Source organism: Callospermophilus lateralis, unplaced genomic scaffold (assembly GCF_048772815.1).
Source record: "Callospermophilus lateralis isolate mCalLat2 unplaced genomic scaffold, mCalLat2.hap1 Scaffold_361, whole genome shotgun sequence".
NCBI lineage: Eukaryota > Metazoa > Chordata > Mammalia > Rodentia > Sciuridae > Callospermophilus > Callospermophilus lateralis.
In genome coordinates this window covers 1,275,263-1,419,441 of record NW_027514090.1, presented here as the reverse complement: position 1 = coordinate 1,419,441, position 144,179 = coordinate 1,275,263, and positions in this window count along the sequence as shown.

Genomic DNA, 144,179 nt, shown 5'->3' with positions numbered 1-144,179 from the left:
AAATACAAGAAATCTTATATTGACATACAAACATTCATTCCAACCAGTTATATATCTAATGGCCACATTAAGGTTATGGTTTATCATGAAGGGTGTGTGAGTTTTGCTTCAAAAGTGATTATGGAAATCGAAAATAATGTGTTTGGAAAGAAGTCTCATGAAAAGACCAGTCAAGAAACCTGGAGGAATACATGTTTTATGAAGCAGGAAGTGATTGTGAAACAAATGCGTATAAATTTGTGAACTTGTGGATGAAATATATATATCCTATGATTTGCAAAAATGGAAGAAATAGTAATGTACCAGTGTTGAATGAAAATAAACGTCAGAATACACATCATGTCCCATACGAATCTACTTGATTGATGTTAATCTGGGTCAGTTACTGTACAAATATTAGGATTTGTAAGCAACATTTACTGAAGTTAGTTTTCAGAACTACGAAAAAATGTGTATTTTAGGTGGATAAATATTTCTGAGAATAATTTTGTGAAAAGTTGATTATAAATCCACATTTTTGAACATGAATGAATTTAGGGAGTGTATTTAGATACATATATTTCATATTTTAAAAATCAGGACAGTATATATATGTATATATATATATATATTCATAATTATATATATGTGTATATACATATATACACATACACACACACAACACACACACACACACAGACATTAAAATGTAGGAATATATACGCCAATCGAGGTTCATCATAAAATATATAGCATCCACAGATGCAAAAATATTTATTTTACTGAACAAGGATTTATGTATAATGTTGTTCTACTAGGAAGCTCACCCATAGTTTGAATTTTCAGTTCCAAAAGCGTTTAGAGGAGTGATCTCTTCTCACAAGTTGTATCTGCCAAGTCAGTCACCTCACAAAAATGAACGTGTGATACCAGGTAGGATTCTATATAAGCATTTAAAAATACATGTGCTGAATAGGCTACAGAGAAAGGCTGACAGGAATTTACATATTTGTTAACTTTAACAACACATGGAGAACTATTTCAATTAAAAATTGACTAGATTTATAACACCTACCATTTATCATGCAAAAGGCAAGTCCAACTATACCCCACGCCTCCTCTGAACTGCTTGTATTTCTATTCTGTTTGGGTTGTTTTTCTCCATCATATTTGGATTAGTAGACAGAGTATAGTAGGGTATGGGTTATTGTCAGGGATTCAGTATTTTCAATGGTATATAGGAAAATGAATCCAATGTGTATAAAAATATATGCTACACAATTATCTTCCCACTCTCATCCAGAACAATGCCTTTACATTACCTTCACCCCAAGTAAGACACAATTAGAGTAGAAGAGTTTGAAAATCCGTGAATGCATATCTGGGGTGGAAACAGTACTAAGAAACATATACGTATTTCAGGTGGATGAATATTTCTGAGAATAATCTTGTGAAAAGATGATTATAAATCCAAAACATAAATATGAATGAATTTAGGAAGTGTGTAATAAGACACATATTTCATATTTTGAAAAATCTGAGAGTGTATCTATATATATATATATTTATATACACACACAGAGAGAGACATTAAAAATTGCAATATATATGCAAAACGAAATTCACCATGAAATGTATATCATCCACAGATCCAAATATATTCATTTTACTGAACATGGATTTATGTATAATGTTGTTCAACTAGGAAGCTCACTCACATTTGAATTATCAGTTCAAGCAGCGTTTAGGAGGAGTGATCTCTTCTTCCAATTTGTATCTGCCAAGTCAGCCACCTCACAAGAATGTGCGTGTGGTACCAGCTAGGATTCTATATGTGCATATAAAAATACGTGTGCTGAATAGGCTACAGAGAAAGGGGACAGGCATTCACTTATTTGTTAACTTTAAAAACGCATGGAGAACTATTTCAACAAATAATTGACTAGATTTATAACTTCTACACTATACCATGCAAAAGGCAACTCCAACTATAAAACATACCTCCTCTAAACTGCTTGTATTTCTATTCTGTTTGTGTTATTTTTCTCCATCATATTAGGATTAGTAGTCAGAGTCTAATAGGGTATATGTTAGTTTCAGGGATTCAGCATTTCTAATGGAAAATAGGAAATTGAATCCAATTTGTATGCAAATATGTGCTACACAAAAATCTTCCCACTTTCATCCAGAACAATGCCTTGACATTACATTCTCCTCAAGTAAGACACAATTAGAGGATAAGAGTTAGAAAATCTGTGAAAATATATCTGGAATGGAAAATACTCAGGAGTTTACAACTTTGGAGGTGGTAGGGAAGATTCTAAAAGTAAGGGACAGGGTAAACATTCCACAAACATGTAGCTCTGATGGCCTAAATACTTTTTGAGAAACTGCCTGTAAGGGTGGCCACTTAAAATATTTGATGTTGTGAGGAGATTTAGTTCCTTTGTAGAGAAACCATCAAAGCTGGGTCTGCATCTATGTTACTTGGAGGACATGGTTTCTTATTATAAAATGAACATGAGGCAGCAGTGCTGAATTCTCTCTTTGTAGGTAAACTATGGACACTGGGGTCTAAGTGTCTTTCAGTGTGGACTGTGAAGCCAATTGGTCATCCTCCACTTTTCGTGGTGTTTCTCGCTGCTCCACTGGGAGTTTGGTATTTGCTTCAAGAAATACAAGGAGTTACAATGGGACAGAGTGGTGGAGGGAGTACTTTAAGGTGTGGTGAGTCAGGGTCTTCAGGAGAATGCACCAACCAAGGTTCTATCTTATGTAGATTGCCCCCTTGAGAATAGCAACATGATTCTGAACATTGCAGTGAATCCTCTCCATATAACAAGATGCCTTTACATATATGGGTCTGCTGGCTGCACCATGTCAGTCACAAGCCATTTGGAAGCCAATGGCAGATGTTTTATCACACAATTGCATACCACTGCTCTAGGCCCACTACTCACCAGGCTCCAACTTACTGGCATATCTGTTCTACACCATTTTCATGAAACAAAGTCAATCAAGGCAGTGTCTGGTATACTCAGGATCAGAAACAGGACATCCAAAGTATTTCCAGTGCCAGCTGATCATGAAAATATCAAAAATTTCATGGTAATTTTCTAGCCATTTTTCACGGATGAAGTTTGAGGTTCTGAGGGATTCAATTAATTCAGGAACCATTAAATGGTGAAGAAGCTAATTTCAATGAAAGCTCTGGAGCTCTCTCACAGGCAAGGTTTCCCTAAGGGTGGCCAAAATGTCACATGAAGCCAGGCCCATTGAGATCTACAATGTGAGGTCCATGTGTGTTTTAAACTCAAATATGGCTGCCAAGTCTTTAAGAAAAATTGTATGTAATATCCGGGCTGAAATTCCCAGTGTTCTGTGGAAATCCAACCTGGGCCTAGATCTCAGGTTCCAAGGGCGACTCTCATGTGTGGCCTCCTAAAATCCCAACACAATTCATCGCAATACTTCTCTGAGGTCAGTTCAAGAACTCAGTCTCTAAGGGGAATCACACCAGAGTTCAAGCCCAGTGGAATAGTCATCTCTTCCAACCGCCACACAAATGACCACAATTAAAACCAAAACACTCCCACATGGTCCTCATCTTATTCCATATAGACACTCCTTATAACGTCTGGCTGGAGTTTTCAATGAGATCCACAGCCCAAGTCAGTGTCCAAATTAAGGTCCTGTTCCCCTCATTTGTCAAACATCAAGGTGGCCTGAACACACTTCCTGTAAACCAGGAGTGATCAAATAGGCCTGCCATTAATAATGCTTGGCTTTTTCAATTTGAGGCCTTCTGAGTCTGTGGTTTAGATTCTTTATGTGAGTTTGAGTCATGAGAAAACCCAAGCCCCTCTGCAGAGATTTGAAGAACTCATTTGGCCCAAAGGATTCCTATTCTCACTTGATGGAAGTCAGGATCCTAACAGAGGAAGGTAAAATAATTCATTCACAATGAGTGAATATTTGCCATTTTGGTTTTGGATGCACACATGGGATCTTTCTTTTGATCCATCAGGTGCTAAGAATCTAAGCCACAACCTCACACAGGGCCAAGAGGCTGATTCAGACACATCTTTTTCCAAAGCAATTAAGCAAAGAGACACAGGTGATGCCCTTCATTTCCATTTGAAAAATGTTTTCCTCAGGCTTCCCAAAGGGGTGGCCAGAGGCAAAGACATCCTGAGATTCAGGGCAACAGAACAATAGGTTAGCAAAAGGCCCAAAACAGGCTTTCTCCACTGAGACTTTCCTGGTCACACTGATATCTGAGTTTTCTGAGATGCTGGCCATTCCCTTCAGATATCCAGTACATGGCCATGTGACAGAGATTGGAGGTGGTACATATCTTGGACACAAACCCAAGAGCCTATTCTGAAGAGTTGTCAGAATTCAGAAAGAAAACTGGGACTTAAAAAGGTAGTAGGTGTTGCCTATCGATATGGAAACCACACTCCATTCATTAATTGGGCAGGATGAATGCTGAGAAGCTTTCTACTAGAGAGGACACATGCATTGATGCATTCTCTTTTCTAATGTATACAACCACGGACACAGTGGGATACACAGACGTAGAAACACTCACCTTGTAAAACGACTTACTAGAAACAGTTCACTCCAAACCAAAGAAACCTCCTTTCCTACCTATTCTCAGAACAGAGACAAAACCACACACCCACACTCAAAAAGACACCTCCTTCCCCCAAGTAGGGCTGTGATTATCCGGAGTGTCCTCTGACAGGTTTGCCATACTATGTTCCCCGGTAATGCTCTGTCCTGTCTCAGATCTGGTCTCCTTGTCCAACTCTGTGAAGCCGTCAGGAGCCAGCGGTGATCCACTACCTGCTTAGTCAGGAAAGGCCCCTGTTCAGATCTTTCCTGGCATTTGGCCATCCTCACATCAGTCAGTACCAAGAATACTGACTCTGTCCTTGGTGATTCCAAACAAATGAGACCACTTGGACTGGGACTGGGACTGGCTCTGGTGCTTGGTTTCCTTGGTCCCAAGTTCAGAAAGTTCCATCAACAAGGAAGTGAGGTAGGTCACTTCCTTCAAGAACTGAATGAGGTCACTGCCTTGGCAACCACTTTGTCCTAACAGTTGCTTCCAAGGGTCCCATGAGATGGAGGCTGCCCCTACTTCCTTGGACACTTTCACAACTTAGAATGGTATATCAACCTTAGGCACCCGGGAACAGCTCTCCACACAAGCCTGGTTTGGTCCATCTTCTCTGCATTAAGAAGAGAGAGGCTGATTCAGACAAAACCCTTCATCCTGACCAGGTTGTTTGCCATGGAAAATGACTTTTTGTCTCTCAGGTCCTTCACTGCTGCCTACATCTTCTCCAGGGATCATTTCTGCATGGACCTTTGAGGTTCTTAACAGGTGGAGGATCCCCTACATTCCTGTATTGTAAGAACAATCTGTCTCTGCTCTTCTGTAAAGTTAGATTGAGTGAACAGTGTATGGTTAGGGTTAATTTCATGTTCGATTTGGGTTAGGAATCATTCTGCTGGATTAATAATGGTATTGGGAACCTGTGATATTTATAAGAATATCGAGGTTAAATATATGTATGAGAACAGAAATTAAAGTAAGATTTGAATCCCAGAAGGGCATTGGGCCGTTGATTGGGATATTTAGCTTTGAATTACTATCTGCACACATTTCTCAAATAAATCGATATACAATGGCAGAGGAACTTGAAACTTGGATGATTGAATGCTGAAGAGAACATCCAGTCAAAAGGGATTGTCGCTAGGATTAAGAAGATAGTCTTTATGTTTAGCAAGTAGAGTTAGTATAAGATATGTAACAAAAGTTCTTTAGCAATTTTTTTTCGGCCAGTGAGTGAATATAAATGTCAGCACATATGAAGAAATCAGACACAATGATGAACTGGGGAAAATTTGTAGAAAAGCAGATATCAATAGAGACATTAGGAAATCAGGCAAAGTATAAAGTGAGTGATAGGATAAGACATTTTCAACAGGGTTGAGATTGAATTTCTAATCTTAGGAAGAAACAAATATGTAGGTCACCAATAGGATTGACATTTGAGAGCATTAGGCAACATGGACATGGATGTTGTTAGTAATCCATGTTCACTTTCTATTTAGGCTTTGGTACAATCCTAAGTGGGACATTTGCATTTTGTTTCCAGAATATTACTGTGATAAAATGTATATGTAGATCAGATGACATGATTATTTCTTCCAACATTTCTATGAGCAGTATTTTGAAGACGTATAAATTAGAATTGGGGGTAAAAAGAGGTGTACCCGGTTTCTATGAATATACAGATAATGCATGAATAGACTTTAATTTCAATAAATAATATATCTTGTTCCACTTTAAATAATGGATTGAATTGATATCTGAAAATATATAAGAAATCTTATATTGATATGCAATCATTCATGACAACCAGTTATACACCTAATGTTAATATTAGGGTATGATTTATCATGAAGTTTGTGTGAGTTTTGCTTCAAATGTGATTATGGAAATCGAAAATAATGTGTTTGGAAAGAAGTCTCATGAAAATGCCAGTCAAGGAACACCGAGGGATTCATGAGTTCTGAAGCAGGAAGTGATTGAAATTGAAAAAAATGACGATAAATTTGCTTACTTGTGGATGAAATATTATAATATGATGTGAATAAACTGAAGAAATAGTAATGTACCAGTGCTGAATAAAAATGAACATCAAAATACACATCATGTCCCACAGGAATCTACTCACATTGATGTTAAACTGTGTTACTTACTGTAGAAATATTAGGATTTCTTTGCACCATTCACCAAAGTTAGTTTTCTTTTTTTTAATTTTTATTTATGCTTGTTCAAAACATTACATAGTTCTTGATATATCATATTCCACACTGTGATTCAAGTGGGTTATGAACTCCCATTTTTACCCCGTAAACAGATTGCAGAATCACATCAGTTACACATCCATTGATTTACATATTGCCATACTAGTGTCTGTCGTATTCTCTTGCCTTTCCTAACCTCTACTATCCCCCTCCCCTTACCTCCCCTCCCCTCTTCTCTCTCTACCTCTTTACTGTAATTCATTTCTCCCCCTTGTATAATTTTTTCCTTTCCCTCACCTCCTCTTGTATGTAATTTTGTATAACCCTGAGGGTCTCCTTTTATTTCCATGCAATTTCCCTTCTCTCTCCCTTTCCCTTCCTCCTCTCATCCCTGTTTAATGTTAATTTTCTTCTCATTCTATTCGTCCCTACTCTGTTCTTAGTTACTCTCTTTATATCAAAAAAGACATTTGGCATTTGGTTTTAGGGATTGGCTAGCTTCACTTAGCATAATCTGCTCTAATGCCATCCATTTCTCTGCAAATTATATGATTTTGTCATTTTTTAATGCAGAGTAATACTCCATTGTGTATAAATGCCACATTTTTTATCCATTCATCTATGGAAGTGCATCTAGGTTGGTTCCACAGTCTTGCTATTGTAAATTGTGCTGTTATGAACATCAATGTAGCAGTGTCCCTGTAGCATTATTTTTAGGTCTTTAGGGAATAGACTGAGAAGGGGAATACCTGGGTCAAATGGTGGTTCCATTCCCACCTCTACAAGAAATCTCCATACTGCTTTCCAATTTCGCTGCACCAATTTGCAGTCCCACCAGCAATGTACAAGTGTACCCTTTTCTCCACATCCTCGCCAGCACTTGTTGTTGGTTGAGTTCATAATAACTATCTGGAATGGAAAATGATCAGGAGTTCACAACCTTGAAGGTGGTAGAGGAGTTTCCAAAAGTAAGGGACAGGGTAAATACCCCAAACATGGAGGTGTGTCGGCCTTAAGACTTCTTGAGAAAATGCCTCTGAGGTTGGGCACTTGAAATATATGTTGTTGTCAGGAGCTTTAGCTTCTTTTGTAGTAAGACCATCAAAGCTGAGTCTGCATATATGTGACCTGAAGAACATGGTTTTTTATTTTCATATGAACACGAGGCAGCAGTGCTGAATTCTCTCTTTGTAGGCAAACTGGGGCTACTGGGGGCTAAGTGTCTCCCTGTGTGGACTGTGAAGCCATTTGTTCATCCTTCACATTTCGTCATGTTATTTGATGCTGCACTGAAAGTTTGGTATTTACTTTATGAAATAAAGGAGTTTAACTGCGATACAGTGCTGCAGGGAGTTCTGTCACGTGTGGTGGTCAGGATCAGCAGGAGAATGTACCAAGCAGGCTTCTATCACACATAGTTGCCCCCTTGACCATAGCAACATGATTCTGAACATTGCCCTGAAACCTCTCCATACAACAAGATGCCTTTACATCCAAAGATCTGCTAGCTGCACCATGTCAGTCAGAAACCATTTCTAAGCCAATGGCAGATCCACGTGGCCCCACCACAGATGTTTTTTCACACACCTACACTCTACTGCTCTTGGCCCACTACTCAGCAGGCTTCAACTTACTGGCATATCTTTTCTACACCATTATCATGAAACTCAGTCAAACCAGGCACTGTCTTGTATACTCATGATAAGCAACAGGACATCAAATGGTTTTCCAGTGCCAGCTGGTCATGGAAATTTCAAAAATTTCATGGTATTTTCTAGCCATTTTTCAAGGATGAAGTTGGAGGTACTGTGGGTTTCAATTCATTCAGGAACCATTAAATGTTGAGGAAGCCAATTTCAATGGAAGCTCTAGAGAACTCTCACAGGCAAGTCTTCTGAAAGAGTGGCCCAAGGTCACATAAAGCCAGCCACATTGAGGTCTACAATGTGAGGTCCATGTGAGTTTAGACTCTCAACTATTGCTGCCAAGTCTTTCAAAATATAATCAAGTGATATCCTCGCTGAGATTCCCAGTGCTCTGTGGAAAGCCACCCTGGGCCTAGATGTCAGTTTCCAAGGGTGACTCTCATGCGTGGCCTCCGAAAATCCCAACACAATTCATGACAATACTTCTCTAAGGTCAGTTCCAGAACTCAGTCTCCAAGGGGAATCCCACAAGAGTTGAAACCCAGGTGAATGCAGTCATCTTTTCCCAGTGCCACACAAATGACCACAATTAAAACCAAAACACTCCCACATGGCCCTCATGTTCTTCCATATAGACACTCATCATAACATCTGGCTGGAGGTTTCCATGAGGGGCGCAGACCAAGACACTGTCCAAAATAAGCTCTTTTGCCCCTCATTTGCCGAAAGTCAGGGTGGCCTACACACCCTTCCTGTGAACCAGAACTGATCAAATAGGCATAGCGTTAATACTGTTCTGCTTTTCCAATTTGAGGCCTACTGACTGTCAGGTATAGATTCTTTATGTGATTTGGAGTCATCAGAAAACCCATGCACTTCTGCAGGGGTTCAAAGAACTCGTTTGAACTAAAGAATCCCGATTCTTACTTGATGAAGGTCAGGAATCTAATAGAGGAAGGCAAGAGACTCATTTGCCATTTCTGTTTTGAATGCACTCATGGAATCTATCTTTAGACACATCAGGTGCTGAGAATCTAAGCCACAACCTCACACAGAACCAAGAGACTGATTCAGACACATCCTTTTACAAAGGAATTAAGCAAAGAGCCACAGGTGATGCCCATTCATTTTCATTTGAAAACTGTTTTCTTCAGGCTTCACAAAGGGCTGGCCAGAGGCAAAGACCTTCCTGACATTTAGGGCAACAGAAGAACAGGTAAGCAAAAGACCCAAAGCAGGGTTTCTCCACTGAGACTTTCCTGGTCACACTGATATCTGAGTTTTCTGAGATGCTTCCCATTCACTTCAGCTATCAAGTACATGGCCATGTCACAGAGCTTGGAGGTGGTATATATCTTGGACACAAAACCATGAGCCTATTCTGGAGAGTGGCCAGAATTCAGGAAGAAAACAGGATCTTAGGAAGATAGTAGGTTTTGCCCATCCAGAAGGCAAGCCGCAGTCCATTCATCAATTGGGCAGGATTAATGCGGGGAAGCTTTCTACTAGACAGGACACATCCATTAATTCATTCTCTTTTCTAATGTCTACAACCACAGACACAGTGGGATACACAGATATAGAAACACTCACATGTCAAACAACTTACTAGAAACAGTCCAATCCAAACCAAACAAACCGCATTTCCTACGTATTCTCAGAACATGTGACAAAACCACAAAACCACAACCACTCTCACAAAGGCACCTCCTTCCCCCAAGTAGGTCTGTGACTATCCACAGTGTCCTCTGACTGGTGGGCCATACAATGTTCTCCCGAAATGTCCTGTCCTGACTCAGATCTGGTCCCCTTGGCCAACACTGTGAAGTTGTCAGGAGCCAGCGGTGAGCCACTACCTGCTTTCTCAGAAAAGGTCCCTCTTCAGAGTTCTCCTGGCCTTTGGCCATCCTCACATAGGTAGGTACCAAGAAAGACTGACCCTGTCCTTGGTAAAACCGAACAAGTGAGCCCACTGGGACTGGGACTGGGACTGGCTCTGGGTGCCTGTCTTCATGGATCCCAAGTTCAGAGAATTCCTTCACCAAGGAAATGACGTAGGTCACTTCCTTCAGGAACTGAATTAGGTTACTGCCTTGGCAACCAATTTGTCCTAACAGTTGCTTCCAGGAGTCCAATGAGTTGGAGGCTGCCCCTACTTCCAGTGAAACTTTCACAAGTTTTCATGGTATATCAACCATAGGCAACCCAAAAAAACTCTCCAGATAGGCCTGGTTTGGTCCATCTTCTATACATTAAGAAAAGAAATGTTGATTCAGACACATCCCTTCATGCTAACCAGGTTGTTTGTCATGGAAGATGACTTTTGCTCTCTGACATCATTCATAGCTGCCTACATTTAATCCAGGGATCATTTTTTTAATGACCTTGGAGGTTCTCAGCAAGTGGAAGATCCCCTAATTTCTGTATTGAAAGACCAACTCTGTCCCTGCTCTTAAGTAAAGTTAGATTGAGAGAACAGTGTATAGTCAGGGTTAATAACATGTTCCATTTGGGTTAGGAATCATTCTGCGGGATGAATTATGGTATTGGGAACGTGCGATATTTATAAGAATATAAGTGAAATATAAGTATGAAAACAGACATCTAGGTAATATTTTAAGCCCAGAATTGCATTGGACCCTTGGCTGGGATTCTTAGCTTTGAATTATATTCTGCACAGATATCTCAGATAAATCGATATACAATGGCATAATTCCTTGTACCTTGGTTGATTGAATGTTGAAGAGAACATCCAGTCAAAAAGGAATAATTTGTAGGATTAGTAAGATAGTCGGTAGGTTTTGAAAGAAGAGTGAGTATAGGATTTGAATGAAAAGATCTTTAGCAATAGGGTTTCGGATAGAGAGTGAATGTAATTGTAAGCACATGTGGAGAGTCTGTCAAAAGGATGAACTGGGGAAAAAAAGTAGGAATGCGGATATCAATTGACATTAGGATATCAGGCAAAGTATTAAGTGAGTGATAGAATTATACATTTTCAACAGGCTTGAGTTTGAATATATAATCTTAGGAAGAAACAAACATGTAATCACCAATAGGATGAACTTTTGAGAGCATTAGGCAATATGGACATGGATGTTTTCCATAATCCATGCTCACTTTCCATTTAGGCTTTGGTACAAACATAAGTTTGACCTCTTCTTTCTGTGTGCAGAATATTACTGTGGTAAAATGAATATGTAGATCAGGTGACATGAGTATTTCTTCCACCATTTCTGGGAGCAATATTTTGAAGACGTATAAATTATTTTTGGAGGTAAAAATGGTGTACACTGTGTCTATAATTATAGAGATAATGCATGAGTAGACCATACTGTAAATAAGTATTATAACTGGTTCTAACTTTAAATAATGGATTGAATTGATATCTGAAAATATACAGAAAATCTTACATTGATATACAATTCTTCATTCCAACCAGTAATATATCTAATGGTTATACCAGCATTATGATTTTTCATAAAGAATGTGTAAGTTTTGCTTCAAAAGTGATTATGGAAATCGGAAAAAATGTGTTTGGAAAAAAGTCTCATGAAAAGACCAGTCAAGAAACCTGGAGGAATACATGTGTTTTGAAGCAGAAAGTGATTGAAAGTGAAACAAATGCCTATAAATTTGTGAACTTGTGGATCAAATATATATACTATGATGTGCGTAAACTGAAGAAATAGTAATGTACCACTGTTACATAAAAATGAACGTCAAAATACACATCATGTCCTCTCCCACAGGAATCTACATGCATTGATGTTAAACTGGGTCAGTTATTTTAGAAATATTAGGATAATGCCGCAGTCTTGCTGGGCACAATCAGGAGCCACTTGTCAAAAGAAACTAACTTTATTTTTGGGACCACACACGCCAAACAAAACAGCCTCTCAGGAAAAACCTTCAGAGCCCCAACTGCCACCACTGGCTTCCCAAAACCTCTCCCTCCCACACGAGCCTCTCTCCGCCTCCAACAATCCTCCTGCTCTTGAGGCCGATTGGGTGGGCCATGTGGGCGGAGTCAAAAAAGTCCCCCAATGAGTAGTTTTGTGGTCTGAAAGGGCAGGGAAACAGCCCATTGAGCATCACTGCAGAGGAGCCAATCAGCTAGGTGTTGCTGGGGCCGCTGTGAGCCAATCATCAGTTGGCAGCTGGAAGTTTGCTGCCAGCAGGAATTTTGCTGGGGCCGCTTCCGCTGTGGCTCTCAACATCTTCCCCTCTCTGTTTAAACAACACGCATGTGTCTTAGGGACCGTGCCTGCCTTAGGTTGTCCAATAGTACATATGGTCTTTACCCGTTAAGTTGGTAACATTGCAATTGGATCTTACCCGTCACTGACTACCCATCCAGTAAAGAGCCACACCTGTGGAGAGGTCTTTGTACCAGCGGGGGTGGGTGAGGTTCTTTGACTCACCTCTGTTGGCCCCCCAAATTTTAGCTGGACGATCATGACACGCAGAAGAGAGGAAGATACACCAAGCCAATTGACGGCTCCTTTTGGAAAAATTGTACCACCGATGACATCATCAGCAAAGATACCCCAACACTACCACAAGTCGCTGCACCAACAGATAGTTCACAATGCATTTAGGTGAGTTCACAATGTGTCCAGGCAAGTTCTGCAAGCAGTACATTGATGGCTATTGCAGAAGCTGTAGATTGGTATTATCTTTGATTTCACCTGCACTGGGATGAAGATAGGAACTCTGGCAATAATGTCTAAAGAAAAAAATTATGTAACATTCCAGAAGGGACTAAAACCAAAAAAAAATATGTAACATTCCAGAAGGCACATGAAAAACCAAAATGGCCCAAAAAGCAGTCATTGAGGATGAAGTCTCTCACCTTCCTCTGTAAGGTTCCTGACCTCCATAAAATGAGAATAGGGATATATTGGGTCAAATGAGTTCTTCAAAACCCTGCAGAGGGTAGCCAATGGGTTATTGGGTTTTTTCATTACTCCAATTCACATCAAGAATCTATACTCCACAGACAGTAGGCCTGAAATTGGAGAAGCAGAGCAGTATTAAAGTCAGGGTTATTTGATCACTCATGGTTCACAAAATGGGTGTCCAGGCCACCCTGACTTTAGGCAAATGAGAGGAAAGGGAGATTATTTTGGACACTGTCTTGGGCTGTACCCCTCAAGGAAATGTCAAGCCAGAGGTTATGATGAGTGTCTATATGGAAGAAGATGAGGGCCATTTGGGAGTGTTTTGGTTTTCATTGTGGTCATTTATGTGGCAGTCGGAAGAGATGACTGAGTCCACCAGGGCTTGAACTCTGGTGTGATTCCCCTTAGAGACTGAGTTCTGGACCTGACCTCAGAGAAGTATTGCCATGATTTGTGTTGGGATTTTAGGCAGCCACCCATGAGAGTCGCCCTTTGAAACTGAGATCTAGGCCCGGGTTGGCTTTCCACAGAGCACTGGGAATCTCAGACAGAATATCATATGATGTTATTTTGAAATACTTGCCAGACATAGTTGAGAGTCAAAACACACATGGACCTCACATTGTAGACCTCAATTGGCCTGGCTTCATGTGACTATTTGGCCACTCTTTGGAAAGCCTTGCCTGTGAGAGTTCTCCAGAACTTTCATTGAAATGAGCTTCCTCAACATTGAATGATTCCTGAAAGAATTGAAACCCACAATGCCTCCAACTTCATCCTTGTAAAATGGCTAGATAAATACCATGAAATTTTTGAAATTCGCATGATGAGGTGGCACTGGAGAACCTTTGATGTCCTCTTGCTGATCATTAGTTTACCAGACAGTGCCTTGATTGATTGGGTATAATGAAAGTGGTATAGAACAGAGATGCCGGTTACATGGAGACTGCGGAGTAGTTGGCCCAGAGTTGTGGTGTGCAGGTGTGTGATAAAATATTTATGCTGGTGCCATGTGGATCTGCCATTGACTTCCAAATGGCTTTTAGCTGACATGGTGCGCCCAGCAGACCCTTATATGCAAAGGCATCTTGTTATATGGAGAGGTTTCAGGGCAATGTTCAGAATCAGGTTGCTATGTTCAAGGGGGCAAGCTATGTGGGATAGAAGCCAGGTTGGTGCGTTCTCCTGGAGACTCTGACCCACCACATGTCACAGAACTCCCTCCAACACTGTGTCCCAGTTGAAATCCTTGTATTTCTTGAAGCAAATACCAAACTCCCAGTTCAGCACCAAGAAACACCATGAAAATTGGAGGATGACTAAATGGCTTCACAGTCCACACGGTTAGACACTTTGGCCCAGTGGCCTCTGTTTACCTACAAAGAGAGAAATCAGCACTGCTGCCTCAGGTTCATTGGAAAATAAGAAACCATGTTCTCCAGGTCACATAGATTCAGACCCAGCTTTGATGGTTTCACTACAAATGAAGACAAAGCTCCTGACAACAACATATATTTCAAGTGCCACACCTCAGAGGCAGTTTCTCCAGAAGTCTTTTTTCCAGGAGAGCTCCATGGTTGTGGAGTGTTTACCCAATCCCTTACTTCTGGAAACTCCTCTACCTGCTCCCAGGTTGAGAACTCCTGAGAATTTTCCATTCCAGATATGCATTCACAGATTTTCTAACTCTTCTTCTCTAATTGTGTCTCACTTGGGGCAAAGGTAATGTCAAGGCATTGTTCTAGGTGAGAATGGGAAGATTATTGTGTAGCACATATTTGCATACACATTGGATACATTATCCTATTTTCCATTTGCAATACTGAATTCCCGACACTAACCCATACCCTACTAGACTCTGACTACTTATCCTAAAATGATGGAGAAAAAGAAACCTAACAGAATAGAAATACAGGCCTTTGTAGGAGGCATGGTGTATACTTGGATTTTCCTTCTCTTTATCAAGGATATGTGTTATAAATCCAGTCAACTTTTCATTGTAATATTTCTCCATGAGTTTTCAAAGTTAACACATATGTAAATTCCTGTCTCCTTTTCTCTGTAGCCTCTTTAGAACATGTATATTTTTATGCATATATAGACTCCTACCTGGTAACACACGTACATTCTTGTGAGCTCACTTACTTTGGAATATACAAATTATGAGAATAGATCACTTCCCCTAAATACTGATGGAACTGAAAATTCAACCTATGGGTGAGCTTCCTAGTGAACAACATCACACATAAATCCATGTTCAGTAAAATGAATATCTTTAGATATGTGGATGATATATATTTCATGATAAATTTCGATTGGCATATATATTGCTCCATTTTATTGTTGTGTGTGTGTGTGTTTATATATATATATATATATATATATATTCACCAGATTTTCCATATTTTCCAAAATATGAAATATATGTGTCTTATTATACACTCCCTAAATTCATTCAAGTTCATGTATGTGGATTTAAAATCAACATTTTACATGATTATCATCAGTCTGGCTGGGCACAATTCAGGAGCCAATTGTCAAAAAAACGAACTTTATTTTTAGAACCACACAAGCCAAACAAAACAGCTTCTCAGGAAAAACCCTCAGAGCCCAACTGCCACCACAGTCTTCCCACAAGCCTGTCCCTCAACCACAAGCCTCCTCCTTTTGAGGCTGATTGGCTGGGTCACATGGGCGGAGCCAAAAAAGTCCACCAATGAGCAGCTCCGTTGTCTGAAAGGGCAGGGAAACATCCCATTGAGCATCACCACAGAGAAGCCAATCAGCTAGATGTTGCTGGGGCCTCTGTTAGCCAATCATCCACTGGCAGTCTGAAAGGGCGGGGAAACAGCTCAATGAGCATCTGCAATGAACATCACCGCAGAGGAGCCAATCAGCTAGATGTTGCTGGGGCCGCTGTGAGCCAATCATCAGCCGGCAGCTGGAAGTTTGCTGGCAGCTGAAGTTTTCCTGGGGCCCCTTTGGCTGTGGCTCTCAACATCTCCCTCTCTCTGTTTAAACAACAAGCATGTGGCTTAGGGACCATGCCTGCCTTTGGTTGTGCAATAGTACATATGGTCCTTACTGGAGACCCTTGGCTGTGGCTATCAACAGGATTTGTATGTACCATTCACTGAAGTTAGTTTTCAGGACTAGGAAACAAATATGTATTTCAGGTGGATAAATATTTCTGAGAAAAATCTTGTGAAAAGTTGATTATAAATCCACATACTTGAACATAAATAAATTTAGGGAGTGTAAATAAGATACATATATTTCATATTTTGAAAAATCTGGAGAGTGTGTGTGTGTGTGTGTGTGTGTATACACACACAGACAAACACAGATATTAAAATGTAGCAACATATATGCAAATCGAAATTCACCATGAAATATACATCAATCACAGATCCAAAAATATTCAATTTTCTTAACAGGGATTTATGTATACTGTTGTTCTACTAGGAAGCTCACCCATTATTTGAATTTTCAGTTCCAACATCGATTAGGAGGAGTGATGTCTTCTCACAAATTTTATCTCCTAAGTCAGTCTCCTCACAAGAATGTAGGTGTGACACCAGGTAGGATTTGATATGTGCATATAAAAATACATGTGCTGAATAGGCTACAGACAAAGGGAGACAGGAATTCACATATTTGTTAACTTTAAAAACACATGGAGATCTATTTCAATTAAAAATAGACTGGATTTATAACACCTAACATTTATCATGCAAAAGGCAAGAACAACTATACACCATGCCTCCTCTGAACTGCTTGTATTTCGATTCTGTTTGTGTTACGTTTCTGCATCATATTAGAATTAGTAGTCAGAGTCCAGTAGGGTATGGGTTCGTGTCAGGGATTCAGTATTTCGAATGGAAAATTGGAAAATGAATCCAATGTGTATGCAAATATGTGCTACACAAAAAAAAATTCCCACTCTCATTCAGAACAATGGCTTGAAATAACCATGCACCATGTAAGAAACAATTAGAAAAGAAGAGTTAGAAAATCTGTGAATACATACGTAGAATGGAAAATGCTCAGTAGTTCAGAACTTTTGAGGTGGAAGAGACATTTTCAAACCTTAGGGACAGAGTAAAACTCCACAAACATGGAACTCTGCTGGCCTAAACACTTCTGGAGATACTAACAATGAGGTTGGGTACTTGAAATATATGTTGTTGTCAGAAGCTTTAGCTTCCTTTGTAGTGAGACCATCAAACTTGGGTCTGCATTTTTGTGACCTGGAGGACATGAATTCTTATTGTCCAATGAACATGAGGCAGCAGTGCTGAATTCACTCTTTGTAACTAAACTGTGGCCACTGGGGGATAAGTGTCTCATCTGGACTTTGAAATCATTTGGTCATCCTCCACTTTTCGTGGTGTTTCTTGCTGCTGCAGTGGATGTTTTGTATTTGGTTCATGACATACAAGGAGTTAAACTGGGACACAATGCTGGAGAAAGTCTTGTAACGTATGGTGTGTCAGGGTCTGCAGGAGAATGCACCAACCAGGCTTCTATCCCCCATTGCTTGCCCCCTTTACCATAGGAACTTGATTATGAACATTGCCCTGAAAACTCTCCATGCAACATGATGCCTTTACATACAAAGTTCTGCTAGCTGCACCATGTCAGTCACAAGCCATTTGGAAGCCAATGTAAGATCCACATGACCCCACCACAGATGTATTGTCACACACCTGCACACAACTGCTCTAGGCCCACTACTCAGCAGGCTCCAACTTACTGGCATCTCTGTTCTACACCATTTTCATGAAACGCAGTCAATGAAGTCATTTTCTGGTACACTCATGATCAGAAACAGGACATCCAAAGGTTCTCCAGTGCCACCTGGTCATGGGAATTTCAAAAATTTGGGGATATTTATCTAGCCATTTTTGAAGGATGAAGTTGGAGGCACTGTGGGTTTCAATTCATTCAGGAGCCATGAAATGTTGAGTAAGCTCATTTCGATGAAAGCTCTGGAGAACTCTCACAGGCAAGGCTTACCAAAGAGTGGCCCAAGGTCACATGAAGCCAGGCCCAGTGAGGTCTACAATGTGAGGTCCATGTGTGTTTTGACTCTCAAATATGGCTGCCAAGTCTTTCAAAATAAAATCATGTGATATCCTGGCTGAGATTCTCAGTGCTCTGTTGAAAGGAACCCTGGGCTTAGATCTCAGTTTCCAAGGGCGACACTCATGCATGGCCTGCTAAAATCCCAACAAAATTCATGGCAACACTTCTCTAAGGTCAGTTCCAGAACTCAGTCTCTAAGGTAAATCACACCTGAGTTCAATCCCAGGTGGACCCAGTCATCTCTTCCAAACGCCACACAAATGACCACAATTGAAACCAAAACACTCCCACATGGCCCTCATCTTCTTCCATATAGACACACATCATAACCACTGGCTGGTGGTTTTCATGAGTTGGGCAGCCTAAGACAGTATCCAAATAAGCTCCCTTGCCCCTCATTTGCCTAAAGTCATGGTGGCCGGGACACCCTTCCTGTGAACCATGAGTGATCAAAAAGGCTTGCTGTTAATACTGCTTCGATTTTCCAATTTTAGGCCTACTGACTCTTGGGTTTAGATTCTTAATGTTAAATGGAGTCATGAGAAAAACCAAGCACCTCTGGGCTAGCCTCTGCAGGGCTTTGAAAAACTCATTTGACCAAAAAGATCCTGATTCTCACTTGATGGAGGTCAGGATCCTTAGAAGAAGTCGAGAGACTTCATGCACAATGACTGCTCTTTTGGCTATTTTGGTTTTGGATACACAAGAGATCTTTCTTTAGATCCCTCAGGTTCTGAGAATCTAAGCCACAGCCTCACAGCCTCAAAGGGGGCCAAGAGCCTGAATCAGACACATCCCATTCCAAAGCAATTAAGCAAAGAGCCACAGGTGATGCCCATTTATTTCCATTTGAAAACTGTTTTCTTCAGGCTTCACAAAGGGGTGGCCTGAGGCAAAGTTATTCCTGACATTCAGGGCAAAAGAACAGTAGGTAAGCAAAATGCCCAAAGCAGGGTTTCTCCACTGAGACTTTCCTGGTCACACTGATATCTGAGTTTTCTGAGATGCTCACCATTCCCTTCAGCTATGTAGTACATGGCCATGTCTCAGAGCTTGGAGGTGGTACATATTTTGGACACAAAACCATCAGCCTATTCTGGAGAGTGCCCACAATTCAGGAAGAAAACAGGAACTTTGGAAGATAGTAGGTGTTGCCCATCTATAAGACAAGCCACAGTCCATTCATAAATCGGGCAGGATGAATGCTGAGAAGATTTCAACTAGACAGGGCTCATCCATTGATGCATTTTCTTTTCTAATGTCTACAACCAGGGGCACAGTGGGATACACTGATATCCAAACACATGCCTTGTCAAAGGACTTACTACAAACAGGTCCCGCCAAAACAAACAAATCACCATTCCTACCTATTCTCAGAACATGAGACAAATTCACAAATCCACACCCACACCCACAAAGACACCTCCTTCCCCCAAGTAGGTCTGTGACTATCTGGAGTTTCCACTGACTCGTGGGCCATAGTATGTTCCAAAGAAATGGCCTTCCTGTCTCAGATCTGTTTTCCTTGTGCAACTCTGTGAAGTTGTCAGGAGCCAGCAGTGTGCCATACCTGCTTTCTCAGGAAAAGCCCCTCTTCAGAGCTTTCCTGCATTTTGGACATCCTCACATCAGTAGGTACCAAGAATGACTGACTGTGTCCTTGGTAAATCCAAACAAGTGAGACCACTGGGACTGGGACTGGACTGGCTATGGGTTCCTGTCTTCCTGGATCCCAAGTTCAGAGAGTTCCATCACCAAAGAAGTGATGTGAGGTCACTTCCTTCAGGAACTGAATCAGATCACTGCCTTGGCAACCTCTGTGTCCTAACAGTTGCTTCCAAGGCTACCATGAGAAAGAGGCTGCCCCTACTTCCTGTGACACTTTCACAAGTTAGAATGCTATATCAACCATAGGCACCCAGGAGCAGCTCTCCACACAAGCCTGGTTTGGTCCATCTTCTCTACATTAAAAAGAGAGAGGCTGATTCAGAAACAACCCTTCATTCTGACCATGTTGTTTGCCAGGGAAGATGACTTTTGCTCTCTCAGGTCCTTCATAGCTGCCTACATCTTCCCCAGTGATCATTTCTGCATGGACCTTTGTGGTTCTCAGCAGGTGGAAGATCCCCTAAATTCCTGTATTGTAAGACCAACTCTGTCCCTGCTCGTCTGTAAAGTTAGATTGAGGGAACAGTGTATGGTTAGGGTTAATAACATGTTAGATTTGGGTTAGAAATCATTCTGCTGGATGAATAATTGTACAAGAATAATGAGGTGAAATATATGTATGAAAACAGAAATCTAAGTAAAATTTGAAGCCCAGAAGGTGATTGGGCTTCAAGGGATTGTGATACTTAGCATTGGGATCAAGGGATTGTGATACTTAGCATTGAATTATGTTCTGCAGAGATGTCTCAGAGAGATCGATATACAATGGCATAAGACCCTGTACCTGATTATTGAATGTAGAAGAGAACATCCAGTCAGAAAGGGTTAATCGGTAGGATTAGGAAGATAGTCAGTAGGTTTAGGAGGAAGAGTGGGTATAGGATTTGGAACAAAAGTTCCTTAGCAATAGGGTTTCGATTAGAGTGTGAATGGAAATGTCAGCACATGTGAAGAGTCAGTCACAATGATTAACTGGGGAAAATATGTAGGAAAGCAATCAATAGAGACATTATGAAATCAGGAAAAGTATAAAGTGAGAGACAGGATTAGATGTTTTTAACAGGGTTGAATTTGAATATATAATCTTAGGAAGAAACAAATATATTGTCACAAATAGGATTGATTTTTGACAGCATTAGGCAACTTGGACATGGATGTTTTTAGTAATCCATATTCACTTTACATTTAGGCTTTGGTATAAACATAAGTGTGACGTTTTCTTTTTGTGTCCAGAATATTACTGTGATAAAATGTATATGTAGATAAGGTGACATGAGTATTTCTTCCACCATTTCTGGGAGCAATAATTTGAAGACATATAAATTAGTATTGAGTTTACAAAGAGGTGTACTCTGTGTCTATGAATATAGAGAAAAAGCATGGATAGACCATACAGTGAATAAATAATATAACTGGTTTCACTTTAAATCATGGATTGAATTGATATCTGAAAATATATAAGAAATATTATATTGATATAAAATCATTCATTCCAACCAGTTATACATCTAATGGTCATATTGGGGTTATGGATTATCATGAAGGGTGTGTGAGTTTTGCTTCAAAAGTGATTATGGAAATCGAAAATAATGTATTTGGAAAGAAGTCTCATGAGAAGACCAGTCAAGAAACATGGAGGAATACATGTGTTCCGAAGCAGAAAATGATTGAAAGTGAAACAAATGCCTATAATTTTGCTAACTTGTGGATGAAATATATATCTTATAATGTGCATAAACTGAAGAAATAGTAAAATACCAGTGGTGAATAAGAATGAACATAAAAATACACATCATGTCCCATAGGAATCTACTTGCATAGATGAGAAACTGGGTCAAATATTGTAGAAATATTAGGATTTGTATGCACGATTCACTGAAGTTAATTTTCAGTAATAGGAAACAAATAGTATTTCAGGTGGTTGAATATTTCCGAGAATAATCTTGTGAAATGTTGACTATAAATCCACATACATGAACTAGAATGAAATTAAGGAGTGTATAATAAGACACATATATTTAATATTTTAAAAAATCTGGAGTGTGTACACACACACACACACACATTAAAAAGTAGTAGTATATATGCCAATCGAAATTCATCATGAAATATATATCATCCACAGATCGAAAAATATTCATTTTCTTTAACATGGAATTATGTATAATATTGTTCAACTAGGAAGCTCACACCAAGGATGAATTTTCAGATCCCACAGTGTTTAGGAGGAGTGATCACTTCTCACAATTTGTATCTGCCAAGTCAGACACCTGACAAGAATGTACGTGTGATACCAGGTAGGATTCTATATATGCATATAAAAATAGATGTGCTGAATAGGCTACATAGAATGGGAGAGAGGAATTCACATATTTGTTAACTTTAAAAACACATGGAGAACTATATCAATTACAAATTGACTAGATTTATAACACCTACACTTTGTCACACAAAAGCCATGTCCAACTATACACTATGCCTCCTCTGATATGCTTGTATTTCTATTCTGTTTGAGTTATTTTTCTCCATCATATTAGGATTAGTAGTCAGAGTATAGTAGGGTATGGGTTAGTGTCAGGGATTCAGTATTTCAATTAGAAAATAAGAAAATGAATCTAATATGCATGAAAATATGTGCTATAAAAATATTCCCACTCTCATCCAGAAGAATGCCTTGAAATTATCTTCGCCCCTAGTATGACACAATTAGAGGAGAAGAGTTAGAAAATATGTGAATACATATCTGGACTGGAAAATGCTCAGCATTACACAACTATGGAGGTGGTAGAACAGTTTCCAAAAGTAAGGGACAGTGTAAACACTCGACAAACATGGAGCTATGCTGGCCTAAAGACTTCTTGAGAAACTGCCTCTGAGTTTGGGCAGTTGAAATATATGTTGTTGTCAGGAGCTTAACTTCCTTTGTAGTGAGACCATCAAAGTTTGGTCTGCATCTATGTGACCTGGAGGACATGGTTTCTTATTTTCCAATGAACATGAGGCAGCAGTGCTGAATTCACTCTTTGTAGCTAAACTGTGGTCACTGAGGGCTAAGTGTCTCCCCATGTGGACTTTGAAGCCATTTGGTCATCCTCCACTATTCCTGGTGTTGCTTGCTGCTGCACTGGGTGTTTTGTATTTGCTTCACGACATACAAGGAATTCAACTGGGAAACAGTGCTGGAGGGAGTCCTGTAACATGTGGTGGGTCAGGGTCTGCAGGAGAATGCCCCAACTTGGCTTCTATCCCACATTGCTTGCCCCCTTGACCATACCAACATGATTCTGAACATTGCCCTGAAACCTCTCCATATTACAAGATGCCATTTCATATAATGGTCTGCTGGCTGCACCAAGTCAGTCACAAGCAATTTGGAAGCCAATGTTAGATCCACATGGCCACACCACAGATGTATTATCACACACCTGCACACCACTGCTCTAGGCCCGCTACTCAGCACGCTCTAACTTACTGGCATCTCTGTTCTACACCATTTTCAAGGAACCCAGTAAATCAAGTCACTGTCTGGTACAGTCATGATCAGCAATGGGACATCCAATGGTTCTCCAGTGCCACCTGGTCATTGGGAATTTCAAAAATTTAATGATATCTATCTATCCATTTTTCAAGAATGAAGTTGGAGGCACTTTCGGGTTTCCATTCATCCGGGAACCATTAAATGGTGAGGAAGCTCATTTCAATGAAAGCTCTGAGGAACTCTCACAGGCAAGGCTTCCCAGAGAGTGCCCAAAAGGTCACATGTAGCCAGGCCCTTTAAGGTCTGTAATGTGAGGTCCATGTGTGTTTTGACTCTTAACTGTGGCTGCCAAGTTTTTCAGAATAAAATCATGTGATATCCTTGCTGAGATTCTCAGTGATCTGTTGAAAGCTTTCCTGGGCCTAGATCTCAGGTTTCAAGGGCGACTCTCATGCATGGCCTCCTACAATCCCAACACAACTCATGGCAATACTTCTCTGAGGTCAGTTCCAGAACTCAGTTTCTAAGGGGAATCACACCAGAGTTCAAGCCCATGTGGACCCAGTCATCTCTTCCAAACGCCACAAAAATGACCACATTTAAAACCAAAACTTTCACACATTGCCCTTATCTTTAACCATATAAACACTCATCATTAACTCTGGCTGCAGGTTTCCAACAGTGTCCAAATAATGCACCCTTGCCCCTGATATGTCTAAAGTAAGGGTGGCCTGTTCACCCTTCTTATGAACAGGAGTGATCAAATAGGCCTGCCATAAATACTGCTCTGCTTCTCCAATTTGAGGCCTACTGACTGTCAGGTATAGATTCTTTATGTGATTTGGCATCATGAGACAACCCAAGCAGTTCTGCAGGACTTTGAAGAACTCATTTGATCCAAAGGATCCCTATTCTCACTTGGTGGAGGTCAGGAACCAAACAGAAGAATGCAAGAGACTTCATCCACAATGACAGATTTTTTGCCATTTTGGTTTTGGATGCACTCATGGGATCTTCTTTAGATCTATCAGGAGCTGAGAATCTTAGCCACAGCCTCAAACAGGGCCTAGTGTCTGATTAAGACACATCCCTTTCCAGAGCAATTAGGCAAAGAGCCACAGGTGATGCCCATTCATTTCCATTTGAAAACTGTTTCTTCAGGCTTCACAAAGGGGTGGCCTGAGGCAAAGACCTTCCTGACATTCAAGGCTACAGAAACATAGATAAGCAAATGGAGCCAATCAGGGCTTCTCCACTGAGACTTTACTGGTCACACTGATATCTGAGTTACCTGAGATGTTTCCATTCCCTTCAGCTATCAAGGACATGGCCATGTCACAGCGTTTGGAGGTGGTACATATCTTCGACAATAAACCATGATACTATTCTGGAGAGTGGCCAGAATTCAGGAAGTAAACATCAACTTAGGAAGTTAGTAGGTGTTTCCCATCCATAAGGCAAGCAACAGTCCATTAATCAATTGTGCAGGATGAATGCTGTGAAGCTTTCTACTAATCAGGACACCTCCATTGATGCATTCTCGTTTCTAATGTCTAAAACCACGGACACAGTGGCTACACAGACATAGAAACACTCGCCTTGTCTAAAGACTTACTAGAAACAGTCGACTCCAAACCAAACCAACCACCTTTCCTACCTATACTCAGAACATGAAACAAAACCGCAAACTCACATCCACAACCAAAAAGGCACCTCCTTCCCAAAAATAGGTCTTTAACTATCTGAGTGTCCTCTGACTGGTGGTCCATACTATGTTCCACTCGAAATGGGCTGTCCGGTCTCAGATCTTGTCTCCTTGGCCAACTCTGTTACTCTGTGAGGAGCCAGCGGTTAGCCACTACCTGCTGTCTCAAGAAAGGCCCCTCTTCAGAACTCTACTGGCATTTGGCCATCCTCACATCAGTACGTACCAAGAAGGTCTGACTCTGTACTTGGTAAATCCAAACAAGTGAGCCCACTGGGACTGGGACTGGGACTGGCTCTTGGTGCCTGGCTTCTTGCATCCCAATTTCAGAGAGTTCCATCACCAAGGAAATGAGGTATGTCACTTTCTTTGGAACTGAATGAGGTCACTGCCTTGGCAACAACTTTGTCCTAACACTTGCTTCCAATGGTCCCATGAGTTGGAGGGTGCCCCTACTTCCTGTGACAATTTTACTAGTTAGAATGGTATATCAAAATAGACACCATGGAACAGCTCTACACGCAGGCCTGGTTAGGTCCATCTTCTCTACATTAAGAAGAGAGAGTCTGATGCATACACATCCCTTCGTCCTGTCCAGATTGTTTGCCATGGAAGATGGCTTTTGCTCATTCAGGTCCTTCATAGCTGCCTACATCTTCTCCAGGGATCATTTCTGCATCGAACTTTGAGGTTCTCAGCAGTTGGAAGATTACCTACATCCCTTATTGAAAGAATAGCCCTGTCCCTGCTCTTTTGTAATGTTAGATTGAGTCAACAGTGTATGGTTAGGGTTAATAACAGTTTCGATTTGGGTTAGGAATTATTCTGTGGGATGAATAATGTTATTGGGAACCTGCAATATATAGAAATATAGTGGTTAAATATAAGTATGGAAACAGAAATCTAGGTAAGATGTGAAGCTCAGAAGTGCATTGGGCAATAGATTTGGACACGTAGCTTTGAATTACGTTCTGCATTCATGTTTCAGAAAAATCGATATACAATGGCATAGGACCTTGTACCTCGGATGATTGAATGTAGTAGAGTACATCCACTCAAAAAGGGATAGTCGATAGGATCAGGAAGATAGTCAGTATGTTTCGGAAGAAGATAGAGTATAGGATTTGGACCAAAGTTCATTAGCAATAGGGTTTCGGTTAGAGAGTGAATGTCAATGTCAGCACATGTGAAGGGTCAGTCACAATGTTGAACTGGGAAAAATATGTAGGAAAGTAGATATCAATAGAGACATTAGGAAACCAGGCAAAGTATAAAGTGAGTGAAAAAACTAGACATTTCCAACAGTTTTGAGGTTGAATATATAATCTTAGGAAGAAACAAAAATGTGGTCACCAATAGGATTGACATTTGAGAGCATTAGGCAACCTGGATATGGATGTTTTTAGTAATCAATGTTCAGTTTCCATTTAGGCTTTGGTACAATCATACGTGTGACTTTTGCATTTTGTGTCCAGAATATTACTGTGATAACATGCATATGTAGATCAGGTGACATGAGTATTTCTTCCACAATTTCTGGGAGCAATATTTAGAAGACGAATAAATTAGTATTGGGGGTACTAAGAGCTGTACCCTGTGTCTATGAATATAGAGATAATGCATGAATAGACCATATAGTGAATAAATAATATAACTGGTTCCACTTTAAATAATGGATTAAACTGATATCAGAAAATATATAAGAAATACTATATTGATATAAAATCATTCATTCCAACCAGTTATACATCTAATGGTGATATTATAGTTATGGTTTATCATGAAGTGAGTGTCAGTTTTGCTTCAAAAGTGATAAAGAAAATAAAAAATAATGTATTTGGAAAGAAGTCTCATGATAAGACCAGTCAAGAAACCTGGAAGAATCCATGTCTTCTGAAGCAGGAAGTGATTGAAAGTGAAACAAATGCCTATAAGTTTGCTAACTTGTGGATGAAATATATATCCTATGATGTGCATAAATTGAAGAAATAGTAAGGTACCAGTGTTGAATTAAAATGAATTTCAAAATACACATCATGTCACATAGGAATGTACTTGCATTGATGTTAAACTGGGTCAGTTACTGTAGAAGTATTAGTATTTGTATGCAACATTAACTGAAGTTAGTTTTCAGTGCTAGAAATAATATGTATTTCAGGTGGATGAATATTTCTGAGAATGACCTTGTGAAAAATTGATTATAAATCCATATACATGAACATGAATGAATTTAGGGAGTGTATATAAGACACATATATTTCATATTTTGAAAAATCTGGAGAGTGTATGTGTGCGTATATATATATATATATATATATATATATATATATATATATATACATAAAAAACACACACAGACAATAAATTAGCAATCGAAATTTATCATGAAATATATATCTTCCAGAGATGCAAAATTATTTCTTTTAGAACATGGATTTATGTATAATGTTGTTCTTCTAGGAAACACACCCCTAGGTTAAATTTTCGGTTCCAACAATGTTTAACAGGAGTGATCACTTCTCACAAATTGTATTTGCCAAATTAGCCACCTCACAAGAATGTAGGTGTGATACCAGGTAGCGTTCTATATGTGCATTTAAAAATACATGTGCTGAATAGGCTACAGAGAAAGGGAGATAGGAATTCACATATTTGTTAACATTAAAAACACATGGAGAACTATTTCAATTAAAAATTGACTAGATTTATAACACCTACAATTAATCATGCAAAAAAAAGTCCAACTATACACCATGATTCCTCTGAGCTGCTTGTATTCCTATTCTGTTTCTGTTATTTTTCTCCATCATATTAGGAGTAGTAGTCAGAGTCTATTAGGGTATGTGTTAGTGTCAGGGATTCAGTATTTCAAATGGAAAATTGGAAAATGACTCTAATGGGTATGCAAATATGTGCTACACAAAAATGTTCACACTCTCATCCAGAAGATTGCCTTGACATTACCTTAGTTCCAAGTAAGATACAATTAGAGGAGAAAAGTCAGAAAATCTGTAAATGCATATCAGGAATAAAAAATGCTCAGGAGTTCACAAACTTCTAGGTGGTAGAGGAGTTTCCAAAAGTAAGGGACAGGGTAAACACTCCACAAACATTGAGCTCTGCTTGTGTAAAGACTTCTTGAAAAACTCTCTGAGGTTGGGCTCTTAAAATACATGTTGTTGTCAGGAGCTTTAGCTTCCTTTGTTGTGTGACCATCAAATCTGGGTGTGCAAATATGTGACCTGAAGGACATTGTTTCTAATTTTCCAATGAAAATGAGGCAGCAGTGCTGAGTACTCTTTTTGTAGTTAAACTATGGCCACTGGGGTGTAAGTGTCTCCCCAGGTTGACTGTGAAGCCATTTGGTCATGCTCCAATTTTCGTGGTGTTACTCCATGGTGCACTGGGAATTTGGTATTTGCTTCATGAAATAGAAGGAGTTCAACTGGGACACAGTGCTGGAGGGAGTTCTGTCACGTGTGGAGGGACACGGTCTGCATGAGAATGCACCAACCTGGATTCTGTCCCACATAGGTTGCCCCTTTGTCCATAGCAACCTGATTCTGAACATTGCCCAGAAACCTATCCATATAACAAGATGCCTTTACATATAAGGGTCTGCTGGCTGTACCCTGTCAGTCACAAGGCAATTGGAAGCCAATGGCAGATCCACATGCCCCAACACACATGTTTTATCACACACCTTCACACCACAGTTCTAGGCCCACTAATGAACAGGCTCCAACATACTGGCATCACTGTTCTACACAATTTTCATGAAACCCAGTCAGTCAAGGCACTGTCTGATTCACTCATGATCAGCAACAGGACATCCAAAAGTTTTCCAGTGCCACCTGGTCATGGGAATTTCAAAAATTTCATGGTATTTATCAAGCCATTTTTCGAGGATAAAGTTGGAGGCTCTGTGGGTTTCAATTCATTCAGGAACCATTAAATGTTGAAGAAGCTCATTTCAATGAAAGATCTTGAGAACACTCACAGGTAAGGCTTCCCAAAGAGTGGCCAAAAGGTCACATGAAGTCAGGCCCATTGAGGTCTACAATGTGAGGTCCATGTGTGTTTTGACTCTCAACTGTGGCTTTAAAGAATTTCAGAATAAAATCATGTGATATCCAGGCTGAGATTCCCAGTGCTCTGGGCAAAGCCACCCTGCACCTAGATGTCCCTGCACCACAATTAATACCTGAGATCTAGGTTGCATGGCCTAGTAAAATCCAAACACAATTCATGACAATACTTCTCTGATGTCACTTCCAGAATTCAGTCTCTAAGGGGAATCATACCAGAGTTCAAGCCCAGGTGGACCCAGTCATCTGTTCCAAGCGCCAAACAAATTACCACAATTCAAAACAAAATGCTCCCACATGCCCCGTATCTTCTTTCATGTAGACACTCATCATAACATCTGGATGGAGGTTTCCATGAGGGGCACAGCACAAGACAGTGTCCAAAATAACCTTTCTTGCCCCTCATTTGCCTAAAGTCAGTGTGGCCTGGAAATCCTGACTGTGAACCAGGAGTGATCAAATACGCCTGCCGTTAATACTCCTTGGCTTCTCCAATTTGATGCCTACTGACTGTGGGGTTTAGATTCTTTATGTAAATTGGATTCATGAGAAAACCCAAGCACCTATGGGCTAAACTCTGCAGGGCTTTAAAGAACTCATTTGACCCAAAGAATCCCTATTTTCACTTGATGGATGTCAAGAACCTTAGAGAGGAAGGTGAGAGTCTTCATCCACAATAACTGCTCTTTTGGCCATTTTGGTTTTGGATGCACCCATGGGATCTTTCTTTAGATCCATCAGGTTCTGAGAATCTAAGCCACAGCCTCACACAGGGCCAAGAGGCTGAATCAGACACATCCCTTTCCAAAGCAATTAATCAAATAGCAAAACACACACAGACATTATAAAGGGGCAATATATATGCCATTTGAAATTCATGATGAAATATATATCGTCCACAGATCCCAAAATATTAATTTTACTGAACATGGATTAATGAATAATGTTGTTCAACTAGAAAGGTTATCCTTAGGCTGAATTTTATGATCCAATAGCGTTTAGGAGGAGTGATCTCTTGTCATAATTTGTATCTAACATGTCAGCCACCTCACAAGAATGTATATGTGATACCAGGTAGGATTCTATATGTTTATATAAAAATACATGTGATGAATAGGCTACGGAGAAAGGGATACAGGAATTCACATATTAATTAACTTTAAAAACACAAGGAGAACTATTTCAATTAAAAATTAACTAGATTTATAACACCTACCCTACATAATGCAAAAGGCAAGTCCAACTATACACCATGCCTCTTCTGAACTGCTTGTATTTCTATTGTGTTTGTATGCACTGTGGGTTTCAAGAACCATTAAATGTTGAGGAAGCTCATTTCAATGAAACTCTGGAGAACTCTCATAGGCAAGGTTTCCCAAAGAGTGGCCAAAAGGTTAGATATAGCCAGGCCCATTGAGGTCTACAATGTGAGGTCCATGTGTGCTTTGACTCTCACCTATGGCTACCAAGTCTTTAAGAATAAAATCATGGGATATCTTGGCTGAAATTCCCAGTGCTCTGTGGAAAGCCACCCTCGGCCTTGATCTTAGTTTCCAAGGGCGACTCTCATGCTTGGCCTCCTAAAATATCACCACAATTCATGGCAATACTTCTCTGAGTTCAGTTCTAGAAGTCAGTCTCTAAGGGGAATCACACAAGAATTCAATCCCAGGTGGACCCAGTCATCTCTTCCAACCGTCACACAAATGACCACAATTAATACCAAAACACTCTCACATGGCCCTCCTCTTCTTCTATAAAGGCACTCATCATAACATCTGGCTGGAGGTTTCCATGAGGGGCACAGCCCAAGACAGTATCCCAAATAAGCTCCCTTGCCACTCATTTGCCTAAATTCAGGGTGGCTTAGACACCCATCTTGTGCACCAGGAGTGATCTGTAAGGGTAAAATAAATTGAAATTAAAGTGTAAAAGCTGAAGTGTAAAAGACCGGGTTTTGTAAAGTTTCTAAGCTGCAAGGCCTGAGTTAAAATGTAAAGGACCAGGTATTGTTAAGTTCCTATGCTACATGCAAAACCTGAAATTCCTGTAGCTTGTAGTACAATTCCGTACGGCTCAGTAAATATTCCCCCTGACTGCCTGGTTGTTTAATAACCTAGGACCCTGTGTGGCCTGGCACATAGGCATCACAAGGCCTAAACCAATCTGTTTGGATGTGTACCTCGCTTTAGAACTGACCTATCACTCCTGCCTGACCTGTTCCTGCCAATGAATGAACTAATCATGTTTCGGAATTGTTGTTTGATTTTTCTGCGGTGTATGTTGATTTCTTAAAGGAGACTGTGATATATGTAAAGTCCCGCCCTCCCCAAAAAGTGTACTTATCACTGCTCAACCCCTGCTCGGGGCTCTGGGCTGCTCTCCCTTCTTGAGTGAGCACGTAGCCCCAGCATGCTGGATTGGATCCTCAATGAACGCCTTTTTCTGTTGCATTAGCCGCAGTCTCTTGGTGGTCTCTTCCTCCGACGTTCACCGGACCCTTACATTTGGTGCGTTGGCCGGGAATCACGCAGCATAGGACAAGGACACGCCAACAGACCCCTCTGGGGGTAAGTAAGGCGCTTCTTTTCATTTTTCCTTGCGATCGCTCAGAGCTTTTTGTTCAGGTTCCACTTTTCCGTTTTCGGTTTGGGTTGGCAGAGTGGCTGCCAGCGGAGAACATAAGTTCTCCCTGTCAGTGGTGGACAAACGTGTCCTAAAGCCACAGGCCATGTCCTTGCAAGGGATGCCTTGGAGGACTCGGGGAGTGACGGATGTGCCCTCATTAGGTGAGGAGGGACGGATGAGCCCACATTAGGTGACTCTGCTGGCAACCCATCATATCTTGCTGGCTACTTTTTTCTCTCAGGTTGAATTCACTGTCTGACTTTGTGGTCTAACCCATCAGGTTTTGCCAGTTACTAGGTTCTAATCTTTACTTCTAAACTCGTGTTAAATGTTAACTGTGTGTACATGTTTGTGTCACGTTTGTATTGTCCTTGTCTCTGTTTGAGAAACTCTCATTATGGGACAAAGCCATTCCTTGCCTCTGTCCTTGAAGCCTTTCCTGGTCCCTGCCTCCAATCCGACCCCTTCACCCAGGATCCTATCACTCAAACCTTCTACTCCTCCCCCTCTTCCCTCCATTCTCCCTGAGTCACAAGATTGTAGATCTTGGGGTTGTGAACAAACGGGAGCTGCATGATGGTCTTTGTGTGTCATTTTATCTGTGTTTCTGTTAAATGTGATGGCATTGTTTGGACCGATGCAGAGTCCCGAGTTCCAACCTGCCTTACATATGTGGAAGTTACTTTAGCTAAATTTTAAACTAATGCTTCTCCTGTGAGGGACCAAAAGTACATAGAACCGCCAGTTTTTCTGTTCTCACCTTTTACACTTCTCTTAGCTGTGCTTTAAAGAACTTTGATAAACTTTACTCCCCTTTGTTAAGCAAGATTATGGAAGCAGTGATTTCTTTTCTTCCCGTAGTTGGCTTGAGCATGCCCACTGGAGAGGGAAATGTCTGGGGTCTAAGAACTTTGATATCTCGCTTAAACTTTTCTCAAAACCCTGTCCTCATTATTAAATTGGCATTTATTGGCTTTAGGATGGGAACCAAGCCTTCAGTCATAAATTTTGACACCCCAGAGGGGACTTTAAATAAACCCCACTCTGCCCTCTTGGGGAAGCCTAGCACTCAAAACAACTGCAAGCAGAGGATGAAATTTTTGGGAGCTGACTACTGCAGAGTTGGGAGACATAGAATATGCCTGGTGCCTAGGGTCAAAGAAAACCAGAGGAACTAATTCTGTAAGTAAATGGTGAGGCTAAGGGACTCCCAGCAGCTGCCAGAGCCATTTTGCTGTGGGGAACTCCCTTATTCCTTATGTGCACTTTAAGGATTTCTCCACCTCTGTTTACTTAACAAAATGGACAATGAATGCATTAATATGTTGATATTATAGATTGTTTCTTGGGGATGATCTAGGGTGAATGTGTATCTAAAAATGATTTTTTTATTTTAACCATCTGGTATCTAAATGGGTTTCTAAAGCATTGCACTATCTTACAGTTAAAAGTTGGGTTTAAACAATTGTTTAGTTTGATTTCAGGTAGTTCATGCTAGGAAACTTAAATACTCAGGATAAAAAAAAATTAGATATATCAGTGCATTAACTTGGGCAGAGATAATAAATTATGATATGGTATCTATTCCCATCAGTGTGTAAGATTTTAAAAAATGGTACTAAATTAAACGTTGGTCTGGCTTATTGAAATGACATTAATTAGCAACAGTCTTGGAAATTTTTAAAGCTTAATTTCGGATACACATGGTAGTGTGTTGTTCTTTTTAAAAATTTTTCAGCCAATTTAATGTAACTTAATACTATTAGAAACTTCATAACAAAGAAAGGGGCTTAATGATCCTATAGAAACTTGTTCTGATGGTGGCTTTAATATTATCAAAAAATGATCCTATTTTCAGTTTTGTGTGAGCAAGTTTTTCTAGTGCAGAAAAACCTAAAGAAATAAAATTTTGAGAATTACATCTTAAACTTGCATCAAAATTTGCAACATCGAAACCTCGAAATTATGACTTATAGCTAAAATGCCTTAGGCCTGAGGTTTCTGCTCAGAATTCCAGTCTTTCCAGTTTTCCAGACCTCAGCCAGGACTTACGTTGATATGCAAATAAAAGAAGCCTGCAGCACTCAGCAGGAGACAGATAAAAAAGAGTAAAAGTGTCTTTTTACCTGAACTCAAACTAGACCTAACCAAAAAAGTATATTATGTGGTATTTACTAATTACTGGCCAGTCATCTTTTTTAGGACTCTTGCTTTTCTTAGATTCTGTAATTTTTTCTTTTTGAGCTCATGATCTTGATTCTGCTGATGGGTTAATGTTTTCTGATTAGTTCTATTTTTGATCGACTCTGGAGTTTTTAGCATTGCAATGGAGATTTCACCTGAAAAAGCTACAAGGCCTTTACTATTGTGTTATATGTTACATTTGTGTTACGTGTTGTATGTTGTTATGTCTGTATGTGTGTATGTCCATATATCATGCAGTGATATGACAATTGACAGATTAGGAGCGCTCATGAAAAATTTAAAAATGTATCCAAATGTCTTTGATTCACGTGATTCATATGTTTTAATTCAAATTGGGTAAACAGATAAAAATAAAGATCTCTTTAAAATTAGGCCTATAAGTTTTCTAGGTTTTCAAAAAGGCCCTAATAAAATGTAGATGTCTATAAAATAATCTGCTTAAATTCAGAAATTTACAAGTATTGTATTGAAATGTGAACAGAAAGAGGTTAGTAGATGGAAAAGAGAAACTAAAAGGTTCTAGATATAGATATAATAGAGGAAAAATGTGTTTCTGGATAAGAGAGTCTATATGATTAAGTAATTAAAAAGGTTTAAGTAAATAATTAAAAAAGGTGTGTGTAACTTGGTTATATGTGTAAGTTTTGAGCAAGTAATCTTAAAAAATTAAACAGCTGGTAAAACAAGTACTGTTTTTATAAAATTGTGCCATGTTATTTCTTTAAAATCTAAACTTGTTTAATACCAAAACATCAATGTAATTGTGGTGTTAATATGTTCATATCTTCCAGGTATACAACTCTGTAAGGTAGAAGCTTCCAAAGACCATTGTATCAAGCTGGTGTTCTAAGGTTGTATGGTAATTCTAGGCTTAAAAGAAAAACATGTTGGAGATTTATGTATATCATTTGTGTTCTATAATTGGACTTGTTATCAATAAGATATGTACAGTTCCATGTTACTTTTTACACTGAAATACAATCTAAAAGTATTTTTAACTTAATGAGAGCCAAATCTATGAAGGTTTATTGTAAACACAAAGGTAATGCCCATTAATTTCCATGTGTAAACTGTTTTCTTCAGGCTTCACAAAGGGGTGGCCTGAGACAAAGACTTTCCTGATATTCAGGGCAACATAACAATAGGTAATCAAAAGGCCCAAAGCAGGGTTTCTCCACTGAGACTTTACTGGGTACACTGATATCTGAGTTTTCTGAGATGCTTGCCATTCCGTTCAGCTATCGAGTACATGGCCATGTCACAGAACTTGGAAGTGGTACATATATTGGACACAAAATCATGAGCCCATTCTGGAGAGTGGTCAGAATTCAGGAAGAAAACAGGAACGTAGGAAGATAGTTAGTGTTGCCCATTGATAAGGCAAGCCACACTCCATTCATAAATTGTGCCGGATGAATGCTGGGAAGTTTTCTCCTTGAGAGGATACACCCATTGAGGCATTCTCTTTTCTAATATCTGCAACCACGAACACAGTGGGATACACAGACCAAAAAACACTCGCCTTGTCAAAGGACTAACTAGAAACAGTCCACTCCAAACCAAACACACCCCCTTTCCTAACTATTCTCAGAACAAAAGAAAAAACCACAAACCCACACCCACAACCACAAAGGCACCTCCTTCCCCCAAGTAGGTCTGGAACTATACAGAGTGTCCTCTGACTGGAGGGCCATACTATGTTCCCCAGAAATGGTCCGTCCTGTCTCAGATCTGGACTCCTTGGTCAACTCTGTGAAGTTGTCAGGAGCCAGCAGTGAGCCTCTACCTGTTTTCTCCGGAAGGGCCCCTTTTCAGAATTTTCCTGGAATTTGGCCATTCTCACGTAAGTAGGTACCACAAAAGACTGACTCTGTCCTTGGAAAATCCAAACAAGTGAGAACACTGGAACTGGTGCTGAGACTGGGCCTGGGTGCCTAGCTTCCTGGAACCCAAATTTGGAGAGTTCCATCAACAAGGATGTGAGGTGAGGTCACTTCCTTTAGGAACTGAATGTGGTCACTGCCTTGGCAACCAATTTGTCATAACATTTGCTTCCTAAGGATTCATAACATCAGGATGTCCCTACTTCCTGTGACACTTTCACAAGTTAGAATGGTATAGAAACAATAGTCACCTGGGAACAGCTCTCCACACAGGCCTAGTTTGGTTCATCTCCTCTACATTATGAAGAGAGAATCTGATTCAGACACAATCCTTCATCCTGACCAGGTTGTTTGTCATGGAAGATGCCTTTTGCTCTCTCAGGTCCTTCATAGCAGCCTACATCTTCTCCAGGGATCATTTCTGCATGGAACTTTGAAGTTTTCAGCAGGTGGAAGATCCCATGCATTCCTGTATTGTAAGAACAAATCTGTCCCTGCTTTTCTGAATACTTAGATTGAGGGAACAGTGTATGGTTAGGGTTAATAATATGTTCAATTAAAACCAAAATACTCCAACATGGCCCTCATATTCTTCCATGTGGACATTCATCATAACCTCTGGCTGGAGGTTTTCATAAGGGGCACAGCCTAAGACAGTGTCCAAAATAAGTTCCCTTGCCCCTCATTTTCCTAAAGTCAGGGTTTCCTGGACACCCTTCCTGTAAAGCAGGATTGATCAAATAGGCCTGCCAGTAATACTGCTCTGATTCTTCATTTTGAAGCCTACTGACTGTGAGGTATAGATTCTTTATGTGATTTGGATTCATGTGAGAACCCAAGCACTGCTGCAGGGCTTTGAAGAACTCATTTGTCTCAAAGGATCCCTATACTTACTTGATGGAGGTCAGGAACCTAACAGAGGAAGCAAGAGACTTCAACCACAATGACTGATCTTTTTGCCATTTTGGTTTTGGATGCACACATGGGATCTTTCTTTAGATCCATCAGGTGCTGAAAATCAAAGCCACAGCCTCTCTCAGAGCCGAAAAGATGATTCAGACACATCCCTTTCCAAAGCAATTAAGCAAAGAGGCACAGGTGATGCTCATTCATTTCCAATTGAAAGCAGTTTTCTTCAGGCTTCTCAAACTGGTGGCCTGAGGAAAGGACCTTCCTGAAATTCAGGTCAACAGAACAGTAGGTAAGCAAAAGGCAAAAAGCAGGGTTTCTCTACTGAGACTTTACTGGTCACACTGATATCCGGGTTTTCTGAGATGCTCCCAATTCCCTTCATCTATCCAGTACATGGCCATGTCACAGAACTCGACGGAGGTCCATATCTTGGACAAAAAAAATGAGCCTATTCTGGAGAGTGGCCAGAATTCAGGAAGAAAACAGGAACTAAGGAAAGAAGTAGGTGTTGCCCATATAAGGCAAGCCACAGTCCATTTATAAATTGGGAAGGATGTGTGCTGAGATGCTTTCTACTAGACAGGACACATCCATTGATGCATTCACTTTTCTAATATCTACAACCACGGAAAAAGTGGGATACACAAACATAGAAACACTCACCATGTCAAATGACTTACTAAAAACAGTCCACTCCAAAGCAAACATACTGCCTTTCCTACTATTCTTAGAACATGATACAAAACCACAAATTCACACCCACACCCACAAAGGCACCTCCATTACCCAAGTAGGTCTGTGACTATCCAGAGTGTCCTCAGACTGATGGGCCTTTTTCTGCTCCCTCAAAATGGACTGTCCTGTCTCAGATCAGGTCTCCTTTACCAACTCTGTAAAGTTGTCAGCATCAATCAGTGAGTCACTACCTGCTTTCTCAGGAAAGGCCCCTCTTCAGAGCTTTCCTGGCATTTAGCCATCCACACATCAGTATGTACCAAAAATACTGACTCTGTCCTTTTTAAATCCAAACAAGTGAACCCACTGGGACTGGGACTGGGACTGGCTCTGAGTGCCTGGCTTCCTGGATCCCAAGTTCAGAGAGTTCCATCACCAAGGAAGTGAGGTAGGTCACTTCCTTCAGGAACTGAATGAGGTCACTACCTTGGCAACCACTTTATCCTAACATTTGATTCCAAGGGTCCCATGAGAGAGAGGCTGCCCCTACTTCCTGTGTCACATTCACAAGATAGAATGGTATATCAACCATAGGCACATGTCAACAGCTCTCCACACAGACCTGGTTTGGTCCATCTTCTCTACATTAAGAAGAGAGAGGCTTATTTAGACACATCGCTTCATCCTGACCAGGTATTTTACCAAAGAAGATGACTGTTGCTCTCTCAGGTCCTTCGTAGCTGCCTACATCTTCTCCAGGGTTTATTTCTGCATGGAACTTGAGGTTCTCAACAGGTGGAAGATCCCCTACCTACCTCTATTATAACACCAACTCTGTCCCTGCTCTTCGTAAAGTTAAATTGAGGGAACAGTGCATGGTTAGGGTTAATAACATGTTCGATTTGGGTTAGGAATCATTCTGCGAGATGAATAATGGTATTGGGAACCTCCGATATTTACAAGCATATATAGGTGTAATATAAGTATGAATACAGAAATCTAGGAAAGATTTGAAACCCAGATGAACACTGGGCCCTTGATTGGGATACTTAGCTTTGAATTATTTCCGCAAAGTTGTCTCAGATAAATCGATATACAATGGCATAGGACCTTGTACCTTGGATGACTGAATGAGGAAGAGATCGTCCAGACAAAAAGGGATAGTTCCAAAAGTTATTTAGATATAGGGTTTTGGTTAGAGAGTGAATGTAAATGTAGGCATATGTGAAGAGTCAGTCACAGTGATGAACTGGGAAAAATGTGTAGGAAAGCAGATATCAATAGAGACATTAGGAAATCAGGCAAAGTACAAAGTGAGTGATAGGATAAGACGTTTTTAACAGGGTTGAGTTTGAATATATAATCTTAGGAAGAAACAAATATGTAGTCACCAATAGGAATGATATTTGAGATCATTAGTTTATCAGGACATGGATGTTGTTAGTAATACATGCTCACATTAAATTTAGGCTTTGGTACAATCATAAGGGTGTCCGTTGCATTTTTTGTCAGGAATATTACTGTGATGAAATGTAAATGTATATCAGGTGACTACAGTATTTCTTCAACCATTTCTGAAAGCAACATTTTAAGACTTATAAATTAGTATTGGGGACACAAGTACGTGTACCCTGTGCCTATGATTATAAAGATGATGCCTTAATAGACCATACTGTAAATAAATAATATAACTGGATCAAACTTTAAATAATGGATTGAATTGATATCTGAAAATATATAGGAACTCTTATATTGATATAATAAGTTCATTCTAACCATTAATACATCTAATGGTAATTTTAGCATTATGGTTTATCATGAAGAGTGTGGGAGTTTTGCTTCAAAAATGATTATGGAAATCGAAAATAATGTGTTTGGAAAGAATCTCACGAAAAGAACAGTCAAGAAACATGGAGGACTACATATGTTCTGAAGCAGGAAGTAATTGCAAGTGAACCAAATGCGTACAGATTTGTGAACTTGTGGATGAAAAGTATTATCCTATGATGTCCATAAACTGAAGAAATAGTAATGTACCAGTGTTGAATAAAAATGAACTTCAAAATACACATCATGTCCCATAGGATTATACTTTCATTGATGTTAAACTGGGTCAGTTACTGTACAAATATTAGGATTTGTAAGCACCATTCACCGAAGTTAGTTTTCAGTACTGGGAAATAAATATGTATTTCATGTGGATGAATATTTCTGAGAAGAATCTTGTGAAAATTTGATTATAAATCCACATATAGGAACATGAGTTAAATTAGTGAGTGTATAATAAGACACATATATTTCTTATTTTGAATAATCTGGAGAGAAAAAAAAAAAAAAATATATATATATATATATATATATATATATATATATATATATATAAATATATATATATATATATATAAAGATACAAACACAGACATTAGAATGTAGTAATATGTATGCCAATCAAAATTCATCATGAAATATATATCATCCTCATGTCCAAAAATATTCTTTTTACTGAGCATGGATTTATGTATAATGCTGTTCATCTAGGAAATTCACCAATATGTTGAATTTTCAGTTCCATCAGTATTTAGGGGGAGTGATCTCTTCTCACAATTTGTTTCTTCCTAAAACATTAAGCTCACAAGAATGTACGTGTGATACCAGGTAGGATATTAAATATGCATAATAAATTTCATGAGATGAATAGGCTACAGAGAAAGGGAGACAGAAATGTACATATGTGTTAACTTTAAAAACTCATGGAGAAGTATTACAATGAAAAGTTGACTAGATTTATAACACATACACTTGATAAAGCAGAAGGCAAGTCCTAGTATACACCATGCCTCCTATGAACGGCCTGTATTTCTATTCTGTTAGGTTTCTTTTTCTACATCATATTAAGATTAGTAGTCAGAGTCTAGTAGGGTATGGGTTAGTGACAGGGATTCAGTATTTCTAATGGAAAATAGGAAAATGAATCTAATGTGTATGCAAATATTTGCTAGACAAAAATCTTCCCACTGTCCTCCAAAACAATGCCTTGATATTTCCTTAGCCACAAGTAATACACAATTAGTGGAGAAGAGTTTGAAAGTCTGTGAATATATATCTGGAAAAGAAAATGCTCAGGAGTTCACAACCTTGGAGGTGGTAGAGAAATTTCCAAAAGTAAGGTACAGGGTAAACACTCCACAAACATGGAACTCTGGTGGCCTAATGAGTTTTTGAGAAACTGCCTCTGAGTTTGGGCCCTTGAAAAATTTATTGTTGTCAGGAGCTTTAGCTTCCTTTGTATTGAGACCATCAAACCTTGGTCGGCATCTATGTGACCTGAATGACATGGTTCCTTATATGCTATTGAACATGAGGCAGAAGTTCTGAATTTTCCCTTTGTTAGTAAACTGAGGACACTGGGGTCTAAGTGTCTAACCATGTGATCTGTGAAGCCATTTGGTCATACTCCACTTTTCGTGGTGTTTCTTACTGCTGAACTGAGAGTTTGGTATTGGCTTCACGTAATACAAGGAGAAAAACTGGGACACAGTACTAGAGGGAGTACTCTCATGTGTAGTGGGTGAGGGTCTGCAAGAGAATGCACCAACCAGGCTTCTATCCCAAAAAGCTTGCACCCATGTCCATAGCAACCTGATTCTGGACATTGCCCTGAAACCTCTCCATATAACAAGGTCCCTTTACTTGTAAGGTTCTGCTGGCTGCACCATGTCAGTCACAAGTCATTCGGAAACCAATGGCAGAACCACGTGTCCCCATGAAAGATGTTTTATCATACAAGTGCCCACCACTGCTCTGGGCCCACTAGTCAGCAGGCTCCAACTTTCTGGCATCTCTGTTCTCACCATTTTCATGAAACCCAGTCAGTCAATGCAATGTCTGGTACACTCGTGATCAGCAACAGATATCCAAAGGTTCTCCAGTGCCACCTGTTCATGGGAATTTAAAAAATTCATGGTATTTATCTAGCCAATTTTCAAGGATGAACTTGGAGGCACTGTGGCTTTCAATTTATTCAGGAACCATGAAATGGTGAGGAAGCTTATTTCAATTAAAGCTCAGGAGAACTCTCAGAGGCAAGGCTTCCCAAAGAGTGGCCAAAAGGTCACATTAAGCCAGGCCCATTGAGGTCTACAATTGAGGTCCATGTGTGTTTTGACTCTCAACAATGGCTGCCACGTCTTTCTGAATAAAGTCATGTGATATCCTGGCTGAGATTCCCAGTGCTCTTTGGAAAGCTATCCTGGGCCTAGATCTCAGTCTCCAAGGGCAACTCTCATGTGCGGCCTCCTAAAATCCCAACACAATTCATGGCAATACTTCTCTGAGTTCATTTCCAGAACTCAGTCTCTAAGGGGAATCACTCCAGAGTTCAAGCCCATGTGGACCCAGTCATCTCTTCCAACCACCACACAAATGACCACAATTAAACCAAAACACTCCCACATGGCCATCATCTTCTTCAATATAAACTCTCATCATAACTTCTTGCTGGAGGTTTCCATGAGGGGCACAGCCTAAGACAGTGTCCAAAATAAGCTCACTTGCCCCTTATTTGCCTAAAGTCAGGGTGGCCTGGAAACCCTTCCTGTGAATCAGGTGTGATCAAATACCCCTGCCATTAATACTGCTCTACTTCTCCAATTTGAGGCCTACTCTTTGTGGGGCATAGATTCTTTATGTGAATTAGGGTCATGAGAAAACCCAAGCACCTATGGGCTACCCTCTGCAGGGCTTTGAAGAACCCATTTCAGTGAGTCGAGGAGTTGGACCAAAAGTTTTTTAGATATAGGGGTTTTGTTAGAGAGTGAATGTAAATGTTAGCATATTTGAAGAGTCAGTCACAGTGATGAACTGGGGAAAATGTGTAGGAAATCAGATATCAATAGAGACATTAGGAAATCAGGCAAAGTACAAAGTGAGTGATAGGATAAGACATTTTTAACAGGGTTCAGTTTCAATATTTAATCTTAGGAAGAAACAAATATGTAGTCACCAATAGGAATGATATTTGAGATCATTAGTTAATCAGGACATGGATGTTGTTAGTAATACATGCTCACTTTCAATATAGGCTTTGGTATAATCATAAGTGTGTCCGTTGCATTTTTTATCAGGAATATTACTGTGATGAAATGTATATGTATATCAGGTGACTAGAGTATTTCTTCCAATATTCTTAAAGCAATATTTTAAAGACTTATAAATTAGTATTGGGGATACAAATAGGTATACCATTGGTCTATGAATATAGAGATGATGCCTTAATAGACCATACTGTGAATAAATAATATAACTGGTTCAAACTTTAAATAATGGATTGAATTGATATCTGAAAATATATAGGAAATTTTATATTGATATACATAAATTCATTCTAACCAGTTATACATCTAATGGTATTATTAGCATTATGGTTTATCATGAAGAGTGTCTGAGTTTTGCTTCAAAAATGATTATGGAAATCAAAAATAATGTGTTTGGAAAGAATCTCATGAAAATAACAGTCAAGAAACATGGAGGAATACATGTGTTCTGAAGTAGGAAGTGATTGAAAGTGAACCAAATGCCTATAAATTTGTGAAATTGTGGATGAAAGGATATATCCTATAATGTCCATAAACTGCAGAAATAGTAATGTATCAGTGTTGAATAAAAATGAACTTCAAAATTCACATCATGGTCCCATAGGTGTCTACTTGCATTGATGTGAAACTGGGTCAGTCACTGTGGAAATATTACGATTTGTATGCACCATTCACTGAATTTAGTTTTCAGTACCAATAAATAAATATGTATTTAAGGTGGATGAATATTTCTAATAATCATTTTGTGAAAATTTGATTATAAATCCACATACACAAACATGAGTGAATTTAGAAAGTGTATAATAAGACACATATATTTCATATTTTGGAAAATCTAAAGAGTAGATATCTATATCTATATAGATAGATAGATAGATAGATAAATAGATAGATACTCACATACACAGACATTAAAATGTAGCAATATATATGCCATTCGAAAATCATAATAAAATAGATATCATCCACGTATCCAAAAATATTCATTTTACTGAACATTTATTTATGCATAATATTGTTCATCTAGGAAATTCACCCATAGGTTGAATTTCCAGTTCCATCAGTATTTGGAGGGAGCGATCTCTTCTCACAATTTGTATCTTCCAAAATAAGCGAGCTCACAAGAATGTACATGTGATAACAGGTAGAATTCTAAAGATGCATTAAAAAATACATGTGATGAATATCCTACAGAGAAAGGGAGACAGAAATTTACATATGTGTTAATTTTAAAAACTCATGGAGAAGTATTACAATGAAAAGTTGACTATGTTTATAACACATACCGTTGATAAAGCCGAAGGCAAGTCCAAGTATACACCATGCCTCCTATGAAAGGCCTGTATTTCTATTCTGTTAATTTTTTTTCTCCATCATATTTGGATTAGTAGTCAGAGTCTAGTAGGTAATGGGTTAGTGTCAGGGATTCAGTATTTCAAATGGAAAATAGAAAAATGAATCTAATGTGTATGGAAATATGTGCTACACAAAAATCTTCCCACTCTCATTCAGAACAATGCTTTGACATTACCTTCGCCCCAAATAAGACACAATTAGTGGAGAAAAGTTAGAAAATCTGTGAATACATATGTGGAAAGGAAAATTCTCAGGAGTTCACAAACTTGTAGGAGGTAGAACGGGTTACAAAAAGGGAGAGGGTAAACACTCCAAAAACATGGAGCTCTGCTGGCCTAATGACTTTTTGAGAAACTGCCTCTGAGGTTGGGCAGTTAAAATATATTTTGTTGTCAGGAGCTTTTGCTTCCTTTGTAGTGAGACCATCAATTCTGGCTCTCCATCTTTGTGACCTGGATGACATGGCTTTTTATTTTCTAGTGAACATGAGGCAGCAGTGCTGAATTCTCTCTTTGTAGGTAAACTTTGGCCACTGGGGTCTAAGTATCTAACTGTGTTGTCTGTAGAGCCATTTGGTCATTATCCACTTTCGTGGTGTTTTTTACTGCTGCACTGTGAGTTTGGTATTGGCTTCACGAAATACAAAGAGTTCTACTGGGACACAGTGCTTGAGGATGTACTCTCACGTGTGGTGGGTTAGTAAAATGCACCAGTGAGGCTTCAATCCCACATAGCTTTTCAAATTGAAAATAGCAACCTGATTCTTACCATTGGCAGGAATCCTCTCCATTTAACAAGATGCCTTTACATAGAAGCGTCTGCTGGCTGTACCAGGTCAGTCATTTCTAAGCCAATGGCAGATCCACATGGCCCCACCACAAATGTTTTTTTCACACACCTACACTCCACTGCTCTAGGCCCACTAGTCTGCAGGCTCCAACTTTCAGGCATCTATGTTCTACACTTTTTTCATGAAACCCAGTCAATCAAGGCACTGTCTGGTACAATCATGATCAGCAACAGGACATCGAGAGGTTCTCCAGTGCAACCTGGTCATGGTAATTTCAAAAAATTCATGGTATTTATCTAGATATTTTTTAATAATGAAGTTGGAGGCACTGTGGGATTCAATTTATACAGGAACCATTAAAAGGTGAGGAATCTCATTTCAATGAAAGCTCTGGAGAACTCTCACAGGCAAGGCTTCCCAAAGAGTGGGCAAAAGGTCACATGAAGCCAGGCCCATTGAGGTCTACAATGTGAATTCCATGTGTGTTTTGACTCTCAACCATGGCTGGCAATATTTCAGAATAAAATCTTGTGATATCCTGGCTGAGATTCCCAGTGCTCTGTGGAAAGTCACCCTGGGCCTAGATCTCAGTTTCCAATGGCGAATCTCATGCGTGGCCTCCAAAAATCCCAACACAATTCATGGCAATACTTCTCTGAGTTCAGTTCAGTTCCACAACTCAGTCTCTAAGGGGAATCACAACAGAGTTCAAGCCCAGGTGGACCCAGGCATCTCTTCCAATTGCCACACAAATGACGACAATTAAAACCAAAACACTCCCACAGGGCCCTCTTCTTCTTTTATAGACACTAATCATAACCTCTAGCTGGAGGTTTCCATGAGGGGCACAGCCCAAGACAGTGTCAAAAATAATCTCCCATGCCCCTCATTTGCCTAAAGTCAGGGTGGCCTGGACAACATTCCTGTGAAACAGAAGTGATCATATAGGACTGCTGTTAATACTGCTCCACTTCTCAAATTTGAGGCCTACTGACTGTGGGGTATAGATTCTTTGTGTGAATTGGAGTCATGAGAAAACGCAAGCACCTATTGTCCAGCCTCTGCAGGGCTTTGAAGAACTCATTTGACACAAATGATCCCTATTCTCACCTGATGGAGGTCAGGAATATTACAGAGGAAGGCGAGAGGCTTCATCCACAATGACTGATCTTTTTTCCATTTTGGTTTTGGATGCCCACATGGGATCTTTCTCTAGATCCATCAGGTGCTGAAAATCTAAACCACAGGCTCACACAGGGCCAAGAGGCTGATTCAGACAAATCCCTTTCCAAAGCAATGAAGTAAAAAGCCACAGGTGATTCCCATTCATTTCCATTTGAAAACTCTTTTCTTCAGGCTTCACTAAGGTTTGGCCTGAGGCAAAGACCTCTCTGACATTCAGAGCAACAGAACAATAGGTAATCAAAAGGCCCCAAGCAGGGTTTCTCCTAGGAGACTTTCCTGGTTACTCTGATATGTGAGTTTTCTGAGATGCTCACCATTCCCTTCAGCTATCCAGTACATGGCCATGTAACAGAGCTTGGAGGTGGTACGTATCTTGTACAAAAATACATGATACTAATCTTGAGAGTGGCCAGAATTAAGGAAAAAAATGAGAACTTAGGTAGATAGCAGGTGTTGTCCATGGATAAGGCAAGCCTCAGTCCATTCATTAATTGGGAAGGATGCATACTGGGAAGTTTTCTACTAGAAAGGAAACACCCAATGAGCTATTTTCTTTTCTAATATCTACAAAGAAAAACACAGTGGGATACACAGACACAGAAACAGTCTCCTTGTCAAATGACTTACTAGAAACAGTCCACTCAAAACCAAACAAACCTCCTTTTTTACCTATTCTCAGATCATGAGAAAAAACCACAAACACAAACCAACACCCACAAATGCACCTCCTTCTTCCAAGTAGGTCTGTGACTATCTGGAATGTCCTCTGACTGGTAGGATATACAATGATCCTTAGAAATGGCCTTTCTGTCTCAGATCTGGTCTCCTTGGTCAAATCTGTGAAGTTGTAAGGACGCAGTGGTGAGCCAATTCCTCTCCTCTCAGGAAAGACCCCTCTTCAGAGCTTTCTTGGTATTTGGCAACCCTTACATCAGTAGGTACCAAGAAAGACTGACTCTGTCCTTGGTAAATCCAAAGAAATGAGCCCACTGCGACTGGGACTGGGACTGGTTCAGGGTGCCTGGCTTCCTGGATCACAAAATTCAGAGAGCTCCATCACCAAGGAAGTGAGGTGAGGTCACTACCTTCAGAAAATTAATGAGGTCACTGTCTTGGCCACCACTTTGTCCTAACAGTTTCTTCCTATTGTCTCCTGACATGGAGGCTGCCCTACTTCATGTGACACTTTCACATGTTAGAATGGTATAGAAACCATAGTCACCTGGGAACAGCTCTCCACACAGGCCTGGTTTGGTCCATCTTCCCTACATTAAGAATAGAGAGGCTGACTCAGACACATCCTTTCATCCTGAGCATGTTGTTTGCCATGGAGTATGACTTTTGTTCTCTCAGGTCCTTCATAGCTGCCTGCATCTTCTCCAGCGATCATTTCTGCATGGATTTTGAGGTACTCAGCAGGTGGAAAATCTCGTAACTTCCTGTATTGTAATACCAACTTTGTCCCTGCTCTTCTGTAAAGTGAGATTGAGGGAACATTGTATGGTTAGGGTTAATAGCATGTTCGATTTGGGTTGAATAACATTCTGCTGGATGAATAATGGTATTGGGAACCAGCGATATTTATAAGAATATAGAGGTAAAATATAAGTATGAAAACAGAAATCTAGGTAATATATGAAGCCCAGAAGGATTTGGACCCTTGATTGGGATCCTTAGCTTGAGTTATGTTTTGCACCGAGGTCTCAGTTAAATTGATATACAATGGCATAAGACCCTGTACCTCAGATGATTAAATGTAGAAGAGATCATCCAGTCAAAAAGGGATTGTGTGTAGGATTAGGAAGATAGTCAGTAGGTTTAGGAGGAAGAGTGAGTCTAGGATTTGGACCAAATGTTCTTTAGCAATAGGGTTTCGGTTAGAGAGGGAATATAAATGACACCATATGTGAAGAGTCAGGCACAATGATGAACTGGGGAAAATATGTAGGAAAGCAGACATCAATAGAGACATTAGGAAATCAGGCAAAGTATAACGTGATAGGATTAGACATTTTCAACAGGGTTGAGGTTGAATACATAATCTTAAGAAGAAACAAATTTGTAGTCACCAATAAGATTGACATTTGAGAGCATTAGGCAACCTGGACATGGATATATTTAGTAATCCATGTTCACATTCCATTGAGGCTTTGGTACAATCATAAGGGTGACCTTTGCATTTTGTGTCCAGATTATTACTGTGATAATATGTATATGAAGATCAGGTGACATGAGTATTTCTTCCACCATTTCTGGGGGAAATATTTTGAAAAGATATAAATTAGTACTGGGGAAACTAATAGGCTTACCCTGTGTTGATGAATATAGAGATGATGCATTAATAGACCATACTGTGAATAAATTATATGACTGGTTCCAAATTTAAATAATAGATTGTATTGATATCTGAAAAAATAGAGGAAATCATTTGTTGATATACATACATTCTTTCCAACCACTTATATATCTAATGGTTATATTAGGGTTACCGTTTATCATGAATTTTGTGTGAGTTTTGCTTCAAAAATGATTATGGAATCGAAAATAATGTGTTTAGAAAGAAGTCTAGTGAAAAGACCAGTCAAGAAACATGGAGAAATACAAGTGTTCTGAAGGGGGAAGTGATTGAAAGTGAACCAAATGTTTATAAATTTGTGAACTTGTGAATGAAAGTATATATTTTATGATGTCTATAAACTGAAGAAATAATAACGTACCAGGTTTGATTAAAATGAAATTTAATAAACACATCATATCCAATAGGAATCTACTTGCATTGATGTTAAACTTGGTCAGTTACTGTAGAAATATTAGGATTTGTAAGCACCCTTCCCTGAAGTTAGTTTTCAGTACTAGGAAAAAAATATGTATTTCAGTGGATGTATATTTCTGAGAATAAACTTGTTAAAAGTTGATTATAAATCCACATATATGAATATGAATGAATTCAGGCGGTGTATAAGATGACACATATATTTCATATTTTGGTAAATCTGGAGAATATATATATATATATATATATATATATATATATATATATATATTATGTATATATAGACACACAAACACACACACACATTATAATGTAGCAATATATATGCCAATTGAAATTCATCATGAAAAATAACTCATCCGCATATCCCAAAATATTCATTTTACTGAACATGAATATGTGTATAGTGTTGTTCATCTAGGAAGCTCACCCATGGGTTGAATTTCCAGTTAAAACAGCGTTTAGGAGGAGTGATCTCTTGTCACAATTTGTATCTGCCAAGTCAGCCACCTCACAAGAATGTACATGTGAAATCAGGTAGGATTCTATTTGTGCATGTAAAAATACATTTGCTTAATAGGCTACAGAGAAAGGGAGACAGGAATTCACATATTTCTTAACTTTAAAAACACATGGAAAATTATTTCAACAAATAATTGACTAGATTTATAACTCCTACCTTATATCATGCAAAAGGTAATACCAACTATACACCATGCTTCTTCTGAAATGCTTGTATTTCTATTCTGTTTGGGTTATTTTTCTCCATTATATTAGGATTAGTAGTCAGAGTTTAGTAGGGTATGGGTTAATGTCAGGGATTCAGTATTTCAAACAGAAAATTGGAAAATGAATCCAATGTGTATGCAAATATGTGCTACAAAAAAATCTTCCCTCTCTTTTCCAGAACAATGACTTGACATTCCCTTCACCCCAAGTAAGTCAGAATTAGAGGAGAAGAGTTAGAAAATCTGTGAATATATATTTAGAATGGAAAATGCTCAGGAGTTCACAAACTTGTTGTTGATAGAGCAGTTTCCAAAAGAAAGTGACATGGTAAACACTCCACAAACATGGAGATCTGCTGGCCTAAACACTTCTTGAGAAATTGCCTCTGAGCTTGGGCACTTGAAATATATGTTGTTGTCAGGAGCTTTAACTTCCGATGTAGTGAGACCATCAAAGCTAGGTCTGCATCTATGTGACCAGGAGGACATGGTTTCTTATTTTCCAATGAACATGAGGCAGCAGTGCTAAATTCTCTCTTTGTAGCTAAATTGTGGCCACTTGGGCTGTCTCCCCATGTGGACTGTGAAGCCATTTGGTCATCCTCGACTTTTCATTGTGTTTCTTGCTGCTGCACTGGGAGTTTGGTATTTGCTTCACGAAATACAAGGAGTTCAAGTGGGACACAGTGCTGGAGGGAGTTCTGTCACGTGTGGTGGGTCAGTGTCTGCATGAGAATGCACCAACTAGGCTTCTATCCCACATAGCTTGCCCCTTGACCATAGCAACCTGATTCTAAACATTGCCGTGAAAAATCTCCATATAACAAGATGCCTTTATATAGAAGGGTCTGCTGGCTGCACCGTGTGGGTCTCAAGGCATGTGAAAGTCAATGGAAGATCCACATGGCCCCACCAAAGATGTTTAATCACACACCTGCACACCACTGCTCTAGGCCCACTACTCAGCAGGCTCCAACTAACTGGCGTCTCTGTTCTACACCATTTTCATTATACCTAGTCAATCAAGGCACTGTCTGGTATACTTATGATCAGCAACAGGACATCCAAAGTTTCTCCAATGCCACCTGGTCATGATAATTTCTAAAAACTCATGGTATTTATCTAACTATTTTTCACAGATGAAGTTGTTGGTACTGTGGGTTTCAAATCATTCAGGATCCATTAAATGTTGAGGAAGCTCATTTTAATGTAGGATCTGGAGATCTCTCACAGGCAAGGCTTCCCAAAGAGTGGCCAAATGGTCACATGAAGCCAGGCCCATTGAGGTCTACAATGTGAGGTCCATGTGTGTTTTGTCTCTCAACGATGGCTGCCAGGTCTTTCAGAATAAAACCTGTGATATCCTAGCTGAGTATCCCAGTGCTCTCTGGGAAGCCTCCCTGGGCCTAGATCTCAGTTTCCAAGGGCGACTCTCATGCGTGGCCTCCTGAAATCCCAACAACATTCATGGCAATACTTCTCTGAAGTCAGTTCCAAATCTCATTCTCTAAGGGGAATCACACCAGAGTTCAAGCCCAGGTGGACCCAGTCATCTCTTCCAACTACCACACAAATGACCACAATTAAAACCAAAACACTCCCACACGGCCCTCATCTTCTTCCATATAGACACACATCATAACCTCTGGATGGAGTTCTCCATGAGGGGCACATCCAAACCAGTGCCCAAAATAAGCTCCCTTGCCCCTCATTTGCCTAACGTCAGGGTGGATTGGACACGCTTCCTGTGAACCAGGAGTGATCAAATAGGCCTGCCGTAAATGCTCCACTTCTCCACTTTGAGGCCTTCTTACTGTGGGGTTTAGATTCTTCTTTTTCTAAATTTTTTTGGAAATTTAATTGGAAAGTTAAAAAAATGTTTTGCAGAATATTAAATTTCTAATGGCAAAGCCTTCACCTTGTTTGTGAAGGAAACCTTGATGTCTTGCCAATCTGGTTATACTGAGACACTCAAAATTTTCTGTTACATACTACATGGATGAATGGCTACAGCACATAGTTTTTTAAAACTGAAAGGCAGATACCAGCAAGTAAGATAACAAATAAAACACAATTTTATTAAAAAATAAAGTTGTTAAATGACTCAAATATTGGAAATTCAATTCTTTTTTTTTGGTTGTTCAAAACATTATAAAGCTCATGATATATCATCTTTCATACATTTGACTCAATTGGGTTATGAACTCCCATTTTTACCCCAAATACAAATCGCAGAATCACATCAGTTACACACTCACGTTTTTACATAATAGCATACTAGTTATTGTTGTATTCTGCTACCTATCCTATCCCCTACTATTCCCCCTCCCCTCCCATCTTCCCTCTCTACCTCATCTGCTGTTGTTTAATTCTCTCCCTTGTTTTCCCCTCTTTAGCCTCAAAACCTCTTATATGTAATTTTGTGTAACATTGAGTAGTCTCCTACCATTTCCATATGATTTTCCTTCTCTCTCCCTTTCTCTCCACCCACTCATCTCTGTTTAGTTTTAATATTTTTCTCATGTTCTTCTTCCCTGTTCTGTTCTTATTTGCTCTCTCTATATAAAAGGAAACATTTGGCATTTGTTTTTTAAGGATTGGATAGCTTCGCTTAGCATAATCGATTCTAATGCCATTCATTTCCCTGCAAATTCTATGATATTTTCATTTGTCAGTGCTGTGTAATACTCCATTGTGTATAGATGCCACATTTTTATTATCCATTCGTCTATTGAAGGGCATCTAGGTTGGTTCCACAGTCTAGTTATTGTGAATTGTGCCACTATGATCATCGATGTGGCAGTATCCTTATACTGCTCTCTATTAAGATCCTCAGGGAAGAGTCTGAGAAGGGCAATATCTCGGTCAAATGGTGGTTCCATTCCCAGCTTTCCCAGGAATCTCCATACTGCTTTCCATATTGGACTCACCAATTTGCAGGCCCACAAGCAGTGTACAAGTGTACCCTTTACCCCACATCCTCACCAACACTTATTGTTGTTCGACTTCATAATGGCTGCCAATCTTACTGGAGTGAGATGGTATCTTAGGGTGGTTTTGATTGCATTTCTCTGACTGCTAGAGATGGTGAGCAATTTTTCATGTACTTGTTGATTGATTGTATGTCCTCCTCTGTGAAGTGTCTGTTAAGATCCTTGGCCCATTTGTTGATTGGGTTATTTGTTATCTCATTGTTTAATTTTTTTGAGTTCTTTGTATATTCTAGATATTAGGGCTCTATCTGAAGTGTAAGGGGTAAAAATTTGTTCCCAGGATGTAGGCTCTCTATTTACCTCTCTTATTGCTTTTCTTGCTGAGAAAAAACTTTTTAGATTAAGTAAGTCCCATTTGTTTATTCTTTTTATGAACTCTTGGGCTATGGGTATCCTATTAAGGAATTTGGAGCCCAACCCCACAGTATGTACATCGTAGCCAACTTTTTCTTCTATCAGACGCAGTGTCTCTGATTTTATATCTGGCTCCTTGATCTATTTTGAGTTAACTTTTGTGCATTGTGAGAAAAAGGGATTCAGTTTCATTTTGTTGCATATGAATTTCCAATTGTCCCTGCACCATTTGTTGAAGATGCTATCCTTCTTCCATTGCATGCTTTTAGGCCCTTTTTCAAATATAAGAAAGTTGTAATTTTGTGGATTTGTCTCTGTGTCCTCTATTCTGTACCATTGGTCCATCTGCCTGTTTTGATAACAGTACCACACTGTTTTTGTTACTATTGCTTTGTAGTACAGTTTGAACTCTGGATTCACACTTCCTGCTTAGAATTGCTTTCGCTATTCTGGGTCTTTTGTTTTTCCATATGAAATTCATGATTACTTTATCTATTTCTACAAGAAATGCCATTGGGTTTTTGATTGGCATCGCGTTAAACCTGTACAGAACTTTGGGTAATATCGCCATTTTGATGATGTTATTTCTGCCTATCCATGTACAGGACATATTTTTCCATCCTCTAACATCTTCTTCTATCTCTCTCTTTAGGGTTCTGTAGTTTTCATTGTATAAATCTTTCACCTCTTTCGTTAGGTTGATTCGCAAGTTTTTTATTTTCTTTGAGTATACTGTAAATGGAGTGATTTTCCTCATTTCCATTTCAGAAGTTTTGTTGCTGATATACAGGAATGCCTTTGATTTATGCGTGTTGATTTTATATCCTGCCAATTTGCTGAATTCATTTATTAACTCTAGCAGTTTCTTTGTAGACCCTTTTGGGTCTGTTAAATATATTATCATGTCATCCACAAATAGCGATAATTTAAGTTCTTCTTCTCCTATTTTTATGCCTTTAATTTCCTTTGTCTGTATAATTGCTCTGAATAGTAATTCAAGAACTAAATTAAATAGAAGTGGTGATAGAAGGCATCCCTGTCTTGTTCCAGATTTTAGAGGGAATGCCTTCAGTTTTTCTCCATTTAGGATGATGCTAGCCTGAGGTTTAGCATATAAAGCTTTTACCATGTTGAGGTAAGTTCCTGTTATTCCTAGTTTTTATAGAGTTTTAAACATAAAGGGATGCTGTACTTTGTAGAATGCTTTTTCAGCATCTATCGAGATGATCATATGGTTCTTCTCTTTAAGTCTATTGATGTGATGGATTACATTTATTGATTTCCGTATATTGAACCAGCCTTGCATCCCTGGGATGAATCCCTCTTGATCATGAAGCACAATTTTTTTATATGCTTTTGTATTTTATTTGCCAGGATTTTATTGAGAATTTCTGCATCCAAGTTTATTAGAGATATTGATCTGTAGTTTTCTTTCTCTGAAGTGTCTTTGTCTGGTTTTGGGATCAGGGTGATGTTGGCCTCATAGAATGAATTTGGAAGAACTCCTTCTTTTTCTATTTCTTGAAATAGCTTGAAAAGTATTGGTATTAATTCATCTTTGAACGTTTTTTAGAACTCTGCTGTATAACCATCTGGTCCAGGGCTTTTTTTGGTTGGTAGTCTTTTGAAGGTTTCTTCTATTTCTTCCTTTGTTATTGGTCTATTTAAATTGTGTGTGTCTTCCGGACTCAATCTGGGCAGATCATATGACATAAGAAATTTACCGATATCTTCATTATCTTCTGTTTTATTGGAATATAGGGTTTCAAAATACTTTCTAATTATCTTCTGTATTTCTGTAGTGTCTGTTGTGATATTGCCTTTTTTATCTCATAAGTTAGTAATTTGAGTTCTCTCTCTACTTCTTTTCATTAGCATGCCTAAGGGCCTGTCGATTTAATTATTTTCAAAGAACCAACTTTTATTTTTTCAATATTTTGTTTCAATTTTGTTGATTTCTCCTCTAATTTTAATTATTTCTTGTCTTCTACTACATTTGTTGTTTTGCTCTTTTTTTTCTAGGTTTTTGAGATGTAGTGTGAGATCATTTATTTGTTGTTTTTTTTTCTTTTTTTGAGGAAAGAATTCCAAGAAATGAATTTCCCTCTTAAAACTGCTTTCATTGTTTCCCATAGAAACCGGTATGTTGTGTCTGTATTGTCATTTGTCTCTAAGAAATTTTTTATCTCCTCCTTTATGTCTTCTGTAACCCATTGATCATTCAGTAACATTGTCCATTTTTCATGTGATGTAGAATTTTTCCTTCCTTCTTCAATCATTAATTTCAAGTTTCATTCCATTATGATCAGATATGGTGCATGGTATTATCTCCATACTTTTATATTTACTAAGAGTTTTCATATGGCATAATATATGGTCTATATTTGAGTAGGACCAATGTGCTGCTGAGAAGAACATGTATCCACTTTATGATGTTTGATATGTTCTATATATGTTGGTTAAGTCTAGGTTATTGATTGTGCTATTGAGTTCTATAGTTTCTTAATTCAGATTTTCTCTAGAGGATCTGTCCAATGGCGAGAGTTGTGTGCTGAAGTCACCCGTAATTATTGTGTTATAGCCTATATGACTCTTGAACTTGAGGAGAGTTTGTTTTATGACTTTGCACCACCATTGTTTGGTTCATACAAATTGATAATTGTTATGTCTTGTTGGTGAATGGTGCCTTTTAACAGTATATAGTGTCCTTCTTTATCACTTTTGATTAACTTAGGTTTTAAGTTGATTTTATTTGATATGAGTATGGCCACTCCTTCTTGCTTCCGAGGGCCAACAATGGCTGCAAAGTCTTTCAGAATAAAATCATGTGATTTCCTGGCTGAGATTCCCATTGCTCTGTGGAAAGCCACCTTGGGCCTAGATCTCAGTTTCAAAGGGTGACAATCATGCGTGGCCTCCTAAAAAGCAACACAATTCATTTCAATACTTCTATGAGGTACGTTCCAGAACTCAGGCTCTAAGGGGAATCACACCAGAGTTCAAGCCCAGGTGGACCAAGTCATCTCTTCCAACCCCCACACAAATGACCACAATTAAAACAAAAAAACTCCCACATGGCCCTCATCTTCGTCCATAAAGACCCTCATCAAAAGTTCTGGATGGAAGTTTCCATGAGGGTCGCAACCAAAGACAGTTTCCAGAATAAGCTCCCTTGCCTCTAATTTCCCTAAAGTCAGGGTGGCCTGGACACCCTTCCTGTGAACCAGGAGTGATCAAAAAGGCCTGCCATTAATTCCGTTCTGTTTCTATAATTTGAGGCTTACTGAATGTCAGGTATAGATTTTTTATGTGATTTGGAGTCATGGGAAAACCCAAGCACATCTGCAGAGCATTGACGAATTCATTTGACAAGAGGATCCCTATTCTCACTTGAAGGTGGTCAGGAACTAACAGAGAAAGGCAAGAATCTTCATCCACAATGACTGCTCTTTTTGCCATTTAGGTTTTGAATGCACACATGGGATCTTTCTTTAGATCCATCAGGTGCTGAGAATCTAAGCCACAGCCTCACACAGGGCCAAGAGGCAGATTCAGACAAATCCCTTTCCAAAGCAATTAAGCAAAGAGCCACAGGTGATGCCTATTAATTTCCATTTGAACATTTTTTCTTCAGGCTTCACAAAGGGGTGGCCTGAGGCAAAGACCTTCCTGACATTCAGGGCAACAAAACCCTTGATTGGTATACTTAGCTTGAATTATGTTCTGCACCGAGGTCTCAGATAAATTGATATACAATGGCATAGGACCGTGTACCTCGGATGATTGAATGTAGAAGAGAAAATCCAGTCAAAAAGGGATAGTCTGTAGGATTAGGAAGATAGTCAGTAGGTTTAGGAAGAAGAGTGAGTCTAGGAGTTGGACCAAAAGTTCTTAGCAATAGGGTTTCAGTTAGAGAGTGAATGTAAATGTCAGCACATGTGAAGAGACAGTCACAATGATGAACTTGGAAAAATATGTAGGAAAGCAGATATCAATAGAAAGATTAGGAAATCAGGCAAAGTATAAAGTGAGTGATAGGATTAGACATTTTCAACAGGCTTGAGGTTGAATATATAATCTTAGGAAGAAACAAATATGTAGTAATCAATAGGATTGACATTTGAGAGCATTAGGCACCCTGGACATGGATGTTTTTAGTAATCCATGGTCACTTTCCATTTAGGCTTTGGTACAATCATATGTGTGACCTTTGCATTTTGTGTCCAGAATACTACCGTGATAAAATGTATATGTAGATAAGGTGACATGAGTATTTCTTCCACCATTACGGGGAGTAATATTCTGGAAACTTATAAATTAGTACTGGTGATACAAATAGGTGTACCTTGTGTTGATGAATATTGAGATGTTGCATGAATAGACCATATTGTGAATAAAGTATATAACTGGTTCCAACTTTAAATAATGGATTGAGTTTGCATCTGAAAATATATTGGAAATCTTATATTGATAGATATACAATCATTCCAACCAGTTATATATGTAATGGTAATATTAGGGTTACGGTTTATCGTGAAGAGTGAGTATTGCTTCAAAAATGATTATGGAATCAAAAATAATGTGTTTAGAAAGAAGTCTAGTGAAAAGACCCGTAAAGAAACATGTGGGAATACATGTGTTCTGAAGTAGTAAGTAAATGAAAGTGAACCAAATGCCTATAATTTTGTGAAGTTGTGGATGAAAAAAATATATCCTATGATGTGCATAAACTGAAAAAATTGTAATGTACCAGTTTTGAGTAAAAATGAACTTCAAAATTCACATCATGTCCCATAGCAATCTACTTGCATTGATGTTAAACTGGGTCAGGTACTGTAGAAATATTAGGATTTGTATGCACCACCTACTGAACTTAGTTTTCAGTAGTAGGAAACCAATATGTATTACAGGTGTATAAATATTGCTGAAAATAATCTTGTAAAAATTGGATTTTGAACCCACATACATGAATATAAATGAATTTAGGGAGTGTATAATAAGACACATATTTTTCATATTTTTTTTAAAATCTGGAGAATATATATATATATAATATATATATATATATATATAATATATATATATATATACATATAATATATATGTATATATATATATATATATATATATATATATTACACATATATATTTTTTCCAGATTAAAAAAAAAATATACACAAACACACACACACACACACACACACACGCACACACACACACATTAATATTTAGCAATATATATGCCAATCGAAATTCATCATGAAATATAATTCATCCACATATCCAAAAATATTCATTGTACTGAACATGGATTTATGTATAGTGTTTTTCACTAGGAAGCTCACCCATAGGTTGAATTTTCAGTTCCATCATTATTTAGGGAGAGTCATCTGTTCTCACAATTTTATATTCCAAAGTCAGGGAGCTCACAAGAATGTCTGTGTGATACCAGGTAGGATATTATATATATGCATAAAAAAATACATGTGCTGAATAGGATACAGAGAAAGGGAGACAGAAATTTATATATGTGATAATTTTAAAAAATCATGGAGAAGTATTACAATAAAAAGTTGACTAGATTTAAAACACATACTCTTGATAATGCAGAAGGCAAATGGAAGTATACACCATGCTTCCTATGAAAGGCCTGTATTTCTATTCGGTTAGGTTTCTTTCTCTCCATGATATTAGGATTAGTAGTCAGAGTCTAGTAGGGTTTGGGTTAGTGTCAGGGATTCAGTATTTGAAATGGAAAAAGGAAAATGAATGTAATGTGTATGCAAAAATGTGATACACAAAAATCTTCCCTCTCTCATCCAGAACAATGCCTTGACATAACCATCGCTAAAAGTAAGACACAATTAGAGGAGAGGAGTTAGAAAATCTGTGAATATATATGTGAAATGGAAAATGCTCAGGAGTTCACAACACTGGAGGTGGTAGAACAGTTTCCAAAAGTAAGGGAGAGGGTAAACAATCCAGAAACATGGAGCTGTGCTGGCCTAAAGACTTCTTGAGAAAATTCCTCTGAGGTTGGGAACAAGAAATATATGTAATTGTCAGGAGATTTAGCTTCGTTTGTAGTGACACCATGAAATCTGGCTCTGCATCTTTATGACCTGGAGGACATGGTCCTTATTTTCTAATGAACATGAGGGAGCAGTTCTGAATTCTCCCTTTGTAGGTAAACTGTGGCCACTGGGAGCTAAGTGTCTTTCTGTGTGGACTGTGAAGCCATTTGGTGATCCTCCACTTTCCACGGTGTTTCTTACTGCTGCACTGGGAGTTTGGTATTTGCTTCACGAAATACAAGAAGATCAACTGGGACAAAATGCTGGAGGGAGTTCTGTCATGTGTGGTTGGTCAGGGTCGTGAAGAGAATGTACGAACCAGGCTTCTATCCTACATAGCTTTCCCCTTGACTATAGCAATCTGATTCTGAACATTGCCCTGAAACCTCTCCATATGACAAGATGCCTTTACATATAAAGGTCTGCTGCCTGCACCATGTCAGTCGCAAGTCTTTCAAAGCCAATGGAAGATCCAGGTGGTCCTACCAAAAATATTTATTACCCACCTACAGTCCACTTCTCTATGCCCACTACTCAGCAGTCTCCAAATTAATGGCATCTCTGTTCTACACCATTTTCAGGAAACCCAGTCAATCAAGGCACTCTTTGGTACACTCATGATCAGCAACAGGAAATCCAAAGTTTATCCAGTGCCACCTGGTCATGGGAATTTCAAAAATTTCATGGTATTAACCTAGTCATTTTTCAAAAATGAAGTTAGAGGCACAGTGGGTTTCAATTAATTCAGGAACAATTAAATGGTGAGGAAGCTCATTTCAATGAAAGCTCTGGAGAACACTCACAGAAAAGCCTTCCAAATGACTGGCAAAAAGGTCACATGAATCCAGACACATTGAGGTCTACAATGTGAGGTCCATATGTGTTTGGACTCTCAACTAGGGCTGCCAAGTCTTTAAGAATTAAATCATGTGATATCCTGGCTCAGAATCCCCGAGCTCTGTGGAAAGCCATCCTGGGCCTAGATCTCAGTTTCCAAAGGCGATTCTCACGTGTGGCCTAGTAAAATCCCAAGAGAATTCACGGCAATACTTCTCTGAGGTCAGATCCAGAACTCATTCTTTAAGGGGAATCACACCAGAGTTCAAGCCCAGGTGATCCCAGTCATCTCTTCCAACTACCACACAAATTACCACAATTAAAACAAAAACACTCCCATATGGCCCTCATCTTCTTCCATATTGACACTCATTATAATTTGGCTGGAGGTTTCCATGAGGGGCGCAGACCAAGACAGTGTCCAAAATAAGCTCCTTTGACCCTCATTTGCCTAAAGTCAAGGTGGCCTGGACACCCATCCTGTGAACCAGGAGTGATCAAATAGGCCTGCCATTAATACCGCTCCAATTCTCCAATTTGAGGCCTACTGCCTGTGAGGTTTAGATTCTTTATGTGAATTTTAGTCATGAAAAAACCAAGCACCTATGGGCTAGCCTCTGCAGGTTTTGAAGAACTCATTTAACCCAAAGAATCCCTATTTTCACTTGATGTAGTTCAGAAACCTTACAGAGGAAGTCGAAAGACTTCATCCCAATGACTGCTCTTTTGACCTTTTTTCCTTTGGATGCAAACATGGGAACTTTCTTTAGATCCATCAGGTGCTGAGAATCTAAGTCACAGCCACACACAGGGCCAGGGGGCTGATTCAGACACATCCCTTTTCAAAGCACTTAAGAAAAGAGCCACAGGTATGCCCAATCATTTCCATTTGAAAACTGTTTTCTTCAGGCTTCACAAAGGGGTGGCCAGAGGCAAAGACCTTCCTGACATTCAGGGCAACAGAACAATAGGTAAGCAAAAGGCCCAAAGCAGGGTTTCTCCACTGAGACTTTCCTGGTCACACTGATATCTGAGTTTTCTGAGATGCTCTCCATTCCCTACAGCTATCCAGTACATTGCCATGTCACAGAGCTTTGAGGTGGTAAATATCTTGGACACAAAACCATAGGCCTATTCTTGAGATTGGCCGGAATTCAGGAAGAAAACAGGAACTTAGGAAGATAGCATGTGTTGCACATCAATAAGGCAAGCTACAGTCCATTCATAAATAGGGCAATATGAATGCTGAGAAGCTTTCTACTAGACACGACACATCCATTGATGAGTTCTCTTTTCTAATGTCTACAACCACGGACACAGTGAGATACACAGACAGAGAAACACTCGCCATGTTAAACGACTTACTAGAAACAGTCCACTTCAAACGAAACAAACTGACTTTCCTACCTATTCTCAGAAAATGAGACAAAACCACAAACCCACAACCACACCCACAAAGGCACCTTCTTCCCCCAAGTAGGTCTTTCACTGTCCGGAGTGTCCTCTGACTTGTAGGCCATAATATGTTCCCCCAAAAAACCCTGTCCTGTCTCAGATCTGGTCTCCTTGGCAAACTCTGTGAACTTCTCAGGAGCCAACGGTGAGCCACTAACTGCTTTCTCAAGAAAAGCCCCGCTTCCGAGCTTTCCTGACATTTGGTCTTCTCACGTCTGAAGGTACCAAGAAAGACTGACTGTCCTTGGTAAATCCAAATAAGTGAGACCACAGGGACGGGGACTGCGACTGGCTCTGGGTGCCTGGCTTCCTGGATCCAAAGTTCAGAGTGTTCCATCACCAAGGAAGTGAGGTGAGGTCACTTCCTTCCTGAACTGAATGAGGTCCCTGTCTTGGCAACCACTTTGTCTTAACTGTTGCTTCCAAGGGTCCCATGAGATTGAGGCTGCCCCTACTTCCTGTGACACTTTCACAAGTTAGAATGGTATATCAACCATAGGCACCCAGGAATAGATCTCCACACAGGCCTGTTTTGGTCCATGTTTTCTACATTAAGAAGAGAATCTGATTCAGACACAACCTTTTATCCTGACCAGGTTGTTTGCCATGGAAGATGACTTTTGGTCTCTCAGGTCCTTCATTGCTGCCTACATCTTCTCCAGGGATCATTTCTGCATGGGCCTTTGAGGTTCTCAGCACGTGGAAGTTTCCCTACATTTCTGTATTGTAAAATCAACTCTTTCCCTGCTCTTCTATAAAGTTAGATTGAGGGAACAGTGTATGATTATGGTTAAAAACATGTTTGATTTGGGTTAGAAATCATTGTGCTGGATGAATAATGGTATTGGGAACTTGCTATGTGTATAAGAATATATAGGTGTAATATATGTATGTTAAAAGAAATCTAAGTATGATTTGAAGGCCAGAAGGGCATTGGGACCTTGATTGGGATACGCAGCGTTGAATTACGTTCTGCAGAGATGTCTCAGATAAATCGATATACAATGGCATAGGACCTTTTACCTTGCATGAATTAATGTAGAAGGAACATCCAGTCAAAAAGGGATAGTCGGTAGTGAAAGGTTAATAAAATAGGTACTTGTAATTTCCTGTTTTTCTGTATGCTTAACAAAACACTGTTGAAATCTTGAGAAATGTTTGCTAATCTTGTTCTAGAATGTACTGTTCCCAAGTGCCAAACTGCAGAATGTACTGCCTCACTCGGTGTCATGTGAACCGCCCACTCACCCTTACACATCAGTAAACTTCCCTCCCTTCCCTCTCCAAGAAATGTATGTAAGCTCTGCATAAGCTGTTCTCAGAGCTCTCTGATCTATTTAAGTTAGCTGTGAGCCCCAGTAAGCTGGACCCAAAAAAACCCTTTGCTGTTGCATGAGATAGTCTCTTGGTAGTCTCTTCCTCTGACACTCGCCTGACCTTTACATATTGAGGTTCCACCGAGTTCCGGCAGTGGCGGATGAGAGACCCCAACGGGCTCCTCTCGGAGCAAGTAACGCGCCTCTTTCTGGTTTCAGGTGTCATGTTAGGGCTTGGCAAAATTGCTGGCGATGAAGAGCCTGGGGTCTCTCCAACGGTGGCTGAGAGACGTGTCACAGAGACACAGGGCACCTCCCTCGGGGACCCCGCAGAGGACTCGGAGAATCAAGGAACAATTGTTTCCTCGACTCAGTGATATTTTGTTTTAGATTCGGTATTGCCATCCTATCGGGTTTTGCCGGCTACACATTCCTGGTCTCAATGTTGGACGTCCATTGCCTGTCTTTATGGTCTTGTCTTATCTGTGTCATGTGTCTTTGCTTTTACTGTTTGTGTACCTTTCATTATGGGACAGAGCACTTCAATGCCTCTGTCCCTGACCCTTGATCACTGAACAAAAGTCCGCTTAAGGGCTCAGAATCTTTCTTTTTTTAGTAAAACGCTGGACCTGGCAGACTCTCTGTGCCTCAGAATGGCCCATTTTGGAGTCGTATGGCCCCTAGAAAGATCTTTCTACTTCCCACTAATTTAAAAAGTCAGAGATATTGTCTTTCAGCCAGGGCCACATAGCCATCCTGATCAACAGCCATATATCTTAACTTTGCAGGACCTCTGCAAATCTCCTCCTCCATGGGTGAAGCCTTTCTTTGCCCATGCCTCTGCTGATACTCCTTCCCCCATGATCTCTCAAACCCTCACCTATTCCTCCTCCTCCACCCTCTGTTCTCCCTGAGTCACAAGATTTGACTCTGCTGGACTCTTCTTCCCCTCCTTATCCCCTGCCCTCGTCCCCTAACACACAACACACTCTAAGTGATTCCCCTGCTGCTGACTAAGCCTCTCTACCATTGGAGGAAGCTAAGGCGGTAATAGGATCTGATAATGGACCGATGTTCATGGCCCAGGTAAGTCAGGGGTTAGCCAGGAACCTGGGGATTAACTGGAAGTTATATTGTGCTTATAGACCCCAGAGTTCAGGACAAGTAGAAAGAATGAATAGAACCATTAAAGAGACCTTAAAGAAATTAAGCTTAGAGACCAGCATAAAAGATTGGACTATGCTCCTGCCTTATGCAATGTTTCATGCAAGAAAAAATCCTTCTGTTTCTTTGAGTAACCTTACCCCCTGAGAAATTCTCTATGGTGGCCCTCATCCAGTAAGAGTCCTAAGCCCAACTGTAAGACCTAAGGATCCTTTTCACACCCTCTTGCTTGACAGACTTAAAGCTCTTGAAAGAACTCAGTGATACCTCTGAAAATAGCTGGCCACTGCCTACCAAACTGTGTACCAGGGGATTCCACATCCATATCAAATAAGAGACTTCATCTATGTAAGATGACATCAGGTGTCATCCCTGGAACCCCGCTGGAAAGGACGATACCAGGTGCTACTTATAACACCTACAGTGGTAAAGGTATACAGAATCACTTCCTGGATCCATGCCTCTCATCTCAAGCCTGCTCCTTGTCCAGAATCTTTCTGAAAACTGGAAAAGACTGGTAACAGTTTCAAATTGTGTATTCGCCATGTGGATAAGGTTATATACTCTCCCCTTGGCCACAAGTAGTCCTAACCCTCATCAGCCTGTTAAGCAGCGATGGCTGATCACAAATCCTACTGGAAAAGAGTATAATCTATCTCGCATACAGCCCCCTTAGGGACCTGGTGGCCATCTCTCCACCCAGACATTTGTCAGCTGGCCATAGGTCTTTTCTATTGGGATATCCCTGATGAAGAAAATCCCACTAAAATACCATTAAATCCCTTCCGTACCATAGATAATGGAAACAAACATTATGGATGTAGGGACACGCGAGCCAGATGCAGGTTGGCTAGCCTAGATTACTATGTTTGCCCGACAAACTATCAAAGTCACAAAGAGTAACGGCTGTGTGGGGGAAAAGCCGACTTCTTCTGTATGTCATGGAGATGTGAGCATACAGGGGCTGCCTGATGGAACCCCAATACTTCATCAAATTCAGTACACATCATTGGCCATATTACCAAGTAGACAACAGAAAAAGGATGGCCCCCAGAGGGGTCTCTAAATCCTCAAATTTTGCGTGACCTTTTTAACTTCTGCAAGTGCTCAAAAGGGTGAAAAGAGATTCCCCTATGTGGAAGCCTTTTCCTTCCTTCACTCACATCCTGAACTATGCTTCTCCAATAGATTTTTATCCTCAGCCTTCTGCTCCAGACTCTCTGCTGTCACTCCCACCTCAGCAACCTGATTTCTCCCCTCCAATTACTAGATCAGAATCCCAAACCTCCACCAGTTCTCAGACAATTGCCCACTTTTGAGGTAGCAGGTACTGAGGTACCCCTCCACCGACTCATTCCTCTCTTCTCCTGTCAGTGCCCTCACCGGGTCCCACCAGGTCCTCTTTCCAGCTAACCCAAAGCTCAAACGAGATGAGGAGAGCTCTCAGACCCTTATCCAAGATGTAATATAAATGGCCATTAAAGTTGCTTTGTCATAACTGAAAACAGGTTACTAAAATTTAAAGTCTCTCACAGGATTTTGGGATACTCAATCCCGTTTTCTGCTCTGCTCTACCTGTTCTACTGCTGAAGTTTTGTTGCTAGGAAATTCCCAAACCCTTTTCCAATTATTCTTTTACATTTATTTTTTTCCTCATTCTTAGATCCTCGGAGCTTCTCTCAGCCCCACCTTCCCCGTATTCCCCTCTTTACCAGGCCCTCAGAAAAGTCTTAAATGTCCTTCTCCAGAAGTCTTCACCATGGCTGACTTTAGAACTTTCAGCATAGAGTTTCTATAAAGAGTTCAATGTAGATAAACTTTCTCTTTTCGTATTGCCCTGTTCTACTTGGCCACTGGCTAAAAAACTCAGTACTTCTAAGCTAGACAACCCCTAACTAGTTTTTCACAAAATATGTGAACAAGGCCTCTGGCCTTCAGCTGGGGCTTCACAGAAATGGCTACATTTCTAAGATAAAGAAATTACCAACTGGGCTCCGTTGTAACAGCTGGCAGGGGGAAAATAAGAAAAGGAATAAAAAGCTCTCCCCCTCCCATGTGTCCTTGAAAATTTAACTTGCCCAGAACAGAGGAAAAATCAGAAACAAATACTGCTTTTTTGAACTTCTGCAGACTGTAAACTTCTGAGCCCCATCCCTTATATGTTGGGTAAAAAATTCTGAAACTACCTAAACTTGAGTTTCAGGGGATTAATTGATTACAACAGAAGCAATGCCCTCTGAATCCGGTTGCAACAAAATAGGACTTTTTTCCCTATCTTCAGTGCTATCTTAGGTGCCTTGTCTTGTCTGTCCCTACAACAGCATAATTCTATATACTTAAACATTGTTTATGTTTTCATGAAATGGTCAACAGATTTGATTAATTTTGAAATGGTGCAGATGTTTCCCAGAGTGCTCTATCATGATGCAGGTTATTTGAAGATCAAATAGGGGGGGCAAACAACTGATTCCACTTGGAACATGTATCCCTCACTTTAGACATTCTATTAGGAATAGGAGTTGCTGCACGGGTGGGCACAGGAACCACTGCCATTGTCCATGGGACACAATAAATGACCCAATTAGAAGCAGCAATAGAGCAAAACTAAGATATTAGAAACCTCCTTCAGAGCTTTGCATGAATCTTTAACCTCTCTCTCTGAAGTTGTTTTACAGAACAGTTGAGGGTTGGACCTCCTCTTCATTAGAGAAGGGGCCTTTGTGCTGCATTGAGGGAAGAATGTTGTTTTTATGCTGACCATACTGGAGTTGTAATAAAATCTATGAGTAAATTTAAAAGACACCTTGAAGAGCATCAACAAGAGAGAGAGGCCCAAAAAGGGTGGCTTGAGTCTTGGTTCACACACTCCTCCTGGTTAACTACGTTTTTATCAACCCTGGCAGGTCCAATAATAACCCTCATATTATTGCTAACTATAAAACCCTGTTTGCTCAACCGTGTAATTTCTTTTCTCCAGGCTCAAATTAGACGAGTTAAACTTATGGTAATACCCCACTAGCAGACATAGAATGTGACACCCTCCAATCATCATTTTTATGATTAAAAGTAGCCAGAAGAAGAAGTGGGGAATTAAAGGTTAATAAAATAGGTACTTGTCACTTCTTGTTTTTCTGTATGCTTAACACAACACTGTTGAAATCTTGAGAAATGCTTGCAAATATTGTTCCCAGAATGTTCTGTCCCCAACTGCCCAACTGCAGAATGTACTCCCTCACCCAGTTGCACGCAAACCACCCACTCGCCCTGACCCATCAATAAAATTCCTTCCCTGCCCTCTTCAGGGAAAGTATATAAGCTCTACTTAAGCTATCAGGGCTATCTGCTCTATTCAAGTGATCTCTGAGTCCCAGCATGCTGGACACCCAAAAAACCCTTTGATGTTGCATGAGATAGTCTGTTGGTGGTCTCCTCCTCTGAAGCTCACCCCACATTTACTTGGGTGATTAAATGTAGAAGAGAACATCCAGTCAAAAAGGGATAGTCTGTAGCATTAGGAAGATAGTCAGTACTTTTAGGAAGAAGGGTGAGTATAGGAATTGGAAAAAAAGTTCTTTAGCAATAGGGTTTTGATTAGAGAGTGAATGTAAATGTCAGCACAGGTGAAGAGTCAGTCACAATGATGAACTGGGGAAAATATGTAGGAAAGCAGATATCAATAGAGACATTACGAAATCAGGAAAAGTATAAAGTGAGTGATAGGATTAGATATTTTGAACAGGTTTGAGTTTAAATATATAATCTTAGGAAGAAACAAATATGTAGGCACAAATAGGATTGACATTTGAGAGCATTAGGCAAATTTCAGGTGGATGAATAATTCTCAGAATAATCTTGTGAATAGTTGATTATAAATCCACATACATAAACATGAATGAATTTAGGGAGTGTATATAAGACACATATATTTCATATTTTGAAAAATCTGGAGAGTGTATATATATATATATATATATATATATATATATATATACACAAAAAACACACACAGACAAAAAAGTAGCAATATATATGTCAATCAAAATTCATTATAAAATATATATCATCCACAGATCTAAAAATATGAATTTTACTGAACATGGATTTATGTATAATGCTGTTCAACTAGCAAGCTCACCCATATGTTGAATATCCAATTCCAACAGGTTTAGTAGGAGTGATCTCTTCTAACAATTTGTATCTGCCAAGTCAGCCACCTCACAAGAATGTACGTGTGGTACCAGGTCGGAATCTATATGTGCATATAAGAATACAGAGAAAGGGAGACAGGAATTCACATATTTGTTAACCTTAAAAATACATGGACAACTATTTCAACAATAAATCGACTAGATTCATAACTCCAACTCTGTATCATGCAAAAGGCAAGTCCAACAATACACCAGGCCTACTCTGAACTGCTTGTATTTCTATTCTGTTTGGGTTAGTTTTCTCCATCATATTAGAATTAGTAGTCAGAGTCTGGTCGGGTATGTGTTAGAGTCATGGATTCAGTATTTTGAATGGAAAATAGAAAACTGAATGCAATGTGTATGCAAATATGTGCTACAGAAAATTCTTCCCACTCTCCTCCAGAACAATGCCTTGACATTACCTTCGCCCCAAGTAAGACACAATTAGAGGAGAAGAGTTAGAAAATCTGTGAATACCTATCAGGAATGGAAAATGCTACAGATTTCACATCTTTGGAGGTGGTAGAAGAGTTTCCAAAAGTAAGGGACAGGGTAAACACCCCACAAACATGGAGCTCTGCTGGCTAAAGACTTTTTGAGAACCTGCCTTTGAGGTTGGGCACTTAAAATATATGTTGTTTTCAGGAGCTTTAGCTTTATTTGTAGTGAGACAATCAAGGCTCGATCTGCATCTATGTGACCTGGAGGACATGGTTATTTATTTTCCAATAAAAATGAGGCAGCAGTGCTGAATTCTCTCTTTGTAGGTAAACTGTGGCCACTGAGGGCTAAGTGTCTCCCCGTGTGGACTGTGAAACAACTTGGTCATCCTCCAAATATCCTGGTGTTCCTTGCTGCTGCACTGGGAGTTTGGTATTTGCTTCATGAAATACAACGAGTTCAAATGGGAAACAGTGCTGAAGGGAGTTCTGTCAGCTGTGGTGGGCATGGTCTCCAGGAGAATGCACCAACCAGGCTTCTATCCCAAGTAGCTTGCCCCCTTGACAATAGCAACATGATTCTGAACATTGCCCTTAAACCTCTCCATATAAAAATATGCCTTTACGTATATGGGTCTGATGGCTGCACCATGTCAGTCTCAAGCCATTTGGAAGCCAATGGAAGATCCACATGGCCCCACCACAGATGTTTTATCACTCACTTGCATAACAGTTCTCTAGGCCCACTACTCACCAGGCTCCTACTTACTAGCATCTCTGTTCTACACCATTTTCATGAAATCCAGTCAATCAAGGCCCTGTTTGGTATATTCATGATCATCAACAGGACATCAAAGGTTCTCCAGTGACATCTGGTCATGGGAATTTTAAAAATTTCATGGTAATTATCTAGCAATTTTTCACGGATGAAGTTGGAGGCACTGTGGGTTTCAATTCATTCAGGAACCATTAAAGGGTTAGGAAGCTAATTTCAGGGAAAGCTCTGGAGTACTCTCACAGGAAAGGCTACCCAATGAGTGGCCAAAAAGTCACATGAAGCGAGGCCAATTGAGGTCTATAAAGCGAGGTCCATGTGTGTTTTGAATCTCAATAATGCATGCCAAGTCTTTCAGAATAAAATTATGTAATATCCTGGCTGAGATTCCCAGTGTTCTGTGGAAAGCCAACCTGTGCCTAGATCTCAGGTTCCAATGGCAACTTCATGCCTTGCCTCCTAAAATCCCAACACAATTCATGGCAATACTTCTCTCAGGTCAGTTTCAGAACTCAGTCTATAAGGAGAATCACACCAGAGTTCAAGTCCAGGTGGACCCAGACAACTCTTCCAACCGCGACTCAAATGAAAACAATTAAAACCAGAATACTCCCTCATGGCCCTATTCTTCTTCCATATAGACACTAATCTTAACCTCTCCCTGGAGTTTTCCATGAGTTGTGCAGCCCAAGAAAATGTTTAAAATAAGCTTCTTGCACCTCTTTTGCCTAACTTCAGGGTGGCCTGGGCACCCTTCCTGTGAACCAGGAGTGATCAAATAGGCCTGCCCTTAACACTGCTCCGCTTATCCAATTTGAGGCTCTCTGACTGTGGGGTCTAGATTCTTTATGTGAATTGGAGTCATGAGAAAAGCCAAGACAGTGTCCAAAATCAGCTTGCTTGCCCCTCATTTGCCTAAAGTCAGGGTGGCCTGGACACCATTTCTGTGAACCAAGAGTGATCAAATAAGCCTGTCGTTAATACTTCTGTGTTTCTCCAATTTGAGGCCTACTGATTTCAGGTATCAATTCTTTATGTGATTTGGAGTTATGCGAAAACCCAAGCACCTCTGCAGGGAATTGAAGAACTCATTTGACCCAAAGAATCCCTATTCTCACTTGATGGAGTTCAGGAACCTAACAGAGGAAGGCAAGAGACTTCATCCATAATGAATGATTTTATTGCCATTATGGTTTTGGATGCACACATGGAATCATTCTTTAGATGCATCAGGTGCTGAGAATCTAAGTCATAGCCACACACATGGCCAAGAGACTAATTCAGACACATCCCTTCCCAAAGCAATTAAGCAAAGAGCCACAGGAGATACCATTCATTTCCATTTGAAAACTGTTTACTTCAGGCTTCACAAAGGGGTGGATTGAGGCAAAGAACTTCCTGACATTCAGTGCAAAACAACAATAAGTAAGCAAAAGGACCAAAGCAGGGTTTCTCCACTGAGACTTTCTTGGTCACACTGATATCTGAGTTTTCTGAGATGCTCACCATTCTCTTCAGCTATCCAGTACATGGCCATGTCACAGAGTTTGGAGGTGGTACATATTTTGGACACAAATCCATGAGCCTATTCTGGAGAGTGGCCAGAATTCAGGAAGAAAACAACAACTTAGAGAGATAGCAGGTGTTGCACATGGACAAGACAAGCTGCACTCCATTCATATATTGGGCAGGTTGAATTATGGAAAGATTTACACTACACAGGACACATCCATTAATGCATTCTCTTTTCCAATGTCTACAACAATGGACACAGTGGGATACACAGACATAGAAACACTCGCCTTGTCAAACGACTTACTAGAAACTGTCCACTCCAAACCAAAAAAACCGCCTTTCCCATCTATTCTCAGAACATGAGACAAAACAATAAACCCACACCCACTCCCACAAAGGCACCTCCTTCCCCCATGTAGGTCTGTGACTATCCAGAGTGTCCTCTGACTGGTGGGCCACACTATGTTCCCCTGAAATGGTCAGTCTTCTCTCAGATCTGGTTTCCTTGGCCAACTCTGTGAAGTTGTCAGGAAAAAGTGGTGAGCCACTACCTGCTTTCTCAGGAAAGGTCCGTCTTCAGAGCTTTCCTGGCATTTGGCCATCCTCACATCAGAAGGTACCAAGAAAACTGACTCTGTCCTTGGTAAATCCAAACAAGTGAGCCCACTGGGACTGGGACTGGGACTGCCTCTTGGTGCCTGGCTTTTTGGATACCAAGTTCAGACAGTTTCATCACCAAGGAAATGAGGTATGTCACTTTCTTTGGAACTGAATGAGGTCACTGCCTTGGCAACCACTTTGTCCTAACACTTGCTTCCAAAGGTCCCATGAGATGGAGGCTTCCCCTACTTCCTGTGACACTTTCACAAGGTAGTATGGTATATCAACCATTGGCACCCGGGAACAGCTCTCCACACAGGGCTGGTTTGGTCCATCTTCTCTACCATAAGAAGAGAGAGGCTGATTCATACATATCCCTTCATCCTGACGAGGTTGTTTGCCATGGAAGATGACTATTGCTCTCTCAGGTCCTTCATACCTGCCTACAACTTCTCCAGGTATCATTTCTGCATGGACCTTTGAAGTTCTTAGCAGGTGGAAGGTCCCCAACTTTCCTGTATTGTAAAAACTACTCTGTCCCTGTTCTTCTGTAAAATGAGATTGAGGGAACAGTGTATGTTTAGGGTTAATAACAGGTTTGATTTGGGTTACGAATCATTCTGTGCGATGAATAATGGTATTGGGAACCTGAGATATATACAAGAATATAGAGGTGAAATATAAGTATGAAAACAGAAATCTAGGTATGATTTGAAGCCCAGAAGGACATTGGGCCCTTGATTATGATACTTAGCTTTGAATTATGCTCTGCAAAGTTGTCTCAGATAATTCGATATACAATGGCATAGGACCTTTTACCTTGGATGATTGAATGTAGAAGAGAACATCCAGTCAAAAAGGGATAGTCGGTAGGATTAGGAAGATAGTCGGTAGGTTTAGAAAGAAGAGTGAGTATAGGATTTGGACCAAAAGTTCTTTAGCAATAGGGTTTCGATTATAGAGTGAATGTAAATGTCAGCACATATGAAGTGTCAGTCACTAGGATCAACTTGGGAAAATATGTTGAAAAGCAGATATCAATAGAAACATTACGAAATCAGGCAAAGTATAAAGTGAGTGATAGGATTAGACATTTTCAACAGGGTTGAGTTTGAATATATAAATTAGGAAGAAACAAATATGTAGTCACCAATAGGATTGACAATTGACAGCATTAGGCAACCTGGACATGGATATTTTTAGTAATTCATGTACACTTTACATTTAGGCTTTGGTACAATCATAAATGTGACCTTTACATTTTTTTGTCCAGAATATTACTTTGATAAAATGTATATGTATATCAGGTGACATGAGTATGTCTTCCACCATTTCTGCAAGAAATATATTGAAGATGTAAAATTAGAATCGGGGGTACAAAGAGGTGTACCCTGTGTCTATGAATATAGAGATAAAGCATGAATAGACCCTAATGTGAATAAATAATATAACTTTTTTCAACTTTAAAAAATGAATTGATCTAATATCTGAAAAATTACAGGAAATCGTATATTGATATACAATCATTCATTCCAAGCAGTTATACATCTAATGGTAATATTCGTGTTTTGGTTTATCATGAAGAGTGTGTGAGATTTGCTTCAAAAGTGACTATGGAAATAATGTGTTTGGAAAGAAGACTCATGAAAATACCAGTAAAGAAACCCTGACAATACACGTGTTCTGAAGCAAAAAGTGATTAAATTTGAAACAAATGCCTACAAATTTGTGAACTTGTGGATGAAATGTATATCCTATGATGTGCAAAAACTGAAGAAATAATAATGTACCAGTGTCGAATACAAATGAATAAAGAATTACATATCATGTCCCATAGGAATCTACTTGCATTGATGTTAGACTGGGTCAGTTACTGTAGAATAATTAGGATTTGTATGCATCATTCCCTGAAGTTAGTTTTCAGTACTAGGAAACAAGTATGTATTTCAGGTGGATGAATATTTCTGAGAATAATCTTGTGAAAAGTTGATTAAAAATCCACATACATGAACATGAATGAATTTAGAGAGTGTATATTAGACACATATATTTCATATTTTGAAAAATCTGGAGAGTGTACACACACACACACACACACACACACAAAACACTCACAGACATTAAAAAGTAGCAATATAAATGTCAATCGAAATTCATCAGTAAATATATATCATCCACAGATGCAAAAATATTTATTTTACTGAACATGAATTTATGTATAATGTTGTTCTACTAGGACCCTCCCTATAGGTTGAATTTTCAGTTCCAACAGCGTTTAGGAGGAGTTATCTCTTCTCACAATTTGTATCTGCCAAGTCAGCCACCTCACAAAGATGTACGTGTGATACCTGGTAGGATTGTATATATGCATATAAATATACAAGTGTGAATAGGCTAAAGAGAAAGGGAAACATGAATTCTCATATTTGTTAACTTTAAAAACACATGGAGATCTTTTTCTATTAAACATTGACTAGATTTATAACTCCTACCTTGTATAATGCAAAATGCAAGTCCAACTATACAACATGCCTCCAATGAACTGCTTGTATTTCTATAGGTTTGGATTATTTCTCTCTATCATACTAGGATGAGTTGTCTGAGTCTAGTAGGTATGGGTTGGTGTCAGGGATTCAGTATTTCAAAAGGAAAATTGGAAATTGAATCCAATTTGTATGCAAATATATGCTGCACAAATATCCTCCCACTCTTATCCAGAACAATGCCTTGAAATTACCTTCACCCCAAGTAAGACAGAGTTAGAGGAGAATAGATAGAAAATCAGTGAATACATATCTGGAATGGAAAATGCTCAGGAGTTCACAACCTTGGAGGTTGTAGAGTAGTTTCCAAAAGTAAGGGACAGGGTAAACACTCCACAAACATGGAGTTCTGCTGGCCTAAAAACTTTTAGAGCAACTGCCTCTGAGTTTGGGAACGTGAAAAATATGTTGTTGTCAGGAGAATTGGCTTCCTTTGTAGTGAGACCATAAAAGCTGGGTCTGCCTCTATGTGACGTGGAGGACATGGTATCTTATTTTCCAATGAACATGAAGTAGCATTGTTGATTTTCTTCTTTTTAGGTAAACTGTGGCCTCTGGGGGCTAAGTGTCTCCCCGTTGGACTGTGAAGCCATTTGGTCCTTCTCCACTTTTTGTGGGGTTTTTGCTGCTGAACTGGGAGTTTGGTATTTGCTTCATGAAATTCAAGGAGTTCAACTGAGACACAGTGCTGGAGGGAATTCTGTCATGTTTGGTGGTTCAGAGTCTGCAGAAGAACGCACCAACCACGCTTCTATCCCTCAAAGCTTGCCACATTGCATCCTTGTCCATAGCAACCTGATTCTGAACATTGAACTGAATCCTCTCCATATAACAAGATGCCTTTAATTACAAGGGTCTGCTGGCTGCTTCATGTAATCCACAAGCCATTTGGAAGCCAATGGAAGATCCACATTGCTCCAACACAGATGTTTTATCACACTCCTGCCCACCACAGCTCTAGGCCCACTTCTCAGCAGGCTGCAACTTTCTGGCACTTCTGTTCTACACCATTTTCATGAAACCCAGTCAAGCAAGGCACTGTCTGGTACATCCATGATCAGCAACAGGACATCCAAAGGTTCTCCAGTGCCACCTGGTCATGGGAATTTCAAAAATTTCATGGTATTTATTTAGACATTTTTCAATGATGAAGTTGGAGGCACTGTGAGTTTCAATTCATTCAGGAACCAGTAAATGGTGAGCAAGATTATTTCAATGAAAGCTCTGGAGAACCCTCACAGGCAAGGCTTCCCAAAGAATGGCCAAAAGGTCACATTATGCCATGCCCATTAAGGTCTACAATATGAGGTCCATGTGTGTTTTCACTCTCAACTATGGCTGCCAAGTCTTTAGAATGAAATCATGTGATATCTTGGCTGAAATTCCCAGTGCTCTGTGGAAAGCCACTCTGGGGCTAGATCTCAGTTTCCAAGGGTGACTCTCATACATGGCCTCTTAAATCACAACACAATACTTGGCAATACTTCTCAGAGATCAGTTCCTGAACTCAGTCTATAAGGGAAATCACACCAGAGTTCAAGCCCAGGTAGACCTTGTTATGTCGTCCAAATGTCACACAAATATCCACAATTAAATTCAAAACACTTCCACATGGCACTAATCTTCTTCCATTTACACAATCATCATAACCTCTGGCTGGAGGTTTCCATGAGGGGTGCAGCCCAAGACAGTGTCCTATATAACCTCCGCTGCCCCTCATTTGCCTAAAATCAGGGTGGCCAGGACATCCTTCCAGTGAACCAAGAGTGATCAAATAGGCCTGCCATTAATATGGCACTGCTTCTCCAATTTGAGGCCTACTGACTGTGTGTTTTAGATTCTTTATGTGAATTGGAGTGTTGAGAAAAACCAAGCACTTATGGGCTAGCCTCTGCAGGGTTTTGAGGAACACATTTGAACCAAATGATCACTATTCTCACATGATGGAGGACAGGAACCTTACAGAGGAATGCGAGAGACTTCATCCACACTGACTGCTCTTTTGTCCATTTTGGTTTTGGATGCACACATGGGATCCTTCTTTAGATCCATCAGGTGCTGAGAATCTAAGCCACAGTCTCACACAGGACCAAAAGGCTGATTCAGACACATCCCTTTCCAAAGCAATTAAGCAAAGAGCCACAGGAGATGCCCTTTCATTTCCATTTGAAAACTGTTTCTTTAGGCTCTACAATGGTGTGGCCTGAGGCAAAGACCTTCCTGACATTCAGGGCAACAGAACAATTGGTGAGCAAAAGGCACAAAGCAGGGTTTCTTCACTTAGAATTTAATGGTCAAACTGATATCTGAGTTTTCTGAGATGCTCCCATTTCTTTCAGCTATCCAGTACATGGCCATGTCACAGACCTTGGAGGTGGTACATATTTTGGACAAAAAACCATGAGCCTATTCTGGAGAGTGGCCAGAATTCAGGAAGAAAACAGGAACTTAGGAAGATTGTTGGAGTTGTCCACCCATAAGTCAAGGCGCAGTCCATTCATAAATTGGGCAAGTTGAGTCTAGACAGGACACATCCAATGATTCATTCTCTTTTCTAATATCTAAAACCACGGACACAGTGGGATACACAGACAAAGAAACACTGGCCTTTTCAAACGACTTACCAGAAACAGTTCACTCCAAACCAAACAAATCGCCTTTCCTACCTATTCTCAGAACATGAGACAAAATCTCAAACACACACCCACACACACAAAGGAAACTCCTTCCCCAAGTAGGTCTGTAACTATTGGGAGTGTCCTCTGACTGGTGGGCCAAACTATGTTCTGATGAAATCGCCTGTCCTGTGTCAGATATGGTCTTGTTGGCCAAATCTGTGAAGTTGTCACTAGCCAGTGGTGAGCCACTACCTGCTTTCTCAGGAAAGGCTCCTCTTCAGAGCTTTCCTGACATTTGTTCATCCTCATCTCAGTAGGTACCAAGAAAGACTGACTCTGTCCTTGGTAAATCAAAAAAATAAGACCACTGGGACTGGGACTGAGACTGGCTCTGGGTGCCAGGCTTCCCGGATTCCAAGTTCAGAGAGTTCCATCACCAAGGAAGTGAGGTGAGATTACTTCCTTCAGGAATTCTTTGAGGTCATTGCCTTGGCAACCACTTTGTCGTAACTGTTGCTTACAATAGTCCTATGAGATGGAGGCTGCCCTTACTTCCTGTGACACTTTTAAATGTTAGAATGGTATATCAACCATAGGCACCCAGGAAAAGCTCTCCACACATGCCTGGTTTGGTCTATCTTCTCTACATTAACAAGAGAGAGGCTTATTCAGACACAACCCTTCATCCTGGATAGGTTGTTTGTGATGGAAGATGACATTTGCTCTCTCAGATCCTTCATAGCTGCCTACATCTTCTCCAGGGATCAAATCTGCATGGACATTTGAGGTTCTCAGCAGGAGGAAGATACCCTACATTCCTGTATTGTAAGACAATCTCTGTCCCTGCTCGTCTGCAAAGTTAGATTGAGGGAAGAGTGTATGGTTAGGGTTAATAACATGTTCAATTTGGGTTACGAATCATTGCGAAGGATGATTAATAGTATTGGGAACCTGCGATATTTATAAGATTATAGAGGTGAAATTTAAGTATGGAAACAGAAATCTAGGTAAGATTTGAAGCCCAGAAGAACATTAGGCCCTTGATTGGGATACTTAGCTTATAATTACGTTCTGCACAGATGTCTCAGATAAATCAATAATCAATGTAATTGGACCTTACACCTTGGATGATTGATTTTAGAAGAGAACATATACTCAAATTGAGATAGTCGGTGGGATTAGGAAGGTAGTCAGTTGGTTTAGGAAATAGAGCGAGTATAGGATTTGGAGCAAAAGTTCTGTAGCAATAGGGTTTTGGTTATAGAGTGAATGTAAATTTCAGCACACGTGAAGAGTCAGTCACAATGATGAACTGGGGAAAATATGTAGAAAGGAAAATATCAATACAGACATTACGAAATGAGGCAATAATACAGTGAGTGATAGGATTAGACATTTTCAATAGGGTTGAGATTGAATACATAATCTTAGGAAGAAACAAATATGTCGTCACCAATAGGAATGATATTTGAAAGCATTAGGCAACCTGGACATTTATCGTTTTAGTAATCGATGTTCACTTTCCATTTAGTATTTTGTACAATCATAAGTGTGATCTTTGCATTTTGTGCCCAGAAATATTGTGATCAAATGTATATGTAGATCATATGACATGAGTATTTCTTCCACGATTACTGGGAGCAATATTTGAAGACATATAAATTAGTATTGGGGGTACAAAGTGGTGTACCCTATGTCTATGAATATAGAGATAATGCATGCATAGACCATACTGTGAATAAATATTATAACTGGTTCCACTTTAAATAATGGATTGAATTGATATCTGAAAATATATAGGAATTCATATATTGACATACAATCATTCACTCCAACCAGTTATATATCTAATTGTAATCTTAGGGTTATTGTTTATCATGAAGTGTGTGTGAGTTTTGTTTCAAAAGTGATTATGGAAATCGAAAATAATATGTTTGGAAAAAAGTCTCATGAAAAGACCAGTCAAGAAATATGGAGGAATCCATGTTTTCTGAAGCAGGAAGTGATTGAAAGTGAAACAAATGCCTATAAATTTTCTAAATTGTGAATGAAATATATATCCTGTTATGTGCATAAACTGATGAAATAATAATGTACCAGTGTTGAATAAAAGTGAAAGTCAAAATACACATCATGTCCAATAGGAATCTACTTGCATTGATGTTAAACTGCTCAGTTACTGTAGAAATATTAGAATTGCGTGCATTATTCACCAAAGATAGTTTTTTTTTATTTTTATTTATGGTTGTTCAAAACATTACATAGTTCTTGATATATCATATTTCACACTTTGATTCAAGTGGGTTATGAACTCCCATTTTTACCCTGTATACAGATTGCAGAATCACATCAGTTACACATCCATTGATTCACATATTGCCATACTAGTGTCTGTTGTATTCTGCTGCCTTTCCTATCCTCTACTATCCCCCCTGGCCTCCCCGCCCCTCCCAACTTATCTCTCTACTCCCTCTACTGTAATAAATTTCTCCCCCTTGTATTATTTTTCCCTTTCCCCTCAATTCCTCTTGTATGTAATTTTGTATAACCCAGAGGGTCTCCTTTCTATTCCATGAAATTTCCCTTCTCCCTCCCTTCCACCTCTCATCCCTGTTTAATGTTAATCATCTTGTCATGCTCTTTGTCCCTATCTGTTCTTAGTTACTCCCCTTATATCAAAGATGACATTTGGCATTTGTTTTATAGGAATTGTGTAGCTTCACCTAGCATAATCTAGTCTAATGCCATCCATTTCCCTGCAAATTCTATGATTTTTTTCATTTTTCAATGCAGAGTAATAATCCATTGTGTATAAATGCCACATTTTTTTTTATCCATTCTTCTATTGAAGGGCATCTAAGTTGGTTCCACAGTCTTGCTGTTGTGAATTGTGCTGCTACGAACATCGATGTAGCAGTCCCTGTAGCATGCTCTTTTTAGGTCTTTAGTGAATAGACCAAGAAGGGGAATAGCTGGGTCAAATGGTGGTTCCATTCCCAGCTTTCCAAGAAATCTCCATACTGCTTTCCAAATTGGCTGCACCAATTTGCAGTCCCACCAGCAATGTACAAGTGTACCTCTTTTCCCACATCCTTGCCAGCACTTCTTGTTGTGTGACTTCATAATGGCTGCCAATCTTACTGGAGTGAGATGGTATCTTAGGGTGGTTTTCATTTGCATTTCTCTGACTGCTGGAGATGGTGAGCATTTTTTCATGTACTTGTTGATTGATTGTATGTCCTCATCTGAGAAGTGTCTGTTGAGGTCCTTGGCCCATTTGTTGATTGGGTTATTTGTTATCGTATTGTCTAATTTTTTGAGTTCTTTGTATACTCTGGATATTCGGGCTCTATCTGAAGTGTGAGTAGTAAAGATTTCTTCCCAGGATGTAGGCCCCCTATTTACCTCTCTTATTGTTTCTTTTGCTGAGAAAAAACTTTTTTAGTTGAGTAAGTCCCATTTGTTGATTCTAGTTATTAACTCTTGTACTATGGGTGTCCTATTGAGGAATTTGGAGCCCAACCCCACAGTATGTACATCGTAACCAAATTTTTCTTCTATCAGACAGTGTGTCTCTGATTTGATATCAAGCTCCTTGATCCATTTTGAGTTAACTTTTGTGCATGGTGAGAGAAAGGGATTCAGTTTCATTTTGTTACATATGGATTTTCAGTTTTCCCAACACCATTTGTTGAAGATGCTATCCTTCCTCCATTGCATGCTTTTAGCCCCTTTATCAAGTATAATATAGTTGTAGTTTTGTGGATTGGTTTCTGTGTCCTCTATTCTGTACCATTGGTCCACCTGCCTTTTTTGGTACCAGTACCATGCTATTTTTGTTACTATTGCTCTGTAGTATAGTTTGAAGTCTGTTATCGCTATACCGCCTGATTCACACTTCCTGCTTAGCATTGTTTTGCAATTCTGGGTCTTTTATTTTTTCATATGAATTTCATGATTGCTTTCTCTATTTCTACAAGAAATGCCTTTGGGATTTTGATTGGCATTGGATTACACCTATATAGAACTTTTGGTAATATCGCCATTTTGATGATGTTAGTTCTGCCTATCCATTAACAGGGTATATTTTTACATCTTCTAAAATCTTCTTCTATTTCTCTCTTTAGGGTTCTGTAGTTTTCATTGTATAAGACTTTCACCTCTTTTGTTAGGTTGATTCCCATTTTTTTTTTTTTTTTTTTAGGATATTGTGAATGGAGTGGTTGTCCTCATTTCCGTTTCAGAGGATTTGTCACTGATATTCAGGAATATCTTTGATTTATGAGTGTTGATTTTATAACCTGGCACTTTGCTGAATTCATTTATTAGCTCTATTAGTTTCTTTGTAGACCCTTTTGGGTCTGCTAGGTATAGAATCATGTCATCTGCAATAGTGATAATTTAAGTTATTCTTTTCCTATTTATATGCCTTTAATTTCTTTCATCTTTCTAATTGCTCTGGCCAGTCTTTTGAGAACTATATTGAACAGAAGTGGTGAGAGCGGGCATCCCTGTCTTGTTCCAGATTTTAGAGGGAATGTCTTCAATTTTTCTCCATTAAGAATGATGCTAGCCTGCGGTTTAGCATAGATTGCTTTTACAATATTGAGGAATGTTCCTGTTATTCCTAGTTTTTCAAGAGTTTTGAACATAAAGGGATGCTGTACTTTGTCGAATGCTTTTTCTGCATCTATCTAGATGATAATATGGTTTTTATTTTTAAGTCTATTGATGTGGTGAATAACATTTATTGATTTTCGTATATTAAACCTTCCTTGCATCCCAGGGATGAATCCTACTTGATCATGGTGCACATTTTTTTGATATGTTTTTGTATCTGATTTGCCAGAATTTAATTTATGATTTTTGCATTTAGGTTCATTAGAGATATCGGTCTTTAGTCTTCTTTCTTTGAAGTGTCTATCTGGTGAAGGAATCAGGGTGATATTGGCCTCGTAGAATGAATTTGGAAGATCTCCCTCTTTTTCAATTTCCTGAAATAGCTTGAAAAGTATTGGTATTAGTTCATATTTAAAGGTTTTGTAAAACTCTGCTGTATACCCATACGGTCCTGGGATTTTCTTAGTTGGTAGTCTTTGGATGGTTTCTTTTATTTCCTCAATTGATATTGGTATGTTTAGGTTGTCTATATCCTCCTAACTCACTCTGGTCAGATCATATGACTTAAGAAATTTTTCGATGCCTTCACTATATTCTATTATATTGGAGTATAAGGATTCAAAGTAATTTCTGATTACCTTCTGTATTTCTGAAATATCTGTTGTGATATTGCCTTTTTCATCCCATATGATAGTAATTTGAGTTCTCTCTCCTCTTCGTTAGCATGGCTAGGAATCTGTCCATTTTATTTATTTTTTCAAAGAACCAACTTTTAGTTTTGTCAATTTTTTCAATTGTTTCTTTTGTTTCGATTTCATTAATTTCTGCTCTGATTTTAATTATTTCTTTCCTTCTACTTTTTTTGCTGTTGTTTGCTTTTGTTTTTCTAAGATTTTGAGATGAAGTATGAGATCATTTATTTGTTGTTTTCTTCTTTTTCTAAGGAATGAACTCCAAGCAATGAATTTTCCTCTTAGAACTGCTTTCAATGTGTCCCATAGATTCCGATATATTGTGTCTGTGTTTTCATTTTTCTCTAAGAATTTTTTATTTTCCTCCTTGATGTCTTCAATAACCTATTGATCATTCAGTAACCTATTGTTCATTCTCCAAATGATGCATGATTTTTCCTTCCTTCTTTTATTATTGATTTTTAGTTTCATTCCATTATGATAAGATAAGATGCATGGTATTATCTCTACTCCTTTATGTTGTCTAAGAGTTGCCCTGTGACATAATATATGATCTATTTTTGAGAAGGATCCATGTGCTGCTGAGGAAAAATGTAACTGCTTGATGTTGGGTGGTATATTCTATATATGTCAATTAAGTCTAGGTTATTAATTGTGTTATTGAGTTCTATAGTTTCCTATTTCAACTTTTGTTTGGAAGACCTGTCCAGTGGTGAGAGAGCTGTGTTGAAGTCTCCCATGATTATTGAATGGTGGTCTATTAGACTCTTGAACTTGAGAAAAGTTTGTTTCATGAACATAGCTGCACCATTGTTGGGGCATATATATTTAAGATTGTTATGTCTTGCTGGTGTATGGTTCTCTTGAACAGTATGTAGTGTCCCTCTTTATCCCTTTTGATTAACATTGGCTTGAAATCTATTTTATTTGATATGAGTATGGACACTCCTGCTTTTTTCCAAGTCCATATGATTGATATGATTTTTCCCAAACTTTCACCTTCAGTGTATGTATGTCTTTTTCTTATCAAATGTGTCTCCTGTAGGCAGCATATTATTGGGTCTTGTTTTCTGATCCATTCTACTGGCCTGTGTCTGTTAATTGGTGAGTTTAAGCCATTAACATTTACTGTTATTTTTGAGATAAGGGTTGTTCTTGCAGCCATATTTGTTTATTTATGTTATTAAACATGGATTGTTTTCCTCTTTGATTATTTTCCCCCTTTAATGTCCTACCTCCCACTGTTGGTTTTCATTATTTTCCATTTACTCTTCCTGTAATATTTTGCCGAGGATGTTTTGAAGAGATGGTTTTCTAGCTACAAATTTTTTAAACTTTTGTTTATCGTGGAAAGTTTTAATTTCATCTTCCATCCTGAAGCTTAATTTCGCTGGATGCACAGTACATGGTTGGAACCCATTTTCTTTCTGTGATTGAAAAATGTCATTCCAGGATCTTCTAGCTTTCAGAGTCTGTGTTGAAAGATCAGCTGTTATCCTGATTGGTTTACCCCTAAATGTAATCTGCTTCCTTTCTCTTGTAGATTTTAAAATTCTCTCCTTATTCTGTAAGGTGGGCATCTTCATTATAATGTGTCTAGGTGTGGATCTCTTATGATTTTTCATATTTTTCATCGTGTAGGCTTTTAGAACTTGGGAGTCTGTCTCATTCTTCAAGTCTGGGAAGTTTTCTCGTATTATTTCATTGAATACATTGCTCATTCCTTTGGTTTGGACCTCTATACCTTCCTGTATCCCAATGACTCTTAAGTTTGGTCTCTTTATGTTATCCCATATTTCTTGGATGTTCTGTTCATGGTTTCTTAACAGTTTTGCTGAGCTGTCTATGTTCTTTTCAAGTTGAAATACTTTGTCTTCATTGTCTGATGTTCTATCTTCTAAGTGTTCTACTCTGATGGTAGTATTCTCAATTGAGTTTTTAAGATGGTTTATTGCTTCCTGCATTTCTAGGATTTCTGTTTGTTATTTTTTACAACCTCTATCTCCCTCTATAGTTGATCTTTTGCTTCTTGGATTTGTTTATGTAATTCATTGTCGAAGTGATCTTTCATTGTCTGATTTTGCTTTCTAATGTCTTCCTTGAGACTCCAGATCATCTGAAGCATGTATATCCTGAGTTCTTTATCTGACATTCCATCTGCTGCAGCTATTACCTCTTCTAAAGTTGTGTTGACCTGCATTGCTTGTGGTTCTTTTTTCCTTGTCTTTTCATACTGCTCGCTTTTCTTTCTGCTTGGTGAAAATTTTGTGATTTTGAAATGTTCCCCCTATATGTTTATATTGCTCTTGTATATTTGAAAAGTCTTCCTTGCAGGGGCGGGGGTGGCTGTGCTGCTCCACCAATTGGGGTGATGTATCTACCACGCTGATGGGCCGCTAGGCCTGTTCTTCTGATCGGTCGCTGGTCTGCTTACCATGCAGGCGCGGGAGGCGGCTCTGCTCTGTCCCTCCTCCAATTGGTGTGACGTGTCTACCACGCCCGTGGACCCCTGCATTGTTCTGCCGATCGGTCGCAGGTCTGCCTACCTTGCAGGCGTGGGCGGCGGCTCTGCTCTACCCCTACTCCAATTGGGGTGACGTAACTACCACGCCGGCGGGCCGCTGGGCCTGATGGTGGCAGGTCAGCCTACCTTGTGAGCACGGGCTACAGATCTGTTCTGCCCCTACTCCAAATGGGGTAAAGTGTCAGCCACGCCAGCAAGCTGCTGGGCCTCTTCTTCTGGTCAGGTGCAGGTCTGCTACCTTGCGGGCGCGGGTGGTGGCTCTCCTCTGCCCCTACTCCAATTGGTGTGTCATGACTACCATGCCGGCAGGTTGCTGGGCCTGTTCTGGGCATGGGCGAAGGCTCTGCTCTGCCTCTACTCCTATTGGGGTGATGTGACTACCATGCCGGTGACCCACTTGGATTGTACTAGGCGCGGGAGAAGGCTCTGCTCTGCAACTACTCCAATTGGGGTGACGTGACTACCACACCTGCGTGTCGCTGGGCCTGTTCTGGGCACGGGCGGCGGCTCTGTTCTGCCTCTACTCCAATTGGGTTGACGTGACTACCATGCAGGTGTGTCACTGGGTCTGTTCCAGGCGCGGGCGGCTGCTCTGCTCTGCCCCTCTGGCTTGATGACAAAGTGAGAGAGACCCGGGTGTTTGTGACTCACTTTCTTCACCAGGAGACCAACTGTTTCTGTCACTGCTGGTATCAATGAAGTTATCTCCTCTGCTGCTTTCTGATGACATCAGAAATTTGCCATGTTGGTATCCCATGTGAAAGGCAGCATTTTGTTCCCTTTTCTGGGTGACCAAAGCAATGGGTGAGTCCTGACGGGCCCTCACAAGCCGCGTCTCAATCCTGTAGCCACTGCCTATGAAGGCTCGGTTGATATTTACCTCCACATTATTCAGCAAGACCCGGACCGAGAAGCAGTTTCCGCGGGTTCTTTAGCCCTGGGCCAGATCAGTTCCGAGAGGCGGAATTCGGCCGCTCTGGGCTTGGTGTATGTTCTAATAGGAGCAGGCTCCAAGACGGAGTTTCTGCAGGTTCTTTAGCACTGAGCCTGAGTAATTTGTCTGCGACACAAAGGTGAATGGCATCTTGAAATTACCTGTTCTATAGCTGAATGAGCTTCGATCAGTCGAAAACAGGGATGGTGACATCAGCTCTCCAAAGATGGTGGCCGCTGGCTTGCTCTGTGGTCTGACCGGTGTGGAGAACCGAATTGGAGCTCATCCTTCCCCGTCTCAAACCCAGAATTCAGCACTTAGCACAGTGATTGCATACCTGGCAGGAGCCCACAGAATCCACACCGCTGTATATTTGCATTGCTATCTCTTCGTTTCCCAGTGCGCGCCGCAGACTCTAGCTGCAGACCAATTTCCTGAATAAGCAGCATGACCCTCCGTGCGGACAAATCACTCGTGTTTGAGCCCGCGTATCTGATCCTTGTGAGATGGAAATATGTCCACTAGGTTTTGGAGCACCCCAATTTTGCTGGAAATTTCAAACAAGATAAGTTTTAGCCGTTATAACTTGTCATTCTCCCGCACAGTGACTCGGTACATGGGGGTGATGCACTCCCTTGACCACCATCATATGATCCCCCGAAGTTAGTTTTCAGTACTAAGAAACAAATATGTATTTCAGGTGGATGAATATTTCTGAGAATATTCTTGTGAAAACTTGATTATAAATCCACATACATGAATATGAGTGAATTTAGGGAGTGTATAATAAGAAAAATATACTTCATATTTTGAAAAATCTGGAGAGTGAATATATGTGTGTATATATATATATATACACACATATATATATATATATATATATATATATATATACACTCACAGACATTAAAAAGTACCATAATGTATGCCAATCGAAATTCACCATGAAATAATATATAATCCACAGATCCAAAAATATTCATTTTAATGAACATGGATTTATGTTGTTCAAATAAGAAGCTCACTCATATGTTGAATTTTCAGTTCCAACAGCGTTTAGTAGGAGGAGTGATCTCTTCTCACAATTTGCATCTGCCAAGCCAGCCACCTCACAAAATGTACGAGTGATACCAGGTAGAATGTGCATATAAAAATACATGTGATGAATAGGCTACAGAGAAAGGGAGACAGTTATTCACATGTTTGTTAACTTTTAAAACACATGGAGAACTATTTCAATTAAAATTCGCTAGATTTATAACACCTACCATTTATCATACGAAAGGCAAGTCCAACTATACACCATGCCTCCTGTGAACCTCTTGTATTTCTATTCTGTTTGGGTTATTTTTCTCCACCATATTAGAATTAGAAGTCAAAGTCTAGTAGGGTATGTGTTAGTGTCAGGGATTCAGTATTTCGAATGGAAAATTGGAAAATGTATCAAATGTGTATGCAAATATGTGCTACACAAAAATCTTCCCACTCTCATTCAGCACAATGCCTTGACATTACCTTCGCCCCACAAAAGACACAATTAGAGGAGAAGAGTTAGAAAATCTGTTAATACATATGTGGAATGAAAAATGCTCAGGAGTTCACAAATTTGCAGGTGGTAGAGGAGTTTCCAAAAGTAAGGGACAGGGTAAAAACTCCACAAACATGAAGTTCTGCAGGCCTAACATCTGGAGAAACTGCCTCTGATGTTGGGCAATGAAATATATGCTGTTGTCAGAAGCATTAGCTTCATTTGTTGTGAGACCATCATAGCTGAGTCTTCATCTATGTGATCTGGATGACATGGATTCTGATTTTCCAATGAACATGAGGCAGCTGTGCTGAATTTTCTATTTGTAGGTAACCTGTGGCCACTGGGGTCTAAGTGTCTCCCCTTGTGGACTGTAATTCCATGTGGTCATCCTCCACTATTCGTGGTATTTCTTGCTGCTGCACTGGGAGTTTGGTATTTGCTTCATGAAATACAAAGAGTTCCACTGGGACACAGTGCTGAAGTAAGTTCTGTCAAGTGTGGTGGGTCAGGTTCGTCAGGAGAATGCACCAACAAGGCTTCTATCCCACATAGCTTGCCCCATTGACCATAGCAACCTGATTCTGAACATTGCCCTAAAACCTCTCCATATAGCAATATGCTTTTACATATAAGGGTCTACTAGCTGCAAAATGTCAGTCACAATCCATTTGGAATCCAATGGCAGATCCACATGCCCCCACCACAGATGTTTTATTACACACCTGCCAACCACTACTCTAGTACAACTACTCAGCAGGATCCAACTTACTGGCATCTCTGTTCAACACCATTTTCATGAAACCCAGTCAATCAAGGCACTGTCTTGTATACTCATGATCAGCAACAGGACATCCAAATGTTCTCCAGTGCTATCCAGTCATGGGAATTTCAAAAATTTCATGGTATTTATCTAGCCAATTTTCAAGGATTAAGTTGGAGGCACTGTGGATTTCAATTAACTCAGAAACCATTAAATGGTGAGGAAGCTCATTTCAATGAAAACTCTGGAGAATTCTTACAGGTAAGGCTTCCAAAAGTGGCCAAAAGTCAGATTAACCCAGGCCCATTGAGGTCTACAATGTATGGTCCATGTGTGTTTCGACTCTCAAATATGGCTGCCAAGTCTTTAAGAATAATATTATGTGATATCCTGGCTGAGATTCCCTGTGCTCTGTGGAAAGTCAACTTGGGCCTAGATGTCACTTTCCAAGGGCAACTCTCATGCATGGCCATCTAAAATTCCAACACAATTCCTGGCAATAATACTCTGAGATCAGTAAAAGAACTCAGTCTCTAAGGGGAATCACACCAGAGTGCAAGCCTAGGTGGACCCAGCGATCTCTTCCAACCGCCAGACAAATATCCACAATTAAAACCAAACACTCTCACATGGCCCTTATCTTCTTCCATATAGACACTCATCATATCCTCTGGCTGGAGGTTTTCATAAGGGACGCAGCCCACGACAGTGTCCAAAATAAGCTCCCTGCCCCTCATTTGCCTAAAGTCAGGGTCGCCTGGACTCTCTTCCTTTGAACCAGGAGTGATCAAATAGGCCTGCCTTTAATATTGCTTGGCTTCTCCAACTTGAGGCCTTCTAGCTTTGGGGTTTAGATTCTTTAAGTGAATTGGAGTCATGAAAATCAAGCACCTATGGCCTAGCTTTTGCAGGGCTTTGAAGAACTCATTTGACTCAAAGGATCTCTATTCTCCCTTGATGGATATCAGGAACCTACCAGAGGAAGGCAAGAGAATTCATCAACAATATCTGATCTTTTTGGCATTTTGGTTTTGGATGCACGCATGGGATCTATCTTTAGATCCATCAGGTGCTGAGAATCTAAGCCACAGCCTCACACAGGGCCAACAGGCTGATTCAGACATATACCAATCCTAAGCATTTAAGCAAAGAGCCACAGGTGATGCCCATTCATTTCCATTTGAAAACTCTTTTCTTCAGGCTTCACAAAGTGGTGGCTTGAGGCAAAAAACTTCCTGACATTCAACAGAACAATAGGTAAGCAAAAAGACCAAAGCAGGGTTTCTCCACTGAGACTTTCCTGGTCAACAGATATCTGAGATTTCTGAGATGCTAGCCATTTCCTTCAGCTATCCAGTACATAGCCATGTCACATATCTTGGAGGTGGTACAAATCTTGGACACAAAACTACGATACTATTCTGGAGAGTGGCCAGAATTGAGAGAGAAAACAGGAAATTAGGAAGCTTGTAGGTGTTGCCCATCCATAAGGCAAGCCCGAGTCCACTCATGAATTGGGCAGGATGAATGCTGGGAAGCTTTCTACTAGACAGGACACATCCATTGATGCATTGTCCTTTCTAATGTCTACAACAATGGACTCAGTGGGATACACACACATAGAAACACTCGCCTTGTCAAAGGACTTAATAGAAATATTCCACTCCATACCAAACAAACCGCCTTTCCTACCTATTCTCAGAACATGAGACAAAAACCACAAACTCACACCCACACCCACAAAGGCACCTCCTTCCCCCTAGTAGGTCTGTGACTCCCTGAAGTGTCCTCTGACTTGTGGGCCATACTATGTTCCTCCGAAATGACCTCTCATGTCTCAGATCATGTCTGCTTGGCCAACTCTGTGAAGTTCTCAAGAGCCAGCGGTGAGACACTACCTGCTTTCTCAGGAAAAGCCCCTCTTCAGATGTTTCCTGGCATTTGGCCATCCTCACATCTGAAGGTACCAAGAAAGACTGACTCTGTCCTTGGTAAATCCAAACATGTCAGACCACTGGGACTAGGACAGGGACTGTCTCTGGGTGCCTGGCTTTCTGGATTTCAAGTTCAGAGAGTTCCATCACCAAGGAAGTGAGGTGAGATCACTTCCTTCAGGATATGAATGATGTCACTGCCTGTGCAACCACTTTGTCCTAACAGTTGCTTCCAAAAGTACCATGAGGTGGAGGCTGCCCCGATTTTCATGTGACACTTTCTCTAGTTAGAATGCTATATCAACAATAAGCACCCGGGAACAGCTTCCACACAGGACTGGTTTGGTCCATGTTCTATACATTTAGAAGAGAGAGACTGATTCAGACACAACCCTTCATCCTGACCAGGATGATTGCCATGGAAGATGACTTTTGCTTTCTGAGGTACTTCATAGCTGCCTTCATCTTCCCCAGGGATCATTTCTGCATGAACATTTGAGTTTCTCAGGAGGTGAAGATCCCCTAGATTCCTGTAGTTCAATACCCACACTGTTATTGCTCTCCTGCAAAGTTAGTGTATGGTTAGGGTTAATAATATGTTCGATTTGGGTTAGGAATCATTCTGCAGGATGAAAAATGAGATTGGGAACCTTCGATATTTATAAAAATATATAGTTGAAATATATGTATGAAAACGGGAATCTAAGAAAGATTTGAAGCCCAGAAGGGCATTGGGCCCTTTATTTGGATACTTAGTGTTGAATTATGTTCTGTACAATTGTCTCAGTTAAATCGAAATACAGTGGCATAGGACCTTGTACCTTGGATGATTGAATGTAGAAGAGAACATCCAGTCAAAAAGGGATAGTCAGTAGGATTAGGAAGATAGTCAGTAGGTTTAGAAAGAAGAGTGAGTATATGATTTGGAATAAAAAGCTTCTTTAGCAATAGGGTTTCTTTTAGAGAGTGAATGTAAATGTCAGCACATGTGAAGAGTCAGTCACAATGATGAACTGGGGAAAATATGTAGGAAAGCAGGTGTCAATGGAGACATTACGAAATCAGGCAAAGTATTAAGTGACTGATAGGATTAGACATTTTCAACAGGGTTGAGTATGAATACATAATCATAGGAAAAAACAAATATGTCGTCACGAATGGGAATGACATTTGAGAGCATTAGGCAACCTGGACATGGATGTTATTAGTTATCCACGTTCACTGTCCTTTTAGGCTTTGGTACAATCATAAATGTGACCTTTTTATGTTTTTTTTGTTCAGAATATTACTGTGATAAAATGTATATGTAGATCAGGTGACATGAGTATTTCTTTCACCTTTTCTTGGAGCAATATTTTGAAGACGTATACATTAGTATTAGGGGTACAAAAAGGTGTACTCTGTGTCTATTAATATAGAGATAATGCATGAATAGACCATACTATGAATAAATAACATAACTGATTCCACTTTAAATAATGGATTGAATTGATATGTGAAAATATACAAGAAATCTTATATTGATATACAATCATTCATTCCAACCAGTTATATATCTAATGGTAATATTAGGATTATGGTTTATGATGAATGGTGTTTCAGTTTTGCTTTATACGTGATGATGTTAAACAAAAATAATGTGTTTGGAAAGAAGTCTCCTGAAAAGACCAGTCAAGAAACATGGAGGAATACATGTGTTCTGAATCAGGAAGTGATTGATCGTGAAACAAATGCCTATAAATTTTCTAATTTGTGACTGAAATATATATCCCATGATGTGCATAAACTGAAGACATAGTAACGTACAAGTGTTGAGTAAAAATGAAAGTCAAAATACACATCATGTCCCCTAGGAATCTACTTGCATTGATTTTAAACTGGCTAAGTAATTGCAGAAATATTAGGGTTTGTATGCATCATTCACTGAATTTAGTTTTCAGTACTAGGAAACAATATGTATTTCAGGTGGATGATTATTTCTGAAAATAATTTTGTGGAAAGTTGATTATAAATCCACAGATATGAATATGAATGAATTTAGGGAGTGCATAATAAGACACATATATTTCATATTTTGAAAAATCTAAAGAATATATATATATATATATATATATATATATATATATATATACACACACACACATGCAAATGCACAGATATTAAAAAGTAGCAATACAGGAGATCCATTATGAAGGCAGGCATGGAGAAATCAAGTCTCTGATCTCTTCAGCTGTGCGGGCATAGGGAGTCGTAAACTGTCTAAATGCTGTTTGCTCAGAATCACTAGGCAATATTGACCTATTGTGAATCTGGGGCGAACAGTCTGGGCCCCTCAGAACACACACAAAGCCCGGATTGGCTGCATTCAAGCTTAGATTCATCTGGTTTTTGTGACTCAGCACTAACATTCCCGCTGAAATAACTGGTCGGGCTTTCTGAATTGACAGAGTTAAAAGCCAACTGAGCCTTCTTAGACAGTGGCCACAGGATTGAAATGGGGCTTGAGAGAGATAGTCAGGACCCACCTGTTGCATTGGTCACCCAGCAAAGGGAACGAATGGTCACCATTTGAATGGGATACCACCATGGCAGAGAACTGACGTCACAGTCGGAGGAGATAACTTCATTGAAACCAGCGCGACAAGTGTGTAATCCCATTGCCATCTCTCTCAACACCGCAGGGAAACCTCAAGGGCCCTTCCCACCTCTGCCGTAATGGCCCCTCCAAGCTCTCCAAGGAGCGCGATACCCAGACCTAGGGAATCAAGATTGGCTCGGGACTCGCGGCGTGGAAATCCCGGCTACCGCTCCCACCAGTGCTGACAATTGAGGTCTCTTACACTACCTACTAGGGCCATGGCTCCCAAAGGGCAAGCAAATTCGCTGGGGGTTCTCAGCCCCAAGCTCTACAAACTTAGGGTCTGAGGGAGGCAAACAAGGAGAGTGTGCCCAGGCGCTAATGGAAACAGGGCTACCAGGAGCAGAGGCCTGGCTTGTAACCAGCATTGTGGTGAGCGTCACAGGTGAGTGGGGCCTGGCTTGAGGAAGCACAAGAGAAGGCCCTAGGCACTCAGGATTGGACACCCGCCCAGTCTGGGAGGAAGAGCTGCTGCACAGTGATTGGTTCCCACTTATTGTGAGGAGAAGCTTGGCCCAGTGCGCACAGCTCCACCTACTGGAAGAGAAGTTAACTGAACTCTAGGACTGCATGTATTATTAATATTTTTTTATTTGTATTTTTTTCTTTTTCTTTCATTTTCATTTTTGTTGTTGTTGTTCTTTAACTTTTTTTAATGTTTTTATTTTTTAATTTTTTTATTTTATTATTATTATTATTATTATTATTATTTTAATTTTCAATTTTTTAAATCATCATTATTACTTAAAATTTTCTTTCTTTATTTTCTATTTTTTTCTTTTGTCTTTTCATTTCTTTTCAATTTTCTTATTCCCCCTTCCTTGAATTCTACCTGCCTACTCTCATTCTCTTTAGTGACTTCTCCCTTCCCTTCTAATATCTTTCCTCCCAAGCATCATATAAATTTATAAGAGTAAGCAGTAACTCAGTAGTCAAACAGAAAAAGAAGTAACATGAGCAGCAGAAAAAAGCAAGGAAGAAAAGGAGTACGAACAATGAAGGACAGCCTAAATATTCAATAGCACCTAAAGTCATCAGAAAAATGGTCATATAAAGAACTCATGGAATACCTTAGACAGATGGAATGGAACCTTAAAGAGGATACGAGACAGCAAAAACAAACAGTGATAGAACGCATTGAAAATGAATTACATAAACAGATAAAATAAGAAATTAAGCATCTTTATCAGGAGATAGAGATTATTAGAAAAATCAAACAATAATTCTAGAAATCAAGGAAATGATAAACCAAATTAAAAACTCAATTGAGAGTATCACTAACAGAGTAGGGCAAGTAGAAGACAGAATGTGAGATAATGAAGACAAAATATATCATCTTGAAAAAAGTCTAGCCAACAAAGAAATGCTGTAACAAATTATGAGAAAACATTCAAGAGATATGGGATAACATAAAAAAAAAACAACTAATGTGTCATATGGATAGAGGAAGGTACAGAGATTCAAACCAAGGGAATGAGAAACCTGATGAATGAAATAATTACAGAAAACTTTCCAGAAATAAAAATGGAAACGGATAAACAAATTGTAGATGCTTACAGGACACCGAGCACACAAAATCACAGTAGACCAATGCCAAGACACATTGTTATGAAGATATCCAATATACAGAACAAAGAGAAAATATTAAAAGCTAACAGAGAAAGGAGGCAGACTACAATCATTACAATCAGGGGTAAACCAAAAAGGTTAACAATGGATTTTTCATCATAGACGCTGGAAGTGAGAAGATCCTGGAACAGCGTACTTCAAACACTGAAAGACAATGGATGCCAACCAAGAATTATGTATCCAGCAAAATTAAGCTTAAGGTAAGAAAACGAGATAAAAATATTTCATGATAAACAAAACCTAAAAGAATTTGCAGCCAGATAACCAGCATTGCAAAGCATCTTGAGCAAAATACTACACGAGGAACAAATGAAAATCAACAACGAAAACCATCAGTGAGAAGTGCCTCAGTAATGACAGAGGGCGGGGGCAAAAGCTAATCATGGAGAAACAAACTAATTTAAAAAAAAGATATAAGCAAACATGGGTGGCAGTACAAACCATATATCAATAGTAACTCTAAATGTTAATGGCTTAAACTCTCGAATAAAGTGACATAGGCTTGTAACTTGAAATTAAAAAAAAAAAAAAACAAATCCAACAATATGTTGCCTCCAGGGGACACATCTGAATGGAAAAGACATACACAGGCTGAAGGTGAAAGATTGGGAAAATTTATACCATGCACACGGTCCTCGTAAGCAAGCAGGGGTGGCCATCCTCCTATCGAATAAAATCGACCTCAAGACTAATTTAATCAAAAGGGATAAGGAAGGACATTATATACTGTTAAAATAAACCATTCACCGACAAGACATAACAATTATCAATATTCACGCAGCAAATAATGGTGCTGCGATGTTCATAAAACAAATTCTCCTCAAGTTCAAGAATCAAATAGACCACAATACAATAATTATGGGTGACTTCAACTCATCTCTCTCACCATTGGACAGATCCTCCAAACAAAAGTTGAATAAAGAAACTACAGAACTCAATATCACAATCAATACCCTAGACTTAACTGACATATATAGAATATATCAACCGTCATCAAGTGGATATACTTTTTTCTCAGCAGCACATGGATCCTTCTCAAAAATAGACCATATGTTATGCCATAGGGCAACCCTCAGTAAATATAAAGGGGTGGAGATAATACCATGAATTTTTTGTGATCATAATGGAATGAAACTAGAAACCAATGATAAAAGAAGGAAGAAAAATTATACATCACATGCAAAATGAAGAATATGTTACTGAATGATCAATGGGTTACAGAAGACATAAAGGAGGAAATCTAAAAATTCTTAGAGATAAATGAAAATACAGACACAACATATCAGATTCTATGGGACACAATGAAAAGAAGTTTTAAGAGGTAAATTCATCGCCTGGAGGTCATTCCTCAAAATAGAAAAGAAAAACAAATAAATGAGCTCACACTTCATCTCAATGCCCTAGAAAAGGAAGAGCAAAACAACAGCAAATGTAGCAGAAGGCAAGAAATAATTAAAATCATAGCAAAATTGAAACAAAAGTAACTATTTAAAAAATTAACAAAACTAAAAGGTGGTTCTTCGAAAGGATAAATAAGATCGACAGACCCTTAGCCATGCTAATGAAGAGAAGAAGAGAGAGAACTCAAATTACTAACATATGGGATGAAAAAAGCAATATCACAACAGATGCTACATAAATACAGAAGAAAATTAGAAATTATTTTGAAAACCTGTATTCCAATAAAATAGAAAATAGTGAAGACATCGATAAATTTATTAAGTCATATGATTTGCCCAGACTGAGTCAGGAGGAAACACACAATTTAAACAGACCAATATCAATGGATGAAGTAGAAGAAGCAATCAAAAGACTACCAACCAAGAAAAGCCCAGGACCGGATGGGAAAACAGCAGAGTTTTACAAAACCTTTAAAGAAGAATTAATACCAATACTTTTCAAGTTATTCAGGAAATAGAAAAACTGGGAGCTCTGCCAAATTCATTCTATGAGGCCAACATCACCCTGATTCTGAAACCAGACAAAGACACCTCAAAGAATGAAAACTACAGACCAATATCTCTGATGAACCTAGATGCAAAACTCCTCATTAAAATTCTGGCGAATTGGATACAAAGGCACATCAAAAAAATTGTGCACCATGATCAACTAGGATTCATCCCTGGGATGCAAGGAGGGTTCAATATATGGAAATCAATAAATGTTATTCACAACATCAATAGACTTAAAGATAAGAACCATATGATTATCTCGATAGACGCAGAAAAACCATTCAACAAAGTAGAGCATTCCTTTATGTTCAAAACATTTTAAAAACTAGGGATAACAGGAACTTACCTCGACATTGAAATAGCTAACTATGTTAATCATCAGGCTAGCATCATTCTGAATGGAGAAAAATTGAAGGCATTTCCTCTAAAATCTGGAACAAGACAGGGATGTCCTCTATCACCACTTCTATTCAATATAGTTCTCAAAAAACTGGCCAGAGCAATTAGAGAGATGAAAGACATTAAAGGCATAAAAATAGGAAAAGAAGAACTTAAATTATCACTATTTGTAGATGACATGATTCTATACATAGAAGACCCAAAAGGGTCTACAGAAAAAACTACTAGAACAAATAAATGAATGTAACAATGTGGCAGGATACAAAATCAACATGCATAAATCAAAGGTATTTCTGTATATCAGCGACAAAACTTCTGAAACAAAAATTAGTCAAAACACTGCATTCCCAATTTCCTCAAAATAATTAAATACTTGGGAATCAACCTAACAAAAGAGGTGAAAGATTTATATAATGCAAACTACAGAACCCTAAAAAGAGAAATAGAATAAGATCTTAGAAGATGGAAAAATATACCCTGTTAATGGATAGGCAGAACTAACATCATCAAAATGGCGATATTACCAAAAGTTCTCTACAGGTTTAATGCAATGCCAATCAAAATCCCATAGGAATTTTTTGTAGAAATAGATAAAGCAATCATGAAATTCAAATGGAAAAATAAAAGACCCAGAATAGCAAAAGCAATTCTAAGCAGGAAGTGTGAATCAGGCAGTATAGCGATACCAGATTTCAAACTATATTACAGAACAATCATAACAAAAACAGCATGGTACTGGTACCAAAACAGGCGGGTGGACCAATGGTACAGAATGGAGGATACAGAGACTAATCCAAAAAGCTACAACTATCTTATATTTGCTAAAGGATCTAATGGCCTGCAATGGAGGAAGGATAGCATCTTAATCAAATGGTGTTGGGTAAACTGTAAATCCATATGCAACAAAATGAAACTGAATCCCCTCCTCTCGCCATGCACAAAAGTTAACTCAATGTGGATCAAGGAGCTAGATTCAAATCAGAGTCTCTGCGTCTGATAGAAGAAAAAGTTGGCTCTGATCTACATATTGTGTTGTCAGGCTCCAAATTCCTTAATAGGACACCCATAGAACAAGAGTTAATAATAAGAATCAACAAATGGGACTTACTTAAATTGAATTTTTTTTCTCAGAAAGAGAAACAATAAGAGAGGTAAATATGGAGCCAACATTATGGGAACAAATTTTTAGTCCTCACCCTTCACATGAAGCCCTAATATCCAGAGTATACAAAGTATACAAAGAACTCAGAAAATTATACAATAAGATAACCAATAACCCAATGGGCCAAGGACCTGAACAGAAACATCTCAGAGGAGGACATAGAATCAATTAACAAGCACATGAAAAAATGCTCTCCATTTCTAGCAGTAAGAGAAATGCAAATAAAAACCACCCTAAAATACCATCTCAATCCAGTGAGATTGGCAGCCACTATGAAGTCAAACAACAACAAGTGCTGGCAAGGATGTGGGGAAAAGGGTACTCTTGTACATTGCTGGTGGGACTGAAACTGGTGCGGCCAATTTGGAAAGCAGTATGGAGATTCCTGGGAAAGCTGGGAATGGAAGCACCATTTGACCCAGCTATTGCCCTTCTCGGACTATTCCCTGAAGACCTTAAAAGAGCGTACTACAGGGATACTGCCACATCGATTTTCATAGCAGCACAATTCACAATTGCTACACTGTGGAACCAACCCAGATGCCCTTCAATAGATGAATGGATAAAAAAATGTGACTTTTATATACTATCGAGAATTATGCAGCACTAAAAAATGACAAAATCATGGAATTTGCAGGGAAATGCATGGCACTGAGCAGATTATGCTTAGTGAAGCTAGCCAATCCCTAAAAAACAAATACCAAATGTCTTCTTTGATATAATGAGAGCAACTAAGAACAGAGCAGGAAGGAAGAGCATGAAGAAAAGATTAACATTAAGCAGAAACATGAGGTGGGAGGGAAAGGGAGAGAAGAGGGAAATTGTATGGTAATGGAGAGAGATACTTATTGTTACACAAAATTACATATAAGAGGTTGTGGGAAAATAAACAAGGAGAGAAATGAATTACAGTAGGTATGGTAGAGAGAGAAGATGGGAAGGGAGGGGAGTGGGATTAGTAGAGTATAGGAAAGGTAGCAGAATACAACAGTAACTAATAGGGCATTATGTAAAAATATGGATGTGTAACTAATATGATTCTGCAATCTGTATTTGGAGTAAAAATGGGAGTTCATAACCCACTTGAATCTAATGTATGAAATATGATATGTCAAGAGCTTTGTAATGTTTTGAGCAACCAATAAAAGAAAAAAAAGTAGCAATGTATATGCCAATAGAAATTCATCATGAAATGTATATAATCCACAGATCAAAAAATATTCATTTTACTGAACATGGATTCATGTATAATGTTTTTCAACTAAGAAGCTCACCCATAGGTTGAATTTTCAGTTCCAACAGCGTTTAGGAGGAGTGATCTCTTCTCTCAATTTGCATCTGCCAATTCAGCCACCTCACAAGTGTATACGAGTGATATCGGGTAGAATTCTATATGTGCATATAAAAATACATGTGCTGAATAGGCTACAGAGAAAGGGAGACAGGGATTCACATATTTGCTAATTTTAAAAACACATGTAGAACTATTTCAACAAAAAATTGACTAGATTTATAACTCCTACATTATATAATGCAAAAGGCAATTCCAACTATACACCATGCGTCCTCTGAACTGCTTGTGTTTCTTCTCTTTTTGGCTTATTTTTCACCATCATATTAGGATTATTAGTCAGAGACTAGTAGGGTATGGGTTAGTGTCAGGGATTCAGTATTTCAAATGGAAAATTGGAAAATGAATCCAATGTGTATGTAAATATGTGCTACACAAAAATATTCCCACTCACATCCAGAACAATGCCTTGACATTACCTACGCCCCAAGTAAAACACAATTAGAGTAGAAAAGTGTGAAAATCTATGAATACATATATGGAATGGAATATGCTCGTGAGTTCACAACCTTGGAGGTGGTAGAGGAGTTTCCAAAAGTAAAGATCAGGGTAAACACTCCACAAACAAGGAGCTCTCCTGGCCTAAGAATTCTTGGGAAACAGCTTCTGAGGTTGGGCACTTGAAATATATGTTGTTGTCATGAGCTTTAGCTTCCTTTGTAGTGAGACCATCAAAGCCGGGTCTGCATCTATGTGACCGAAAGACATGGTTTCTTATATTCCAATGAACATGAGGCAGCAGTGCTCAATTCTCTCTTTGTAGGTAAACTGTGTCCATTGGAAGCTAAGTGTCTCCTGGTGGGGATTGTGAAGACATTTGGTCATCCTCCACTTTTCGTGGTATTTCTTGCTGCTGCATTGGGAATTTGGTATTTGCTTCACAAAACATAAGGAGTTCATCTGGGATACAGTGCTGGAGGGAGTTCTGTCACGTGTGGTGGGTCAGGGTCTGCAGGAGAATGCACCAACCAGGCTTCTATCCCATATAGCTTTCCCCAATAACCATAGCAACCTGATTCTGAATATTGCCCTGAAAACTCTCCATATAACAAGATGCCTTTACATATAAGGGTCTGATGTCTGCACTATATCAGTCACAAGCCATTTGGAAGCCAATGGCAGATTCACATGGCCCCACCATGATGTTTTATCACACACCTGCCCACCACTGCTCTAGGCCCCCTACTCAGCAGGCTCCAAATTACTGGCTTCTCTTGTTCTACACCATTTTCATGAAACTCAGTCAAAAACAAGGCACTGTCTGGTATACACATGATCAGCAACAGGACATCAAAAGTTTCTGCAGTGCCACCTGGTCATGGGAATTTCAAAAATTTTTTGGTATTTATCTATCAATTTTTCAAGGATGAAGTTAGAGGCACTGTGGGTTTCAATTCATTCAGGAACCATTTAGTGTTGAGAAAGTTCATTTCAATGAAAGCTCTGGAGAACTCTCACAGTCAAGGCTTCTCAAACAGTTGCCAAAAGGTCTCCTAAAGCCAGGCCAATTGACGTCTACAATGTGAGGTCCATGTGTGTTTTGCCTCTCAAATATGGCTACTAAGTCTTTCAGAATAAAATCATGTGATATCCTGGCTGAGATTCTCAGGCCTCTGTGGAAACCACCCTGGTCCTAGATCTCAGTTTCCAAGAGTGAGTCTCATGTGTGGCCTTTTAAAATCCCAACACTATTCATGGCAATACTTCTCTGAGGTCAGTTTCAGAACTCAGTCTCTAAGGGGAATCACACCAGAGTTCAAGCCCAGGTGGAAAGAGTCATCCCTTTCATCTGCCAAAAAATGACCACAATTAAAATCAAAACACTCCCACAGGGCCATCATCTTCTTCCATGTAGACACTCATCATAACCTCTAGCTGGAGGTTTCTATGAGCCCAAGGTAGTGTCCAAATAAGCTCACTTGCCCCTCATTCGCCTAAAATCATGATGGCCTGGACACTCTTCCTGTGGACCAGGAATGATCAAATATTCCTGCTGTTAAAGTGTTCCACTTCTCCAATTTGAGGCCTACTGGCTGTAGGGTATAGATTCTTTATGTGATTTGGAGTCATGAGAAAACCCAAGCAAATATGGGCTAGCCTCTGCAGGGATTTTAAGAACTCATTTGACCCAAAGGATCCCTATTCTCACTTGATGGAGGTCAGGAACCTAAAACAAGAAGGCAAAAATATTCATCCACAATGACTGCTCTTTTTGCCATTTTAGTTTTGGAAGCACATGGGTTCTTTCTTTAGATCCATCAGGTGCTGAGAATCCAAGCCTCAGCCTCATACAAGGACAAGAGGCTGATTCAGACACATCCCATTCCAAATCAATTAAGCAAAGAGCCACAGTTGATGTCCATACATTTCCATATGAAAACAGTTTTTTTCAGGCTACACAAAGGGGTGGCCTGAGGCAAAGACCTTCCTGACATTCAGGGTAATAGAAATAGAAGTAAGCAAATGGCCCAAAGAAGGGTTTCTCCACTGAGACTTTACTGGTCACACTGAAATCTGAGTTTTATTAGATGCTCCCATTCCCTTCAGCTATCCAGTACATGGCCATGTCACAGAACCTTGTGGTGTTACATATTTGGGAAACAAAACCATGAGCCTATTCTGGAGAGTGGCCAAAATTCACGAAGAAAACAGGAACTTTAGAAGATAGTAGGTGTTGCCCATCCATAAGGAAAGCTGCAGTCCATTCATTAATAGGGCAGTATGAATGCGGGGAAGCTTTCAACTAGAGACAACACATCCATTGATGCATTCTCTTTTCTAATGTCTACAACCACGGATACAGTGGGATACACAGACCTAGAAACACTCACCATGTCAAACGACTTACTAGAAACAGTCCACTCCAAACCAAACAAACCACCTTTCCTACCTATTCTCAGAACATGAGAAAAAAACCACAAACTCACACCTACAACGGCAAAGGCACTTCCTTCCCACAAATAGGTCTGTGACTATCCGGAGTGTCTTCTGACTGGTGGGCCATATTATGTTCCCCCAAATGGCCTGTCCTGTTTCAGATCTGGTCTCCTTGGCCAACTCTGTGAAGTTGTCAGGAGCCAACGGGGAGCCACTACCTGCTTTCTCAGGAAAGGCCCCTCTTCAGAGCTCTGCTGGCATTTGGCCATCCTCATATCAGTAGGTACCAATAAAGACTGACTATGTCTTTGGGAAAAGCGAACAAGTTAGCCCACTGGAACTTGGAGTGGGACTGGCTCTGGGTACCTTCCTTCCTGGATCCCAGGTTCAGAGAATTCCATCACCAAGGAAGTGAAGTGAGGTCACTTCTTTCAGGAACTGAATATGGTCACTGCCTTGGTAACCACTTTGTGCTAACAGTTGCTTCCAGGGTTCCCATGAGATGGAGGCTGCCAAAACATCCTGTGACACATTCAGAAGTTAGAATGGTATATCAACCATAGGCACCAGGCAAGAGCTCTCCACAGAGGCCTGGTTCAGTCCATCTTCTCTTCATTAAGAAGAGAGAGGCTGATTCACACCATCAATTAATCCTGACCAGGTTGTTTGCCATGTAAGATGACTATTGCTCTCTCAGGTCCTACATAGCTGCCTTTATCTTCTGCAAGGATCATTTCTCCATGGATCTTTGAGGTTCTCAGCAGGTGGAAGATCATCTACATTCCTATATTGTAAGACCCACACTGTCCCTGCTCTTAAGTAAGTTATACTGAGGGAAAGTGTATGGTTAGGGTTAATAACATGTTCAATTTGGGTTACAAATCATTCTGCGGGATGAATAATGGTATTGGCAAAATGCGATATTTACAAGAGTATATATGTGAAACATAAGTATGAAAACAGAAATCTAGGTAAGATTTGAAGCCCAGAAGGACATTGGGGACTTGAGTGGGATACTTAGCTTTGAGTAATGTGCAGCACAGATGTCTCAGATAAATCAATATACACTGGCATTGGACCTTGTACCTTGGATAATGAATGTTGAAGAGAACATCCAGTCAAAAACTGATAGTCGGTAGGATTAGGAAGGTAGTTGGTAGGTTTAGAAAGAAGAGTGAGTATAGGATTTGGACCAAAAGTTCTTTAGCAATAAGATTTCGGGTAGACAGTGTATGTAAATGTAAGCACATGTGAATAGTCAGTCACAATGATGAACTGGGGAAAATATAGGAAAGCAGATATCATTAGAGACATTAGGAAATCAAGCAAAGTATAAATTGTGTGATAGGGTTAGACATTTTCAAAAGGTTTGAAGTTGAATATATAATCTTAGGAAGAAACAAATATGTAGTCAAAAATAGAATTGATATTTGAGAGCATTAGGCAACCTGGACATGGATGTTTTTAGTAATCCATGCTCACTTTCCATTTACACTTTGGTACAATTGTAAGTGACCTTTGCTTTTTGTGTCCAGAATATTTCTGTAATAAAATGTGTATGCAGATCAGGTGACAAGAGTATTTCTTCCACCAATTCTGGGAGCAATATTTTGAAGACTTACAAATTAGTATGGGGGTACAAATAGGTGTACCCTGTTTCTATGAATATAGACATAATGCATGAATAGACCATACTGTGAATAAATAATATAACTGGATCCACTTTAAATAATGGATTGAATAAATATCTGAAAATTTATAAGAAATTTTATATTGATATGCAATCATTCATTCCAACCAGTTATATATCTAACGATCATCTTATGGTTATGGTTTATCATGAAGGGTGTGTGAGTTTTGGTTCAAAATTGATTATGGAAATCGAAAATAATATATTTGGAAAAAAGTCTCATGAATAGACCAGTCAAGAAACATAGAGGAATACATGTGTTCTGGAGCAGGAAGTGATTGAAAGTGAAACAAATGCCTATAAATTTGATAACTAGTGAATAAAATATATATACTGAGATGTGCATAAACTGAAGAAATAGTAATGTACCAGTGTGGAATAAAAATTAACGTCAAAATACATATCATGTCCCATAGGAACCTACATGCATTGATGTTAAACTGGGTCAGTTAATGTAGACATATTAGGATTTGTATGCACCTTTTACTGAAGTTAGTTTTCAGTACTAGGAAACAAATATGTATTTTGGGTGGATGAATATTTCTAAGAATAATCTTGTGAAAAGTTGATTATTAATCCACATACATGAACATGAATGAATTTAGGGAGGATATATAAGACACATATATTTCATATTTTTAAAAATATGGAGAGTATATATATATATATATATATATATATATATATACACACACACACACACACACACACACACACACACACACACAAACACAGACATTAAAAAGTAGCAATATATATGCCAATCGAAATTCATCATGAAATATATATCATAAAGATGCAAAAACATTCATTTTAGTGAACATGGGTTTATGTATAATGTTGTTTCACTGGGAAGCTCACCCATAGGTTGAATTTTCAGTTCCAACAGCGTTTAGGAGGAGTGATCACTTCTCACACTTTGTATCTGCTAAGTCATATACCTCACAAGGATGTACGTGTGATACCTTGTAGGATTCTATTTGTGCATATAAAAATACATGTGCTGAATAGGCTCCAGAGAATGGGAGACAGTAATTCACATATTTGTTAACTTTAAAAACACATGGAGAACTATTTCAATTAAATATTGAATAAATTTATAACACCTACCCTTTATCATGCAAAAGGCAAGTCCAACTCTGAACTGCAAGTATTTATGTACTGTTTGGGTTATTTTCTTCCATCATATTAGGATTAGTAGTCAGAGTCTAGTAGAATATGGGTTAGTGTCAGGGATTCAGAATTTCAAATGGAAAATAGGAAAATTAATCTTTCGACTCTCATCCAGAACAATGCCTTGTCATTACCTTCGCCCCAAGGAAGACACAATTAGAGTAGAAGAGTTACAAAATCTGTGATTACATTTCTGGAATCGAAAATGCTCAGGAGTGCACAAACTTGGAGGTGGTATAGGAGTTTCCAAAAGTAAGGACAGGGTACACACTCCACAAACATGAAGCTCTGCTTGCCTAAAACTTTTTGAGAAACTGCCAGTGAAGTTGGGCACTGAAATATAGGTTGTTGTCAGGAGTTAAGCTTCCTTTGTAGTAAGACCCTCAAAGCTGGGTCTGCATCTATGTGACCTGGAGGACAACGTTTCTTATATTCCAATGAACACGAGGCAGCAGTGCTGAATTCTCTCTTTGTAGGTAAACTGTGGGCACTGGGGGCTTATTGTCTCCCCGTGTGGACTGTGAAACCATTTGGTCATCCTCCACTTTTCGTGGTGTTTCTTGCTGCTGCACTTGGACTTTGGTTCATGCTTCACGAAATACAAGGAGATCAACGGGGAAACAGTGCTTGAGGTAGTTCTGTCACGTGTGGTGGGTCAGGGTTTGCAAGAAAATTCACCAACCAGGCTTCTATCTTCAAAGATTGCCTGCTTGTCCATAGCAACCTGATTCTGAACATTGCCTTGAAACTACGCCATATAACAAGATGCCTTTACATATAAGGGTCTGATGTCTGCACTCTGTCAGTTACAAGCTATTTGGAAGCCAATGGCAGATCCAAATGGCACCACCATGATGTTTTATCACACACCTGTCCACCACTGCTGTAGGCCCACTACTCAGCAGGCTCCAAAAAACTGGCATCTCTGTTCTAAATAATTTTCATGAAACCCTGTCAATCAAGGCACTGTCTGGTACACTCATGATAAGCAACAGGACATCGAAAGTTTCTGCAGTTCCACCTGGTCATGGAAATTTCAAAAATTTCGTGGTATTTATCTAGCCATTTTTCAAGGATGACGTTGGATGCACTGTGGGTTTCAATTATTCAGGAACCATTAAATGTTGAGAAAGTTCATTTCAAAGAAAATTCTAGAGAACTCTCACAGGCAAGGCTTTCCAAAGAGTGGACAAAAGGTCACTTGAAGCCAGGACCATTGATGTCTACAATGTGAGATCCTATGTCTTTTGACTCTCAACTATGGCTGCCAAGTCTTTCAGAATAAAATCATGTGATATCCAGGCTGAGATTCCCAGTTCTTTGTGGAAAGCCACCCTGGTCCTAGATCTCAGGTTCCAACGGCAACTCTCATGCATGGCTTCCTAAAATCCCAACACAATTCATGGCAATACTTCTCTGAGATCAGCTTCAGAACTCAGTCTCTACGTGGAAACACACCAGAGTTCAAGCCCAGTTGACCCAGTCATCTCTTCCAACCGCCACACCAATTACCAGAATTAAAACCAAAACACTCCCACATGGCCCTCATTTTCTTCCATATAGACACTCATCATAACCTTGGCTGGAAGTTTTTATGAGGCACACAGCCCAAGACAATGTCAAAATAAGCTCCCTTGCCCTTCATTTGTCTAAAGTCAGTGTTTCCTGGACAACGTTCCTGTGAACCAGGACTGATCAAAGAGGCCTGCCATTAATACTGTTCCGCTTTTCCAATTTGAGGCATACTGACTGTCGGGTATAGTTTCTTTATGTGATTTGCAGTCATGAGAAAACCCAAGCACCTATGGGCTAGCCTCTGCAGGGCTTGAAGAACTCAGTTGACCCAAAGATCCCTCTTCTCACTTGATGGAGATCAGGAACCTTACAGAGGAAGGCAAGAGACTTCATCACAATGACTTCTCTTTTGGCCATTTTGGATTTGGATGTACACATGGGATCTTTCTTTAGATCCATCAGGTGCTGAGAATCTAAGCGATAATCTCAAACTGCACTAAGAGGCTGATTCAGACATATCCCATTGCAAAGCAATTAAGCCAGGAGCCACAGGTCATGCCCATTTATTTCCATTTGAAAACTGTTTTTTTTTTCAGGCTTTGGAAATGTGTGGCCTTAGGCAAAGACCTTCCTTACATTCAGGGCAACAGAACAATAGGTAAGCAAAATCCCAAAGCAGATTTTCTCCACTGAGTCTTTCCTGGTCACACTGATATCTGAGTTTTCTGAGATATTCACCATTCTCTTCAGCTATCCAGTACATGGCCATGTCCCAGATTGTGGAGGAGATACATATCTTGAACACAAAACCATGAGCCAATGGGAGAGTGGCCAGAATTCAGGAAGAAATCAGGAACGTAGGAAGGTAGTAGGTGTTGCCCATCCATAAGGTAACCTGCAGTCCATTCATAAATTGGACAGAATGAATTCTGCGAAGATTTCTACTATACAAGACACATCTATTGATGCATTCTTTTTTCTATTGTCTACAACTACCGACACAGTGGGATACCCAGACATAGAAACACTAGCCTTCTCAAAGGACTTACTAGAAACAGTCCACTCCAAACCAAACAAACCGACTTTCCTACATATTCTCAAAACATGAGACAAAATCACAAACACACACACACACACACCCACAAAGGCACCTTCTTTCCCCAAATAGGTCTGTGACTATCCGGAGCGTCCTCTGACTGGTGTGCCATACTATGTTCCCCCAAAATGGGCTGTCCTATGTCAGATCTGGTCTCCTTGGCCAAAACTCTGATGTTGTCAGGAGCCAGCGGTGAGCCACTGCCTGTTTTCTCAGGTAAAGTCCCTCTTCAGAGCTTTCCTGGCATTTGTCCAGCTTCAATTTAGTAGATGCCAAGAAAGACTGACTCTGTCCTTCTTAAATCCAAACATTTGAGACCACTGGGACTTGGACTGGGACTGCCTCAGGGTGCCTGGCTTCCTGGATCCCAAGTTCAGAGTGTTCCATCAACAAGAAAGTGACATAGGTCACTTCGTCTAGAACTGAATGAGGTCACTGCCTTGGCAACCACTTTGTCTTAACAGTTGCTTTCAAGGGTCCCTGAGATGGATCCTGCCCCTACTTCCTATGACACTTTCACAAGCTAGAATGGAATATCAACCATAGGCACCCGGGAAGAGCTCTCCACACAAGCCTGGTTTGGTCTATCTTCTCTACATTAAGAAGAGAGAGACTGCTTCAGACACATCCCCTTCATGCTGACCTGTTTTTTTTATCGTCATGAAAGATGACTTTTGCACTCTCAGGTCCTTCATAGCTGCCTACATCTTCTTTAGGGATCATTTCTGCATGGACCTTTGAGTTTCTCCGCAGGCTGAAGATCTCCTACATTCCTGTATTGTAAGACCAACTCTGTCCCTGCTCTTCTGTAAAGTTAGATTGAGGGAACAGTGTATGGTTATGGTTAATAACATGTTTGATTTGGGTTAGGATCATTCTGCTGGATGAATAATGGTATTGGGAACCTGCGATATTTATAAGATTATATAGGTGAAATATATGAATGAAAACAGAAATCTCGGTAAGATTTGAAGCCCAGAAGGGCATTAGGTCCTTGATTGGGATACTTAGCTTTTAATTATGTTCTCAACAGATGTCTCAGATAAATCTATACACAATGGCATAGGACCTGATACCTTGGATGGTTGAATGTTGAGGAGAACAACCATTCAAAGAGGGAGAGTTGGTAGAATTAGGAAGATAGTTGGTAGGATTAGAAAAAAGTGTGAGTATAGCATTTGGACAAATAGTTCTTTAGCAATAGGTTTTCAGGTAGACAGAAAATGTAAATGTTAGCACATGTGAAGAGTCAGTCACAGTGATGAACTGGGGAAAATATGTAGGAAAGCAGATATAAATAGAGACATTAGGAAATCAGGCAAAGTATAAAGTGAGTGATAGCAATAGACATTTTCAACAGGCTTGAGATTGAATATATAATCTTAGGAAGTAACAAATATGTAGTCACCAATAGGATTGACATTTGAGAGCATTAGGCAACGTGGACATGGGTGATTTTCATAATCCATACTCACATTCCATTTAGGCTTTGGTACAATCATAAGTGTGACTTTGCATTTTGTGGCCAGAATATTACTGTGATAAAACGTATATGTAGATCAGGTGACATGAGTATTTCTTGCACCATTTCTTGGAGCAATATTTTGAAGGGGTATAAATTAGTATTGGGGGTACATATAGGTGTACCATGTATGTATGAATATAGAGATAATGCATGAATAGACCATACTGCGAATAAATAATATAACTTGTTCCAACTTTAAATAATGGATTCAATTGATATCTGAAAATACACAGGAATCATATATTGATATATATACATTCATTCCAACCAGTAATACATCTAATGGTAATATTATGGTTGTGGTTTATCATAAAGAGTGTGTGAATTTTGCTTCAAAATTGATTATGGAAATCGAAAATAATGTGTTTGGAAAGAAGTCTCATGAAATGACCAGTCAAAAACAAGGAGGAATACATATGTTCTGAAGCAGGAAGTGATTGAATGTGTTACAAATTTCTTTAAATTTGTGAACTTGTGCATGAAATATATATTCTATGATGTACAAAAACTGCAGAAATAGTAATGTACCAGTGTTTAATAAAAATGAACGTCAAAAAACACATCATGTCCCATAGGAATCTACTTGCATTGATGTTAAAGTGGGTCAGCTACTGTAAAAATATAAGGATTTGTTTGCACCATTCACTGAAGTAACTTTTTAGTACTAGAAAACAAATATGTATTTCAGGTGGATGAATATTTTTAATATTATCTTAGGAAAAGTTTAATATAAAACCACATACATGAACAAGAATGAATTTAGGGAGTGTATAATAGAACACATATATTTTATATTTTGAAAAATCTAGAGAGTATATATATATATATATATACACATACACAAAAAACACACACAGAGACATTAAAAAGTAGCAATATATATGCCAATTAAAATTCATTGTGAAATATATATCATCCACAGATCCAAAAATATTAATTTTACTGAACATGGATTTATGTATAATGTCTTTCAACTAAGAAGCTCACTCATAGTCTGAATTTTCAGTTCCAAAAGCATTAATGAGGAGAGATCTCTTCTCACACTTTGTATCTGCCAAGTTAGCCACCTCTCAAGAATATACCTGGGATACCAGGTAGGATTCTATATGTGCGTATAAAAATATATGTGCTGAATAGGCTACAGAAAAATGGAGACAGGAATTCACATATGTGTTAACTTTAAAAACACATGCAGAACTATTTCAACAAAAAATTAACAAGATTTATAACTCCTACCCTATATCATGCAAAAGGCAAGACCAACTATCCACCATGCCTCCTCTGAAGTGCTAGTATTTCTATTCTGTTTGGGTTATTTTTCTCCATCATATTAGAATTAGTAGTCAGAGTCTAGTAGGGTATGGGTTAGTGTCAAGGATTCAGTACTTCGAATGGAAAATTGAACAATGAATCCAATGTGTATGTAAATATGTGCTACACAAAATTATTCCCACTCTCAACCAGAACAATGCCTTGACAATCTTTTCACCCCAAGAAAGACACAATTAGAGGAGAAGATTTAGAAAATCTGTGAATAAATATGTGGAATGGAATATGCTCAGGAGCTCGCAACCTTGGAAGTGGTAGAGTAGTATCCAAAAGTATGGGACAAGGTAAAAACTCCACAAACATGGAGGTCTGCTGGCCTAGAGACTTCTTGAGAAACTGCCTGTGAGGTTGGGCACTTGAAAAATATGTTGTTGTCAAGAGCTTTAGCTTCCTTTCTAGGGAGACCATAAAAGCTTGGTCTGCATCAATGAGACCTGGAGGACATGGTTTCTTATTTCCCAATGTACATGAGGCAGCAGTGCTGAATTCTCTTTTTAGGTAAACTGTGGCCACTGGGGGCTAAATGTGTGCTGGTGTGCACTGTGAAGGCATATGGTCATCTTCCATTTTCGTGGTGTTTATTCCTGCTGCACTGGGAGTTTGGTATTTGCTTCAAGAAATACAAGGAGTTCAACTGGGTCACAGTGCAAGAGGAAGTTCTGTCATGTATGGTGGGTCAGGTTATGCAGGAGGATACAAGAACCAGGATCCTATCCCACATATCTTGCCCCCTTGACCATAGCAACCTGATTCTGAACAATGTCCTGAAACCTCTCCATATAACAACTTGCCTTTACATGGAAGGTTCTGCTGGCTGCACCATGTCAGTCACAAGCCATTTGGAAGCCAATGGAAGATCCACATGGCCCCACCACAGATGTTTTATCACATACCTGCCCACCACTGCTCTAACCTACTACTCAACAGAGTCCAACTTACTGGCATCTCTGTTCTACACCATTTACATGAAACCCAGTCAATCAAGGCACTGTCTGGTATATTCATTATCAGCAACAAGACATCAAAAGGTTTTCCAGTGCCACCTGGTGATGGGAAATTCAAAAATTTCATGGTATTTATCTAGCCATTTTTCAAGGATGAATTTGGAGGCACTGTGAGTTTCAATTCTTTCAGGAACCATTAAATGGTTAGGAAGCTCATTTCAATGAAATCTCTGGAGAACATTCACAGGTAAGGCTTCCCAAAGAGTGGCCAAAAGATCATATGATGTTATGCACATTTAGATCTACAATGTGAGGTCCATATGAGTTTTGACTCTCAACTATGGGTGCCAAGTCTTTCAGAATAAAATTTGTGGTATCCTGGCTGAGAGGCTCAGTGCTCTGTGGAAAGCCAACCTGGGCCTAGAACTCAGTTTCCAAGGGCGACGCTCATGCCTGGCTTCTGAAAATCTCAACACTATACATGGCAATACTTCTCTGAGGTCAGTTCTAGAACTCGGACTCTAAGGGAATCACACCAGAGTTCAAGAACATGTGGACCAAGTCATCTCTTCCAACTGCCACCCAAATGACCACAATTGAAACCAAAACACTCCAATGTGGCGCTCATCTTCTTCCATATAGACACTCACAATAACCTATGGCTGGAGTTTTCCATGAGGGGCACAGCCCAACACCGTGTCCAAAATAAGCTCTCTTGCACCTAATTTGCCTAAATTCAGAGGGGCCTGGACACCCTTCTTGTGAACCACAAGAGATTAAATAGGCCTCCCGTTAATACTGCTCCGCTTCTTCAATTTGAGGCCAAATGACTGTGGGGTTTGGATTCTTTATGTGAATTGGAGTCTTGAGAAAACCCGAGCAACTATGGGCTAGTCTCTGCAGGGCTTTGAGGAACTCATTTGACCCAAAGGATCCCTAATCTGACTTGATGGAGGTCAGGAAAGTTACAGAGGAAGGCAAGAGACTTCATCCACAAGGACTGCTCTTTTGGCCATTTTGGTTTTGGATGTACACATGGGATCTTTCTTTAGATCCATCAGGAGCTGAGAATCTAAGCCACAGCCTCACACAGGGTAAATAGGTTGATTCAGACACATCCTTTCCAAAGCAATTAAGCAAAGAGCCACAGGTAATGCCCATTCATTTCCATTTGAAAACTGTTTTCTTCAGGCTTCACAAAGTGGTGGACTGAGAAAAAGACCTTCCTGACATTCAGGGCAACAGAAGAATAGGTAAACAAAAGGCCCCAAGCAGGGTTTCTCCACTGAGACTTTCCTGGTCACACTGATATCTGAGTTTTCTGAGATGCTCACCTTTCCCTTCAGCTATACAGTACGTGGTCATGTCACAGAGCTTCGAGGTTGTACATATCTTAAACAGAAAACCATGAACCTATTCTGGAGAGTGGCCAGAATTCAGGAATAAAACAGAAACTAAGAAAGATAGCAGGTGTTGCACATCAATAAGGCAAGCTGCAGTCCATTCATAAATAGGGCAGGATGAATGCTGTGAAGCTTTCTACTAGACAGGACATATTCATTGATGCATTCTCTTTTCTAATGTCTACAACCACGGACACAGTGGGATACACAGACATAGAAATTCTCGCCTTGTCGAACGACTTACTAGAAACAGTTCACTCCAAACAAAACAAACCGCCTTTCATACCTATTCTCAGAACATGAGACAAAACCACAAACCCACACCCACACCACAAAGGCACCTCCTTCCCCCAAGTAGGTCTGTGACTATCCGGAGTGTCCTCTGACTGGTGGGCCTTACTATGTTCCCTGGAAATAGCCGTTTCTGTCTCAAATCTGGTCTTTTTGGCCAACTCTGTGAAGTTGTCAGGAGCCAGCGGTGAGCCACTACCTGCTTTCTCAGGAAAGGCCCCTCTTCATAGCTTTCCTTGCATTTGGCCATCCTTACATCAGTAGGTCCCAAGAAAGACTGAGTCTGTCCTTGGTAAATCAAAATAAGTTTGACCACTGGTACTGGGACTGGGACTGGCTCTGGGTGCCTGTCTTCCTGGATTCCAAGTTCAGAGAGTTCCATCACCAAGGAAGTTAGGTGAGGTCACTTCCTTTTGGAACTGAATGAGGTCACTGCCTTAGCAACAACTTTGTCCTAACAGTTGCTTCCAAGGTTCCCATGAGAAGGAGGCTTCTACTACTTTCTGTGACACTTTCACAGGGCAGAGAGGTATGTCAACCATAGGCATGCAGGAACAGCTCTCAACACATGCCTGCTTTGGTCCATATTCTCTTCATTAAGAAGAGAGTGGCTGATTCAGACACATCCCTTCATCCTGAGCAGGTTGTTTGCCATGGAAGATTTTGCTCTCTCAGGTCCTTCATACTTGCCTACATCTTCTCCAGGGATCATTTCTGCGTAGACCTTTGAGGTTTTCAGCAGGTGGAAGATCCTCTATATTCCTGTATTTTAATACCAATTCTGTCCCTGCTCTTCTGTAAAATTAGATTGAGAGAACAGTGTATGGTTAGGATTAATAACAGGTTCAGTTTGGTTTAGAAAGGAAAATACATGGTTGAGCAAACAGGGTCCTACAGTTAGCAATAATATGAGGATTTATAATGGACCGGCCATGGCAGATAAAAGTGTAGTTAATCAGGTCACTATGTGAACCAAGACTCAAACCTCACTTTTGGGGCCTCTGTCTCTCTTTGACGCTCTTCAAGTCGTTTTCTTAATTTACTCATAGATTCTTTTACAACTCCAGTATTGTCGGCATAAAAACAACATTCTTCCTTCAATACAAGCAAAAAGGCACCTTTCTCTCATGAAGAGGAGGTCCAACACTCGCCTGCTTTGTAAAACAACTTCAGAAAGAGAGAGGTTAAAATTCCTGTAAAGTTGTGATGTCGGTTTTTAATGTCTTTAAGCTTTGCCCTATTTCTGCTTCTAATTGTGTCTTTGTTGTGTCTCATGGACTAGCCCACCCCTTCAGCAACTATTATTTCTAATAGGATGTCTAAAGTGAGGGATACAGGTTCCCGGTGGAACCGGGTTGTATGCCCCCCTATATGATGTTTAAATGAACCTACGTCATGATAGAGAACTCTGGAAAACATCTGCAACATTACATAATTAATCACATATATTGACCATTTTATGAAAACATAAATAATGTTAAAGTGTATAGAATTATACTGTGGTAGGTACAGACAAGGAAAGGGACTTAAGATAGCACCAAACACAGGAAAACAGCCTTATTTGGTTGCATCCGGATATAGAGGGCATTGCTTCTGTTGTAATCAATTAATCACCTGAACCCCAAGTTTCGGTAGTTTTAGAATTTGTACCCAACATGGAAGGGAAGTGGATCAGAAGTTCACAGTCTGTAGAAATTCACAAAAGTCAGTTTTTGTTTCTGTTTTTGTTCCTCTGTTATGGGCAAGTTAACTTTTCAAGGATACCTTGGATAGGGAGAGCTTTCTTGTCTCTTTTTTTTCTCCCTGCCAGCTGTCACCATGAAGCCCAGTTGGTAACTTTTTTATCTTAGAAATGTAGTCATCTCTGTGAAGCCCCAGCTCAAGGCCAGAGGTTTTGTTCACATATTTTGTGAAAACCTAGTAAGGCGGTGTCAAGCTTAGGTGTGGTGATTTTTCCAGCCAGTGGCCAAGTAGAACAGGGCAACATGAAAAGTGGAAGTTTATCTACATTGAACTCTTTCAGAGGGACTCTTTTGCTGAAAGACCTAATGTAAGCCTCGGTGAAGACTTCTGGAGAAAGTTATTGAAGACATATCTATGGACCTGGTACAGAGGGGAAAGACGGGGAAAGCGAGACTGAGAGCAGCTCCGTGGATCTGAGAATGAGGAAGATGAGATGTAAAAGAATAATGGAAAAGGGGTTTGGGATTTTCCTAGAACAAAACTTGAGCAGTAGAACAGGTAGAGCAGAGGTGAAGATGGGAGTGAGTATTCCAAAAAGCCTGTGAGGGACTTTAAATTCTTAGAAACCTGTTTTCAGTGATGACAAAGCAACTTTAAAGGCCATTTTTATTACATCTTGGATAGGGGTCTGAGGGCTCTTCTAAGCTGGTTTGAGCTTTGGTTTAGCTTCTTAGAGGACTTGGTGGGACCTAGTGCAGGCACAGACAGAAAAAGAGAGGAGTGAGTGATTGGAGGGGTACCTCGGTACCTGCTACCTCAGCAAGGGGGCAATGGTCTGAGAACTGGCGGAGGTTTGGGTTTTTGATCTAGTAATTGGAGGGGAGAAATCAGGTTGCTGAGGTGGGAGTGACAGCAGAGAGTCTATAGCAGAAGGCTGAGGGTGAGGAACTATTGGAGAAGCATAGTACAGGATGTGAGTGAAGGAGGGAAAAGGATTCCACATAGGGGAATTTTCCCCTTTTGAGCACTTGCCGAAGTTAAAAATGTCACGCAGAATTTGAGGATCTAGAGAACCCTCTGGGGGCCATAGTTTTTGGTTGTCTAATTGGTAATATGGCCAATGGTGTGTACTGAATTTGATGAGGAGTTTGGGTTCCACCAGGCAGCCCCTGTATGCTCACATCCCCATGAGTTACACAAGAAGTTGGCTTTTCCCCCACACAGCCATGGCTGTTTGTGGCTTTGATAGTCCGCCGGGCATACATAGTAATCTAGGCTAGCCAACCTGAATCTAGCTCACGTTTCCGTGCATCCATAATGTTTGTTTCAATTATCTATGGAACGGAAGGGATTTAATGAAACTTTAGTGTGATCCTCTTCATCAGGGTTATCTCAATAGGAAAGACCTATACCAAGCTGAAAAATGTCTGGGTGGAGAGATAGCCACCAGGTCCCTAAGGGGGCTGTATGCGAGATATACCATACTTCTTGTCTAGTAGGATTTGAGATCAGCCTTCACTGCTGAACAGGCTGATGAGGGTTAGGCGTACTGGTGGCCAAGGAGAGAGTCTATAGTCTTGTCCACATAGCGAATACGCAATTTGAAATGGTTACCAGTCTTTTCCAGTTTCCAACCAGAGTCTGGACACAGCGAAGGCTTTAGATGAGAGGCATGGATCCAGGAAGTGATTCTGTATACCTTTACCACTGTAGGTGTTATAAGTAGCACCTGGTATGTTCCTTTCCAGCGGGGTTCTAGGGATAACACCTGATGTTGTCTTATGTAGACGAAGTCTCTTACTTGATATTGATGTGGAATCCCCTCGTCCCCAGGTTGGTAGGCAGTGGCCAGCTGTTTCCACAGTTATCACTGAGTTCTTTCAATGGCTTTAAGTCTGTCAAGCAAGGGGTGTGGAAGGGATTGTTAGGCCTTAGAGTTGGGGATTAGGTTCCTTACTGGATGATGGGCATCATAGAGAATTTCATAGGGGGTGAGGTTACACTAAGAAACAGAGGGAGTATTTCTCGCATGAAACAGTGCATAAGGCAGGAGCATAGTCCAATCTTTTATGCCGGTCTCTAAGCTTAATTTCGTTAAGGTCTCTTTAATGGTTCTATTTATTTTTTCTACCTCTCCTGAGCTCTGGGGTATATAAGCATAATGTAACTTACAATTAATCCACACCTGACTTACCTGGGCCATGAACACAAGTCCATTATCAGATCCTATTACCTTAGACAGACCGTATCTTGGAAAAATATCTTCCAGGATCTTCTTGAGAACCATTTGCACCGTTGTTTTTTTTTTTTTTTTTTCTCTCTGTGTGTGTGTGTGTGTGTAAGGCTTCAATCCATCCTGAAAATGTATCTAAAAAGACTAAGAGATATTTAAATCCATAACTTGCTGGCTTAATTTCAGTAATGTCCACTTCCCAGAATTGTCCTGGTCTGGTTCCTCGTAGGTGCTTTCCTCTAAGAAACTTGGAAGGGTAAGCATTAAACAATTGACTGACCCGACAGGCTTTTGTTACCGGTTCAGTTATTTCCTTTCGCTGTGAGTCGGTTAGTGGAAAACTCTGTTCTTAATCCTACAGGAATGCATGCAGTTTCTTTGAACCAAGGTGAGTGAGTTGACGTACATTTTTATCTTAGTGTAGGGCTTTCTGTAATTGCAGGCTGAGCTCAGTAAAGTTGAGGCGTTCAGTGTCATTGTCTTTAGATGTTATCTAAAACTTCCTGGTACTCAGGGGTCCATTGGAATTGGGAATCTCCCTTTAACAGCGGGTATAAAGGAGCAGCTAAGGACGCAAACCCATTTATCCATAACCTGCAAAACCCAGCAATCCCAAGAAACTCTCTTAGTTGTCTGCTGTAAGATGGGGTTGGTATCTGTTCAACGGTTTGTTTTCTGGGCTCAGTGAGCCATCGTTTACCGCCCCTAAGGAAATAGTCAAGGAAGATTACTTCTTGCTGGCAAATTGGGCAATTTTGACAGAATCTCTATACCCCAGTTGAGCAAGCTCGGATAATAGTGCTTGGGTCCCAGTTCACAGTTTTCCTTGGTGTTGGATGCCAGTAGCAGGTGATCCATGTATTGAAGCTGGGTGACTTCGGGGTGTGTAGTTCTGAAATTGTTGAGATCTCTGTGGAGGGCTTCATCAAAGAGAGTTTGGGAGTTTTTGAACCCCTCTGGGAGTCTAGTCCAAGTTAGTTGACTATACTTTCCGGTTTCTGGGTCTACCCACCCAAAAGCAAACAGCAACTGACTATCTTTATGCAGAGGCAAGCAAAAGAAAGCTTGTTTTAAGTCCAGAACAGTATACCATTTCTGCTCAGGGTTAAGAGTGCTAAGCAGATTGAACAGATTAGGTACCGTGGGGTGAATGTCCTGCACTCTGTTGTTGATCTCTCTTTGGTCTTTAACAGGTTGATAGTCCCCGGTTCCTGGCTTTTTCTTCTAATAGCAGGGGAGTGTTCCAGGCCAATTGACAGGGCCTTAAGACCCCTAAGGCCAGATATTTCTGACTATAGGGCCTTATCCCATCTTTAGCTTTTTATGCTTAGAAGATATTATTTGACATTGATTGGGGAGGCTGAGGTTTTTAACTCCACTGTTATTGGAGGTTGTTTCATGGCCAGGCCTAACACAGCAGTTTTTGCCCAGGCATCTGGGAAATCTGTTATCCATTTCTGGGGTAGCTTGCCTGTTTGATCAGTCTTGGGGGGTGTGAAGAGTGGATGTTTATCTTCTACTAATATAGTTAAAGCCGTGACTATAGGAGTTTTTACTGAAGGATTTAGAAATTTCTTTTGGGGGCCTTCAGGGTTAAAAGTTATTTTGGCCCAGAGCTTGGTGAGCAGATCTTTGCCCATCAATGCGTGCGGGGATTCTGGGATTACTATCAAGGAGTGATGGATTTTTCCTTTCCCCAGGTCCATGGTCCTCTTTGTAGTCTAAGCCCGATATTTACTGCCATTAGCCCTTTGAACTACAGACCTTTTATTTGATAGACGGCCCAATGGGGCCTTAAGGGCTGAGTATGCTGCTCCTGTATTCACTTCAAAGTTTACTGGGGTCCCCTACACTTCAAAAGTTACCCTGAGCTAGGGGAAGGAATCTGAGCCCCAACATTCTTAGTCATCCTACAGAGTTAGAATGGCTGGCTGGCGTGTCTGTCTCTTTATAGGGCACTCTTTGGCCCAGTGTCCTTTTTTTTTACAGTAGGCACATTGATCTGAGGCCAGGGGTGACCTCTGGCACGGGCCCAGGTATCCCTTTCTGTCACCTTATGTATTAATTTCTGGCCTCTTTCTTGTTGTGACCAGGATCTTAGTCAATGCCTTAGTCTTTCTTTTGCTTCTCTCATCCTCCCTTTGCTCCCTTTCTTTTTCCCTGTTTCTCTCTTATAGTATACTTTTTCGGCTTCTCTGACTAAATCTCTCTTTTAACTTTTTTTTTAATATCCATGGCAGCTTCCCCAATTAAGGCCATCGTGACAGATGCCTTTTGATCTGCTGCCTGAGGATCGAAAGGAGTATATCTCTTATATGCCTCCATAATTCTCTCTAGAAACATAGAGGAAGATTCATCAGGCCTTTTAATAATTTCTCTTACCATGGCCAAATTAGTTGGTCACGTAGCGGCCCCTTGGATACCCGCTATTAGAGCCTGGCAATAATTGGACAAATGCTCACTATCTTCAAAGGTGTTGGGGTCCCAGTTGGGTTGGTTTAAGGGGAAGCCGGCTTTAATTATGTTGGGAAGTTGTGTTGGTCGCCCATCAGGTCTGAGGATATTTTTTTCTAGCTTCCAGAAGGTTTTTCTCTCATTCCTCTACCATGAAGAGAGTCCCTATGAGTTGTTGGCAGTCATCCCAAGTAGGCAGGTGTGAAAACGTTGGGGAGTTCTCTGAGTTTTTTTAGCTGGGCCAGCTTCCTCCAGGGAAGGAGGGGATGTGTGTGCCATTGGACAGTCATCTGGAGGGCGCTGGGCCATCCTGGCTTCCTCGAATGGTGGAGAGGCTGAGTAAGCAGCAGGGGAATTACTTACAGGGTTTTGGGGGTTGGGGGACAAGGGCAGAGGATAAGGACGAGTAGAGTCTTGAGACTCAGGGAGAACAGAGGGTGGAGGTTGAGGAGCAGAGAGTTTGAGAGATAGAATCGTAGGGGAAGGAGTAGGAGTGGGTGCAGGGACAAGTAAAGGCTTCACCCATGGAGGAGGAGATTTGCAGAGGTCCTGACAAGTTAAGATATATGGCTATTGATCTGGATGGCTATGTGGCCCCGGCTGAAAGACAATATCTCAGACTTTTCAAATTAGTGTGAAGTAGAAACATCTTTCTAGGGGCCATCTGACTACAAAGGTGGGTTATTCTGAGACACAGAATCTGCCAGGTCTGGTGTTTTACTGAAAAAGAAAGATTCTAGCCCTTAAGCAGACTTTGGTCCAGTGATTAAGGGTCAGGGACAGAGGCATTGAAGTGCTCTCTCCATAATGAAATATACACAGACAGTGAAAGCAACAACAAACGACACAGACAAGACAAGACAATAAAGACAGGCAATGGACGTCCAATACTGAGACCAGGACTGAGTAGCCGGCAAAACCTGATGGGCTGGCAATTCCGAATCTGAAAGAAAATATCACTGAGTCGAGGAGACTATGGTTCCTCGATTTCCCGAGTCCATCCCCCAGGGACATGGCCTGTGGCTCTGTGACATGTGTGTCAGCCACCGGGGGAGAGAGCTCACGCTCTTTACCAATAGCCATTTTGTCAAACCCTAACCTGAATCCTGAAACCAGAAAGAGGGGCCTTATTTACCCCCAGAGGAGCCCGTTGGGGATCTTTCATCTGCAGCTGCCGGATCTCGCTGGGGCCACCAGAAGTAAAGGTCGGGTGAGCGTCGGTGGAAGAGACCACCAAGAGACTGTCTAATGCAACAGCAAAGGGTTTATTGGGAGTCCGGCATGCAAGGGCTCAGAGCTCACTTGAATAGAGCAGAGAGCCCTGAGAACAGCTTAAGAAGTGCTTATATATTTTCCTTGGAGAGGGCAGGGAGGGAAGTTAATTGATGGGTAAGTGCGAGTGGGCGGTTTGTGTGCAAATGGTTGATGGAGTACATTCTGCAGTTTGGCAGTTGGGGGCAGCACATTCTGGGAACAAGAATAGCAAACAGTTCTCAAGATTTCAACAGTGTTTTATTAAGCATACAGAAAAACAGCAAGTGACAAGTACCTATTTAATTAACCTTTCAATATAAGTATGAAAACAGAAATCTAGGTAAGATTTGAAGCCCAGAAGTTCATTTGGCCCTTGATTGGTATACTTAGCTTTGAATTACGCTCCGTAGAGATGTCCTAGAAATATGGATATACAATGACACAGGACCTTGTACCTTCTCAGAGGTCAGTTCAAAAACACTGTCTCTAAGGGGAATCACACCAAAGTTCAAGACAAGGTGGACCCAATTATCTCTACCAACCGCCACACAAATGACCACAATTAAAACCAAAACACTCCCAAATAGCACTCATCTTCTTCCAAATAGACACTCATCATAACATCTGGCAGGAGGATTCCATGAGAGGCGCAGCACAAGACAGTGTCCCAAATAATCTCCCTTTCCCCTCATTTGCCAAAAGTCAGAGTGGCCTGGACACCCTTCCTGTGAACCAGGAGTGATCAAATATGCCTGCCATTAATACAGCTCTGTTCTTCAATTTGAGGCCTACTGACTGTGGGGTTTAGATTCTTTATTTGAATTGGATTCATAAGAAAACCCAAGAACCTATGGTCTAGCATCTGCAGGGCTTTGAAGAACTCAATTGACCCAATGGATCCCTTTTCTCACTTGATGGAGGTCAGGAACCTTACAGAGGAATGCGAGAGACTTCATCAACAATGACTGATTTTTTGGCCATTTTGATTTTGGATCCACACATGGGATCTTTCTTTAGATCCATCAGGTGCTGATAATCTAAGCCACAGGCTCACACAGGGCCAAGAGGCTGATTCAGACACATCCCTTTACAACTCACTTAAGCAAAGAGCCACAGGTGATGCCCATTTATTTCCGTTTGAAAACTGTGTTCTTCAGGCTTCACAAAAGCGTGGCCTGAGGCAAAGACCTTCCTGACATTCAGGGCAACAGAACAATAGGTAATCAAAAGGCCCTTTGCAGGGTTTCTCTACTGAGACTTTCCGGGTCACACTGATATCTGACTTTTCTGAGATGCTTGCCATTCTCTTCAGCTATTCAGTACCTGTCCATGTCACAGTGCTTGGAGGTGGTACATATCGTGAACGCAAATGCATGAACCTATTCTGGCTAGATTTCAGGAAGAAAACAGGAACTTAGGAAAATAGCAGGTGTTGCCCATCGATAAGGCAAGCCCTAGTGCATTCATAAATTGGGCAGGATGAATGCTGGGAAGCTTTCTACTTGACAGGAAACATCCATTGATGCATTCTCTTTTCTAATGTCTACAAGCACGGACACAGTGGGATACACAGACATAGAAACACTCGCCTTGTGAAACAACTTACTAGAAGCAGTTCACTCCAAACCAAACAAACCAACTTTCCTGCCTATTCTCAGAACATGAGACAAAACCACAAACACACATCCACACCCACAAAGGCACCTCCTTCCCCAAGTAGGTCTCTCACTCTCCAGAGTATCCTCTGACTGCTGGGCCATACTATGTTCCCCCAATATGGCGTGTCCTGTCTCAGATCTGGTCTCCTTGTCCAACTTTGTGAAGTGTTCAGGAGCCAGCTGTGAGCCACTACCTGCTTTTTTCAGGAAAGGCCCCTCTTCAGAGAACTCCTGGCATTTGGCCATCCTCACATCAGTAGGTACCAAGAAAGACTGACTCTGTCCTTGCTAAATTGAAGCAAGTGAGACACTGGGACTGGGACTGAGACTGACTCTGTGTGCCTGGCTTCCTGAATCCCAAGTTCAGAGAGTTTCATTAGCAAGGGATTGAGGTGAGGTCACATCCTTCAGGAACTGAATGAGGTCACTGCCTTGGCAACCACTTTATCCAAACAGTTGCTTTCAAGCGTACCATGAGAAGGAGGCTTACCCTATTTTCTGTGGCACTTTCACAAATTAGAATGGTATCTCAACCATAGGCACCAAGGAACTGCTCTCCACACAGGCCTGATTTGGTCCATCTTCTTTATATTTGGAAGAGAGCCTTTAGTCCAGGGAGCACTGCAGTGAACCTCTGCACTAAACCTATTAGCAAGCACCTGATGGAGGAGGCCTCCATAGGTAAGTGGCTCCTTTATAACATCTGATATCCGGTTAAGGGAGATCTCTTCTGATGACAGAGATGTGGCACGGGGAGGCTCACATATACTTCTGTCCAGGACAGTAACGAGAATCTTTCTGTCCTCTGTTCTGTTCTGTAGGGAATTCCTCTGGAACTGTAGAGAGGTGCCGACGGGCACGCACGCGCTCCTACCCTGGAGCTTTAGCAAGATGTTGCACTGTTCCACTGTTTTTCTGTTTAGGCGCCGGGTTTCTGTTTTTTGTGTTTTGTTTTGTGTTCTATTTTTTTGATTGTTTGTTTGTTTTTGTTTGTTTTGTTGTGTGATTTCAGTGGTAAAAACTTAAGGATTTTGGACGTAAAAATGGGTAATAAAGAGAGTAAGCCTGACACCCCTTTGGACTGTGTTTTATGGAACTGCGATAAACTTTACCCCCCTTTGTTAAGCAGGATGATAGAAGCTCTTAGCTGGCTGCCTGGAGTACACCCATTGCGGAGGCCAATGCCTGCTGGGGACCTAAGAACAGAGTATCTCCCAGGTTAACAAGTGAAACTCCTTTAAAACCCCTTGTTCCTCCAGATAAAGAGAGTCACAACTTTGGCAGAGTCCCCTGTGTTTCTCCTTTGTTAGCCAACAATAAACCTCCTTTTTTCTTTTTCTCAAAACTCAGTCCTCATTATTAAATTGGTATTAATTGGCTTCAAGGTGAGGAACCAAACTTTAATTACAAATCTTTTACCCCCCCCTCCGCCCCGGAACTTTGTGAGAGCTATCTACTGAAATGTTAGGAGATAGAGCATGCTTGGTGTGGAACTGAATCAGAGGAGCTAATCCTGTATGTAAAAGGAGAAACTGAGGGACTCCCAGCAGCTGCCAAAGCCCTGTTGATTTAGGGAATTACTTCCTTCCTTCCCTGCACTGTAAGGATTATGCCACCTCTGTCTTGTTAAAAAAAAAAAAAAAAAAAAACGAAAAAGAAAAAGGGGAAACTAAATGCAGTAAAGTCACCATGGAGACACTTTATTTTACATTTCAGGTTGCCCCTCTGTGAAAACATCTGGTCCCCTTGTGGGGACATCTATGGTCCCACTGGTGTAGGAGATTTTTCTCTTATCTGCTCTGGTTTAAAGTGTTCTGTCTGACAGCCATAGTCTGGACCTCCTTTCAGTCTGTATTGTGTCTTTGTTTCTGGCCCTTTAAGGCATGTGCAATAATGTGTTGATATTATAAATTTTTTTTGGGAATGATCTTAGCTGAATGTGTGTCTAAATGATGATGTTTTATTTTAACAATCTGGTATCTGAATTGGTTTTTGAAGCATTGCACAATCTTGCAGTTAAAAGTCGGGTTTAGGTAATTGTTTAGTTTATAATTTCAGATAATTCATGCCAGAGAACTTAAATACTTAGGATGGATAACTGAAGAACTCTACTACCAAGTTGGCAAGAAACTTCCCAATCATACAGTCTTTTTTTTTTTTTTCACCAATTTTGAATTGGGTAGCCTGGGAAAATGTCACTGTGTGTACCAGTGCATTATTTGGACATGGATAGTAAATCATAGTATGGTGTCTGTTGACAAAACAAGATGTAAAGATATAAAATTTTGTGAATTGTATCTTAAACTTGTATCATAATTTTCAACATCCGAACCTGAAAATTATGGTTAAAATGCCTTAGTCCTGAGATGTCTGTTCAGAATAGCAGGTTTTTCCTGCTCCTTCCAGACCTCAGCCATGACTTATGTTGAAATGCAAATGAAAGAAGCCTGCAAGCTTTGTAGGAGACTGATCTGAGGTCTAAGGGAAAAAAAGGTAAATTGTATGGTATTTACTAATTACTGGCAAGTCATTTTTTCTAGGACTCTTAATTTTTTTCTTAGATACTTTATGTTTTTTGACCTCATGATTTTGAGCATACAGACCTAGGTTAATGTTTTCCTGATCAGTTCTATCTTTGACCAACTGTGGACTTTTTGAAACATTTCAATAAAGATTTCACCTACGAAAAGCTACACGACCTTTACTATTATTATGTGTGCACAATTTTGTTATGTGTTGTGTGTCTATATATACATATGTCCGTATATCATATATATGATACACAAATTAACATATATAAGGAGCGCTCATAAAAAAAAAGCGCTCATAAAAACAAATTTTAAAAAGTGGATCCAAAGATCTTTAATTCACGTGATTTTAATGTTTCCATTTAAATTGGATAAAGAGATAAAAACAAATGTCTTCAAATTTAAGCTTACAAAGTTTTCTAGGTGTTCAAACATCTAACAAAATATTAACATCTACAAAATGTCTAATATGCCTTGGCTCTAGTACCTTTCCTTCAACATAAAAATGGTTTACACTGTTCAATACATTTCTCTAACTTTTTGATAAATAAGTAAAGTAAATTTGATATGGAATTACTCATTCATGAGTACTTTTGTTAGATATCTGATTGATTTACTAAGATCTGTATTTTTTTTTAGTAAACTCTGTATAAGATTGTAAAAATCAGTCATGTGTTAATGAGACAAAAATTTCTTAAAACATAAGTTTACCCATAACATTGAGTTAATTAAGACTTATGTTTTCTAGAGCAATCAACCATAAAAATTAAACAACTGATTAAATAAGAACTGTTATTTTAGAGCACTGTACTGCCATTTCTTTAAAAGCCAAACTTGATTAATGTAGAAATATAAATGTAATTGTTATGCTATTAATGTTTTCATATCTTACAGGTATGCAATCTGTAAGCTAGAAACGTTAAAAGAGCATTATATCAAGCTGGTGCTCTGAAGTTGTGTGGTAAAAAATATGTTGTGGATTTATTTACCTGTTATCAATAAGATATGTAAATTTTTATGTTACTTTTTAGATTGGGGAACAATTTAAATGTATTTTTAAGTTAATGAGAGCCTAATCTTTGTAAAGGTTAAAAACTTTCAGCCGTTCTTTAATTCATGTTTTAAATTTGATATCATATGGTGTTAGCTAATGTTCATGTGACCTCAAACAATTTATGTAAACTTTGTCAAATGATATTTAAGAATAAAGATCAGCTTTAGAACTAAAATACTTAAGATTTATAAAGAGCCCTGCCTTACCTGAGATAAGGCTGTGTGTCCCATCTTACTACATGTGAGAATGACTATGGAAGCAGTAGGTCAGATAATATTTTTTTAAAGTTATGATAAAAAGTTTTTTTTTTTTTTATTGTCAATACTCCTAGGATCTCAAACAGGGGATATAATGTATAACTCAGCCAAAAAATTCAGGGAAGATATTACACGAACTAAGTATTTTTACTTTTGTTAATTTTAGTTTGAAATTTTCTTATAAGTGATCTAAAGATTCCCTGTTAGTGTTTTACAAATGTGTTGCTTTAAGAACACAACATGGGTTTATTCAAGATAATAAGTCATCAACTACAATACAGACAGAATAATACAGATCACAATTAATAAAAAGGTAATTATAAAGTTATAGACATTAAAGCCCCGTACTCTTAATATAAGGCTGTTAAAATTTATTTGCTGGATGTTTAAGATTAGAATTTAAAATTAATGTTAAATGAAAAGGGCCAAGAAAACCAATATTTGGCTCTTGCCCTCTGAGTCAGTCTGAATCCAGGGAACAGGGGACTTCTCTAAAGAGCTTTGCAACTCTGAGCCACATAACCTCCTGATCAGGGAGATTAATGAGACCACTGGAGAACAGAAAGCCAAACAGAGCATTTGTTACAAAGAGGAGAGTCATCAGAGAAAGGAGACATCACTGATGCTTCTGAGGGAAGCCAAATGGTCAAGCAAGACCTGGACCCACCTAGCGCAAATGGCACTAGCAGAACTGAGAATCTCCTCTCAAGTTTCCCCAGAATTGATTCCCACAAAAGTTCAGCTGACTGTTAACAATAGATAGAAACAAAAGTCAGTTTGACTGCTTCATTTTAAACACTTAGCAAAGACAGTTAAGACCAAAATACAGCCATTCCTGGGCATTTTAAATAATAATAATAATAATAATAATAATAATAATAATAATAATAATAATAATAATAATATTTTAAGGTATGCACTTTATCTTATCCTCCCAAAATAAGTAAGACTGGAGGCTACAAAGAAGGATTCTCAGACAGGAATGCCTAATACTTATAAAAAGAGACTATCAAGAAGAGCTGCCACAGGCAGAAGTTTTCAGTTTAAGACCTACAGATATTCCTAACGTACACAGGTAGGCTTGGTGTTTGCTAGTATGATTATCCAGCCCTGAGTAACATAATTAAAGGTTTCTCTATTAGACGCAGAGGTCATACTTGTAAAAGGATTTTACAAGATCAGATGACATTAAATTATTAAACTGTGTCTTATTGGGAGGGCCAACTGTAACACTTAAAGTTAAATATTAAGTTGACAGTCCTGATAACTGGGGATATTAAAGACTGGTGAGGGAATTTCTATACAGTGACATGTTCTAGCTGCTGCAGCATTTATTCAGTACTCATGGTTTTTGTTTCACTCATAGAAGAACCCATTCACAGATGACTTTATAACCTGTTCTTCACCAACCTGACTTCAAACCGAACTGACTTCTAAAAGGCAACTCATGTCTCTCAACTGACTTCTAATAGGCAACTCATGTCCCTCACGCCGAGCCCACTCACGTCACCCTGTCTCAGGACAGAAGAAGAATAAATTAGTGATGCCACTCTTCTTACAACAATGGAGAGAAAGATAAATAGACTATCAATATAAGTAATTAAGTCAGGTAAAATCAGGGAGATCGGTTTTGGGTGAGTTCTAAAAATTTGGAGACTCTTACCTGAGGAATTAAAATTTGCTCAGTGCTCTTCCCCTAATCTATCAAAGATTTGAAAGGGACACAGAGAAAACGGGGGAATTGTAGACCCAACCTGATCTTTTATTAAAATTGGGAGCCATCATGCCACAAAGCCATGAAAAGATAATTTTGGCTTTACCATAAATTACTTCAAATTCTGAACCTGCGTGGAATGCCTGCCCGCGCCTTGAACTCACGCATGCCCGGCTCTCTGACCAGATAGCAGCCCTCTCTGAAACTTTAGTGACACATCATAAATATTTGCCTTCTCTGGCCAGACAACAACCCTCTCTGAGGCTCTAATGGTCCTCATGAATTCTGATGTGGGGACAGCAAAAAAATTTTAAACTACATTTAGTGTGATGTTTATCAGAGTTCTGTTATCTGTAACCCCCCTTTTGTGTAACTTTCTGGGCTATAAAGCTGGGCTGTAGCAAAGTTGGGGTTGCTGTCTTGTTCCCTTCGTTTTGGGAGGGAGAGGCAGCATGGCCGGTGTTAAATAATAAGCTTAATTTTATTTGATTTTAATTTGAGTCAGTGGTCTTTTCTAGCGTCCTGGTCTAACAGGTAAACACTCCAAAAACATGGAGCTCTGCCGGCCTAAAGACTTCTTGAGAAACTTCCTCTGAGGTTGGGCACTTGAAATATATGTTTTTGTAAGGAGATTTGGCTTCCTTTCTAGTGACACCATAAAAGCTGGGTCTGCATCTACGTGACCTGGAGGACATGGTTTCTTGTATTCTAATGAACATGAGGCAGCAGTGCTGAATTTTCTATTTGTAGGTAAACTGTGGCCACTTGGTGCTAAGTGTCTCCCCATGTGAACTGTGAAGCCATTTGGTCATCCTCCACTTTTCGTGGTGTTTCTTGCTGCTGCACTGGGAGTTTGGTATTTGCTTCATGAAATACAACGAGTTCAACTGGGACCCAGTATTGGAGGGAGTTCTGTCACTTGTGGTGGGTCAGGGTCTGCAGGAGAATGCAACAACCAGGCTTCTATCTCACAAAGCTTGCCCCTTTGTCCATAAAAATCTGACTCTGAACTTTGCCCGGAAACCTCTCCATATAACAAGAAGGGTCTGCTGGCTGCACCATATCAGTCACAAGCCATTTTGAAGGCAATGGAAAATCCTCATGGCCACACCACAGATGTATTATCACACACCTGCCCACCACTGCAATATTCCCACTACTCAGCAGGGTCCAACTTACTGGCATCTTTGTTCTATACCATTTTCATGAAACCCCGTCAATCATGGCATTCTCTTGTACACTCATTATCAGGAAAAAGACATCCAAAGGTTCTCCAGTGCCACCTGATTAAGGGAATTTCAAAAATTTTATTGTATTTATCTAGCCACTTTTCATGGATGAAGTTGGAGGCACTGTGGGTTTCAGTTCATTCAGGAACCATTAAATGGTGAGGAAGCTCATTTCAATGAAATCTCTGGAGAACTCTCACAGGCAAGTCATCCCATAGAGTGGTCAAAAGGTCACATGAAGCCAGGCCCATTGAGGTCTTCAATGTGACGTCCATGGGTGTTCTGACTGTCAACGATGGCTGCCAAATCTTTCAGAATAAAATCATGTGATATCTTAGCTGAGATTCCAAGGCTCTGTGGAAAGTCACCCTCGTTTTTGATCTCAGTTTCCAAGGGGGAATCCCATGTGTGGCCTCCTAAAATCTGAACACAGTTCATGGCAAAATTTCTCTGAGATCAGTTCCAGAACTCAGACTCTAAGGGGAATCACACCAGAGTTCAAGCCCAGGTAGAACCTGTCATCACTTCCAAGCACTACACAAATGACCACAAATAAAACCAAAACACTCCCACAAGGCCCTCATCTTCTTCCATATAGATACTCATCATAACCTGTGGCTGGAGGTTTCCATGACGGGCTCAGACCAAGACAGTGTACAAAATAACCTCCCTTGCCCCTAATTTGCCTAAAGTCAGGGTTGCCTGGACACCCTTCCTGAGAACCAGGAGTGATCAAATAGGCCTGCCATAAATACTGCTCTGCTTCTCCAATTTGAGGCCTACTGACTCTCGGGTATAGACTCTTTATGTGAATTGGAATCATGAGAAAACCCAAGCACATATGGGCTATCATCTGCAGGGTTTTGAGAACTCATTTGACACAAAGGATCCCTATTTTCACTTGATGGAGGTTAGGAACCTTACAGAGGAAGGGGAGAGACTTCGTCCACAATGACTGCTTTTTGGCCATTTTGGTTTTGGAAGCACACATGGGAACTTTCTTTAGATCCATCAGGTGCTGAGAATCTATGCAACAGCCTCACACATGGCCAAGAGTCTGATGCAGACACATCCCTTTCCAAAGCAATTAAGCAAAGAGGAACAGGTGATGCCCATTAATTCCCATTGAAAACCGTTTCCTTCAGGCTTCACAAAGGGGTGGCCTGAGGCAAAGACCTTTTTGACATTCAGGGCAACAGAACAATAGGCAAGCAAATGGCCCATTGCAGGGTTTCTCAAATGATATCTGAGTTTTCTGAGATGCTCCCATTCCCTTCAGCTATCCAGTACATGGCCATGTCACAGAGCTTGGAGGTGGTACATATCGTGGACACAAAACCCTGAACCTATTCTGGAGAGTGGCCAGAATTCAAGAAGACAAACAGGAACTTAGGAAGATAGTAGTTGTTGCCCATCCATTAGGCAAGCCACAGTCCATTCATAAATTGGGCAGGATGAATGCTGTGAAGCTTTCTACTAGACAGGACACATCCATTGATGCATTCTCTTTTCTAATGTCTACAACCACGGACACAGTGGGATAAACAGACATAGAAACACTCGCATTGTCAAAAGACTTACTAGAAACAGTCCACTCCAAACCAAACAAACCGACTTTCCTACATATTCTCAGATCATGAGACAAAACCACAAACTCACACTCACACCCACAAAGTCAACTCCTTCCCCCAAGTAGGTCTGTGACTATCCGGAGTGTCCTCTGACTGATGGGCCATACTATGTTTCCCCAAAATGGGCTGTCCTATGTCTGATCTGGTCTCCTTGGCCAACACTGTGAAGTTGTCATGTGCCAGTGGTGAGACAATACCTGCTTTCTAAGGAAAGGCCCCTCTTTAGAGCTCTCCTGGAATTTGGCCATCGTCACATCAGTAGTTACCAAGAAAGACCGATTCTGTCCTTGGTAAATCCAAACAGTGTGGCCACTGGGACTGGGACTGGGAATGCCTCTGGGGGCCTGGCTTCCTGGATCCCAAGTTCAGAGAGTTCCATCACCAAGAAAGTGATATAGGTCACTTCCTTCAGGAACTGAATGAGGTCACTGCCTTGGCAACCTCTTTGTCCTAACAGCTGCTTCCAAGTGTCCCAATAGATGGAGGCTGCCCCTACTTCCTGTGACACTTTCACAAGTAAGAATGGTATATCAAACATAGGCACCCGTGAACAGCTCTCCACACAGGCCTGGTTTGGTCCATCTTCTCTACATTAAGGAGAGAGAGACTCCTTCAGACACACCCCTTCATCCTGACCTGTTTTTTTTTTTTGTCATGAAAGATGACTTTTGCTCTCTCAGGTCCTTCATAGCTTTCTATATCTTTCCCAGGGTTCACTTCTGCATGGACCTTTGAGGTTCTCAGCAGGTGGAAGATCTCTTACATTTCTATATAAGACCAACTCTGTCCTTGCTTTTCTGTAAAGTTAGATTGAGGAAAGAAAGTATGGTTAGGGTTAATAACATTGTTTATTTGGGTTAGGAATCATTCTGCTGCATGAATAATGGTATTGGGAACCTGCAATATTTATAAGTATATATAGAGGTGAAATAAATGTATGAAAACACAAATCTAGGTAAGATTTGAAGCCCAAAAGAGCATTGGATCCTTGATTGGGATACTTCAATCTGAATTATGTTGTGCACATGTGTCTCAGATAAATCTATACATAATGGCATAGGACCTTGTACCTTGGATAATTGAATGTCGAAGAGAACATCCAGTCAAAAAAGGATAGTTGGTAGGATTAGGAAGATAGTTGGTAGGATTAGAAAAAAAGAGTGAGTATAGGATTTGGACAAAAAGTTCTTTAGCAATAGGGTTTCAGGTAGACAGAAAATGTAAATGTCAGCACATGTGAAGAGTCAGCCAAAATGATGAACTGGGGAAAATATGTAGGAAAGCAGATATCATTAGAGACATTAGGAAATCAGGCAAATGATGAAGTGATTGATAGGATTAGACATTTTCAACAGGCTTGAGGTTGAATACATAATCTTAGGAAGAAACAAATATGTAGTCACCAATAGGATTGACATTTGAGAGCATTAGGCAACCTGGACATGGGTGATTTTCATAATCCAGACTCACATTCCATTTATGCTTTGGTACAATTGTAAGTGTGACTTTGCATTTTGTGGCCAGAATATTACTGTGATAAAATGTATATGTAGATCAGGTGACATGAGTATTTCTTGCACCATTTCTGGGAGCAATATTTAGAAGAGATATAAATTAGTATTGGGGGCACAAATAGGTGTATCATAAAGTGTGTGTGAGTTTTGCTTCAAAATTGATTATGGAAATCGAAAATAATGTGTTTGGAAAGAAGTCTCATGAAATGACCAGTCAAAAGCAAGGAGGAATACATGTGTACTGAAGCAGGAAATGATTGAATGTGTTTCAAATGTCTTTAAATTTGTGAACTTGTGGATGAAATGTATATACTATGATGTACAAAAACTGAAGAAATAGTAATGTACCAGTGTTAAATAAAAATGAATGTCAAAATACACATCATGCCCCATTGGAATCTACTTGCATTGATGTTAAATTGGGTCAGTTACTGTAGAAATATAAGGATTTGTTTGCACCAGTCAGTGAAGTGAGTTTTGAGTACTAGAAAACAAATATGTATTTCAGGTGGATGAATATTTCTGAAAATAATCGTATGAAAATTTGATTATAAAACCACATACATGAGCATGAGTGAATTATTTAGGGAGTGTATAATAAGACACATATATTTTATATTTGGAAAAATCTAGAGAATATATATATATATATATATATATATATATATATATATATATATATATCTCACAGAGAAACATTAGAAAGTAGCAATATATATGCCAATCAAAATTCATCGTGAAATATATATCATCCACCGATCCGAAAATATTAATTTTACTGAACATGGATTTATGTATAATGTTGTTCAACTAAAAAGCTCACTCATAGTTTGAATTTTCAGTTCCAAAAGCGTTTAGGAGGGGTGATCTCTTCTCATACTTTGTTTCTGCCAAGTTAGCCACCTCACAAAAATGTACGTATGATACCAGGTAGAATTTTATATGTGCATATAAAAATACATGTGCTGAATTGGCTACAGAAAAAAGGAGACAGAAATTCACATATGTGTTAACTTTAAAAACACATGGAGTACTATTTCAACAAACAATTGACAAGATTTATAACTCCTACACTATATCATGCAAAAGGCAAGACCAACTATACACCATGCCTCCTCTGAACTGCTTGTATTAATATTATGTTTGGGTTATTTGTCTCCATCATATTAGGATTAGTAGTCAGAGTCTATTAGGGTATGGGTTACTGACAGGGATTCAGTATTTAGAAATGGAAAATTGGAAAATGAATCCAATGTGTATGCAAATATGTGCTACACAAAAATCTTCCCACTCTCATCCACAACAATACCTTGACAACACCTTCACCCCATGTAAGACACAATTAGAGGAGAAGAGTTAGAAAATCCATGAATACATATCTGGAATGGAATGCGATCAGGAGTTCACAACCTTGGAAGTGTTAGAGGAGTTTCCAAAAGTAAGGGACAGGGTAAACACTTCAAAAACATGGAGGTCTGTTGTCCTAGAGACTTCTTGAGATACTGCCTGTGAGGTTGGGCACTTGAAATATATGTTGTTGTCACGTGCTTTAGCTTCCTTTCTAGCGAGACCATAAACCTGGGTCTCCATCTATGTGACCTGGAGGACATGGTTTCTTATTTTCCAATGTACATGAGACACCAGTGCTGAATTCTCCCTTTGAAGGTAAACTGTGGCCCCTTGGGGCTAAATGTCTCTCTGTGTGGACTATGAAGCCATATGGTCATCGTCTATTTTCGTGGTATTTCTTGGTGTTGCACTGGGAATTTGGTATTTGCTTCACGAAATACAAGGAGTTCAACGGGGACACAGTGTGTGAGGGATTTCTTTAACATGTGGTGGGTCAGGGTCTGTAGGAGAATACTAGAACCATGCTTCTATCCCACATAGCTTGCCCCCTTGAACATAGCAACCTGATTCTGAACAATGTCCTGAATCCTCTCCATGTAACAAGATGCCTTTACATATAAGGGTCTGCTGGCTTCACCATGTCAGTCACAAGCCATTTGGAAGCCAATGGCAGATCCACATGGTTCCACCACTGATGTTTTATCACACACATGCCCACCATTGCTCTAGGCCCACTAATCAGCAGGATCCAACTTTCTGGCATCTCTGTTAAACAACATTTTCATAAAAACCAGTCAATCAAGGCACTGTCTGGTATACTCATTAGTGGGAAAAGTATAAACGGCAGCCATACCCCAGAGAAAAACCCCAACATGGCGCCTAAGCACTTCTTCTTCCTACCTTCTTCTTTTCTGCAGTGGTGTGAAATGTTCCCGCCCGTGTGAACTCTTCTGCTGGCGCCAATTTCAAATCTTGCTGGCCGGGAACCTTAGCCCCAATAAGAACTCATTCCTGGGCTCCGGAGCTGATATCTGAAAGAACTTGCCAAAAAACGGATTGCCTGCCATTTATCTAAGCCCTCCCATCTCCTCCTTAGTTTTATATTGGCACACAGCTTTTTGCAATAAAATTGGAATTCTCCCGATGAAGTGCCTTTGCGTGGAGAGTTCTTTCATTCTGGTGCCCCGTGTGAGGTTATGGGTGAGCTCTTTCCAACAAGAGCCCTGTACCCTACTCCACCGTGACACTCGGCCCTGGTCTGCTCTTTTCAGAAGCAGGCTTCCTGCACTCACCACTGATTTGTTGTATGTAAGCCTCCCCTGACCCTGGCTCGCCAACTCCCTTTGGGCTACCGCTGGCTTTGTGACCATGATCATCTGTCACACTCTAGACGCCTGGTAGGGGGGAGGGAATTCCTCCCACTAAGACCTTTACTGGTTGCAGTGGACCCTCTGGTGATCCGTTTCCCTTTGGGGTGTGAGGCTTCTGAGTTTATATGAGAGGCTCTGAGGTTTTTCCTCCTCTGCTGCTGCTGCCGCTGCTGGCTAGAGTTGCTGTTTCCTGGCGGCCTGCTGTGTCTGGCTGAAGCTGCCTCTCTGCTCGGGGAAAACTGAACTCCCGTCCTGGAACTGCATTCTGCCGGAGCCGGAGTTCTGTTTTCATTACTTACTTCTTCCGCTGCGTTCGAAAACTTTCCTGATGTCAGGTTGCCCGTGGCTCCGAACCCATTGGGTCTCACATCGCACTTCACTGGTGACGATCAGGTAGTGCCCTCTGTATTTCCTAATGACGGCTGGTCATTTTGAGGATGCCCACCTGACCCCCATTCGCCCTCAGCTTCCCGGAGTCCGTTCCAGCCCAGGTTTTCTCTTTGTCTCTCTTGCTTACACTTATTCTCTCTCTCTCTCTCTCTCTCTCTCTCTCTCTCTCTCTCTCTCTCTCTCTCTCTTCCATCTCTCCCTGTGACTGTGGGCACCTCTTCATCTGTACCTGAAACCTCACCTCTCAAAAGTTTAATAAAAAATCTGGCCACACTCTCTCTCACACCAGACATCAAGCCCAAACTTCTAATCAAATTCTGTACCCAAGATTGGCCTACATATCCACTGGATAATGGCAATCATTGGCCTCCAGAAGGCTCCTTAGATCCAAACCTCCTCTTGGACCTTTTTAATTACTGCCAGCATCTGAAAAAGTGGAGTGAGATTCCCTGTATTGAATGTTTTAGCCTTCTCTCACAGCACCCTGTCTCTGCTTCTCCTGCCCTCCCTCTCAGGTCCTTCTTGCTTGCAAACCCCTCTCTTCCCCTAGTTCTACTCCTGACTTCACAGATTCTTCCTCATTCGACCCAGCAGATGAACCCCCACCTTATCCCTCAGCCCCAACTGACCCTTCTCTCCCGCAAAATCCTCCTCTTCCTCTGCCTAATTCCACGGATCCTCAACCTTCCATTTCATCCCCCTCCCTTGCCCCCTCTTCTGCCTGCTCCACCTCCTCCTCTTCCACACAGACACTCCCTTCCCCTCCCTCTCCTTCCTGTCCACCGCCTGCCTTTTTCAGTCCTCCTGTTACCAGGTCTAAGGGACTCCTTCCCACCCCCAAGACAATCGCACCCCTTCGTGAGGTAGCTGGTCCCGAGGGTGTCATCAGAGTCCACGTGCCCTTCTCCATGTCGGACATTACTCAGCTAGAGATGAAGTTAGGCTCTTTCACCACTGACCCCACCACTTACATTCGGGAGTTTCAATGGGTACTGCAAGCATATAGCCTCACTCATCATGACATCTACATGCTCTTGGCCAATAAACTTCTCCCCAAGGAAAGGCAATGGGTCTGGGAGCTAGCCCAAGCCCATGCTGATGAAAATCATAGGACCAATCCTAACCACCCACAGGCCCTCATGCTGTCCCAGAGCAGGATCCCCTATGGGCTTACAGTCTAGTGACCTTTTTATATCCTGCCTCTTGGCGGGCCTGCAAAAGGCCACCCGCAAGGCTGTTAACTTTCAAAAGGTGAAGGAGATCATTCAAAGGAAGGAGGAAACACCTTCAGAATTCCTGGATAGACTAACCAAGTCCCTTCAACAGTACACAAACCTCGATGCAGAAACCCCTCATGGCCGTCATGTCTTAATGACATATGTTCTGGCCCAAAGCTACCCGTACATTAAAGCCAAGCTTAAAAAGCTTGAACAGGGCCCTGCTACTCCTCAGACCAAAATTCTCGCTGTCACTTTCAAGGTTTTTCATGGTAGAGAGGATGAAAGTGAATGCCGTAGGCAGAGGGCTGAAAATGCCAAATTCCAAATGTTGGCCCAGCTCATTCAGAGAAGGCCATCACCACGCCGTCCCAATATGACAGCCCCCGGAGCTTGCTTCAAATGTGGTAAGGAGGGACATTGGACAAGGAATTGTTCTTCGCCGAGGACACCCTACAACCCCTGCGCAAAATGCCATCAAAGTGGACACTGGGGGGCAGACTGCCCAACAACCCAGAAGGGAGGTTGGTCTGCCGCTCAGCAACCCCAGCCTCACCTGGGCTTGGCAGAGGAGAATTGACGGAGTCCTGGGCCTTCCCTCCAGACTATTACCATCAAGAATCAAGAGCCTAGAGTCACCTTCCTGGTGAATGGACGCTTCATTAACTTCCTCTTGGATACTGGTGCCGCTTTTTTGATCTTGAGGGAGTATTAGGGTCATACAACACCCTCAAAAACTCTTATTGTCAGGGTAGGAGGTAAAAAGATTTTTCCTCAATCCCCCCCATCATGTTATATGCAGGGATCCCTTTTGTCCTTCACTCACTCCTTTCTCGTTATGGGCCATTGCCCCATTCCCCTTCTGGGAAGTGACATACTCTCACTATTAAAAGTCACCATTCACATATCACCCCACACCTCTCCTATCTCTCATTTCCTCATGATATTCCTAGGGGCAGATACACCTCCTTCATGCACTCTCCCACGACTATGTAAACCATTTAACCCTAAGGTTTGGGACACAATTACACCCTTTATGGCTAAATGCAGTCCTATTCATATTGTCTTACGGGACCCTTCAAGATATGTTAGTCAACCACAATATCCACTCACAACCACATCCCTCCTTGAATTAGAACCCATCATCCAGGATTTATTACGAAAGGGGTATCTTAGGCCTACACACTCTCCTTTCAACACACCCATTCGGGCAGTTAAGAAACCTAACGTGTCCTACAGGCTGGTTCAAGAACTTCACCTTATCAACTCCTCTGTGGACCCCATCCACCCGCTAGTGCCCAACCCTTACACCCTCCTCTCTCAGATCCCTGCCACTACTACTCACTTCTCAGTCCTAGATTTAAAAGATGCATTCTTTTCTATTCCCTTGTTCTCAGAATCTCAGGATATCTTTGCTTTTTCATGGACTGACTCTCACACCCGCCATTCTCATCAGCTTACCTGGACTGTCCTCCCACAGGGATTTAGGGATAGCCCCATCTCTTTCGACAATTTCTTGAACAGGACCTCACATACTTTCACCTGACCTGTCCTGACTCTACTCTCCTTCAATATGTCTATGACCTTCTTCTATGTAGTCCTTCTGGGAACACTCTCAATCCCACACCGCTCAGCTTCTTAAATTCCTAGAAGACAAGGGATATAGGGAGTCTCCCCACAAGGCCCAGGTTTCCCAGTCTTCGGTCACCTATCTTGGTTTTTGCCTTACACCCGGGAAAAAGGAAATAACACTGGATAGGAGGCAACTCCTCTGTGATCTTTCAGTGCCCTATACAAAAGCCAAAATACTATCATTCCTAGGATTAGCAGGTTATTTTAGGGCCTGGATCTCAAATTATTCTCTTCTCTCCAAACCCCTGTATGACCTAGAAAAGGGACCCCCTAGTGAATCTCTTGCCTCCTCTCCCATCTACCACTTCCGCAGGCTTCAGCAACTCCTTTTAAAGGCACCTGCCCTTCACCTTCCAGATCTTTTAAGAACATTTCATCTATATGTCCATGAAAAAGGGGGGCAAGCCCTTGGGCTCTTAGGTCAAAACTATGGGCCTTACATTTGCACCTGTGTCATATTTGTCCAAGCAACTAGACCCTACCATCCGTGTGTGGGCCCCTTGCTTAAGAGCTCTGGCTACTGGACAAATTTTACACAAAGAAGCCTCTAAGCTGACTTTTGGGGCCCCTTGAACTATCCACTCCCCACATCACTTGAAGGATCTTTTAGCTTAAAAGAGCCTTCAAACTCTCCCTACATCCAGAGTTCTGTCGCTCCTCACTTCCTTTCTGGAAAACCCTAATATTATTTTCCTCCTCTGCTCTGCACTGAACCCTGCCTCACTGCTCCCAAGGACTCCCATGTCTCACACACCTACTCATAATTTCTTGGAAACCTTAGATGATTTCCTCCCCTGTCATTCTTCCATTTCTGAGAGACCACTCACCAAGCCTGACCTTATCTGGTTTACTGACAGCAGTTCCTTTAGGCAGAACAAAACTCATTACTCTGGATACGCTGTATTTCAGCCACTGAGATTATAGAGGCCAAAGTTTTGCCTTCAGGAACTACAGACCAGCAGGCTGAACTTATAGCATCCACTCGTGCCTGCCTTCTAGCACAAGGCAAATCCCTCACCCTCTAAACTGATTCAAAATATGTCTTCCATATCTTATTATCCCATGCTGCAATTTGAAAGAAGCGAGGCCTACTTACCACCAAAGGTAATGCGATCACTAATTCAGCTCTTATAACCAATCTGATAGAGGCCTCCCACTTACCCACCCAGTTGGGTGTTGTCCATTGTAGGTCCCATCAGATGGACGGCTCTCTTATCACTGAGGGCAATGCCAAAGCTGACCAGGCGGCACGAATGGCTGCTACCACTTCCAATTATGGCCCCCATGGGGGACATATAATGGCCACATTAGACAGCTCATCTGAAGCCCCTACTTCTTTCAGTAAGAACAAGCATCTTTTCAAGTTCCTTCATACTCTATTCCTTTCCAATTCTCAGTCTTTGACCCTCTTTTTACAGACTTTCTTCTCCCTCACCCCCTCTGAAAAGCCATGCTATAGAATATAGCCTCTAATTGTCAGATCTGTCAGCGGACCAACCCTCATACTCCTTTAAGGCCCAAACCTTTCCCTTCCCACCAAGCCCGGGGACACATTCCCGCTGCTGACTGGCAGGTAGACTTCACCAACAAGCCCACAGTATGGCACAATAAATACCTCCTTGTCTTTGTGGACACTTTCTCTGGTTGGGTTGAGGCAATTCCCACTTCCAATAAAAAGGCTTCCACTGTAGCTTCAATCTTACTGACAGACATCATCCCCAGGTTTGGTATGCCCACTTCCCTAAAATATGACAATGGCCCTGAGTTTACTTCTAGGATCACACAAAAGGTCTCTCAAGCCCTCTCCTTCAAGTGGCATTTCAACTGTCCGTATTTCCCCCAGGCTTCAGGGAAAGTGGAAAGGGTACATCGTACTCTAAAGGAAGTCCTTACCAAATTGACAATGGAATTAAACATAGACTGGGTCAAACTCCTTCCCTTGGCTTTGCTTTGAATCAGAGCTCTCCCTAAGAAACCATCTTTACTGTCTCCTTTTGAGATAATGTATGGAAGACCTCTTATAACCCCTGGGATGGTCATTTCACAAGGACCTCTCACCCAAGATTTGTCTTTGCCTCTCTTGCTCCATCTCCGCTCGGGACTCTGGAAATATCAGGACTGGCTTCTTCCGGACCCAGTCTCCTCTCCAAACACTCCTCCCGTAACACCTGTTAGTCTAGTCTATTATAATACCCCAGAGGAGAAAGGGACTCTTGACCCAAAATGGGAAGGCCCCTATCCTGTCATTCTCTGTACCCCCACCGCCACCAAACTCTCCTTACCAGACAACCGTCTCACTCCCTGGATTCACATGTCTAGGTTGAAGCCACATAACCAGGAGGCCCCACCTGCTGACCACAGGGCCACCCCAGAGGAACTCCAAGAATCACCTCCTGAACCTCCCCTTTACTCCTGCTCTCCACACCCATCTCACCCATTTAAGTTGCGGCTCACACGGTTTTCCTTGCAGCCCAATTCCTCTTAAAGAAGGCACAATGAGCTCTCCCAACACCCTAGTCTTCTCTAACTGCTTGTTTTTTGTGCTCTGCTTATTTTCTGTGCTCTGTCAGGACTGGTCTTTACCCTCCTCACCTACCATGCATTTATTCACTCTTCGGGAACAATACTCAGAACATGGCATGCAGAAGGTCCGTGCAGTGGATGCAACTACTTGCTTCATCCACAACTGCACCTCTATTTCCCTAAAATTGTCACCTTCAAGGACCTTCGTCCCTGGTAGCTGGAACTGGCCTTTCATTTGCTTCCTTTTTGATCAAACAAAATACTATTGTCATTGGTGGCCTGAAATATATAATGGGTGCCCGTATTGGTCATGCAGGTTCCATGATGAACGTGGTAGCTATTCTTACCACTCACTTGGTTACCCTGAAGGGTGGACTTCTAGTTACATAAAGTGGCATAAAGGCTCTTCATCCAATAACAATGGATGGTATACTTTAGATAAACCTGACCCCAAGGCCAAACGTTGGGGCTATGTTGAGTTTGCTGTCTATGCTCGGACAACCTCAGTGAGACCCACAGGATGGATGGCTATTGGCCGCACCCTGATTACGCCACCTAAGGCAACCATCCAGGTAGTCAAACACATTAAGGAGTCAGAATCAAAACTTCGAGATCATATCCATAGCTCATCCAAAGAGGATTCAGAGCCTTCAACCCCCTCAGATACCCCTCCCACATGGCTCAATTTGCTACACCAAACTTTTTGATTATTAAACTCCACCCCTCTTTCTGTGCCTACTTCTCAGTGCTTTCTCTGTGCTTCACTTAGTCGTCCACTTCTAGCAGCAGTCCAATTAGCGGCAGGAAATATTCCAGCAAAAACCTACAATTTCTCTAAAAAGGTCAACCCCTACATGTGACACGTATCCCACTGTGGGAAAGTTATTCCACCAATACTTTATTTCCTTTCATCTGTTTCCACCTGCCAATAATGAATCCTTTACCCATTTGTTCCTTGAGCTACAGAAGGAAATGTTGTTAAATTGCAGGAATTATCAACCCAATTGCTCAAACCTACCTCCTCCAATCCCATAATGGGGTTCTTCCAATCCTATCTTGCCATGTACTTACTACATATCTTGGGGCCCCTTATTGGGATGCTCCTTTTTTTGTGCTCTCTTGCCCTGCATAATGAAGTGCCTTCAAACCCAACTGCAAAAAATTCCTAATCAAACTTTCAACCAGCTTTTGCTTAGGCACTACCAGCCTCTGATGACCGACGAACCCCCAACATCTCCAAGAGAACAGTTCACTCAGTGATGAAGCTCACTACCAGGCACGATGGAATGCAATGGGTACCAGACAGTGGGAGACAACGAGCTCGGAGAAACTCTTAATCTGCCATCCTGGATTCATGAGTCTTTACCACCTTCTAAGCTTTCTCATGGCCCTTGGCCTCTTCTATGTCAGTCCCCCAACATGGAACTTCTGCCAAAAATTGACATTTGCTTTAATTTTTATCTTCATTCTGTTTTTATTCGCTCTGATCTTCTTCAGGTGCTGGTGACGCCATGTCCAGGCAACGCTTCCAGTATTTCCTAGAGTCTCTGTTACAGGACCAGTGGCTGATACCAACAATCTCTTCCATCCAGGACTGGTTCCATGCCATTGACAACTTTGGCTTCAGGGAACATTCATTGACTTCACCCCTATGAAAGTAGCTGTCTATAGCCACTGGGTTTTATTTCTGGCTGCCATGATATCCCCATACCTGCCCCCTGAGAATTCCTCCACTTCTCTTTCTAGGCCCCACACAACCCACACACAGCAGGAAGCAGACGGATCTGATAAACGACACCCCACTTCCTAAGAAAACAAAAAGGGTTTAATGTTGGGAAAAGAATAAATGGCAGCCATACCCCAGATTAAAACCCCAACATGGCTTCTTCTTCCTACCTTCTTCATTTCTGCAGTGGCGCAAAAAGTTCCCACCCTTGTGAACTCTCCCGCCAGTGCCAATTTCAAATCTCGCTTGTGGGGAACCTTAGCCCGAATGAGAACGAATTCCTGGGCTCTGGAGCTGATATTTGAAAGAACTTGTCAATAAACGGGTTGCTGCCATTTATCTAAGCCCTACCATCTTCCCCTTAGTTCTATATAAGCACACAGCTTTTAGCAATAAAATTGGAATTCTCCCGGTGAAGTGTCATTGCGTGGGGAATTATTTCACTCATGATCAGCAACAGGATATCCAAAGGTTCTCCAGTGCCACCTGGTAATGGGAATTTCAGAAATTTGATGGTATTTATTTAGCCATTTTTGAAGGATGAAGTTGGAGTCACTGTGCATTTCAATTAATGCAGGAACCATTATGTGGTGAGGAAGCTCATTTAAATGAAATCTCTGGAGAAATTTCACAGGCAAGGCTTCCCAGAGAGTGGCCAAAAGGTCACATGAAGCCAGGATCATTGAGGTCTACAATATGAGTTCCATGTGTGTTTAGACTCTCAACTATGGCTGCCAAGTCTTTCAGAATAAAATCATGTGATATCCTGGCTGAGATTCCCAGTGCACTGTGGAAAGACAACCTGGACCTCGATCTCAGTTTTCAAGGGCGATTGTCATGCGTGGCCTCCTAAAATCCCAACACATTTCATGGCAATAGTTCTTTGAGGTAAATTCCAGAACTCAGTCTCTAAGAGGAATCATGCCAGAGTTCAAGCACAGGTGGATCCAGTTATCTCTTCCAACCGCCAAACAAATGACCACAATTAATACCAAACACTCCCACATGGCTCTCATCTTCTTCCGTATAGACACTTATCATAACCTCTGGCTGGAGTTTTTCATGAGGGGTGCAGCCCAAGACAGTGTCAAAAATAAGCTCCTTGCCCCTCATTTGCCTAAAGTCAGGGTGGCCTGGACACCCATCGGGTGAACCAGGAGTGATCAGATAGGCCAGCTGTTAATACTGCTCTGCATCTCCAATTTGAGGCCTACTGACTGTCAGTTATAGATTCTTTATATGATTTGGAGCCATGAGAAAACCCAAAAAACTATGGGCTAGCCTCTGCAGGGCTGTGCATAACTCATTTGACCCAAAGGATCCGTATTCTCACTTGAGGGTGGTCAGAAACCTTACAAATGAATGCGAGAGACTTCATTCACAATAATTGCTCTTTTGGCCATTTTGGTTTTGGATGCACACATGGGATCTCTCTTTACATCCATCAGGTGCTGAGAATCTAAGCCACAACCTCACACAGGGCCAAGAGGCTGATTCAGACACATCCCTTTCCAAAGCAATTAAGCAAAGAGCCACAGGTGATGCCCATTCATTTGCATTTGAAAACTGTTTTCTTCAGGCTTCACAAAGGGGTGGCCTGAGGCAAAGACCTTCCTGACATTCAGGGCAACAGAACAATTGATAAGCAAAAGGCAGAAAGCATGGTTTCTCCACTGAGACTTTCTTGGTCACACTGATATCTGAGTTTTCTGAGATGCTCGCCATTCCCTTCAGCTATCCAGGACATGGCAATGTCACAGAGCTTGGAGGTGGTACATATTTTGGACCCAAAACCATGAGACTATTCTGGAGGGTGGTGAGAATTCTGGAAGAAACAGGAACTTAGGAAGATAGCAGGTGTTGCCCATGGAAAAGGCAAGCTGCAGTCCATTCATAAATTGGGCAGGATGAATGCCGGGAATCTTTCTACTATACAGGACATATCAATTGTTGCATTCTATTTTCTAATGTCTACAACCACGGACACAGTGGGATACACAGACATAGAAACACTTGCCTTGTCCAACGACTTACTAGAAGAAGACCACTCCAAATCAAACAAACCGTCTTTCCTACCTATTCTCAGATCATGAGACAAAACCACAAAATCACACCCACACCCACAAAGACACCTCCTTCCCCCATATAACTCTGTGACTATCCGGAGTTTCCTCTGAGTGGTGGGCCATACTATGTATCCCCAAAATGGCCTGTCCTATCTCAGATCTGGTCTCCTTGGCCAACTCTGTGAAGTGGTCAGGAGCCTGCGGTGAACCACTACCTACTTTCTCAGGAAAGGCCCCTATT